This window comes from Lacerta agilis, chromosome 15, assembly GCF_009819535.1.
Source record: "Lacerta agilis isolate rLacAgi1 chromosome 15, rLacAgi1.pri, whole genome shotgun sequence".
NCBI classification, from domain to species: domain Eukaryota; kingdom Metazoa; phylum Chordata; class Lepidosauria; order Squamata; family Lacertidae; genus Lacerta; species Lacerta agilis.
The window spans coordinates 42,006,970-42,119,053 of NC_046326.1; the positions used below are offsets into that span (position 1 = coordinate 42,006,970).

The window sequence follows — 112,084 nt, forward strand, 5'->3', positions numbered from 1 at the left end:
TAGTTCCTGTGATTCTGTCCTCCCTCCTCTGTCGGAGACAGTAAATGCATCTTAAACCAGTTGTGGGGAGAATGGCTGTTGTGCTCAGGTCTTGCTTGCGGGCTCTCCATTTGCCAGCGATTGTGGCATTCAGTCCAATCTGCCATCGGGTTGGCCAGTGACAAAGGGATGCCGGGCTAGATGGGCCTGATCCTTGGGCCTGATCCAGAAGCCAGGCTGTCTGCTGATGTTCTTCTGGTCAAGTCCATGAGGGCAGACTTTGGCTGCTGTTCAAAGCACACTTCCTTACTGGGGCTTTGGGTGGTTAAGTTCCTGAGATCATGCAAATGGTACTGAGATGAATATTTAGAAGGCAATGAATAAATCAGTGATGATAATGATAATATGATGAAAATAACAGAATCATAGAGTTGGAAGGAATCACAGCTAATACTGCAGCTTTAGCCTCTATTGTGGGCCTTATCCTTACTGTGGGGCATGGCAAGGTTGGTCCTTTTAATTCCATTGTTGGATGAACACTTTTAGGAAATGTTTCGTGGGCTGTTCTTTTTAATCTCCCATTCAAGTTCACCTGTTTGGTATTTCACCTCCTTGTTTACATTTGGCTGGGCCCAATGTCATCCCTACTCAGAGCAGACCCACTAAAGTGAATAGGCACAACTCAATCAGTTCCGTTGCTTTCCATGGGTCTGCGGAGAGCATAACTTAATTTGATACAACCCCCCCCCCTTTTCTTTGTAGAAAGAGACAAATATTGTTGATGTTGTTATCCCACATTTCCCCCAGACCGGGACTGAAGGCAGCTTACACAAACCCAAACAGCTAAAACAGAAGAGAATCGTTAGAAAGCAAATAAACTCGAGCAGAATTGAAACAGTACACAATAATAATGATACATTTATTTAAATAATAATAACAAAACGAATAAAATACAGAGCAGCAACCCCGACTAAAATGGAACCCTCCTCTCAGAGCGCTCCTGAGCATGTGCAAAGAGCCCGATCCGAGGCTCCTGACCTGCCCTGTCAATGCGTTTCTGCTGCCCGCATCCACTCTCCCCGAGGAGGAAAGGACCCAGGTGTCCTGAGCTCCAGAAGCCAGGATCCCTCTCCTGGTGGCTCCCCTCCCTCTTTCCGCGAAGGAACCCCCGGCGCGGCTGCTCCCGGGGACCCAGGCGTCCTGCTTCCTCTTCCTCCTCCTCCTCCTCCTCGTTCCCGGCGAGGTGGTGCCTCGCTACGCCCTCCCGCCGCGCGTCTCGCTCCGCCTCCGGAGGGCCGGCCTTGCGCGCGCGCCCGCCCGCCTGGCTTCTTCCTGCAGGAGGAGGAGGAGGCGGCGCAGGAGGCGGCTGCTGCTGGCGCTGCTGCTGCTGCTGGCGCTGCCACCGCCGCCGCCGCCGCGCTGAGCCCCGGAGCCCGGCGGCCGAGGGAGCCCGAGCGGGGCGGCGCCGGCGGGGTGGTCGCGGCGCGCGGCGCCCGCTCAGGATGTCGCGCAAGGTGCCCCGCGCGGAGGTGTGCGCCGACTGCAGCGCCCCAGGTGAGCCCGGCGGCGCCGGGAAGGCGGGCGGGGAGGGAAGGCGGGGCCGGGCCTGCAGCACCAGCTCCGGCGGCCGATCCGACGCTGCCGGCCGCCAGGTAGGGCGAGCGAGCGAGCGAGCGAGCGCCGCGGCCGGGCCTGCTGCTCCCGCTGCGGCTGCGGGGAAGCGCGGAGCCTCGCCGGGAAGAGAAAGGCGAGCCCTCGGGCTGCTTGACTGGCGTCGCCCCCACCGCGGGGACCCAGGCGGCCCCGATCGGCCCCCGGGAAGAGGACCCAGGCGTCCTGGCGCACCGCACCCCATCCCTACAAACGCTAGGAAGAGGACCCAGGTGCCCTGGTGCCCGCACCCCAGTGGAAACACCTGGACCCAGGTGTCCTGGTGCCCCCCTCCCCCGTAAACACTAGGAATAGGACCCAGGCGTCCTGGTACCCCCTTATAAACACTGGGAATAGAGCTCTGGTGCCCCACCCCAATAACACTAGGAATAGAACCCAGGCGTCCTAGTGCCACCCACCTCTCCATCATATCGGGCCCTGGTGCACACCCTCCTTACCATAGAGGCACCAGGAATAGGGCCCAGGCGTCCTGGCGCTCCCCCCCCCCAATCATTCATTTGCATTCTGATTCTGCTCCTGCTGCTTCTCTGAGCGATTTCTAGGCCATGGTTTGGGGGCAGGAAGGACACCTGCTCCACATGCAGAAGGCACCACGTTCACTTCCCGGCGGTGGCATCTCTGGTTAGGGCCGGCTGAGAGACGCCCCACCTCTCTGGTGTCCTGGAGAACTGCTGCCAGTCAGGGTGGACAGTACAGTAATCGATGAGCCAGTGGTCTGTCTGCCTTGGAGCCTCGTGCCCCACTCAGCCCCTCTTTATTTTTTCCTCCTCCCCCAGGCATATTTGGGGGCCCTCCCAACCAGCACCGAGGAAGGAGCCCCCCCCCCATGCCTAGGCCTTCACACACCCCTTACTTATCACACTTCTAGTGACCTGGAACAGAGCCCAGCAGGGCTCCCACCCTGCAGTCAGAACCCAGGTGTCCGGGTGCTCCCCCCTCCTGCATGTGACCCCATCTTTCAGCTGCCCAGCCAAGGCCTTCCTAAAGCGGCCTGGCATTCCTTGGGGTCAGTGTGAGTTTGTGTGTGTGTAGGAGATTGTAAGATCATTGGGGCAGAGTTCTCCCTCTTCCCACCCGTTCAAAACACACACACCACTTCCCTGTGCATATGAAATGGGGCGTTTGCTCGTTATATAAAATCCGGAGGCCTGAATTGTACAACCTTCTTCTCCAGCAGGAAATCTCAGCTCTCTCTCTCTCTCTCCCCTCCCCCCCCCCCCGCTTTGGCTAATTAATAGGAGATCCAGCGTCTTGGTTGCTATTTGTAGTTTCTCAGGAGTTGAAAAGTTTTCGTGCAGGGATGAGGAGATCCCTCGCCAGTGTCTCATTGTCTTGAGATGTATCTTGACCTGGGCACAGGCATGATCTTCTCTTACTTGTGGTTGGGGGTTCCAATGTTGGCCGGTTGCTTTACGGAGCAAAACTAGACCCCTATAACTTAGGAACAGAGGAGCTTATATTGGGTCAGAATGTGACTCCCTGTAGCTCAATTGTGCCTGCACTGATTGGCAGCAGCACTCCAGGGTTTCAGGCAAAGTTCTCTCCCAGCCCCACCTGAAGATGCTGCAGGGCGGTGGTATGGCTAATATTTAGATTTGGTAACACAACTTCTCTGTATAAGTCTACTGAAAGCAGCTTACCACAGAAGGAAAATAAATGCAGATCGTTGCATCATTATGGCGACAATCAAAGATGGCTAAATTGTTTCAGAATGTAACAACCCGCCAAATAACATTGTTTGATTATGTGCTTGAACCACAGGGACACCCTGTCCTGTGGAGCTAGGATACTTCCCCCTAGACTGCAAGCTGCCTTATACTGAATCAAGCCTTTGGGCCACCTAGTGCATTATTGTCTGGGGGGGGGGGGGTCTTTCCCGGGGCTACCTGGGAATGCTGGGGGTTGAACTTGGGGCCTTCTGCATGCAAGACAGGTGCTCTAACCAGGAAGCTACAGCTCTTCCTTTAAAACTGATAACAAGATTCCGGTCCTCATGGTTCTGAATTAAAGGCTGCTTTAAACTGGAACAGAGGAATCCATCTGCAGAGTCCCTTGGCCACCCGGCTCAGGGCTGTTTACTCTGACTGGCAGCTGCCCTCCAGAGTTTCAGGCAGAAGATATTCCCAGCCATACCTGGAAACGGCAGAGATGAAACCTGTGGTGTCCTGTATTCAGGACAAATGCTCTACCATGGAGCTATAGCTTTTGGCCCCAGCTGGTTAATGACTCTGACTATTGATCTACTGGGAGATCGGGATCTAATGGGAGATCTCTGGGTGGTTTGCAACAGATCTGCAAGGATTTCTTACTCCTGCTGTTAAATGGCTTTTCTTCCCATCCCCGCCATTAGGCTCCTGAAATGAAGAAAGCTTGATGTAACTAGGAACAGATTTTTTTGGGGGGAGATATGGAAGGGTCCTCAGCTCAGTCCTAGTACAGTCGTACCTTGGAAGTGGAATGGAATCCGTTCCAGAAGTCCCTCCGACTTCCAAAACGTTCGGAAACCAAAGCGCGGATTCTGATTGGCTGCAGGCAGATCATGCAGCCAATCGGAAGCCGCGTCAGACGTTCGGCTTCCAAAAATCGTTCGAAAACCGGAACACTCGCTTCCGGGTTTGTGGCGTTCGGGAGCCAAAACGTTCGAGAACTAAGCTGTTTGATAACCCAAGGTACGGCTGTACTCGAAACAAATCTCTGGCCCATCATGCCCTTCCATTCTAACTTGGCTCACTCTCTTGAGCTGTCCATGGACCATAGCCCAGTGGTAGAGCATCTCAGGTTCAACCCCTGGCATCTCCAGGTAGGGCTGGGGATGTCCCTTGCCTAATATGCTGGAATATCTGCTGCCAGTCAGTGTGGACAATACTGAGCTAGATACACCAGTGATCTGGCTCTGTAGGAAGCAACTTCCTACGTTTTTATTTCGAGAACAAATGTGGCGCAGTGGTCAGAGTAGGACCTGCAAGAGGCGAGGGTTCAAATCCCCCTCGGCCGTGAAGCTCGCTGGGTGTGACCTTCAGCCAGTCACTGTCTCCCAGGCTGACCTGCTTTGCGGGGATTAAATGAAGAGGGGGAGAACAGTCACCTTGAGCTGCTTGGAGGAAAATGTGGGATAAAAAAGAGCTAAATAAACATTTAAGCCAGCCCTTTATTTATGATCATGAGGACTGGTATCTTAGGGGTTGTTTTAAAGCGAAGAATCATAGCTCAGAGGTAGAGCACCTGCTTGGCATGCAGAATGTCACAGGTTCAATGCCTGGCATCTCCTGGTAAGGCCTGAAACCCTGGAAAGCTGCTGTTGCCAGCCAGTGTAGGCAATACTGATTTAGATACACCAATAGTTTGACTCTGTCTGTATAAGGCTGCCTCCTATGATTACCGACAGTTGAACGTGAGAGCTCTGATTTTTCTTTCCTTTTTTTTTTAACAACCCCATCGCACTTGCAATGTGATAGGAAATGTTCTGTATTTACAGCATTTCAGGACAGATACTGATTCTGGGTCAAGGGATGGCTGTGTGAATCGTCCCTTAAAATGGGAAGGGGGAGGAAGGTCCTCGACTGCTTATGAGTCCTTCACTTGTGGGATCTATCCTGACTCGGGGAAGAAAGGGCTAGATCGGAGCAGGAGCCAAATCTGAGCTTCCCTATGCAGGAGCAGCCTACCATGGTGTGCCTTGCTTGTGATCTTCCTTCCACTTGCTTTGTGGGGAAAAGACTGTGGCTCCAGTCCTTTGTGGCACCTACCAGATTGAACTGGGTATGTCCCCCCCCCCCGAAAACCCTGGGGAGAGCTACTGCTGCCAGTCAGTGCAAACGATACTGAGCTAGGCAGGGCAATGATGCTAGCGCAGGGAGGTTTCTGTGTTGGCCTGGAGGATTCCCTGGCTTGGGTCAGAAGTCCTTATCTTGCAGAATGGCCTGTTGAGGAAGTGAACAATAGAGAAAAACCGTTGGAGGGGAGTCTGTTTCCTGCAGAGGGTAAATGCAGGATTCTGCTCCTTGCTCCCCCCCCCTGCTATCTTCCTTATGTGTGGACAAGACACACCCTCCATCCACATCTACCCGCTCTGCAAAGAATAATCTAAATAAGTTGTTTTTAATATTGCATTTTATTTTATTTATTCCGTACAATATATGCGCTGTTTGATTGCAAAAACAACAACAACCCTCAAAGCGGTTCACAATTAAGATAACACAGTAAAACGATCGAGGGAGTGAATTAACCACAATAATTTTAGACTTTGGAAAAGTTAAAAGAATGACAGATCAAAACTCACACCAGCTTTCTAAGCATTTGGCTGGGCTTGCCAAACAGAAATGTTTTTAGCAAGAGCCGAAAAGGGTTTATAGCTACGGAGGCTGCCTGGCGTCAATAGGCAGGGAGTTCCAAAGTGCAGGTGCTGCCATCCTAAAATACCGTTGCAACATGCCATGGGACTTTACATGCATGCCTAATTTTATTTGTATTGCACCGTTCCACGTTTCAAGCCATGCTCAAGACAGCTTGCAACACAAAAAATATACCTACATAACTGCAACGTAGCAAACGTAGTCATAAACAATAAACAAAACATCGAAAAATACTCAACCAAACGGAACATTTTCCACATAAATCAAAGAGATCTGAAATATAGATACACAAAAAACCAACAGTGAAAACACTCCACCCATTAAAACCCTCCCCCAAACAACACCCCAGCCTAAAAGTCTGTTCAGCAGCCTCTGCTTTTGTAGCTGGAGTCAGTCCAAGCTCCGCCCTCCTAGGCCAGGTGGGGAAAGGTGTGTGAGGCAGGGAGCAGGTCTCCCAGGAGCCGCAGCCGAGATGGTCCTTAGGGTGGAGGGTGGGCCATGAATGAAGTATCAGCTTCTATTGGGGGCAGTGGAAATGAGAAATTAAACCAGGGATCATCAGCAAACTTTATCAGCGGGGGCCCGGTCCACTGTCCCTCAGACCTTGTGGGGGGCCGGATTATATTTTGAAAAAATAATAATGAACGAACTCCTATGCCCCACAAATAACCCAGAGATGCATTTTAAATAAAAGCACACATTCTACTCATGTAAAAACACCAGGCAGGCCCCACAAATAACCCAGAGATGCATTTTAAATAAAAGGACACATTCTACTCATGTAAAAACACGCTGATTCCCGTACCATCCGTGGGCCGGATTTAAAATGTAATTGGGCCGGATCTAGCCCCCAGGCTTTAGTTTGCCTACCCTTGAATTAAACTTAAGGTTGCAAATGCTGGGATGGCCCTGGTGTCCAGAAAGCTTTAAATTTATTTATTATTTCTCAAAATCTATATACCTACTTGGTTATTAAAAAAAACCCAAAACCTCAATGTGGTCTATGAAAAGTATAAAGGTGCAGATAATTATGAGTAAGAACCATTTAAAATAAATAAACCAGCAATGAACAACCCCCCCCCCCAAAAAAAAAAACACCAGTATCTTAGATATCTGGTCTGGCTTGTCAAAACAAAAATGTCTTTAGCAGGCACTGAAAAAAGTACAGTGAAAGATGCCCATCTGATATCAAGAGGCAGGGAGTTCCAAAGGGCAGGTGCAGCCTCTGATTGCTGGGCGTGATTCTGCTGGAGATTCCTGACGCAGATAGGCTAGACCTGATCTTGGGCCTTCCGCTGCTCGTTCTTTCCCATTTCTCCCATTTGCCCTTTCCTATTGCTTAGAATGATCGCAAAGTCTTTGGGGACGCTTTAAAAAAAAATATATTCTTCTGTGGTCTTGCAAGGCCTATCCTAATGGTGGGTAAAACCTGTGACCCTCCCGGTATTGTGGGACTCCAAATCCCATCAGCCCTAGGAGCTGGCAGTTGGGGATGATGGGAGTTGTATTCCAGCAATATCTAGAGAGCCGCATCTTCCCTGCTGCAGCCTATGGGGTGTTTCTCCCTCTTGTTCCCGTGTGGCTGAGAGTCAGCGGTTCCTACTGGGCACCCCAGTTTCTTGTCTTGGATTTTGTGGGGCGATACTGCTCTGAACCCGGGGGTTGGGAGGGAAGGCTCCTTTCTGATACAGCGTTGGGGGGGGGGACACACCCAGGATTGGAGATCTAGCTCACCTTCCCACTGCCAGCCTTGGTTTCCTTGGCGGCAGGCGGAAGAGGGATGCCGCTGGCAGGGAAGGCTCTCCTGACGCATGACAAGCCGTTCCTCGGTGCCAAAGGCCCCCCGGGGGCACAGAATGCAGACATCTGCCAAGTCAACTCTCTCTTCGCTGCCATCTGTGCTGGATGAGCCCACGCACATCCTTCAAGTCTTGGGATTGGGAGGCTGGGAGGAATGGCTGGAGGGGTCCTTGCCAGTGCCTCCGGTTGGTGCTGGGGACCCCGAATTGAGAAGGAGGGGCATGGAAATCCTGGCTGAAACCCCCGGAGAGCTGCTGCCAGTCAGTGTAGACGGTACCGACCTAGCAGGACAACCATTGGTCCAAAACTTACCGAATAAGTGTGATAAGAATAAGATGCAAATGATTACAGACTTGGGCCGACGAAAAGGGATAAAACAATTTCTATGCAGTTGAATAAAAGGATCCCACTGTGTTGGCAGTGGATATCATGGAGCAGTGAGTTTGCCTATGGAACTCGCTGCCACAAGGTAGATGGTGAGAAGTCCCTAGGTTAGATGACTTTAAAAAAAGGTTGGACCCCATTACCTACTGAGGCCTGTTAGTCTCTATGGCCGTATAGCATCTTATCGCCTGATATACTTGGTGAGCCTCTGGGTACAATGGGTGATGACAGAATTGTGGAGTTGAAAGGGTACCCAAAGCTCATCTAGTCCAACCCCCTGCAATGTGGGAGTCGCAGCTGAAGAATCCCTGGCAGAGAGCCATCCAACCTGTGCTAAAAAAACCTCCAGGGAAGGAGAGTCCACCACCTCCGGAGGGACCGTCCCACTGTCAAGCAGCTCTTACTATCAGAGAGTTCTCCCTAATGTTTAGCCCCAAGACTCTGCAGGCATCTATCTTGTCCTTGGCTGTCCACTGTCTGAAACACAACACTGGGTTTGGCGGTCATCTGATTTAGCATGGCATTTTTTGGTATCCTATGAGGCTGAGGCCGGCTGGCAGGCAGCAAAGTTGACAGGTGAATTGGGATGCTGCCCTGGGCTCCTTTGGGAAGGAAGGTATTGTAAATTAAATTCATAAATAATTATTATCATTAAGAATGACGCTTCTCCTTACACAGGAACACACACATGCCCTATGTGCTGCAGACTCCAGGTTCCCAGAGCAGATGGTACCACTGCTTGGGGGGCGGTGGGATTCCCAAGGGGGGTGCTGAGAGGCAGGGGGGCACTGGTGCCAATGCCAGTCAGACTTCCAAAAGTTGGTTTCCCTGGCTCAAGCTCACCCATTTTGTTGAATTAATCAACCACAAAGTTTTAACTTTGAACGAACGTGCGATTAATGGTTTCATTGTGTTACGATCTTCCTTCGAGGGCCATGCAAACCGCTGTTCCGAATAATGCTTTTTCGTGGGGTAGGGTGTGTGGGGTAGGGTCTGCGGATGTGTTTATGGAACTGGGGGGACGGGACGGGGACCAGTCTCCTCAAATAAATTGGGAACCACTGAACCAGGGCCTGCCTTGTTTTGTTAGCCTGAGCCGCCCGTTCTTTCCATTCTCCGCAATCCAAATTCCGCAGGTCAGCCAATAAACTTCCCCCCAGGCCAGGATAGGAAGGAAATGCCAGGAGGGGCTCTCCATCTGCAAGCCCTGGGCATATCCTGCCTTGAGTAGGGCTGTGGTGTCAGGCTTGTTTTCAAGTTAGGGGCTGGTGCTGCCTCCCCCCAAGTCTTGCCTTCTCTTCGACACAACCCCTCCCCATGAAATCACAGTTGGGTGGTGGGGAAATGGACCCAGGAGTCCTGCGGCTCACCCACTTTCCCAGGGCCTAATTTCCTAGCTAGCTTTGCGGGGGGCAGGGTTGGCTCTGTTCCTCCCCTTTGTGGGTCTTAGGAGCTCCTTAGCAGTTGCCCATCTATGTACCTCAGTGTTGTCCACACTGGCCGGCAGCAGCTCTCCAGCATTTCAGGCAGGGGGCGTTCGCAGCCCTGTCTAGGGATGGCAGGGGTTGAAGCCAGGAACCTGCTACAGCTTATCCTCTAAAAAAAACAACCAGGTTCTAGTGTCCATGGTTCTGACTGAAGGCTTGGTATAAATAGGGACTTGTGCAGACCACTGGGCTATCTTGCTGGCTACTGCCTGCACTGACCGGCAGCAGTGGCTTCCGGGTTCAAGACAAGGGACCTTTCCCAGCCTCGGGAAAGGGCATTGCAGAGTTGGGAAAGGTGCAGGAGAGGGCGACCCAAAGGATCCAGGGGGTGGAGTGACTCCCCAGGGAGGAGAGTTGGGACTTTTTCATTTACAGGAAAACTTAAGAAGTGGCAAGGGAGGAGTTAATAAAATTATGCAAGGCAAGGAGAGAGGCGGGAGAGGAAAGCTTTTCATTCCCAGTCATAATGCTAGAACTGGTGGACACCCAGGGAAGCTGAAGGCTGGAAGATTCAGGGCAGACCAAAGAAAGAGTTGGAACCATGGAACTCCCTGCCACAGGAAGTAATGATGACCACCAGCCTGGATGGGTTTAAAAGAGGACTGGGCAAATTCTTGGAGGAGGAGGAGAGGGCTATCAATGGCTGCTACCATCTACATAGATCTACATTGGCTCCCAGTATGTTTCCGAGCACAATTCAAAGTGTTGGTGCTGACCTCTAAAGCCCTAAACGGCCTCGGTCCAGTATACCTGAAGGAGCGTCTCCACCCCCATCATTCACCCCGGACACTGAGATCCAGCTCCAAGGGCCTTCTGGCGGTTCCCTCGCTGCGAGAAGCAAAGCTACAGGAAACCAGGCAGAGGGCCTTCTCGGTGGTGGCGCCCGCCCTGTGGAACGCCCTCCCAGCAGAGGTCAAAGAGATAAATAACTAGAAAATACCTGAAGGCAGCCCTGTTTAGGGAAGTTTTTAACCTGTGATATTTTAAATGTATTTTAATATCTGTTGGAGGCCGCCCAGAGTGGCTGGGGGGACCCAGCCAGATGGACGGGATACAAATAATAAATTATTATTATTATTATTATTATTATTATTATTATTATTATTATTATTATTATTATTATTATTACCCAGGAGGGCTGTGCCCTGCCTCCATAGTCGGAGGCAGCAGTGCTTCTGAATGCCAATTTCTGGAAAGCTTAGGAGGGGAGAGTTGCTCTCGTGCTTGAATCCTGCTTGCTGGTTTCTCATTGTGACATTTGGTTGGCCCCAGTGAGAACAGGAGGCTGGACTAGATGGGCCCTCTTTTGCCCGATCCAGAGGGCTCTTCTTGTGAATGCCAGGGATCGGACCTGCGATCTTCTCAAGGCAGAGCAGGTGCTCTCCCACTGAACTACAGCCTGCTTGCCCAAGTCACTCATCACCAGCAACTCATCCTAGCACAGGGCTCAGCAACCTTTTTCAGCCGTGGGCCGGTCCACCATCCCTCAGACCTTGTGGTGGGCTGGACTATATTTTGAAAAAAAATAATGAACAAATTCCTATGCCCAACAAATAACCCAGAGATACATTTTAAATGAAAGGACACATTCTACTCATGTAAAAACACACTGATTCCTGGACCGTCTGCGGGCTGGATTGAGAAGGCGATTGGGCCGTATTTGGCCCACGGGCCTTAGGTTGCCTACCCCTGCCTAGCAAACGAAACCCCGTGCATTTCAAGGGATTGGCCAAGATGACCGCTTGGGTCCCTCTCAACCTGACAGTTTTTTGGGAACCAAATCCAGGTGCGGCAGGAATAGGCAGCAAGGCTGGTTACAGTTGATTTGGGGTTTTTCAGGACGGGCCTCTGCGCTCCCAGCTGTCTCCCACGCCCTGTTTCTGGCGGAGATTTGCATCCCACAGGCCTCTCCGAGACAAGATTGAACAAGGCCAGGCGGAAGCTGCGGCCTGCGGGCGATTTGGGAGCCGCCGCTTGGCTCTGAAGCCACCGTACCCACACAAAACATGCCCTCCCCCCCGTTCGCCCGAAGAGGGAACAGTTGTTGCCAGCTGTGGCCGCCCATCCAAGGAAGCTGGGGAAACTCTGAAGCAAAGGCTGGGTGTTTGTTGCGAACAATGGAAGTGACGCATCCCAGAGCTGGGTGAGGAATAGGAGGCGGGCATAGATCAGTGGCAGAGCATCCGCTTGGCAGGCAGAAGGTCCCCAGGTAGGGCATGGAAGAGCTCCCTGCTCGACACTCTGCTGCCAGTCGGTGTAGACAGTATTGAGCTGGATGGACCAAGAGTCCGACTTGGTAGAAGGCAGCTTCCCATGTTCCTGTTTCAACCCTTTATTCAAAACCATGAGGACTAGCATCTTCGAAGTCAGGCTTTTGGGAACCGCCTGGTTTTAAAGAAAGGGCTCCTAATAGTTCTGTGCTGTTTTTACTCTCCGAATTTTAATATGCTTGCTTTATTATTATTATTATTATTATTATTATTATTATTATTATTTGTTGTTGTTTATTAAAAATTTGTATACCTCCTTATACCTCCAGGTCTCAGGGGAGATACAGCATAAAATCACAAAATATACATGTTAAAAACGAAAATGAAAACAACCCTATAACTCCCCCCAACACCACATTTTAAAAGGGCATTGCATGTCAATCAGTGCAAGGCCTGGTTGAAGAGGGACATCTTTGCCTAGCAAAATCATAAAATGATTTTTATATTGTTTTGATTCTGTCAGAGCTGAATTACCTTTCGACAATTAGCTTTTTAGCTGTTTTGTGTTTTCTCTGCGTTATTTTAATTTGTTGCAAGCCTCCTTGAGTCCTGGTCTGCGAAAAAGGCAGGATATAAATATATTCAATGCTTTTTTTTTCTTACAGAATGATAATGTTTAGGGGTACTCTCATTTTACTACTCATATTGAAATACTGCCCCTCGATGAGGCCAAACTTAGATTCACAAAATGCTTAAGGGTATGCATACCCCTGAGTCCCGTCCCCCCGAAAAAAGCACTGACTATATTTATAATACTAATAATTACAATTATAAATAAAATGAATAAATAAAACAAATGCAAATCCCAGGGCTCGACGACGCCCCCCCCCCCCCGCTAAGGGGACTTGGTTGGAACCATTACGGAAGGCTGTGGTTCTTTTAGGGGATTTGGAGCGTGGCCTGTTGGCCACGGCAGGGTCAAAGCTGGGTGACGCAGCCGGCGGGGTTGTGGGCGGGTGGGCTGTCTCTCCCTGTATGCCTCCTTCTCTCGTTGACCTTTCTGTCCTGCTTGCTTCTCTGTTCTGGAAAAGGGAATCGAGAAGAAAAGGCCCTCTTGTTAGGGCGACACAGCTCCCCCCCCTCCCTTGCAGACCCACAGCGGGGAGGTGGCGGCCAAGGAAAGAACCAATTTTTCAGCTGCGTGAAGTACAGGAGGGCGCAGGTTTGATCCCTGGCAAGGACCTCCGTTCATGGGTTACGAAAGAATCAAGGACCTTAGAAATTGCAGAAATTCCAACCCCTGCAATGCTGGAATTTGCAACTGTCCCAAATCGGGATCGAACCGGCAACGTTGGTGTTATCAGCACCATGCTCTAACCAGCTGAGCTATCCAGGGAGTGTATCGTAGAATCGTAGTATTGGAAGGGATCATCTTCACCAACCCCCTGGTGAACAGACATTCCGCTGTGGCCTAGATTTAAGCTGCCATTTGGTACTTAGCTTATATATCTGAGTTTCTTAACACACTGCTCACTGTCAGAAGTGAGGTTACAGGGAACCAGGCAGAAGGCCTTCTTGGTAGTGGCTCCCACTCGGTGGAACGCCCTCCCTTCAGATGTCAAGGAGATAAACAGCTATACAGTGGAACCTCGGTTTTTGAGCGTCTCGGAAGCCGAACGTTTCGGAACCTGGACGCCAAAAACCCGGAAGTAATTGCTTCCATTTCCAAACGCGCCTCGGAAAGCGAACATTTCGGAAGTCGGAACGGTCTTGTGGAACGGATTACGTTCGACAGCTGAGGTTCCGCTGTACGACTTTTAGAAGACATCTGAAGGCAGCTGTGTTTGGTGTTTTATTGTGGTTTGATATCTGTTGGAAGCCGCCCAGAGTGGCTGGGGGAACCCAGTCGGATGGGCAGGGTACAGATAATAAAATTATTGTTGTTGTTATTTAGACTCTTGATTTAACGGCCTCACGAGGTGGGGAGGAGAGACCCCTGTATAGATGCTTCTGTCACTTGGGAGGGGAGCTTTGCTGAGTCTGGGGTGCCCCCTCATTCCTCTGAGCCAGGGTGACTGGAGGGGCTTCAGAGTGGGGCATGGACACCTGCCCGACAAGGCCCCCTCTGTTCAGGGTGGCATCTTCTGAAGCAGCCCTGCCTGGCAGCTGGCATGAGTCTTCGCCGGGTCCAGGGCAGGGTGCCAGCCATCTCTCCGCCCCCATCCAGCGAACAGCCTTCCCTGGTTTCAAACACCCTTTTGTGCCAGACGAACAAAAGGTCCCCAGTGATTTGGTGTCGATGGGGGGAGGGGGATGCAGGGACTGGGCCTCCCAGCAAGGGGGGGGGCGAGTGATGGCAGACACCCAGGGACAGGCGTCCCCTCCCAGGGGCGTCACAGTGGCAAAGGCAGCAGAGGCAGCACTTAGAAAGAAACCTTAGCAAAGAGGATCCCAGGGTTTAAGCGCTGCATGTTGGGGGTTCAATAGTTGTGATTCCTGCACTGTAGGGGGCTGGTCTAGATGACTCTTAGGATCCCTTCCAGCTTGGCAATTCTGTGATTTATCCGCACCTTGTTAATTGTTTGTTTGTTTGTTTTTCAAACAAAACTAGTTTAGAAATAATTGTAAATAGTTGTTTTTTTTAACTGAATAAATCACAGAATTGTAGACTTGGAAGGGACTCTGAGGATCATCTAGTCCCGTGCTTCCCAATGTGACCCCACAGGGGGGCAATTTGATTTTTAAGGGGGGAGGCAATTTGAGAATGAGTTAGACCAAGATACTGTAATGACCTTTTAGGCTTCCTCCATATGAATATGAGTTCACCTTCTGAATAATAAGAATTCTATGTCACCGGGGGCGGGGGGGGGGGCGGCATCAGGATTTTAGAGATGCTTAGGTGGGGCATGGCCAAAAAAAGGTTGGGATCCACTGATCTGTTCCAAACCCCTGCTGGTGTCTTCTTGCTGTTGCTTTATTATAAATCTTGCGAAATAAATAACCCAAAAACTTGTCTTTCCCTCTCTTGTTTCTCCAATGCGCCCCCCCCAAACCCCACACCCTGATCAATGATACCCTGGGGGGTCACTGAGCGCAAACTCTTCACGTGCTCAGAAGTGCTCTCTCCGTTGTCTCTTCGGACTCTTGGCGGTGCAGAATTGGGTCTTGGGTACATTGAGACAGAGGAAACTGCTTTCTACTGAATCCGGCCATTGGCCCACCTGTCCTGATCTTGTTTACACCATGATTTAGGTTTATGGGGCAGGGAGTATCTCCCCAGTTCTTCCTAGAGACCCCGGGCGTCGAAGCAGGGACCTTCTGCATGCCAAGCAGAGCTGTGGGTGAAAAAAAATGAAAGGCACAAATACAGGATGGGTGACACCTGGCTTGAGAGCAGTAAATGTGAAAAGGATCTAAGAGTCTTGGTAGACCACAAACTTGACATGTGTCAACAGTGTGATGCTGCAGCTAAAAAAGCCAATGCAATTCTGGGCTGCATCAATAGGAGTATAGCATCTAGATCAAGGGAAGTAATAGTACCACTATATTCTGCTCTGGTCAGACCTCACCTGGAATACTGTGTCCAGTTCTGGGCACCCCAGTTCAAGAAGGATACTGACAAGCTGGAACGTGTCCAGAAGAGGGCAACCAAAATGGTCCAAGGCCTGGAAACAATGCCTTATGAGGAACGGCTTAGGGAGCTGGGTATGTTTAGCCTGGAGAAGAGAAGGTGAAGGGGTGATATGATAGCCATGTTCAAATATACAGTATAAAAGGATGTCATCTAGAGGAGGGAGAAAGGTTGTCTTCTGCTGCTCCAGAGAAGCGGACACGGGGCAATGGATTCAAACTACAAGAAAGAAGATTCCACCTAAACATCAGGAAGAACTTCCTGACAGTAAGAGCTGTTGGGCAATGGAATTTTCTGCCAAGGAGTGTGGTGGAGTCTCCTTCTTTGGAGGTCTTTAAGGGGAGGCTTGACAGCCATCTGCCAGGAATGCTTTGATGGTGTTTCCTGCTTGGCAGGGGGTTGGACTGGATGGCCCTTGGGGTCTCTTCCAACTCTATTGTTCTGTGATTCTATGATTCTAAGACTCCCGATGAGAGTCTCCTGGGTGCTTGTGAGGGGGTGGTGTGCTTCTGAAGGGGACGGCGACGTTCTCGGGTGTCAGGAGCTGAGGAACACGCAAGCGAATGCTGCAGTCCTCTTGAATGGGGGTGGGGAGTGGAGGGTTGGCGCTGCAAATTTCGGTGCATCCCCAGGGAGTACAGGGTGGGGGTGCCAAGCTTGGAATAGCTACTTGCGTGGGAGCTTCTTTTTTGGTTTTTAGTTTTATTTGCACATAGGCAAGGGGAGGTGTGAAGATTGCACAGTGTTTTAACCATGAAGTCTGGTAGCTGTGCGGTGCAGAAGGAAGTCGGCGGCGGCGGAGGGGCATAGTTAGAACAGGGTGAACATTGCAGCCTTGATTCTTCCTCTCTCCTCACCCGCTCCCTCCTAGGTTGTTCCTCTGGCGCTGTATCTCGCCGAGACGCCCATTCTGCCCCACTTTTGGGGGCCACATTGGGCGTCTCGGAAAGAGGAAGGTGCCATTTGGTACCTTGTTTATATATCTTGAGTTTCTGAAATTGCTCGCTGCTGGAAGTGAAGTTACAGGGAACCAGGCAGAGGGCCTTCTCAGTAGTGGCACCCCACCCCCTGTGGAACGCCCTCCCATCTGATGTCAAACAGATAAAAGAACCAGACAACTTTCAGAAGACATCTGAAGGCAGCCCTGTATCGGGAAATTGTTAATGTCTGAGGTTTTATTGTGTTTTTATATCTGTTGGGGACCCAGTCAGGTGGGCGGGGTCCAAATATAACAGGACAGTGGAACCTCAGTTGACGAACGCTTCGGAACCCGAACGCCGACAACCCGGAAATGAATGCTTCTGTTTTCGAACGCGCCTCAGAGGTCAAATGGCTTCCGAGGTGCGTTTCTCCATTTTTTAAAGGAATTTCCGGTCTTCCGGAACAGATTACATTTGACAACCGAGGTTCCAGTGTAGTAGTAGTAATAATAATAATAGTAATAATAATAGTAACAACAACAACAACTATTTGACAGCCTCCCTAGCTTATATATCTCTGAGTTTCTAACATTGCTCTTATGATGTTATTATGTCCTTAAATCACGCTGTGGTGAGGTGAGGTGAGTGGAGACAGTAGAAAGAATGAGATTCCCACCTGAGGATCCTTTTAAAGCAAGGTTTACCTCGCCTGGGCCGGTCCACTCCAGCGGAGATCCCTCCGTGGACCGGATTGTGCACGTGCCCGTGATTTCCGGCGTGTGATTTCCGGCGTCTGCGCAGGGGCGCAGGGGACTCGCCGAGCAGGTGGTTCAGTTCGGGGGCGGTTCATGTGGCGCTTAAACGACCCCCGTGGGCCACTTGCGACCCATGGGCCTTAGGTTGCCGACCCCTTTTTTAAAGTGTCAAGGCCTAAACCACACTCGATTTCTCTCTTTGTCACCGTGCTGGAAGGGGAAGAGCTGCCTCGATGGATGTTTCTAGGGCGGCCTTTCGGGTTTCCTTAGCAACCAGGCAGGAGAGACAAGGTGTGTCTCTTCTGCATCAGTAGATTTTTGATGGGTGCTCTCCCCCCTCCTAGCTTTCCTGTGAAGATGGGAGGGAATAAGGTTTGCTGTGGAGGGGGCAGAATCTGCATTTCCAGATCTTTGGGGCCTGGGGGGGGGGAGGCCAAATGGAGGAGTGCGGATGCCATCAGGGGCTTTGGCCTCGAGCCCAGACTTAGCCCCAAAATGTGTGGGATGAGGAGACTGTCCTCTGAGCATGTAGAAAGAGTTTTTTTTTGGGGGGGGAAGGAGCATGCTGCATGAAAACGTTCATGTTTTGTATGATAATTCTTCAATATGGCATAGTGCATATTTTTTTGTAAATTTGAAAGTATGGCAAATGAACGAAACATCAAGCTAAAGTATGCCATAGGAAAGGGGAATAAAAAATACAAGATTTTTTTTTAAATGAAGTTTTTTTAAAAAACGAATAGTGTAAAATATATTCCACGGTGGGATGAACAGTTCATATTTATACAAAATGTATCAGGTATTCAAAAGCATTGCCTGATAAAACAAGTTACAGGTAGGTAGCCGTGTTGGTCTGCCATAGTCAAAACAAAATAAAATAAAAAATTCCTTCCAGTAGCACCTTAGAGACCAACTAAGTTTGTTCTTGGAAGCTCATACCAAGAACAAACTTACCGTAGTTGGTCTCTAAGGTGCTACTGGAAGGAATTTTTTATTTTATTTTGCTCAGATAAAACAAGTTACCTTTTCAGTAACTAAGTGACTGCTGATAATAAATGTATTTTAATGTTTTGTGGAAGCCGCCCAGAGTGGCTGGGGAGACCCGGCCAGATGGGTGGGGTATGTATGTATGTATAAATAAATAAATAAATAAATAAATAAATAAATAAATAAATAAATATAATACAGAAAAGCTTCTCCTCTCCCCACCCCCAAACTGAGAATTAGAGGCAAGTCAGAAGTCCAGAGCCCCCAAACCTATTTAAAAAAGAAAATTTAAATGTGCTGCTTTTGCACATGATGCCATCTTGCCTTTACTGGGTGATTTAGTTATTTTTAATGATCTGACAATATGACTTTGCTCTGAGGATGCCTTTGTAGGTGTGAAGAGGCAGCTGTAGCTGTTTTTTAATTATAAATAATTCCAAAGCGTTGGCTGCTGCGCTGCCGTGATAACTCAGAAGCATCATCACCCCCGTTTCTGCTTACCGATATTGTTCGTATTATTAATTCACAGCTTGCCTTCTTCGGAAAAGCGCATGAGCCGCCCTCACATGAAATCAGGGTAACACAAAAGCACACACGTCCCCTCCTGTAGCTCAGGGGCGTAGAGCACTTGCTTGGCATGTAGAAGGTCCCTGGTTCAATCCTGGACATTTCCAGGTAGGGCTGGGAGAGACTCCCTGCCTGAAACCCTGGAGAGCTGCTGCTGCCAGTCAGTGTAGGCAGTGCTAAGCTAGATGGGCTCAGTGGTTTGGCTTAGTAGAAGGCAGCTTCCTGCGTTCTTTCTCCAAAAATATATTTCCATTTTCTTTTCGTAAATATACTTTAAAATTCCGTTTTATAATGTATATAAAACAGAGATAGCAGAAGTGAAGAGCTGGAAGTTAAAAGATGAAAAACAAAGCTATAAAATGGGCACGGAGAATTGAGTCCGATGGCGCCTGGGTTCAAATAACAAAGTCCAAGTAAAGAATATTAGTGTCATCTGATTATCGGCTCTGGTTCCAGACTTGCCAAGGTTGGGACGAGGGTTGTCTTGACAATGTTGGCTGTGTTGTACATGTAATAAAGGAATAGCAAATCATGTCAAAACCCCTTGGTCCTTGTCAAAACCCCAAGTTATGCATAATTTTCCCCATTCTAGCTCTGTTCCAGAGTGATTGGTACCAAGCGTCCAGAGTGAGATTTTGGGCCATTTCCCACTGAGTTACAAATAACTATTAGATCATTAAGGTAAAGGTAAAGGGACCCCTGACCATTAGGTCCAGTCATGGACGACTCTGGGGTTGCGGCACTCATCTCGGAGCCGGCATACAGCTTCCGGGTCATGTGGCCAGCATGACTAAGCTGCTTCTGGCGAACCAGAGCAACGCAGGGAAATGCCATTTACCTTCCCTCCGGAGTGGTACCTATTTATCTACTTGCACTTTGACGTGCTTTCAAACTGCTAGGTTGGCAGGAGCAGGGACCGAGCAATGGGAGCTCACCCCATCGCGGGGATTTGAACCGCCGACCTTCTGATCGGCAAGCCCAAGAGGCTATGTGGTTTAACACACAGCGCCATCCGCAGGAGACCAATTCTTTTGGCAATATATCTACATTTGGCACCACCAGAAACATTAATTTTGGACAAGAAACCATGGTTTCTTTAGTAACCTGTATCGTTTCCGTCAAAATTAAGTTCCGGGAATCTTCCCTTGACTTACATTCCCATCCTAAATGGAGCAAGTTCACTGCAGCAACAATTTCCAACAGTTAGGTGATGTGGAAGGAAGCTCATACCAATAACAAACTTAGTTGGTCTCTAAGGTGCTACTGGACGGAATTTTTTAATGGAAGGAAGCATTTCTGACATTTGCAAAGGAGTGCGATACCATCTGTGTAGCAAATTCAATGAGTTTTCCCTAAGGAAACTGGAAACAGACGTTAAGGGTTGCGATTTCCAAACTTTGAAGCTTGTGTTTTCTCTCCCTCCAGACCCTGGCTGGGCGTCAATCAATCGCGGAGTGTTGGTCTGCGACGAATGTTGCAGCGTCCATCGCAGTCTGGGGCGCCACATCTCCATCGTCAAGCACCTTCGGCATAGCCCTTGGTCTGCCACCTTGTTGCAGGTGGGTGGGGGGCACCTTTCGGGATTGGGGCGGAGGGACAGTGGCACCCAGAAAGGTGGAACAAAGCTGATTTTGAAGCGTGGTCTGCTATTACCGTATTGGCCCGAATATAAGCCGCACCCAAATATAAGCAGCACCTTTAAAATTTGGCGGCTTGGGGGAGGCTTGGGAGTGGCGGGCGGGCTGGGCACCGTTGCCCCACGGTCCCGGGCTGCTCCCGGGTGGGGGGGGGAGCCGCGCCATTTTGCCAGAGGCGTAAGGTTGTGAATATAAGCCACACTTTAACTTTTCATGATCATAATTTGGAAAAAAAGTGCAGCTTATATTCTTGCCAATACAGTATTATTATTATTATTATTATTATTATTATTATTATTATTAACAACATTTATATACCACCCTATGCCTGTAGATCTCAGGGCGATTTAAAACCTAAAATTACAACATAAAAAAGACAAAATATTCCATAATCCATATGCAGAAATGGCGAAACTTACCGGAAGAATAAGAAATCAAGATAGCAAACTTTCTATAACAGAATGGAAATGGTTTATTGAACATTTACAGATCAATTGTAAACAGATTACAAACATTGGCAGGATTATTGAAATAACCGGCCGTTTCATAAGAGTATATATTTAAAGAAGATGAATAAATGAAGAAATTTAGCTAATTTGGATAGGCAGAAGCTATTAAAAATAAATTTAAGGGACTGCAGACAGCGGGCGAAGGAAGTCGAGTTTTGAAATGTCAAAATGATTGTAAAATCAGTGAAATGTATAAATCTGAAAAGTATTTAATTTTTTTTTAAAAAAAGGACAAAATATATAATAAAAGTCAGAACCGAAACAAAGCTATATAGCTCTCCCCCAACACATTTAAAAGGGCATCGGATGTCCGTCAGCCAAAGGCCTGGTTAAAGAGCAATTGTAATCTCCTTGGGGGCAGGGGCCTTTCTCTTCCATCTCTCTTTCCAACACACCAAAATGCAATAAAAAATTATTAAGAGGATCCCCAGCGAAGGAAGGTTGCAGTGTTCAAAATAGAAAGAAGGCAAATGAGAGGCAATGTGAAAGAAGTTTATAAACGCAGGTATGGCCTAATGTGCTGGAACTCACAGACATCCAGTGCAGCTGAGTCAGGGCCGGATTTAGGTTTGATGAGGCCCTCAGCTCCTGAAGGGAATGGGGCCCTTTATATGTCCAGCTGTCCTTGGTCAACAGCAAATTGTCTCTGTTTTTTGTGTGGAATATATGCTATGTGGTAATTTAATAAACACAAAACACTGTTGCTGTATGTAGGTTTTATTTTATTTGTTTTTTATCTTATATTTTGGAAATTTACATCTAGTTTCCCACCCCCTTTAACATTTTTTTTTGGGGGGGGGCGAGAAAAGCAATGACAAACCTAGACAGCATCTTAAAAAGCAAAGACATCACCTTGCCGACAAAGGTCCGTATAGTTAAAGCTATGGTTTTCCCAGTAGTAATGTATGGAAGTGAGAGCTGGACCATAAAGAAGACTGATCGCCGAAGAATTGATGCTTTTGAATTATGGTGCTGGAGGAGACTCTTGAGAGTCCCATGGGCTGCAAGAAGATCAAACATATCCATTCTCAAAGAAATCAGCCCTGAGTGTTCACTGGAAAGACAGATCCTGAAGTTGAGGCTCCAGTACTTTGGCCACCTCATGAGAAGAGAAGACTCCCTGGAAAAGGCCCTGATGTTGGGAAAGATGGAGGGCACAGGGAGAAGGGGACGACAGAGGATGAGATGGTTGGACAGTGTTCTCGAAGCGACTGGCATGTGTTTGGCCAAACTGCGGGAGGCAGTGGAGGATAGGTGTGCCTGGCGTGCTCTGGTCCATGGGGCCATGAAGAGTCGGACACGACTGAACGACTGAACAACAACAACAAAGAGAGTGGGGCCCTAAGCTATAGCTTGTTTAGCTTATACGTAAATCCGCCGCTGAGCTGAGTGTTGGGTGATTCGGGACAGACAAAAGGCAGGACTTCTTCACACTGTTAAACTGTGGAACTGCCTCCTGCAAGAGGCAGGAACCACCGACTGGGATGCCTTTAAAAGAGAAATGGAATAATTCATGGAGAAAGAGTTTCCCATTGGGGCATCCGGTTGGCCGCCGTGAGAACAGGATGCTGGCAAAGGGGCCCTCTTTGGCCTGATCCAGCCAGCTCTCCTTATGTTCCTAAACAAGTTTTACTCAGCTTTGGGGATGGGGGGGGGGGTGCGTCATGCCACAGTCTCTGCAAGAGTTACGGGGGCATTGGGGGAAGCAGACCATGTAATCATTCAGAGAGGACGTTCAAGGCCCGTATTGTTAAAAAGCAATCAATAGCAGGTATTAAAAGCAATCAAAAGGTAATTGCAACCAGCAACATACGGAAAAGGACACGTGTTTTAATCTCGACATTCTACATGCCTGGATGGCCTTGCCTGTAGCAGGCGCCGAAAAGAGCACACTGACATCAACAGGCAGGGAGTTCCAAAGAGGTTGGTTTCTTACAAGCGTGTTAAAACGAGAAGTTACAGTTAGGTAGCCGTGTTGGTCTGCCATAGTCAAAACAAAATTTAAAAATTCCTTCCAGTAGCACCTTAGAGACCAACTAAGTTTGTTCTTGGTACATGAGCTTTCGTGTGTATCTGAAGAAGTGTGCATGCACATGAAAGCTCATACCAAGAACAAACTTAGTTGGTCTCTAAGGTGCTACTGGAAGGAATTTTTAAATTTTTAATTTTGTTTCAAAACGAGAATTTATTCTGGCACCTGTAACAAATACCAGTTCCACAGGCCAAAGCGGTCAGATGAGCATCGATACAACAAGGTGATCCTACAGGTAAACTGGCAGTTCTCCTGTTGACTTTCTCTCCTTCTTTTTTCCTTCCCTCTCTCCCAATCCCCGCCCCCTGGTCCTCAGATGGTGCACACCCTCGCGAGTAACGGGGCCAATTCTATATGGGAACACTCGCTGCTTGATCCGGCGCAGGTCCAGAGCGGGAAGCGTAAGGCTAACCCGCAGGATAAAGTCCAGTGAGTCCTGGTGGATTGCGGGGGGGGGGTAAAATGGGGAGAGGATTGGGGGGTTACGGGGTGCATAGAGAAGGGAGGGGCCGCTGGATGATGCCAGCTGTAATTATCATTTTCTGGCACATCCCTGTCTTACTCACAATGTCAGTGTTGGACCAGTTAGCCTCCACTGACAACTCATCTTAACGGGGGCCATTAAAAAAATAACAGTTGTTTGTCAGTTATTAACATCTCCATTGCCCCAGATAAAATTGCTGCAAATCGTAACAATCTGCAAGAAAATACGACTTCGCGTAAAATTGCAGTATTTCTTCTAAAAACCTCTCAAAATCTACTTGAATTTATTGACAATATTACATAGTGGCCGCCAGTTTTCCCATAATTTTTTTCCGTACTCACTTGCAATTCTGGCTCTTCAGGCATCGGTTTTTTTTGCCACTGTAGCCAAATCCCAAATTTTATCAAGCATTCGTTCCAAGAATATAATTTTTGAGTCATTAGCAGATAGGATGTAAGCTCCTTAAATGTTCTTTGCCTGTGATAGGCAGTGTACGGTTGAGCAGTATCGACACTGGATCTAAGGGAACTTCGCGTTTCAATATTTTTATCATCATTTTATCACGCATCTGGAATTGGAAGGTAGATCGTGGAACCCAAAGGATGGGGGCGATTTTAAAGCTCTTCCTTTAATTCTGTAGAGAGTTAAAAATCTGTTTTTTCCAACCTGATGGCCTCTCAGAGGTTTTGAACTACATCTCCCATCAGCCCTAGGCTTTGTCTTGGACTGCACCTGTGCTGATTGGGAGTTGTAGTCCAAACCCCCTGAAGAGCGCTAGGTTAGGGACAGCTGTTCTGCACACTCTCCAAAGGCCTCTCTGATCATCGAATCATAGACACGTAGAGTTTTAAGGGACACCGTCGGTCATTGGAGTCATTTCCGCACTTCACCCAATAACTTAGAGGGTTCAAACTCTTTGATCTAGTCCAACCCTCTGCAACACAGGAACCTTTTGCTCAACATGGGACTCGAACCCACAACCCTTTGATTAAGAGTCTCATGCTCTACCGACTGAGCTATCCTTTATGCCTCTATTCTTTATCTTCGTCTGTATTCCTGGCCTACTCAGACATCTCGGCCTCCTGCAAGGGCCCTTTTAATAGTTCTGCAAACGAGGCGGGGAACTAATTTTGAACTTGCTGACTGCGGCAGAGAGAGAGAGGAGAGACCTAAGAGCTCTGTCTATTTTGGAGCGGGCGTCTGAAAGGGTTGGAAAAGGAGCAGGAGAAGCTCCGGTTGCAGAAGACACCTGGAGAAGTCACAACTCCGCCTTTGCCAGATGTTTCGGACTACAACTCCCATCATCCCCAGCAGGCATGGCTCTCTGACGCCGGGGCTGATGGGAATTGTAGAGCAAAGCATCCAGAGGGCACCAGATCAGGCACAAGCAGAGTTAAGATTTCCATGGACACCGTCGGTCATTGGAGTCGCTTCCACACTTCACCCAATAACTTAGAGGGCTCAAACTCTTTCAGACATAATGTGTGGGTTGTCTGGGGTGGTAAGGGGTCCCACAGATCATTTCTGACAGTGTTGGAGCTGCTGTAAAATCAAAGGGAATTTATTTTGCCCTTGCATTTCCAAGTTTCATTCTGTTCTTACTCTGCACATCGCTCTGATGGCTTTAAATTCTGATGCCACCTGTCAGCTTAGCCGCGCTTCCTGCATTGCAGGGGGTTGGACTAAATGACCCTTGGGGTTATCCCTTCCAACTCTAGATTTCTACGAGATGATGATGACAATGATGGAAGAAGGCAAAAACAATGAATAGCTGTCAAAGGGGTTTGTAGGTCTCTATGTTCAATTGCAGAGGGACGCAGGTGGTGCTGTGGTCTAAAGAGCCAGTGTGGTGTAGTGGTTAAGAGCGGTAGACTCGTAATCTGGGGAACCGGGTTCGCTTCCCCGCTCCTCCACATGCAGCTGCTGGGTGACCTTGGGGTAGTCACACTTCTCTGAAGTCTCTCAGCCCCACTCCCCTCACAGAGTGTTTGTTGTGGGGGAGGAAGAAGGGAAAGGAGAATGTGAGCCGCTTTGAGACTCCTTTGAGTAGTGATAAAGCGGGATATCCAATCCAAACTCTTCTTCTAAACCACAAAGCCTAGGGCTTGCCGAATCAGAAGGTGGGCTGTTCGAATCCCCGCGACGGGGTGAGCTCCCATTGCTCGGTCCCTGCTCCTGCCAACCTAGCAGTTCGAAAGCACGTCAAAGTGCAAGTAGATAAATAGGTACCACTGTGGCAGGATGGTAAACGGCGTTTCCGTGCGCTGCTCTGGTTCGCCAGAAGCGGCTTTGTCATGCTGGGCATATGACCTGGAAACTATGCCGGTTCCCTCGGCCAGTGAAGTGAGATGAGCGCCTCAACCCCAGAGTCAGACACGACTGGACCTAACAGTCAGGGGTCCCTTTACCTTTACCTACGTTCAATTGCATTTCTAGGTATTATTATTATTATTTGGGGGGGTTTCTGCCTTGCAGGCAGTGTTCCACTTTATATTCCAATCCATATGTGGTGTTGTTTTTAATAGAATATTCAAACCAAGAATTAGAGTCTTCTCAAGGCAGGGCCCGAATCTTGTTCTTGAGGAGGTGGAGCAGAGAGGAAAAGAGTTCCTCTGGTCATGTGCAGAGGTGCTCTTAGCTCTCATTATCCAGAAGCTTGACGAGCTTCCAGGCTATCTGAGTGAAGGCCACTGCTATGAATAAATCCCTGTTGGGGAGAAAGGCCTCACCTAGGCAATTTAAAGCAGCATCATACAGTGGCTCCCCCCAGAGAATCCTGGGAACTGTAGTTTGTTGTTGGGAGATCCCCCCCCCGTGCCCTTCACAGAGCCACAATTCCCAGAGTTCCCTGAAAAAGAGGAATTAATGGTCACACCACTTTAGGAATTGTACTTCCGTGAGGGTGAGAATGGGGGGTGTCACCCAACACTCACGACAAACTATAGATCCCAGGATTCCTTCTGGGGGGGAAGCCATGATTGTTTAAAGTGGTATAATTGTGCTTTAAATCTGTAGTGCGGATGGTGCCTTAGTGTGGTTCCTCACTGATCTGCTCCTGTTCTCTATCGCAGCCCCACCAAGTCCGAATTCATCCGTGCCAAATACCAGATGCTGGCCTTTGTCCACAAACTCCCGTGCCGGGACGACGACGGCGTCACCGCCAAGGATCTCAGCAAGGTAAGACACCTCTGTGGGAGCACCTGAAAGGGGTTTACAAAAAACAACAACTCCATCAAGAGTTAAAAGCAGTGTTTATTTCTTTAAAAAAATGTTTAGGGGTACTCTCATTTTCCTACTCATATTGAAACACTGCCCCTCCGTGAGGCCAAACTTAGATTCACAAAATGTTTAGGGGTATGCCTACCCCTGTCCCCCGTCCCCAGAAAAAAGCACTGGTTAAAAGCAACAATTTAAAATAATTCAAAAAAGAATAATTGGAATAAGCTAAAAACTAGATGAAAACACATGTCAGGCTTTGCCTAAACAAACAAGTTTTTAGCGGCTGCTGAACAGGGTACACAGCGAAGGCGCCTGACTGATGTCACTAGGCAGGGAGTTCCAAAGGACAGGAGCTGCCAGGCTAAAATGTGGATTTCTTACAAATGAAGAATGAGTATTGTGTGGCATCTGAGAGGGATTAAATGGGGTACATGAGCTCTTGTTTTCTGGGGGGGGGGGACTGGCCTGTTTGTGTGTGCCCATGTTTCTAGATGGCTTTGGTTTCCTTCCACCTGACCTCTCTCCTCCTCCTCGTCCTCCTTCCTCTGCAGCAACTGCATTCAAGTGTCCGGACGGGGAACCTGGAGACCTGCTTGCGTCTTCTTTCCCTGGGCGCCCAGGCCAACTTCTTCCACCCGGTGAGCCCCCACCCCTCGCCACTGCCCTATCTCCCAATGTTGGGTTTCTTACCCTGCTAGGTCTTGGAATATCTGCCCTTTTTTGCTTAATTGGCGGAGTCCGGCAGTAGAACAGCCAGGAGAGAGAAAGAGTGCCTCTGGGCATGCGCTGTGTGCAGTGGTAGAGCAAAATCATCTGCTTTTTGTAGGAGAAAGGGACGACACCCCTTCACGTTGCTGCTAAGGCGGGGCAGATCCTCCAGGCAGAGCTGCTCGTCGTCTATGGGGCGGACCCCGGGGCGCCTGACGTGAACGGACGCAGCCCCATCGATTACGCCAGGTGAGGGTGTCGTGCATGGCCCCGCCCACTTCTGACCCTAGCCCCTCCCCCTGCTGGCCCAATATTGCCTATCAACAGGGTGGCGCTGTGGTCTAAACCACTGGGCCTCTTGGGCTTGCCAATCAGAAGGTTGGCGGTTCGAATCTCTGCGACGGGGTGAGCTCCCGTTGCTCCGTCCCAGCTCCTGCCAACCTAGCAGTTTGAAAGAACACCAGTGCAAGTAGATAAATAGGTACCACTGTGGCGGGAAGGTAAACGGCGTTTCCGTGCGCTCTGATTTCCGTCAGGTGTCCCGTTGCACCAGAAGTAGTTTAGTCCTACTGGCCACATGGCCCAGAAAGCTGTCTGTGGACAAACGAGATGAGCACCACATGAAAGCGAGATGAGCACCACAACCCCATAGTCGCCTTTGACTGGACTTAACTGTCCAGGGGTCCTTTACCTATCAACAGCCGGTTATCCGTTTTTGGTTCATGGTTGCAGCAGATCTGCTCTGTTAAGTTTTGGTCCCGTTTACTGGGGTGGGCTCTCTCTCTCTCTCTCTCTCTCTCTGGCCTACCTCGTCTGACCGTTGTCCCTCCCTCCCTCCCCACAGGCAGGCGTCTCAGCACGAACTGGCCGAGCGCCTGGTGGAATGCCAGTACGAGCTGACGGACAGGCTGGCTTTCTACCTTTGTGGGCGAAAGCCGGGTAAGAGAACGGCACACTGTTCCAAGCGGGAGGGAGCCGATCCTCTGGGGTAACAACCTACTACCGCAGCAGCTTCCCACTGAGTGGCCTGTCCAGCCTCCCTTCTGAACACAGATGAGCTGGGGGCTCAGGAGGGGTCCCTGTTCAAGACAAAACAGATGCAGAGGAGAAACAGGGTTGGCAGCCCATTTACACGGCGGGGCCTGCGTACCCCTAGGAATCTGCCATGCACTGAGCCAGAGCTGTCCAGGATTTCAGAGAAAGCATCTCTCCCAACCCAATCTGGAGATGTCAGGGGATTGAACCTGAGACCTTCTGCATGCAAAGCAGATGTTCTCTGCCGCCGAATTGCAACCCTCTGAGCCAGCATACAGCGTTCCCTGTGCTCCTATTTAACTCAGCTCCTAACCCAGAACCCCGAGGACCGAAATCTGATTTCTAAGACAAGGCTTGCAGCTCGTTGGGAGAGCATCTGCTTTGCACGCTAGAGGTCCCAAATTCAATTCCCAGCATCTCCAGGTAGGGCCGGGAGAGACAGCTGCCCTCCAAGAAATAACCCTGGAAAGCCACAGCTGCCAGTCAGTGTAGACAACACTGAGCTAGATGAGCCATTGAATCTGACTTGGGATAAGGTGTTTTGCTCGTGTGATTTGCTCATCCTTTCCCAAGTTCCCCTTGTGCGCAATATTGCTATTTTTCTTGGTTTATTAAAAAACGTAGCAATCGGAATTGTGTTTACCGTGAATGCAAGAGTGGCGTGACTTGATTCTGTTTAGGAACTTCGCCACAGGGCCATTGCTCTTTCGCTCTCCCGTAATGATGGCATGGCTGTGGTTGTTTAAAATCCTTACCTTTCCAAATAATTCCTGGCAATCACTGTTTCTGCTGCAGCAGAGCAAGTGGGAATATATATTTCGGCAGTGCTGGGGAATGAGCTATCCTGCTAATCTTTGTGGAACCAGGGAGTCGGCCCAGGGACCCCCAGGGGTCATCTAGTCCAACCCCCTGTAATGCAGTGAGCCAGCGAACCTGCCTCTGGTTCTGCGGCTGGATTCGGAAAAGCCGCTCTCGATCTCAACCCATTTCCTTTCTTTATTTTGTCTCTCTACGCAGACCACAAGAATGGGCACTACATCATCCCGCAAATGGCAGACAGGTGGGGAACGGTGACAATTAATGGCACGTTTGTTCAAAATGCAATTGAAACCATTTAATGCGGCAGATCTGGCGGACTTGATGCAGGGAGGCCAGCTATTTCAAAGTCTAATAGTCGTTTGTGCCCCCAACTGCCCCCTTGCCTCTTGGCCGCCCACTTTGAGAACCACTGCTCTGGCCTCCTAAACCGCATCCTAGTACAGTCGTACCTTGGAAGTCAGGCGGAATCTGTTCCGGAAGTCCGTTCGACTTCCAAAACGTTCGGAAACCAAAGCACAGCTTCCGATTGGCTGCAGCAAGCTCCTGTAGCCAATCGGAAGCAGCGGAAGCCCGTCGGACGTTCGGGTTCCAAAGAACATTCGCAAACTGGAACACTCACTTCCGGGTTTGCGGCGTTTGGGAGGAAAAATGTCTTGAGTACCAAGGTGTTCGGGATCCAAGGTACGACTGTAATATAGAATTGTTGAGTTGGAAGGGACCACAAGTGTCACCTAGTCCAACCCCCCTCCCCCATGCAGGAATCTCGCCCAACGTGGGACTCGAACTCACAACCCTGAGATTAAGAGTCTCATGCTTGACCAACTGAGCTGCCTACAGCTGAATCGAGAGCCTGTCCCATTGTTGCTCCTCAGATCTGACCTTTGGGTGTTTCTGCCTCAAGGGCTGGATGGTGGTGGCCCCTCTGACGTCTCCGAGGAGGGTTCTTAAGCAGGTCACTGTCACCAACCCCAAAGGGGGGGGGATCTTAGAATCATAGAATTGTAGAGCTGGAAGGGTCCCTGAGGGTCATCTAGTCCAACCCCATGCAGTACATCTCTCAGCTCAGTTTTGGGCACAGCCTGGGTCGGTGTTAGGCAGGGAGAGACTGGCTTGATACCTTGACCCAGCGAGCGCCTGCAAGACCTTCAGGAGGCGAGTGCGAATCCCCGCCCTTTGGCTACATAACGCTCTGCTTTTGTTCTTTCTTAACACCCTCACTTCTCCTCTCTTTTTCCAACCCCTCGCTGCCTTTCCGGAGTTCAGAGTGCGCCCAAAATGCATGTCTCAAAGGTACCAAGGCTTCATCTACCGTCTGCATGACGCCACCATCGCCCTGTGTGCCACACACACACCCTCCAAATTTCTGTGGGCTCTAGGGAGCTATAATGTGGCTTCTCAGTGTCTGTTTTATGGGGTGGGCTTGCAGGAGTTTGGATGCAAAGGGGCAGGGAGGGCGGGAATCAAGAGAATATTTTTGTGACCATGTTTGGCCTATCAGTCTGTTCCCACACCCCCAGTCTTCTGCAGGGCTGGAAAACCCCCAGGAGTATGAGAGAATCTGCCCAAGGGTTTAGGGATCCAAAGAGAGCCTAGCCCAGCACCCGCTTCTCGCTGTGGCTAGCCAGATTTGCCTAAATGCTGCCACCACTGGCGGCAAGCAAAGTTGTATGGAAACCGGACGGAAATGTGATATAAATGGGCATAAGAAGGGCCTATAATCTGCAGCGCTCTCTCACCTGCGTCCATCGGTCTGAAGACGAACCTCCCCCCCCCCACAATTATGATAATGATAACAACAACAACAACAATAATGGAACTGTAGAGTTGGCAGGGACCCCCAAGGATCATCTAGCCCAACCCCAGGAATCCCAACTAAGGAATCCCTGACCAATGGCCATCCATTCTCAGCTTAAAAACCTCCAAGCCTTACAAAATCTGTTAGTCGCAACCTCTTTGTTGGGGGTATTCTGCAGATTAGAACGGTCTGGTGCCAGGCAGCGTTTGGAGAACGTAACGGGGGTTGTGTGTGTTGGTGGGGTGCATGGAAACGGGCACCGATCCTCTCTTCCCCGATTCATTTCCGCTGAAAGAAGGCTAACAGCTTCTTTGCCCTTCTGCCCACAGCCTGGACCTCTCTGAGCTTGCCAAGGCAGCCAAGAAGAAACTGCAGGCGGTAAGTCTTCTTCCAGGGATTATTGAGGGCGGTTCTGGGTTTTGTAGTGGGGGGGGGCGAGGTTCCTGGGTGGGGTGTCGTAAGCCTGTCCCTGAGAGCCAGAAGGCCCCCATACCCAGTTCAAAAATGAATCTCCCTGCCCCAGGCTTTCTCCCCCTTGGAAACGTGCTGTTTTATTGCCCCTGAACTGGGGAGCCATCCTGACCCCCCTCCAGATGTTGCTCGAGTCCAGCTGGGGATGGTGGGAGTTGGGAGACACACTCCGCCAACATCTGGAGGACCTGCAGATCCCCTCCCATCCCTGAAATAAGGGCATTCCCCTGTCTCTGGAGGGGAATAGAGGCATTGCTTCTCGGGTGGGGGTGTGTGCCTCTTTTGAATAAAGACAAAATAATAAAATAAAATAAATCCCTTCCAGTAGCACCTTAGAGACCAACTAAGCTTGTTCTTGGTATGAGCTTTCCTGTGCTTGCACACTTCTTCAGATACACACGAAAGCTCATACCAAGAACAAACTTAGTTGGTCTCTAAGGTGCTACTGGAAGGGATTTTATTTATTTTTTATTTCGTTTCGATTATGGCAGACCAACACGGCTACCTACCCGTAACTATTGTAAACAATGACATATGTTCCTTATCTCTCTTGGGGGGGCAATCTCTTCCAGATAGAGGCATCCTTCATCTACTTGCTTTTTAAAAGTTACCGTACTTTTCCGTGTACAGTGGCACCTCGACTTACGAAGATAATCCGTTCCGAAGGCACCCTCGTAAGTCGAAATCTTCGTAAGTCGAAGGCGCCATCTCGGAACGGGAAAAAACTTCGCAAGTCGAAAAAGCCGCATTGAAAACCTCGTAAGTCGAGGTATCGTGCCGCCGCTTCCCCTTCGTAACTCGGAAATTTCGGAAGCGGCGGCCATTTTTTCGCTTCCGGAACTGATTCGGAAGTCAAAAACGTCGGAAGTCGAGTCACTCATAAGTCGATGTGCCACTGTATATGACTAGGGTTTTTTTTACTCAAAAATAAGCTTTAAAAGCTGGGGCCATCTTACACGTGTGTAGTGGGTCGGGGTGAGGGGTGATTGGTTGCGGCCGCGAGCTGCAGATTGTCATTGGCGACTTGCGGTGTGATTTGTGGCTGCGGCAAGGGTTGCAGGTGATTGGCTGCCGCTGCGGCAATCGTGCTTGCTATTTACTTCCGCTGTTGGCCACTGGGCAGACGCTTGTAGCTGATGCAAGCGATTGTTTGCCCAACAACTCTGGGCAATCCTCCCCAAAACTTGGGGCTGTTTCCTGAAATTGGAGTCCCCAAAATTAGGGGGGGCTGTTATACAAGGGGCCGTGTTATACACAGGAAAGTACGGTACTTCAGATTTTCTTTGGGAAACAGCGTTAAGTGGTTTATAAAGCAAGTTTCTCTCCTGCATCTTACATCCCCAAGGAACGTAACAACACAATGAAATTCAAAGCCATTGATTGCACATTGGCTCAGAAATCCAGTTAAGACTATGGAGGTTAATTAGTTCAACAAAACTGATGAACTTGATCCAGTGACCTCAGCTTTGGGGGAAGTCTGAGAGTCATTTACACCTCTAGCACACACACAAACACACACACCCTGCCCCCTTGCACTCTTGCCCTGCCCCAGGGAATCCCACCCCCACAACCCACTTGGGGAACCTCTGGATCACGGGATTACTTCCTACTCACGAGTCTGGCTCCTGGCTGTCTGTAACCATTAAGCAACGCTCCCCCCTCTGGACTGCCCAGTTCCAACCATTCCCTTCTCTGCTCTGACACTTTGCTTCCCCAATTACCACCTGGAACCCTGTTAATGAGCCGACATCTTATCTCATTTCTCTCCCCTCCCACCCCAAATATATATATACATCTATAGCTAAGCAACCGTCTCTTTGAGGAACTCGCAATGGACGTCTACGATGAAGTGGATCGCCGGGAGAATGATGCAGGTGAAGAGTTTTGTGGGTGGGGGGCTCAGGGGGGTTGAAGTTTTTTTGGGGGTCATCTAGTCCAACCCCCTGTTGAGTGAGGGCGGGGCTTTCCCCTTTCTCAGTCATATCCTGCTAGTCTTTTGGGGGGTGGCAAGGAGATTCCAATGCTTGTAGGCTTTGCCCAGCTTGAAGACTTAGGAATAAGGGGCAGATAACACCCCCCCCTTTTTACCAGTTCATTCATTGTAGTTCCTCATCTGGCCTTTAGGTGGCAATATGCACTCAGTTGCTTGTGGTAATATCAATGGAATAATCTATTATTATTTGGGGTGTGTGTGGATGGATTCGAACCCTGGCTTCATCCAGACGCCCTCCAACACCCTCTATTTCAGGCATAGGCAAACTCCGGCCCGCCAGATGTTTTGGGACTACAACTCCCATCATCCTCGACCACTGGTCCTGTTAGCTAGGGATGATGGGGATTGTAGTTCCAAAACATCTGGAGGACCGGAGTTTGCCTATCCCTGCTCTGGTTCCACTGACCAAACTTATTTCTCTGTTTCCTCCCCCCAACCTGCATTTCCTCCCCTTATCTGCGATGGCTGGACCCTTTCGCTCCCTTCCAACTCTGAAATTCTACAATTAAGCCCCTGCCCCAACTTTGGTTATGGCAGTTTCTGTTCTGAAATTTGAAAGAACGTGGTTTCTTTCCCACCCCACCCCTTTTCTAAAGTATTTTAGTGGTTTACTCCAAGAAGAGACTAAAAGATTATTAGGGGGGGGGGGGCGTCAATGCAACTTGGCTCAATTGCGAGAGCCACCTGGAATCATTTTGCTGTGCCAGGGTTCTTGTGTGTTCTGCTCATTGGCATCCACTGTGGGTGGTGGTGGAGGAAAGAGAGCTGTCTCCCCCCCCACACACTGACAACCCATAATTCCCTGGGGCGTGAGGGGACTTGTGGAGAACCCGAAGGCCAGAAATGCGAGGTTCCTCCGCTCCTTCCTTAAGCTTGCTCTGCCACCATCTTTTGAGACAGAGGACTCTTAAAGGAAATACAGGTGAAACTCGAAAAATTAGAATATCGTGGAAAAGTCCATTTATTTAAGCAATTGTTTTCATTAGCTACTGGAGTTTAATAGATGAGATAATTCAACTTAAAAGGTTGAACTTAAGGTTGAACTTAAAAAGTAATTCAACTTAAAAGGTGAAACTAATATATGAGATAGGCTCATGATATGCAAAGTGAGATATGTCAAGCCTTTGCTTGTTATAATTGTGATGATTATGGCGCACAGCTGATGAAAACCCCAAAGTTGAAATTGTTAATTTGGGGTTCTCATCAGCTGTACGCCATAATCATCACAATTGTAACAAATAGAGGCTTGACATATCTCACTTTGCATGTCATGAGTCTATCTCATATATTAGTTTCACCTTTTAAGTTGAATTACTGAAAGAAATGAACCTTTCCATGATATTCTGATTTTTTGAGTTTCACCTGTATTTCCTGCTGGTCTGAATGTCTTTTGTATGTGAGCGGAGGCTGCTGCCATCTTGTTCCGCGCCACAGGCTGCAAAATGTCTTGTGCCGGCCCTGGGGAAAAGAGGCATGGGTGTTTGTGGGGCAAAAAGATGCCATCACCTCCCAAGGGGGGGGAGTAGGGTTCATCTGCCCCCTCTCTACGCCTTTGCCTGCTTTTAAAACTAGCTTGGTGTTTTATTCTGGTGGGTGGTGTTTGTTTTTTTTTTTTAAATATTTTATTTCATTGAAGTTACATGACACTCGATATGGGAATGGAAACAAGCAAAACTCCAAGCAGTTTGCAAAAAAGGGGAAAACAAGGACATTATTAGTTCAACACAAGTGTTAAAAACCTACAAAAGAAAATTAAGACCAACGACAAGCTAAAAACCAGATTAAAAACAAATGTTGGCATTCTGCAAGCCAGGATAGGCTTTGCCTTAACAAAAAATGTTTTTAGCAGGCGCTGGAAAAGGACAGCAAATGCACCTTCCTGGTGTCAAGAGGCAGGGAGTTCCAGAGACTGCGTGCTCTCGTACTAAATGATGGATTTTTTTTACAAACGCAAAACGAGTATTATGTGGCCAGAGCCTCTAATTATTTAGTTCTGCTGTTGCTGCTATGTCTTGTTTTGGTGCTGAAGTTCCTGCCGTTTTAATTTGTGGGTTGTTGTAGTAAAGATTGGTGTGAGTTCTTAATGGTTGCAATTTTCAGATTTAGCCTCTGTGCGTAAAATGTCTGGCGTTTGGTTTTCATCTCGAGAGAGTGGGACCCGGATGTGAGAATAAATTTGGGGCAGGATGGAGAGAGGCTCCAGGAAGCTGGCTCCTTGCTGGAATTCCTGCATGCTCCACTCTTGCCTCCCCTTTCCTAAGATTCGAATTCGGTACACACGTTTTCCGTGTGTCAGCCTGTGTATGCACCGTACATGCAAGAAATATTTAAAGTGTTGTTGTTGTTGTTCAGTCGTTCAGTCGTGTCCGCCTCTTCGTGACCCCATGGACCAGAGCACGCCAGGCACGCCTATCCTTCACTGCCTCTCGCAGTTTGGCCAAACTCATGTTAGTAGCTTCGAGAACACTGTCCAACCATCTCATCCTCTGTCGTCCCCTTCTCCTTGTGCCCTCCATCTTTCCCAACATCAGGGTCTTTTCCAGGGAGTCTTCTCTTCTCATGAGGTGGCCAAAGTACTGGAGCCTCAGCTTCAGGATCTGTCCTTCTAGTGAGCACTCAGGCCTGATTTCTTTAAGGATGGATAAGTTTGATCTTTTTGCAGTCCATGGGACTCTCAAGAGTCTCCTCCAGCACCATAATTCAAAAGCATCCATTCTTCAGCGATCAGCCTTCTTGATGGTCCAGCTCTCACTTCCGTACATTACTACTGGGAAAACCATAGTTTTAACTATACGGACCTTTGTTGGCAAGGTGATGTCTCTCCTTCCTCTGCCCCCCAGTCTAGCTTGTGGGAGGAAAGTGGTCAGTGGTTTGTTTGCAGATTGTCTGGGGGCTCAGGCCGTGTAGGGCAGCACTTCCCCAGCCTGGGGCGCTCCAGATGTTTCAGACAACATCAGCCTCAGGCCAGCACAGCCATGCTCCCCACACCAGCCCCGACTGGCAGCCTGCCTCTTTAAAACCAAAAGCCAACTTCTCTGAAAGCTGAATTCTGTCGCAGGCGTCGGAGATCAGAGCCTAAGGAGATGCTGGCTGCAGGATCAGACCAAAGGCTTTTTAGCTTTTTAAGCTGAGGTTGGGTGGCCGTCTGCCATGGATTTTTCATTTTTTTTTTATAAGATTTTATTATTTTCCAATAAAAGAAAAAGAGAACAAAATACAACATCAACACATAACATAAACATCAATAAAAACACAATAAACATTAAACATAATCAACTATAAACATAATCAACATTCAAAACAATAACAACAATAAAAACATAAAAATAACATATACAAACCTTAACCAGTATCTTTCTTTGAATATTTCTTGTTTCTAACTTCTCTGTTTGGGGACTTCCCCCGTTCCCTCCACTGTCTTCAAAAAACATATACTTCTTCAAGGTAGCTTTATATACTGTTCAATTCACTTTTACCCAAATTTTAATATACTTAGCTTTTACTTAGTCAAATATCTCAATAACTATGTATCTTATCTTAACAACCTATCTTAACATATTTTGACACATACATCTTTCACCTAACAACAATTCCTCTTACCATTCATATCTAACACATATCTATCAAAGCCAATGTTCTGTTTATTTCTGCTCAAATATTCAATTTTACTGATTTAACTAAATAGTCTTTAAATTTTTTCCACTCTCGTGACACCGTCTCCTCCCTCTGGTCTCGGATTCTGCCGGTCAGTTCTGCGAGTTCCATGTATTCCATCATCTTCATCTGCCATTCTTCCACCGTTGGTATCTCTTCCCCTTTCCATGTTCTTGCCAATAATATTCTAGCTGCTGTTGTGGCATACATAAAAAACACTCTGTCCTGACTGGGTATCTCTTCGTTGGTCATGCTCAGAAGAAATGCCTCTGGTTTCTTACAAAAGGTAACTTTCATTACCTTCTTAAGCTCATTGTAAATCTTATCCCAGAAAGCGCTTACCGCTGGGCACAACCACCACATATGAAAAAAGGTACCTTTCGCATGTTTACATTTCCAACATACGTCTGACATTTTGGTGTTCATCTTAGCAATCTTAACTGGTGTCAAGTACCATCTATAAACCATTTTCATTATGTTTTCTCTTAAACCATGACAAGCAGTAAATTTGATACCTTTTTGCCACAATCTCTCCCAGTCATCCATCATAATATTATGTCCTACATCTTTTGCCCAATCTATCATTGAGGATTTAACCAGTTCATCTTTTGTATGCCACTCTAGCAGAAGATTATACATTTTGGAAAGGTTTTTGAAGTTCGATTCTATCAGTTCTGTTTCCAGTTTTGATTTTTCTACTTGAAAACCAACTTTTTTGTCCATTTTAAATGTTTCATAAACCTGATAATAGTGCAGCCAGTCGGGGACCTGACTTTTTACTTGATCATAACTTTTTAGCTTAAAGGAGTCCCCTTCCTGCTGCAATATGTCCATATATCTTAACCAGTTTGCAGACATATTCGGTCTCTTATATGCCTTGGCCTCCACTGGAGAGATCCATCTAGGAGTCTTTCTCTCTAACAAGTCTTTGTATCTAGTCCAAACCTGATATAGGGATTTTCTCACAATATGAGACTTAAAAGTTCTGTGGATTTTAACCTTGTCATACCAAAGGTATGCATGCCAACCAAACATATTATCATGTCCCTCCAAGTCCAACACATCAACGTTCTCTAGTTTAAACCAATCCTTTAACCAGCAAAAGGCCGCAGCTTCAAAATAAAGCCTTAAGTCCGGCAGGGCAAAGCCTCCTCTGTCTTTAGAGTCTGTTAAAATCTTGAATTTTATTCTTGGCTTTTTGCCCTGCCATATAAATTTCGATAGGTCCTTTTGCCATTTTTTAAAACAGTCTAGTTTGTCCAAAATTGGTATGGCTTGGAATAAGAACAGCATCCTTGGTAGGACATTCATTTTAACCACTGCTATTCTTCCCATTAACGACAGTTTAAGTCTTGTCCAGATCTCCATATCTTTTTTTATCTCCATCCACAATTTTTCATAATTATCCTTATACAGGTTCAAGTTCTTGTTTGTGAGATTGATACCTAGGTATTTTACAGATTTAACAAAATTGAGGCCTGTGGCTTCTTGAATTCTTTGGATCTGTTCTGCACTCAGATTTTTACCTAAAACTTTGGTTTTCTGCTTATTTAATTTAAAGCCAGCTACAAGTCCGAATTGTTCAATTAATTCCAAGGCTCTGGGGACACTGCCTTCTGGTTCTTGCAGGGATAGCATCAAATCGTCCGCGAAGGCACGTAATTTGTATTCCTTCTCTCCCACTTTAATTCCTTTTGTCTGTTTATCTTTCCGAATCATATTCAGAAGGACTTCCAGGACCGTAATAAAAAGTAAAGGGGAGATAGGGCACCCTTGTCTTGTTCCTTTCTCTACTTCAATCTCCTCCGATATCACACTGTTTACAATAACTTTTGCTCTTTGTTCTGTGTAAATGGCCTTAATGCCATTTAAGAATTTTTCTCCAACTCCCATCTTTTCCAAATTCTTTTTCATAAATGTCCAGGATACTTTGTCAAAGGCTTTCTCTGCGTCCACAAACAATAGTGCTGCATCTGTGTTTATGTCTCTCTCCAGTTTTTCTAAAATGTCCACAATAATTCTCGTATTATTGCTTATTTGTCTTCCTGGTAGGAAACCTGCTTGGTCTCTATGTATATGATCTTTCAACACTCTTTTCAACCTTGTAGCCAAAACATTTGCAAAGATTTTATAATCCACATTCAAAAGGGATATTGGACGATAGTTTTTCATCAGAGTCTTATCAGTATCTGGTTTTAAGATCAGTGTGATAAAGGCTTCTTTCCACGTCTCTGGTGCCCTATCTCCTTCTAGTATTCTATTGCAAATTTCTCTTAACGGCTGTGATAGCCAGTCTTTCAATATCTTGTAATATTTTGCTGTTAATCCATCCGGTCCTGGAGCCTTCCCCAGTTGCATGTTGTTTATTGCATCTTCTATTTCTTGTGTCGTTATTGGGTGGTTGAGAATTGTTAGTTTTTCCTCTGGGACCTTTTGCAATCCATTCTTCTCCAGAAATCGGTCTATCTCTACTTCATCTATCTTCTCCTCCTTGTACAGTTGTTTATAGAATCTCTGAAAGCACCATCTGATTTCCTCCGGTTTCTCTACATTTTTTCCATTTACTACCAATTTACTGATGACATTTGCCTTTTGTCTTTTCTTTAATTGCCAAGCTAGTAGTTTTCCACATTTATTTGCAGATTCAAATGTTCTTTGTTTCATCATTTTCACTTTCCATTCGATGTCTTGGTTCATGATATTCGCGTATTGGGATTGCAAGTATTTGATTTCTTTTTGGATTTTAACACATCTGGGATGTCCTCTTAGTTCTTTTTCCTTTTCTTTGATTAATTTCAACAGTCTCTCCATCTCTGCACTTTGTTGTTTCTTCTTTTTTGCCTTTTCACTAATGAGGAATCCTCTCATTACCGCCTTACTTGCATCCCAGGCAGTCCTTTTCTCCACATCTGAATTCCAATTAATTTGAAAATATTCTTTCATCTTTTTCACCGCTCTTTCTACTAGCTTGGTATCTCTCATCAATGCATCATCCATTCTCCACCTGAAAGAATCCTTGGAAATCATTTTTAGGTTTACCTGTACAGGATTATGGTCTGAAAGCGTTTTAGGACCGATTTCTGCTTTTTGTAATTTTGGAGCCAATTCGTTCGAGATCCAGATATAATCTATCCTCGACCATGACTGCTGAGATTCGCTGAAGTACGTTGCCTCTGTTTCTGTGGGATTTTTTAATCTCCAAGAATCTACCAAATTCAAATTGTCCACCATTTCAAAAAAAGTCTTTGGGAGTTTCCCATCATTTGTTAATTTTGTTCTTTGAGATCTGTCCATTAATGTGGAAACTGCCCCATTAAAGTCTCCGAGGCAAACTACCTTATAGTCCAAATAATCCAACAGCAAATCATGGATTTTTTTGTAAAAAATCGACTTTCCATCATTTGGTGCATAAAGTCCCAGGATCAAAATTTTTTCGCCTTGTACGTTAATTTCAATTGCGATGTATCTCCCTTCTTCATCTTTGAATAGCTGTCTTGGGCTATATTTCTCCTTTGCATAAATCACTACTCCTCTCTTCTTGACCTTATCCGATGATATGAACTCTTGGCCTAATTTTTTGTTCTGTAGCAATCTTCTGTGACGCCGAACTATGTGGGTTTCCTGTAGACATATTATATCCAAATTCTTCTTTTCTATGCTGTAAAACACTCTGCGTCTCTTTGGTCTCTGATTTAATCCCCGAACGTTCCAAGTCATTAACTTGAGCGCCATTTCTTTGTTTATTCCTCTCCTCCAGTTGCCTGTCCTTTCTTATCTTGTTCTGGATCTTGGCTTGGTCCTGGTGGTCCCGGCGGTGGTGGAAATACTTCTGGAAACTTGTAAAGCTGTGCTGGATCCAATGGAGTTCCTTTGAAATGTTCCAGATGCTTGTCCAAAAACTTTTGCTTATCCGCCAAGGACCTTATTCTTATCTTTTTCCCTTCAAACGTGAATGCCAGGCCTTCTGGAAATTCCCAACTGAAGGAGATTTTTCTTCTTCTTAGCTCCGTCACCAGGTCGTTATAGGGAGCTCTTTTATCTAAAAAGAATCTGGGGATATCCTTGTAAAAAATTACTTTATTCTGCTGTACCACCAGGTTGTTTCTGTAGTGTAAATCCAGAAAATAGTCTCTGTCGTGTCTATCGTGTAGTCACTGACTGTTTTAGTGCTTTTCTTTCCTCTGGAACCTCTTGGTCCAAATCTGAAGGCCTTCACTATGCGTGCTGAGACGTTTACCTCTTCTAACTCCCAAAAAGTCGAGAATAGTTCCACAATATAGGCTTTCAGGTCTTCCCCCTCCAATTCTGGAAGACCCCTTATTCTTAGGTTTCCTTCTCTCTGATGTAGTTGCAGAAAAGCAAGAGACTCTTCCACAGTCCTCTGTCGTGTTCCAATATTTTCAATCTGCTCCAAATCCAAATTGTCCAATTTTTCCTCCACCTTTTTTATTTTTTCTCTGACCACTTTAATTTCCTCCGAGTCCTTTTTTAACGTGGTCACCTCCTGCCCAATTTTATTAATTTCGTCTCTGTTCTTTCTGACGTTTTCCTCAATTTGGCCAATCGATTTTTCTAACGTTTGGGTGGAGGCTTTAATATCGGCCTTAATATCCACTTGGAGCTTTTCTATTGCAGAGTTAACTGTTGTATTCACTGATGCACCAATAGCATTCACCGATTCTTGTGTTTGCTTCAACCCTTCGGTGACACTTTTCAAGCCTTCTGCAATTTCTGCCACACTTGCAGCCAATTTCTCCATTTGTTCCTGAAGAGTTAAGGAAACAGAGCCTTTCCTTTTTTCAGAGCCAGTTCCTTTAGATCTAAGTTCCATTCCTTGTGGGCTCTGTAACTGTAATCTCAAGGGTCTGCCATGGATTTTTCAGCTGGGATTCCTGCATTGAAGGGGGGTCTGCTCCAGCATCCTGTCTTCCACAGCTGCCACCTGGAATCCCATTGTAGGAAAAGCCTCAAGCCGGGATTCGAACGCAGGATTTTGACCACACGTCTCCCTCTCTTCCCCACTGCCCCCCTCCCCGCCCAAGTGCTGCTCCTGGCATCTTTGCAAATCCGTTTTCGTCCGCTCCTCCGGCAAGAAAGAAAAACCCACCCCGCTAGCGATTCCTTGCCCAGGCGCGGCTCGTTCATCTCCTTGGCCCGAAGCCCGAAATCTTGGCCGTGTGGCTGAGTCATCCCCAAACCCAGCCCCTTGGGAGAGCAGGGAAAGGGGGAGAGCGGCGTGGGAAGGGGGGGTGCTTGGGAGGGGGGAGCAGGCCTGACATCTTCCAGCAGGCTAAGTCCTGCATTGTAGCGAATCTCCCCCCTCTTCCCCCCCCCACTCACCCACCCAAAAGATCGAGGCGGCAGGACGAAGCGCTTTGGCTGTGGTTCTGTGGGAACGTGGCCCCTTTCTCTCTCTCTCTCTTTCCCGGCCACCCTGGAGCGGGCCTCACCTCCCCCCCCCTCCGCCTTTCATTCCTGGCTGGCCGCATCCTTTGCAGGGATAAATCTTCCCTTTTGCTCCCTCTGCAAACTCCAGGCCTCTTTCTAAAAGTTGCCCCAGAGTCCGGACGAGGCTGGTAAGAGGATGTTTGTGCGTGCATTCGGGGACGGGGATGGGGGGGGCAGCGGTTGGTGTGTCCCTGGACGAGGTGGGTGGGTTGTCGTGGAGCCTGCTGAGTTTTGGGTGGGGCTTGCAAGCCCTTTTAGGGACCAGAGAACTCCCAGGCTGGATTCCTTTCTTGGAGTGGGGTGGGTCACCCCCCTCACCCTCTCCCTGTCTGGACATCAGCCAAGGCTGCTCCCTTCCCTGCGACTCAGGAGTAGCCGGTTTCCTCCCTGGCAGTTTTTAGAAGATTTATGCTTCTTCCCAGGAGTTGCCTGCAGAAAGGGGATGGTTTTCAAAAAGGCCACAGGGAGGTTGTTATCTGTACAAGCGCTGTTGTCATTTTAGCTGTGCCCCGAGGGATCTGGGTGGTGCCAGTTGAGCTGGGGACTTGCCTGGTTTTTTGTAGGGGGGGGCACGGTTGGGGTGTTTGTGTTTCTGGAGAAGTGGGAACATTGGGCGCGTTCTCAGCTTTTGATGCAGCTGTTATCGATGATGATGATAAAAGGGGAAATACCAGTTCAAGAGTCCAACGGCGGGACAGGTTTACGTGGAAGTAATTTGCCGCTGCCACCAGCGCTTGGCGTGAGATTGCCTTCCTAGTGAACATGCTTGTCTGACTTGCAGCCTCGCATTTCTGGGGAAAGGCTGTGCCTCATTTGCTGAGCATCTCCGTTGCATGCAGGGGGTCCCGGGTTCAATCTCCAGCAGAACCATGAGGACCGGAACCTTACTTTAGAAGCAGGAGCACAGCTCCGGAGTAAAGCACCTGCTTTGTATACAGAAGGTCCCAAGTTCAGCAAAGGAGAGACCCCTTGCCTGAAATCCTGGAGCACTGCTGCCAGTCAGTGTAGACAGTGCTGAGCTAGATGGACCAAATGGTCTGAGTCAGTATAAGGTGGTTTCTTACGTTCCTGCTTAAACCAGCCCTTTATTTGGAATCAAGAGGACTAGAATGTTACTCTGTTTTTAGGGCAAGAGCTAAGTGGCAGAGCACTTGCTTTGCATACAGAAGGTCTTGGGTTCGATCCCCATGGCATTTCCAGGAAGTGCTGGGTCTGTCCCCTGCCTGAAACTCAGGAGAGCCTCTGCCAGTCAGTGTTGGCAATACTGAGCTAGGTGATACATATACAGTAGCTCCTTGATTATTAAGCAGCTTCTTAGGTTCCTGTGTCTTAAGGGACAGGCTGTAGCTCACTGGTAGAGCACCCCTTTTACATGCAGAAGGTTGAATCCCCAATGGCATCTCCTGGCAGGGCCAGGAATATCCCCTGCCTGCCTGAAACCCCTGGAGGGCTGCTGCCAGCCAGTGTAAGCGAGCTAGATGGACAAATAGCTCCCTGTGTGTGTGTGTGTGTGTGTGTGTGTGCATCCTCCTGCAACAACGACCCTTTGAGGCAGCTCGTAGGACAAGGAACTGCTGTTGACAGCGTGGGTGAGACGCTCATGGGTACTTAAAGATACGAGTGGCAGATTCAGAGATTTGTCATCTGGGCGTCTCTTGAGAATTGCTAATAATACACACCCAAAAGGCAGCGATGTTTACGGTGCAGCGGCTTGGAGATTTCAGCAAGAACTTCAGGAGAGAGCCCTGAAGCTGGGTCGGACCAAAGGGGAACCCGTCCCATTGTGCGTCCTGTTGTCACAGTGGCCAGGCAGGGGCCAGATCTGCCATCACTGAGGGCCTCGTATCACTTCCAGGAAAGGACTGCTGTGTCTCTTTCAGGCCAACTGTCCCTTCCTAAGAAGGAGAGACAACAGTGCAGGAAGTGAGAGGCTGAAATAGGGCGTGAAAGCTTCAATTAGTGCTGCCCAACCTGTCTTGAATGCCCTTCTTTGGGGGGCATCTAGCCCTTTTCTGTATATGGTGCTGGAGGAGACTCTTGAGAGTCCCATGGACTGCAAGAAGATCAAACCTATCCATTCTTAAAGAAATCAGCCCTGAGTGCTCACTGGAAGGGCAGATCCTGAAGCTGAGGCTCCAAGACTTTGGCCACCTCATGAGAAGAGAAGACTCCCTAGAAAAGACCCTGATGTTGGGAAAGATGGAGGGCACAAGGAGAAGGGGACGACAGAGATGGTTGGACAGTGTTCTCGAAGCTACTAGCATGAGTTTGGCCAAACTGCGAGAGGCAGTGGAGGATAGGGGTACCTGGCGTGCTCTGGTCCATGGGGTCACGAAGAGTCGGACACGACTGAACAACAACAAGCCCTTTTCTTTCCAAAACAGGGCAAACAACGGCACAGGAAGTGAGAGCCTGTAAAAGGGCGTGGAAGCGTCCATTAGCGCTGTTTTCAAATTTCCTCAGGGGCACTGATAAAATATGTTGGCATCCGTCTGTCCCGAGAGACAATGGAGTGCACCTCTGCGGGTGGAGTCAAACAGCTGTGTTTGCAGTGCCTCCCCGGGGTGCAAGCCTGGGCAGGGTAGAGGGAGGTCCTGGGCCGCCCAGATGACAAGATGTGGTCCAAAGGAAAGCAGAGCAAAACGTTTGGCACCAGCTTGGCTGCAGGAGTTGCCGGAGGGAGGCGTACAAGCCGCCATCCAACCGTCTCGGGGACTCCGCTCCGGATTTGTGAAGAGTTTACTCCTGAGCCTTTTCCCGGAGTTTCCCTTCTCCTAGATGGGTTCCCTTCCCAGGTGGATGAGCCCCTCACTTCCCTCCACAGCACATGCAGAGACTGCCTTCTTGGCCATTGGATCCACTCCATCAGATGGATAAAATAAAGCAGCTTCTATTTCCCATGGACCCGCTTTGTAACAGGGAACATAGGAAATTCCCTTGCGTTCTTTCCCCAGTGTCCCCGATGCAGACATTTTGAAACACATTGGACTGAGCATAATTTCTGCATCTAGCCTTCCCTTCCAGCAAAAGCATTCCGACTGTTCTCCCTGATCTTGGGCGAGTCTTGGGATGGTGCCACCTGGCCCTCCGAAACCTTTCCGGGTGTGTCTGTGCAGGGCCGGACGGTTAGGCCGCTGGCTAACAATACCCTTTTGCCTGTCCTCCTTTCTCCCTACAAAGTCTGGCTCACGACGCAGAACCACAGCACCTTGGTGACGGAGCGCAGCGCAGTCCCCTTCCTTCCCGTGAACCCTGAATATTCTGCAACGCGCAATCAGGTAAAATGGGCGGGACCCTACTTGTTTCTGTGCGGCTGAGGCCGGCCCTCTCTGCCTATTGTGGCTCCAGGCAGTGGTTAATTCTTGGAGGGCAGAGGTGGAGAGAGGTGGCTGGGGCTTCTGTCTGGCCCTTGAACCCAGGGCTGGAATTCCTGGGGCTTGCCCAGATTCCGGAGAGCCAGTGGGGTGCAGTGGTTAGAGTGTTGGAATAGGACCTGGGAGAGGCCAGGGTTCGAATCCCTCTCTCGGCCAAGAAGCCCAATGTGTGTGGCCTTGGGCCTGTCACCTCCTCTCAGCCTATCCTACCTTGCAGGGTTGTTGTGAGATGAAACGGAGAGGAGGGGAACTGTCTTGTCTTTTAATGCAGAAAGTCCTAATCCTGACCCTCCGTTCTGGGCTTGTACACCTCCCCCCATGTGGATGATTCTCTCTCTCTCTCTCTCAGGGACGGCAGAAACTTGCCCGCTTCAATGCCCGGGAATTTGCCACCCTCATCATCGATATCTTAAGCGAGGCGAAACGTCGGCAGCAGGGCAAAAGCCTCTCCAGCCCCACAGGTTAGGGGGCAAGAGACTGATGGGGTACGGTGGGAACAGGGGGGGCTGGAGGTCCACCCTGTCCCTTTACGGGGTTGTCACCTTCTCCCTGCAGAGATCCTCGACTCCTCCCTCCACGGGCACAGCGACCTCGACGACCAACACGACTACGACAGCGTTGCCTCAGACGAGGACACGGACCAGGAGCCCCTCCGCAGCGCCAACGCAGGGCGCAATAACCGCGCTCGGGTAAGCGCCTCCCCCCTGGAGAAAAGCGGGGCAGGGGAAGGGAACCGTGACGTGTGACCATCAGCAATGAGGACTAGTTTCCTGAGTAACAGCTTTCATTTCCAACAAAATCGAATTCCAGGAATCTTGCCCCGTCTTACGTTCCCACCATAAATGTTAATGCGCGCCAGGTTTATTGCGACCCTTCCAACACTGGAGAATGCCATTTTTGACATTTGCAAAGGAGCGCGATACCATCTGTGTAGTCATTTCGAAGAAGGAAACTGGAAACAGATTTTTAGGGTCACGATTCTCGCATTTTGTTCCAAACCTTGGCGGGGGGGGGGGGGGAATGTGTTCCAATATCTGGTTCCTATACCTTTGTAAGGGGGATTAACAGATAGGGCAGAAATTCTTCCAGCTTTGTCTGGGATGTTGGGAGGAAAAAAGAACCAATTTCGTGGCAAAATCTGTTGGCATTCTGCACTGATTTACACGCATTCCGCAAAGCATGTCGTTTTATCCCTGGAACATTTTTGTGTCAACCCCAGTAATGACCCCATCTCACTGAGCTCTCTCTCTCTCTCTCTCTCTCTCTCTCTCTCTCTCTCTCTCTCTCTCTCTCCCTAAAAACAAAGAGCATGGATTCCTCGGACCTCTCCGACGGTCCCATCACGCTGCAGGAGTACCTGGAGGTCAAGAAGGCGCTGGCCGCCTCCGAAGCAAAAGTGCAGCAGCTGATGAAAGTCAACAACAGCCTGAGCGACGAACTGAGGCGGCTGCAGAGAGAGGCAGGTTGCTGTTGGGGGGTAGGGAAGGGAGCGTCCTGGAAGTGGTCGGAACAGGAGCATCAACCGTGCGGTGAAATCTTGCAACTTCGTAAGGTGGAAGGAAGAAAGGGTCTGGGATCGAGGGCTGAGGCAACTTCTCTTGATGCAGCCTGGAATAGCATTAGCTTTGTTTGCTGCTACATCACACTGTTGGCTCATGTGAAACTTGTGGCCCACTAAGACCCCTGGGTCTGTTTCACATGCACTACTCGTAAGCCAGGTGTTCCCCATTCTGTATTTGTGCATCTGGTTCTTCCTGCCCAAGTGCAGAACCCGACTTTTGTCCCTATTGAAATCCATCCTTTTAAATGTGTTTGTGGGAGTAGGTGGGTTGGGGGGAGTTAACTGGGTTTTTTAAAATGTATTTTGTGTTTTTATCTTGCGTGTGTATGTGGTGGACTGCCCCGAGATCTACGGATGATAAGCAGTATACAAATTTGATGATGATGATGATAATAATAATAATAGTAATTATTATTATTATTATTATTATTATTATTATTATTATTATTATTATTATTATTATTATTTGTACCCCGCCCATTTGGCTGGGTCCCCCCAGCCACTCTGGGCGGCCTCCAACAGATATTAAAATACATTAAAATATCACAGGTTAAAAACTTCCCTCAACAGGGCTGCCTTCAGGTATTTTCTGAATGTCAGGTAGTTATTTATCTCTTTGACCTCTACTGGGAGGGCGTTCCACAGGGCGGGCGCCACCACCGAGAAGGCCCTCTGCCTGGTTCCCTGTAGCTTTGCTTCTCGCAGTGAGGGAACTGCCAGAAGGCCCTCAGAGCTGGATCTCAGTGTCCGGGCTGAACAATGGGGGTGGAGGCGCTCCTTCAGGTATACGGGACCGAGGCTGTTTAGGGCTTCAAAGGTCAGCACAAACACTTTGAATTGTGCTCAGAAACGTACTGGGAGCCAATGCAGATCTCTCAGGACTGGTGTTATGTGGTCCCGGCGGCCACTCCCAGTCACCAGTCTAGCTGCCGCATTCTGGATTAGTTGTAGTTTCCGGGTCACCTTCAAAGGTAGCCCCACATAGAGCGCACTGCAGTAGTTGCTAGCTCTGACCCAGCCGGTTAAAATCCTCTCGAATTGTGATTTCCGCCTTCGGAGGTATGAGCTGCCTTCGGCCGGATCCAGCCCTGACAGTCCTATGCCCCTTCCTCTCGCGTCTCAGATCCACAAGCTGCAGGCGGAGAACATGCAGATTCGCCAGCAGGTGGGGCCCGTCCACCCGGCGGCAGCGCCACCCCCCCAGCGAGCGCCCCGACCACAGCCACGTGGCCTCCGCGGCCACGGGAGCCCACCGCCGGGACCGCCACGCCTTCTCCATGTACGAGCCGGGCACCGGGGCCCTCAAGCCCTTTGGCCAGCAGCCGATGGACGACCTCGTCACCCGCCTTTCCACCCCATTCCACCCCGGGGTGAGTGCCAAGGAGGGGAGGGTGCAATGGTGGGTGTGCGCCGGGGGACCCAAGGGTGGGTGTTAAGTGATTGGGTGCATTTTCCCACCTCACCTCTTGTTCCGCCCCAGCATGCTTTGCTTTAAACGAGAAAAAGTGGTTGGTGGGTTCCAGGGCCATCTTAAAGGGATCGTCCGCCCTGGCGCGACGATCCCTCGGCGCCCCCGGTGGGCCGCCTCTCCGCCCACCTCCCTCCCGCGCTGGCCGCCCCTTGGGAGGGGGGTGGGCGAGCGGGGGATGAGGGGCGTGGCGCTGGAGCGGCGCAGGGCTTTGCGCGCCCTTCCCAGCGCTACAGCTAGGGCTCCGGAGGGCAGGTGGCTTGCAGCTCGCCCACCGGTGCGCGAGCGCCCGCCCGCCCGTGGGGGCAGGGGTGGGTTGGGGAGGGGGCACCCGGTATGCCGGCAGGCTCGCGGGGCGCCCCTGGGGGGCCTGGCGCCCTGGTGCACCACGCCACCCAGCCCCTATGACAAGACGGCCCTGGTGGGTTCCTTGCTGTGCGTAGCTGTGAGTCGAGGAGCGTAACGTCCGCAGGGTTGGGATTCTGCAATGCAACAGGTGCTGCTTCTTTGTTGGGGGTCGCGGGATTGCCCCCCTGCTCACCCCCTTGTTCTTCTGCCATCACAGGAGGTGGATGAGGAAGCCTTGTATTCCATCCACAACCAGGCCAGCATCTACCGGGTGAGTGGCGCTTCCTTCATTTCTAGATCCTTCAAAGCCTGTGTGATGACAACACTCTGCTAGTTTATATGTACAGATATCAATTTTCGCTAATTTTCGCTCACCTGCCAAGGCAGGTAGGGAGGCACGACAGACTTTGCCGACCTCAGACCCTGAAAAAAAAAAGTTTGGACTGCAACCCTCATCATAAACTCCTCGCTCACCCAGGGGCTGATGGGAGTTGTAGTCCAAAGCAGCAGGAGGGCACCAGGTTGGCGAATGCTGCAGTATTTATTTATTTCATAAAAATTATACACTGCTTGAATGGGGGGCGGGGAGGAACCTTGAAGCTGTTTACAAAAAAAAAAGATAAAATGAAAAGATTACCAGTAAGAAGAATTAATAAATAAAATTAAGGCTTTCAAAATAAAAATAGTCTCAAAACAGGTTAGAACTTGCACCAGTTTCTAAATATCTGAGTAGGCTTGTCTAAGTGGAAATGTTTTCATCAGGTGCCCAAAAGAGCATATACCTGCCTGATATCAATCGGCAGGGAGTTCCAAAGTGTAGCTGCTGCCACACTCAAAAATGGGTTTCTTACTCTTGTGAAGGGAGGGTTATGTGGCACCCAGAAGGCTTGAAAATAAAATCTCCTGGGCTTCTGCCAAGTGTCCCCCCCCCCAGTCTTTTTGTGGAGACCCCAGCCCCCCCTCCGCCCATAGGAATCCGGTCTCTCTGCGTGTGTCTAACTGCTGCCTCCTGCCCTCTTCCTTTCAGATGCGGAAGGGGGGCTCCATCTCCTCGATGCCATTCCCTCCGTCTTCTCCCCTCTTGTCCTGCGCTCCGGAGAGCGGACGTCACATGGTGACTTGCGACATTTCTGTTTGCAGGACGGGCTTGGGGTGGGGAGTGTCTGCAGCTTCCCTTTTACTCCAGATCAGACTCTTTGCCCATCTAGTTCAATGCTCTCTGCTCTGGCCGGCAGCAGCTCTGCAGGGTCTTAGCGGGCGCTTCCTTTCCTAGCCCTGCCAGCTTTTCTTCAGCGATGGCAGGGATTCAACGCGGGACCTTCTGCATGCAAAATAGGGGGCTCCACCCACTCCCTGCCTGGCTAGACTCTTTGCCCACCTAGCTCAGTATTGCCTGCTCTGGCCGGCAGCAGCGTTTGGAGTTCCTTTAAACTAGAGACGCCTGGGAACCCTCTGCATGCAAAGCAAGCCTCTGCTCCGGTAACACAACAGGGGTGCCTGCCACCAGCTCCCCCTTTTAACTCTGCCCAATTTCTCTTCCCCCCCTCCTTCCTAGACTGGAAAACTGGACCGACACGGCAGCGGCACAGACAGCGATTATGACAACACGCAGGGCGGGGATCTGCCCCTCAGGTGAGGCCGAATGCTGTGCGGGACATCCCTTGCTGGGACTTGCACAGGACTAGCTGCTTGAGAAGACCTCGTGGCTCAAAAGTGACTAAGAATGCCAGGCTGCATCCAGTGTGTTAAGTTATCCTGGGAGCAGACCCAGTGAAATGAATACAGATGGTTAATTGATGATGGCAATATCTGAGTTGGCATCAGGGGGGTAGCATCTTTCCCTGCCCCCAAACCCACCCTGCCTCTCTCCCCACCCCCTCCTTTCTCAGCATGGACGGGAAGCGCTTGCTGGACCTCAGCAAGGATGATGACTTGCACCCAGAACCTGAACCACTGGAAGGTGACCTGGACCCGGGCCTGCCCAGCACGGAAGACGTCATTCTCAAGACGGAACAGGTCACAAAGAATATCCAGGAGCTCCTCCGAGCTGCCCAGGAGTTCAAGCACGACAGGTCAGGATGAATCCCTCCAGGAATCCTCTGGGGAGGAGAGGCATGGGGTAGGAACAGATTGGTGACAGGCACTGGTGCCTATGGTCTGCAAGAAATGAAACTGAGTGTGCCTGCTGCAGCTCTGTGTGATTCTCCGTTCTGGTCTTCCGCTCAGCCAGCCTCTGCAGGAGGGGAGGTTGTCATTCTGGTATACCTTTTGCTGTTGTTAGCATGCAATTGTTCGCGCTGGGGAGACGGCTGCAGGATTTGGTTCCTTTTGGAGGATACCTGCCTGTTGTGTGCCTCTGCACGAGTACCTGCTCTGAGCTTGCCGCTTCCTTAGCAAGGAGGGGCGCCCAGATCTGGGACTTGTGCAGGCGACGGGGAGGCGGCAGATTCCCTCAAATGCTCTTAAGGAATCGGAATTGCTCTGCTGAATAAAGTTTGCTTCCTTCTTTAACCCCTAAAGGGATCTGTGGGTAATGCTGTGACTGGGGTGGGGAACTCGCAAGACCTGTAACACAGGTGTGTGACTCCGTGTCTGGGCCTCATTCTGTCCCTTCTTAACCCCAGCAGCTTCGTCCCCTGTTCAGAGAAGATTCACGCTGCCGTCACGGAAATGGCGTCACTTTTCCCCAAGGTAGGAGAGACCGGGAGAGTCGCTTCTGCTGAGAGAGGGGTCTGGGTGAGGAAATCTCCCTCCCAGCCCAGGAAACGTCCTCAAAGGGAGCGAACAGCCACTCCCAGGGGCTTTTCCTGGACATAACACCTCCCAAAGGATGTTGCAGAGTTTCCCCTATGAGGAAAGGTTGCAGCGCCATTTGCAGTTTAGAGAAAAGACAAGCAAGAGGTGGCGTGGTGGAACTTTATAAAATGATGCCTGGCATTGAGGTGGTGGATCGAGAAGAACTTTCCTCTCTCGCACCACTAGAACTTGTGGGAGATTCAGGGCAGACAAAATAAAATCCTTCTTCAGGCAGTGCAGTTAAACTCTGGAACTCCCTGCCACAGGAGGCAGGAATGATCACCAACCTGGATGGCTTTAAAAAAGACAGGGCTGCTAACCAGGATGACTTCGCTCTGCCTCCATGGTCGGAGGTGGCAATGATTCTCAATATCAGTTGCTGGAAAGTGCAGGGAGGGGGAGTTTTCTCTCATGGCCGGATCCTGCTTATAGGTTTTTCACTGGGGCATCTGTTCGGCCGCTGTGAGAACAGGATGCTGGTCTAGGTGGGCCATGGGTCTGATCCAGCAGGCTCTCTTATTCTTAAGGGGCTCCTTAGAAGCAAGGAGTGGGAAGTGATGGTTTAAAATATTAGCAACATGGGACCCTCTCTCACCCCCCAGCAGCCAAGCTCCAGCTTCCACCTCCCCTCAACCCGCCCCCCCCATTATTTTGAATTTTTACATGCGCACAGAGATGAACAAGTCTCACCACTGCGATGTTATTTTCCTATGACCAAGCAGGATATAACTTTTATGAAATACGTTTTTAAAAATTCACCGCCTAATGATGACAACTTTTGGAAATGTAAAGCGGAACAGGCGACCTTTTGAGGCTCTCTGCACATGTTTTTGGGTTGGTGAAGGGTAGGGTTAATTCAGGCCCTTACTCCGAACTGGCTGAATGTGCAGGGCTAATTCAAGCCCTTATTCCAAACTGGCTGGATGTACAGGGCTAATCAGGCCCTTACTCTTAACTGGCTGCATGTGCAGGGCTAATTCAGGCCCTTACTCTGAACTGGCTGGATGTGCAGGGCTAATTCAAGCCCTTATTCCAAACTGGCTGGATGTACAGGGCTAATTCAGGCCCTTACTCTGAACTGGCTGCATGTGCAGGGCTAATTCAAGCCCTTATTCCAAACTGGCTGGATGTACAGGGCTAATTCAGGCCCTTACTCTGAACTGGCTGGATGTGCAGGGCTAATTCAAGCCCTTATTCCAAACTGGCTGGATGTACAGGGCTAATTCAGGCCCTTACTCTGAACTGGCTGGATGTGCAGGGCTAATTCAGGCCCTTACTCTGAACTGGCTGAATGTGCAGGGCTAATTCAAGCCCTTACTCCGAACTGGCTGGATGTACAGGACTAATTCAGGCCCTTATTCCAAACTGGCTGTATGTGCAGGACTAATTCAGGCCCTTACTCCAAACTGGCTGTGTAGGCCAGAGTGCCTTTAGTCAGCAGTGAGGCTGCCTTGCGAGTTCTCAATAAGGTGGTTAGACTTGAACTCTGGACCTCTGGACGTGAGTTGGGAGCCTTATGCCACTCTCCCTTTCCGCTCCTTCCGCAGAAGCCGGCTCTGGAGACGGTGCGCAGCTCCTTGCGCCTGCTGAACGCCAGCGCCTACCGCCTGCAGAGCGAGTGCCGCAAGACGGTCCCCCCGGAGCCGGGGGCCCCCGTGGACTACCAGCTCCTGACCCAGCAGGTCATTCAGTGTGCCTACGACATCGCCAAGGCCGCCAAGCAGCTGGTCACCATCACCACCCGCGAGAAGAAGCAGTGAAGGGCGGGCAGGCGGAGGGCGGGCGGGCGAGGCTGGCGCAGCCCCAGTTCCTCCCTTCCCCGCTGGAGGATTTTTGGGGATGGGCCGTGCAGCCACCTGGAAGTGTCCTTTCCCCCACCCGCCTCCTCCCTGGCAATCGGCCCACCTGCCCAGGCTGGGTTGGATCAATGCTCCCCACTGCAGCTTGCAGGGGGGGGCAGGATCAGGGCCCTATATGGCACACGCCCCATGGCACTGGGGTGCCTGCGCAGTGAAGAAAACTCCCCCTGTAAATATTCCCATCTCCCCATCCTTTGGCACAAGGGGGGGGGATACCTGTGGCGTTCAAGATGTGGCTTCATTTCAGCTCTCAGCTTCCGGGAGGAAGCAGGCCATAGAGCCCCCGCCTTGCATGCAGAAGGTCCTGGGTTCAAGCCCCAACGGCACCTCCAGGCAGGGCTGGGAGAGCCCCCTTGCCTGAAACCCTGTTGGTCAGTGGAGACAGTCCTGGGTGAACAAATGGCTTGGACTTGGTCTAAGGCAACTTCCTTCGTTCTCCTCCAGCGACATCTGGAGGGCCACAGATTCCCCCCCCTGCGGCAATTCCAGATGTTGCCGGACTATTGCGTTCATCATCATCATCACAATCAACTCCGCCTGCGCTGTCTGCTCGGGGCGGTTGCGAGTTCAAGTCTAGAACCCCCTAGCCGGAGAGGGGCCGCACATGCTCCCCAGCCTCGCCTTCCGACAGGGACGGCTAACCTGTGGGCAGCTCTGGGGCACTGCAGGGCTTTTTAAAGAATCACTACGGAGTTGGGAGGGGGTTCCCAAAGTTCATGTAGCCCAACCCCCGGAAGGCAGGAATCGCAGCCCATTGACCCAAGTCTGCTCCAGAGGCAGATGGAAGTGACACATCCAGACACACCTGGAGGGCTGCAGGTTAGCTTTTCCTGTCCTTTTTTAGCGGGGCGGGGGTCCTCCTGAAGGGAGTCAAATCTATCCCCCCCCCTGCAAACACCACTCCTCCTTCTTCTTCTTCCTCCTCCTCCTCCTCCTCCCCACCTTCCCATATAGTGCGTGGAACTGTATGTGTCCCATTCCAGACCCGCCTGACCACGCACCTATATATATATATGTATAGAGAGATATATAAACACCAAATGTATTTATCTCACATGTTTCCCTCCCCTAATAGTGTTAACACTGGAATTACAACGTCTAGGTGCTGTGGGTCGGGCATCATTCCCCCCCCCCTCCCCGGAAACCTCCGGCTGGATCACTTCTCCCACCCCACCCCCCAAAATCCCTCCATCATTCCTTTTTTGGGGGGAGAGTATGGGGGCTGCCTTTGTCTCCGTAGCAAAGGATCAGTTCCCCCCACTTCCCTCTCACTGGCCAGTCGTGTTCCCCCCACCCCCCTTGAAATCTGTGAAGTTTTTCAGGCCATTGAGGGAATGTGGGATGGGCTGCGGAGCGTGTTGGGGGGGGGGACACATGGCTATTGAGGGCTGCATCTGGGCACTGCGCTGGAAATCTTGTTTGTCCTGTACATTTGTAACAAATAAAAAGACGTGAGCATCTCCCTGGGCTGCCCCGTTGGAATAACTTATTTCCTCCCCTCTAGAGGTAATTTGAACCCGTTACCCTACTCTCCCCCCCAGAACCGGCTGAGTTGGCTGAATGTCTTGTCCGCCCTGGAAGATTCCTGTGTTTATGTTCCTTGGATCTCCTTGTTGCCCAGCGGTAGAGCAGAAGGCCCCAGGCTCAACCAGTAGAAGGCAGTGTGGCACAATGGTTAGAGCCTTGGATTAGGACCTGCGAGAAACCAGGGCTCAAATTTATCCCCATGCAGCTCACTGGGTATGACCCTGCCTACCTCGCAGGGTTGTTGTGGCAATTAAATGAGGGGGAGAACCACGTACGGCACCTTGAGTTCCTTGGAAGAAAAGGTGTTTGCGTCAATGTAATAAATGAACCCCTTAAAAATACCCCCAATGAGCGACTGCCAGTCAGTGCCAGGGGGCAGGCCCTTTGTACCTCTCTCTGCAGCCTAATCCCAAGGTGGCACACGCCCTCCTTGAGTGCTTTGGCCGGGCTGGAAAGTGTCCTTGAACTTTTGATAGAATCAATGAATTGTAGAGCTGGGAGGGACCCCAGGTGGTCATCCAATCCAACCCCCTTCAATTTATTTTTTTTTACGAAAACAAAAACTTCAAGGGGGGGAGGCTCCTTTTTTCTCCCACTTGCACTTCCCTGGCTGCCGACATGCAGCTCACAGGAAAGTTTTCGCTGCTCCAAGCGCCTAGTCCTCATGGCTAGAGAAGACCGTATCTGTGCTGCCCTCAGAAAACCCTGGCTGACCCGTGCAAAACAGACTTGGCTTTCTGCCTGCATCGCAAAGCGTGCCTTTCCCCCCCGATCTGCAAATCTCCCGGTTGCTTTAGGGATGGCCTCATCCTGCTTTCGTAGCAAAAATAAAAGATTTTATTGCGTAAGAAAAACAAACGAAGGCAAGGAGCCAGCTCTCCTCGGGAGAGTAAACAGACCACGGCCAGGCTGCTGTTTCACCGCAACACCCAAGTTTCACCCGCAGACGACTTTGCTCCGTTGGCAAAGCCCAGACTTGTGGCTGGACGTCTCCACCGAAGAGGGTCGTCCCTAATCTGAGCTGTCGCTGGACGTCGGCAGAAGAGGCGCCTTGGGCGGGGGCTGCGGCTGCCGACTCCGCTTCTTGCGCCTGCTCTGGGCGGAGAGGAGACGCCGCTTGATCACAGCTGCAAAAGGAGGAAGGGGCGGAAAGACTTTACAGGAAGCTCTCGGCGCAGGAGAGGGGGAGCCAGCCCCATTGCTGACCCCTTGGAGTCAAGTCTCCTGCCGACTCTGGGTTCGTGGAGATGTGGGAACTTAGTGGGGGGGACCCTCCACACCTCACCACAGGGCCGAGCAAAGCGGTCATTTCCCCCCCCCCCCACAACCCCCACTGCAGCCAGCCCCACTTATTTTAGGCAGGGGACCACATCGCTGGGATGCAGAGCACAGTCTGCAACAGGAAGGTCTAAATCACAGCATCTCAAGGTAGGACTAGAGAGATCTCATTAGGTATAAAACCTCATCAGGTATTAAAATGATCAAACAACGGGGTGGCAAACACAGAAGACTCTTCCTGAATGAAAATTTGCATCTGGGTCCTCAAAAGCTGATGGCCGTTTCTAGATTATTATTACAGGTGGCTAGTTGTGTTGGGTCTTCCATAGTCAAAACAAAATAAAAAATTCTTTCCAGTAGCACCTTAGAGACCAACTAAGTTTGTTCTTGGTACCTGTGCATGCACACGAAAGCTCATACCAAGAACAAACTTAGTTGGTCTCTAAGGTGCTACTGGAAAGAATTTTTTTATTTTGTTTAGATTATTATTGTTATTAATTATTATTATTATTAGTAGTAGTAGTAGTAGTAATTTATTATTTATACTCTGCCCATCTGGCTGGGTTTCCCCAGGCACTCTGGGCGGCTCCCAACAGAATATTAAAATCATGATAAAACATCAAACATTAAAAACTTCCCTATACAGGGCTACCTTCAGGTGTCTTCTAAAAGTCAGGTAGTTGTTTATTTCCTTGACCTCTGATGGGAGAGCGTTCCACAGGGCGGGTGCCACCACCGAGAAGGCCCTCTGCCGGGTTCCCTGTAACCTCACTTCTCGCAGTGAGGGAACCGCCAGAAGGCCCTCGGAGCTGGACCTCAGAGTCCGGGCAGAACGATGGGGGTGGAGACGCTCCTTCAGGTATACTGGGCCTTTGAGGCCATTTAGGGCTTTCAAGGTCAGCACCAACCCTTTGAATTGTGCTCGGAAACGTCCTGGGAGCCAATGTAGGCCTTTCAGGACTGGTGTTCTATGGTTCCAACCTCTGCCGTGAGCTTCTCCAGTGAGGGATGGCTCTCCACACCTCTAGGTAATTGGGAGGTGGACTGCCTGAATGCAGAGACCCCCTTCAGCTATGCTAGAAGGTAACTGTTAATATTTACCCCCAGAATGACTTTGCCTGATCCAGAAGTGCTGTAAAATCTCAGGAAAAGCTGCGGATCTCCCGGCACTGCTGGACTCCCATCATCCCTGACCCACTGGGCATCCCGGCTGGAGTGGTTGCAAGTTGGGAGTCCGGCAACACCCGGAAAGCCAGAGTTCCCCCACCTGCTCTGCTCTAAGCCTTCACACACACCCCTCGTCAAGCACAGGGCAGGGGTAGGCCGTATCTTGTGGTAGAGCGTTCCACAGTTTATCAACAGCCAGCGACCAACATTTCCCACCCCCCTCGTCAAGCACGGAGCTCGAGTTGGCCGCATCTTGTGGCCAGGAGTTCCGCAGGTTATCCAATCTTAGGTTGCTACGGTAAACAACCAGCAGTTCCCCAGAGGTTAAAATTGGGCACTGAGCTTGCTCTGGATACGTGCATGTGCTGTACATGGGGGGAGGGCTGAGACCCCACCGCCTCCCCCGTGGGCCACTCACCAGCCACTGTGTCGCTCCCCTCCTCGGTACTCGTGGTCCAGTAGAGGCTTCTCCCGCGGCGGCATTTCCGGTGGAGCCGGGTGTAGAGGACTGCGAGGGTGAGCACCACCAGCAGGAAAGTGAGGGCACTGGCCGCCCAGGCCGCCTCTTCGGTGCGTGGGGTGGGGACACGGACCCCCGGTTGGGACCCTCTGGCTTCCTTTCTGCCTTCGTGGCCTTGCGCTTTGCCGAGTCCTCCATCCGGACACCGGCATCCCGTGCCGCCGGCCGCTCTCGCCTCGGTGCGCAGGACGGGCAGCGAGGGGGGGATGTCCTGCGTGACGAGGGGCTGCTGCCCCAAAAGGCCGCCTGGCAGGGGCGTCGCACTCAGCCAGGCATGCCCACCGAGGTCTATTGACTCTGGAATACCCCTTTGCTCAGCCTGCAAGCTCAGGGTGACGGGAGGCGGGCCGCCGTTTGCGCCTTTCGCAGGGTTGGCGATTGCAGAATGCCTTCCGCCCCCCACACCTGCTTGCAGAAGGCCATGTGCCCAGCGGCGAAGAGCCCGGCGGTTCCTGCCCGGCCTCCACGGTTTCCGGGGACCTCGGGGGGCTTCCCAGCACTGGAGCAGCTTCTGCAAAGCCTGGGAATGGAGAAGAGGAGCCGGATTTTATCGGCGGCGATTCCTGCGGCTCTCTTCCCCTTCTGCCACCAACCAACCGTCGCCTCACCTGTGCCAGGTGCGTCGGGCACAAACCTCTGCCCGCCGCAGATGCTCGCTTCAGGAAATGGCAGCGTTCCCCACCTGTCAGGGGCTTCTCAGAGCTCTGTTGGGCCAGGTGGCTCTCGAGCCAAGCGACGGCCTGGGCCACTTCCGCCTTTGCCAGCGGCAGGGGCTACGAAGCAAAAGAGCTGGTTAGCCAAAGCAAACACAGCCCCTTTAGCCGTGATTTCTGCGGCGGGTCAGACTAGATGACCCTTGGATCCCAACTACGGGTCTCTGTTTCCCTCCTCCCACTCCCCAAATCCTGGAGGGCCAATGGCAGGGACTCTTCTCCCTGGCATGGCAGCCTCTGCCCAGCACACTCACCCAATGTCCAGTGGGGCCGTCATGCGGGGCTCGCACCTGGTGGGGCAGGCAGGCTCGGGCCAGGAGGGTCAGCTGCCTGCGGAGGAACAGGGGAGAGCACGGGTGTTCGAGAAAAGCGATGCCCCCATCCTATGGAGAGAAGACTTTTTAAAGAAATGAAGACACACACAAACATCATTTACTGATTTTGAGTGATATCCCCTAATGCCCAGTCCCCCAAGCGCATCTGTCTAGGGGTTGGCAACCCTTTTGGCCCCAGCAGGCCAGGTCTGGAACTGGCAGGTGGTTGGGGCAACGCATGTACCACAAGCAGACATGAGACAAGGAAGGCAGGGGACTTGAGCTCGGCAGGTTACGAGATTCCATATAAAGAGGACCGTCAGGCTAGCATACCAAAAGCTGTCTTCCCCTTGGGCCATCTTGTTGGCCACGGTGAGAAGAGGACACTGGACTCTCTTACAGAGTAAGGATATCAGACAGACAGCATGGTGTAGTGGTTAGAGCATTGGACCAGAACCTGGGAGACCGGGGTTCAAATCCTCCCACTCAGCCATGGGTGACTCTGGGCCAGTTGCTGCCTCTCAGTCTAACCTACCTCACAGGGTTGTCGTGGGGCTTAAATGAGTGGGAAAGCATCGAGCAACTTGGAGAAAAAAGGTGGGCAATAAACAACTCCAAGGGGGTTGGGCTAGATGGCCCTTGGTTTACCTTCCAACTCTGCCTCTGAATCCCAGTTGGAGGGAGAGTTCCTGCTGTTGTGCTCAGGTCTTGCTTGTGGGCTTCCCCAAAGAGGCATCTGGTTGGCCACCGGGAGAACAGGAGGCTGGACTAGATGGGCCCCCTTTGGCCTGATCCAGCAGGCTCTCCTTATGTTCTTATGGAACCTCCAGGTTCAGAGGCAGTCTATCTTGGCTGCTAGGTTTTTAAGGGATGTTTGGCCAATGTGAGGACAGGAGGCTGGACTAGGTGGACCCCCATTGGCCTGATCCAGCTTCTGCTGCGGTGCTCTTTCTGAAGTTCTTACCGGGCCAATATTACGCAATTTTACCCCTGCAGAAATGGGGCCTGAACGATCCCTCCTACGCCCTCAAAGCGGGTGGCAAGAATCCTGGCACAAGGAAGCCTCTCTTCCTTCCCATGCTTCTCTGTGGGGAATGGGGGGGGGGGGAGAGGGACTGCCTTCGAAATGCCACCTGGGCAATTTCTCATTGGCCCAGAGAAAGGAGGGAGGAGCCCCTGGCTTTGAGTGGGGACCAATGGGAGAGAAGCAGGGGACACCCTCCCCACCCCCTGCATGCTTTGGGAATTAGAGAAGGGAAGAAATAGGATCCTCCCGGAACCAGATCCCCATCAAGTGTGAAGTCAGATTGGAGGCCCCGATCCCACACTCTAAATGCAAGCAGAATGGGTCAAGATACAGCAGAATTATGGAAAGAAGCCTCTAGACGCTGTTTCAGTACTTAGAGCAGGGGGAGACTAATTTGTTCACTTGAATATTTGCTGATCACTAAAACCAAGCTCTCGCCATTAACTCTGAACTGATTGCACTTTTAATTGCCCCAGTTTTATCAAGAACTTTAACCTAATTGTCGTTGCAAATGCAGCTGGATTTTTTTTGGCGAAGGGCAGTTCAGAAGGGTTTAAAAATAAATAATACGCATTAATAGGCTGAAGAGAACGGGTGAATATATAAGGTGAACATGTTGAGAATCTGTGCTGTGGACACCAACTAGGATGGCCTTAAAAGGTGGGGCAGATTCACGGAGCAGAGGGCTCTCAATGGCTACTATCCACAAGGTAAAGGAAAAAGTGGATGGCCACATGGGTGGCGCTGTGGTCTAAACCACTGAGCCTCTCGGGCTTGCCGATCGGAAAGTCGGCAGTTCGAATCCCTGCGATGGAGCGAGCTCCCGTTGCTCCGTCCCAGCTCCTGCCAACCTAGCAGTTCGAAAGCACACCAGCGCGAGTAGATAAATAGGTACCGCTCCGGCAGGAAGGTAAACGGCATTTCTGTGCACTCACGGTGTCCCATTGTGCCAGAAGCGGTTTAGTCTGGCTGGCCACATGGCCCAGAAAGCTTCTGTGGACAAACGCCGGCTCCCTTGGCCTGAAAGCGAGATGAGCGCCACAACCCCATAGTCGCCTTTGATTGGCCTTAACCATCCAGGGGTCCTTTACCTTTGCCTTTTTTTTACTATCCACAATGGCTGTGTTCTCCCTCCTCTGTCGGAGGCAGTCAATGCCTCCGAATCCCAGCTGCTGGGAATCCGAAGTGGGGAGTGTGGCTGCTGTGCCCAGGTCCTGCTTGTGGGTTTGGCTTTGGGGTATCTGGTTGGCCACTGTGAGAACAGGATGCTGGCCTAGAGGGGGCCCTCTTGGGCCTGATCCTGCTGGGCTCATTTCTCAGGTTCTTAAACTCTGGAGTGGGGAACACAATCCAGCCTCCTGCAAAGTCCAGCTTATTTATGTTCCTAGTTACCTAAAACATCGTCACACCATAAAACGCCCAAGGCACCGAGCAACATTTAGAAGCCAATATACGGGTTAGCAACCACTACGCCCGCTAGCAAAACTAGTAGATAAAAGAAATTTCTAGAAAAAGCACTGGGAATAAGATGAGAGGAAAATAATACACACACACACACACACACACACACACACACAGAGAGAGAGAGAGAGAGAGAGAGAGAGAGAGACATACCAGAGTCAAAGCATACCAAGCAGAACAGCTTCAGAATCTCACCCACCAAGTACCAAGCGGGTCAAACAAACATTCCAGGAACAGTTAAGAACCGTTTCCAACCAAAATGCCTCTTTTTAAATTAAAATATGTTTACAAGGCAAAGGAATGGCTATCAGAGAGGGAGCGAAGTGGGGCCCTTCCAAATACATGCTTTTTTAAAAAAGCATGTGATTCACATTCAAAAGCCAAAGGAGGGTAGTATGAATGAGATTTTGATTCCTTGCCATGAGTTGCAAAACCAGAATAATTTATGCAAAATCATGCAAACTGGCTGGAATTTTTGATGGTGTGGTCTGAGAATTTGGACACCTTGCGTGCTAATGTTTTATTTTGGGGTACCAATGCCCCTGAAAATATTTTCGGGTGATTATGGCTTCAGAGCTAGCTTTCTACCTGCTGAGGGACTGGCCAGGATATCCCACGACAGTGATATTGCTCTTCGGAGGGGAGATCTTGTTGAAAACTGGGCTGCAAGGAAGAAAACAAACAACAAATTAGAATTTCCCTCCCACAAAAGTTCTCTCTCTCCCCACACCATGCTTTTTATTCACCAAACCCTCCTTTTCAAGACAAGCTATGTTTTGTCCTCACCTCTTCAATCCTGCCCTTAATCTTGAACCATGAGGACTAGAACCTATGTTTCATTTTTAGGGGAAGAGCCATAGCTCAGTGATCGGACACCTGCTTTGCATGCAGAAGCTCCCAGGTTCAATCCCTGACACCATCTCTAGGTTGGGCTGAGAAAGGGGTCCCTTTTTGAGACCCTGGAGATCCACAGGTGGCAGTTGTGGTCCAAAACCTTCAGAGGCCTCGGGGGAGGGCAAAAGGCGTGGCTGGAATTTAGAAGCAGCCTCTGAGCACGTGCAGAGCGTGCCCCACAGGATTCACGGGACCTTCTCTTCGGGGCCAAAACACACAAGCTCCCCCCACTCCCACCCCAAGCCCGACTCTGGTTCTGTAACCGCTAGTCTCCACTCTCCTAGTCAAACGAGGGACTGAAAAAAGAAGCAGCAGCCGAGAGTTTTGCAGCCCCTGAAATCAACAGATCGGGGCCAGTTGCCGCTAACTTTTAAGGCCATCTCGGTGCAATGGGTCTACTCCAGAGGCGGACTTAGGAGTCCCACGCCCCAGAGCGCCTTCCTCCTTGGTTGGCGGGGAGGGGGTCGCGGAGGGGCAGAAAGAGAGCGAGAAGAGGAGCGCGCCGCCTCTGCCTCACCTTCCCCGCCTCGACGCCGGGGGCAAGGCTGAGCAAGAAGAGCAGGATCGGGGGCCCCGGAGGCGGCAGCAGCAGCGGCTCCCCCATCCGGTCCGGCGGCGGCGGCGGCTGGGCTGGGCCGGGGAAGGCTGGGCTGGTCCCTCGGGCGCCGCCTCCTCGCGCTCCTCCCGTGCGCCCTGCGCGTAAAAGCGCACCGCCTGGCGGCCGTCGGAGTTCCGGGCGCGCCGGGCCCCAAGCTCGGCGGGAAGGCGGAGCCTGGGAAGGAGCGAGCCGGCTGGCTGGCTACGGGCCAGGGAGGGTATGCTGTTTCGCAAGCGCTGCTCGCTCACTCGCCTGATGAAATCCCTCTTTACCAACTCGAACAGCTGGAAAGGGGGATCGGACAAATGCACGCAGGAGAAGGGCCCGAGGAGAGATCAGTGGCTGCCAGCCATGAGGGCGAGCAAGCATCTCTCCCCGCTGCAGAGGGTTACTGCCCTCGGGTCTCACTTGCTGGCCTCTCACTTGCGGGTTGGCCGCTTGAACAGGAATCCCGGGCTAGACGGGCCTTTGCCCTGATACGCGGCAGCCAGGAAGCTCTTCTGAGGTTGTTTTTATTCATTTTATTACGATTATATCCCACCTTTGCCCCCAGGAGCTCCACGTGGTTTACAGATTCCTCGCTCCCACAGATTTTATCCTCAAAACAATCCTGGGAGGTTGCCTTTTTTGGGCTCTTCTTATGTAACCTCCAGGTCCAGAGGCAGTCTATCTAGATTCCTTAGTTCTTTAGGGTATTTGGCCACTGGGAGAACAGGATGCTGAACCAGATGGGCCCTCTTTGGCCTGATCCAGCAGGTTCTTCTTACCTACTTACTTGGAAACAGTGGCATGCTCATCCTTGAACTTCTCTGCGCATTAAAATTAGATCCATCCAAGCAGTCGTTTTGATTATTAATTTTCACATCCACTGTTTAAGAAGAGAGAAGGAAGGCTCCGGAATACCAGATGGAAGGAAGTCAGTCTTTGTTCAGCCTTGAGTCATAACAGCCAGATGGACGCATCGAGAGGAGCGTGGGGAACGTCAGTCTTCAGCCTCTTGATTTGAAAACAGAATAATTAGCAAGGAACAATTAAAGGCTAACTAATTCACCCAGGACGCGGGTGGCACTGCGGGTTAAACCACAGAGCCTAGGGCTTGCTGATCAGAAGGTTTGCAGTTCGAATCCCCGCAACGGGGTGAGCTCCTGTGGCTCGGTGACAGCTCCTGCCCACCTAGCAGTTCGAAAATACGTCAAAGTGCAAGTAGATATATAGGTACCGCTCCGGCGGGAAGGTAAACGGCGTTTCCGTGCGCTGCTCTGGTTCGCCAGAAGCGGCTTTGTCATGCTGGCCACATGACCCGGAAGCTGTACGCCGGCTCCCTCGGCCAGTAACGCGAGGTGAGCGCCGCAACCCCAGAGTCGGACACGACTGGACCTAATGGTCAGGGGTCCCTCTACCTTAATTCCCCCAGTGATGGCTGGTTGCCATTGGGACTGATAGGGCAGAAGGCAGGGAGTTCAACAGTAGGGGGTGCCAGAGCCAATGACAGGCAGTAACAACAGATTCCAGTTTTGTCCCCAAGCCCCCCACCTCACCCCTGCTGAAGTCTACAAGGGACAGCACTGAGACTAAAGAGGAGGGGGGGGAGCTGATGGGTAGGGCCACTGTCTGGACTGGATGAGGGCAAGCGGAGGTTGGTGCAACAGTGCCCCATTTCCCCTCCAGGACTAATCACTGCTGAAAACAACTAGGAGCAATGATCTATTGGGGCAGAACAGCTCTCGCAAGTGGTGGTCACAGCTGATGACACAGTCTCTCTCTGCTTTTAGGCGGCACAAGATCTTGCTCTGTGTGTGGTGTGTGTGTGTGTGTGTGTGTGTGTTTTTGCTGTAAACCTTCAATGACCCTTTGAGGAGGCAGCCTTCAGGTCCCCTGAAGTTTAAGGGAAATGCCTCTTCACCCAAACTTCAGATGGCTTGTGTCCACATTTTGGGAGAAAAAGCACACTTCTAAAATGTATTTTGGTACTTTTTTGGAGCTGTGAATTGTATGCAAAAAACTGGATGTACCGGTATGTGAAATCTGATGAACAATTGTGCCCCGACTGCAATGGCACCAAACAGGAATAAAGCCCGAACCAAGCAAAAAATAAGGATTGCAATAGCTTTGCCCAGATTTTGTACAAAGAAAGAAAGAAAGGGCAGCCAGCCAGGCATCTGCAGCCAGGCTATCTCAAGCAGTCACCTGTTCCCTTAAGTCAGGTGTGGAGAACCTTTGGCCCGCCACAGAAGTCTAGTGTCCAGATCAAAGGAAGTGGTTTGTTGTTGTTGTTTAGTCGTTCAGTCGTGTCCGACTCTTCATGACCCCATGGACCAGAGCACGCCAGGCACTCCTGTCTTCCACTGCCTCCCGCAGTTTGGTCAGACTCATGTTAGTAGCTTCGAGAACACCGTCCAACCATCTCACCCTCTGTCGTCCCCTTCTCCTTGTGCCCTCCATCTTTCCCAACATCAGGGTATTTTCCAGGGAGTCTTCTCTTCTCATGAGGTGGCCAAATTCTTGGAGCCTCAACTTCAGGATCTGTCCTTCCAGTGAGCACTCAGGGCTGATTTCCTTCAGAATGGATAGGTTTGATCTTCTTGCAGTCCATGGGACTCTCAAGAGTCTCCTCCAGCACCATAATTCATAGGGAAGTGATAGAGCCACTCTATTCTGCCTTGATCTGACCGCACTTGGAGTACCTGTGTCCAGTTCTGGGCACCACAGTTTAAGATGGATGTTGACAAGCTGGAAGGAGGAGGACCAAGACGATCAAGGGTCTGGAGACCGAGTCTTGCGAGAAGCAGTTGAGGAAGCTGTGGATGCTCAGCCTGGAGGAGACAAGACTGTGAGGGGATGTGAAAGCCATCTTCAGATATGAAGGGCTGTCACAAGACAGGAGATTCCAAGTAAACATTAGGAAGAACTTTATGAGGGCAAGAGCTGATTGACAATGGAACAGACTCCCTCGAAAGTGGGCTGCCTCTCCTTCATTGGACGTTTTTAAACAGACACCAGAGACTCATCCGTGAGAAGTTCTTTTGCTCTGATTCCTGCATTGCAGGGGGTTGGACTAGATGACTCTTGGAGTTCCTTCCAATCTTACATTTCTATGATTCTATAAGTGCTGATGGACTACAACTCCCATCATTCCTGGCCATTGGGACTGATGAGAGTTGTAATTCAGCAGCATCCAGAGGAGCAAAGGTTAAAGAGGGAAAAGTGCCACCCAGACCTTGTGGCTGAATAAAGTAGAGTACAAAAACAGGAGACATTGGGAGAGAGAGGGAATATCTAATATACAGGATAACCAGGGCTTTTCTTCTGGAAAAAAATTGTGCTGGTGGTACTCAACATGAAGTTGTTACAGTAAGTGCCAGATTTTTAACCAGTACTTTTCTTATAGGGAAAAAGGTGTCTGTGCTGCGTACCTTTGTATACCCCCAGGAAATAAAGCACGGAGGATAATCATCCCCCTTTGGGCCTCTGGAAGCAGAAGGGTTAACCCACTTGCAGGAACAACACACCCGTCACCCCTGCTTTCCTGCCTCCCCCTCCAGCAACCCTCAGACAAATAAATTATTTGCTTAAGTAACCAAGCACCAGTTAGCTCCAGAAAAAGCTGGCCAGACTCTCAGCAAGTTCTAGGGAGGTGTTTGCCTGAGGCCCCAACAGCCCAGAGGCGATGGTTTTTTGGGCTGCGGGGTGCATCCTTCTGGCCCTCCTCACCTGGTGGTTCTGGCAGCCCCAGGCTCCTCTCGTCAGATCCACCGATAGCAAGAGGCAGCCGCGAAGATGGGGACCCGCAGAGGAGGAGCGCAAGGCTGCTGGGTTCCCTTTGGGAGAAGAGCGGGGGTCTCCTGTAGGGGGCTGCCGCCTCATCTGCAAGCCCTCTGCCCTCGCTCAGGCCCTGGTCAAGAGCTTCTGCCGCTCTGCCCACCTGGAGACCAAGCGGTGGTCCTGGAAGCGGTGGCCAAACCTGCAGACTGCTGTGCAGCTCCTGTGGCCCCCGGATCGCCCACTGGAGTTTTCCAGGGACCACCTCCAACTGGCGGACGAGGGCATCGTTGCGTTGGATTGGGTGGTTGGGCCCGTGGACGGAGGCAGGAAAGCCACTGACGCAGCGGTTCTCCTGGTGGTTCCCAATGCCACTGGCGCGATCAGCAGGAACGTCCACCAGCTGTGCCGACTGGCCCTCCGGCAAGGCTACTGTCCGGTCATCTTCAACCGGCGTGGCCACAACGGCTGCCCACTGACCACCCCCAGGCTGCAGCCCTTTGGTGACCCGGACGACCTGAAAGAGGCAGTGGCATACATCCGGTTCCGGCACCCTAGCAGGACCCTGTTTGCCGCGAGTGAAGGGTCAGGGTCAGGCCTGCTGCTCTCTTACCTGGGCGAATGCGGCTCGTCCAGCTACCTGTGTGGCGCTGCCTGCATCTCGCCCATTCTAAAGGCCCAGGACTGGTTTGAGGCTGGCCTCCCTCGGCTGTATGAATGGAGTCTCCTCCTGTCCCAGAAGAGGCGCATCAGCAGGTGGGTGTTTCCAAAGCTTCTGGCACAGCACCCCCTCCCACATTTCTCCAAAGAAAACAGGAAAAGCGGGACATGAAGGGATCAAATCAGAAACCAGGACGGCTTCTGTAAATCCGGGACTGTCCCTGGAAAATAGGGGCACTTGGAGGGTCTGGAATAGGGCCTGAACCAGTGGTATGCGGTGATTTTTTTTGTAGGGGAACAGTTAAGACCAGAGGGGCCAGTAAGGGAGATATGGGGGGGGGCATGTCACAAGTATGATGCCTTGATGGCCTGGTGTCGCTCACGTGAGCATCATGCCTTCCTGCTCCCTCCCTAAGCTGGACAGAAGCTTCCCAGGCTTTGGGCACGAGGGGAACATCTAGAACAGGCATGTCCAACAGGTAGATCTTGATCTACCGGTAGATCACTGGACATCTGCATTAGATCACTGGTAGATCATTGGCTCCCCCCAAAGAAGCTGAACAACTGTTGCTCCCCTAAAAATGCTCATCATTTTACCTCCTCCCTGAAAAAAACTCAACAACTTTGACCCAACCCCCTCCCAAAAATGGGCCTTCCTCCTTCCTAAAAACAGCTCAGCAACTTTGACCTGAACCCCCCCCCCCAAAGGGGGTAGATCATTGCCAGTTTTTAACTCTGTGAGTAGATCGCAGTCTCTTGGGAGTTGGCCACTCCTGCCTTAGAAGACTGGCCTAGTCTCCCTAGTCCACTGACCACATGCCAATAGCCTGAACCACCATCCAAAGCTGGGTTGTGCAAATGGGGGCACCCATAAAACTCCTAAAGGCCCCCTAACACACATACTGCCCCGCCCCATGGTCATTACGTGGTGAAGGTGGTTGCTACGCCCCCTTTCAGTTCCTAGAGGTGATGGAGGAAGTGGAAAGACGTGGCACTCTTTCCCAGTTCCTGTTGTGGCTTTGTGGTCTTCAAAGCCCAGATTTAAATCTACAGGATCTGACTTTTACACAGATCCCTTTGAAAAAGCGAAGTGTGGGTGCCCCCCCTTCTCTTCCGGGTGGGAGAAACCGATCTGGGGCAGGAAGTGATGAGAAGGGTTGGCACCCCCGGCACTCGCTCAAAAGGAACTCCTTCTTCAGTTAAGCTGTGGAACTCCCTGCCACAGGACACCAACTTGGCTGGCTTTAAGTGAGGATTAGACAAATTCATGGAGGAGGAGAGGGCCGTCAATGGCTACTAGCCATGCTGGCTCCGCCCTGCCTCTAAAGCAGGAGACGGCAATGCTTCTTCTGAATGCCGGTTGCTGGAAACCACACGAGAAGTTGCTCTTGAGGTCGAATCCTGCATAGGCATCCGGGTGGTAGCTTTGAGCGTAGTACGTTGGGCCAGATGGGCCACTGTCCCGACCCAGCAAGCTTGCCTTCTGTGCTTAAAAATCTCAATGAGCCCCTTGAACTCTGATGGTGCCTCTTGGATAGAGAAGCAAGGTGTGCGCAGAAACCAGCCTCTTCTGCAAAGGTACAATTCGCATTCGTTGCCCTGCCTGCTTTCCCTTCCAGCCCCACCCACCCCTGGCATGTGGCCCCCTGGAAAATGTGGACCCCAGCCTGAAAAAAACTTCCCCGCCCACTTCTGTGTGTTCCAGGTATGCCGAAGCCCTGGAGGAGGAGGTGGAGATGGACAGCGTACTTGGGAGCAGCTCCTTGCGAGCTTTTGAAGCTGCCCTCTTCTGCCCACAGCGGAGGCAGAAGATGAGCTGGGAGACCTACTGGGCCAGCAATGATCCCCTGCGGGACGTGGACGAGGTGGCCGTGCCAGTCCTGTGCCTCTGCAGCGCTGATGACCCCATCCGGGGGGCTCCCGAGGACACCATCCCGTGGGAGCTTTTCCAAAGCAACCCTTTCTTCTTCCTGCTGCTGAGTCCACATGGAGGACACTGCGGATTCCTCGAGAAAGACCCCAAAGGCTCCTGGGGTAACGCAGTGGTGCTGGAGTACCTGCAGACCTTGGCGGAGTTTCTTCGAGGGGAAGAGAGGAAGGACAAGCCCCGCCGAAGGACAGCCACCGCCCAGCATCGCTGCTGCCGGCGCCGCACCCCTCTGCAGAACAGGGGGTCCGGCCTGCCTGGCCTAGACCTCTTCAGCTGGCAAAGGTCGTACACACGGTGACAGAGCAACAGGCTGCACACGACTCCTGGAGCAACCGGAACCAGGAATTCTCGAGGGCAAATGGGCCAGGTATTTTAAGGGATGTAAGGGTCTCTGTCCTTGCGGAAAGGGAGCAACAGAATATTTGGCCCACATCGTTCTTGCCTGTAGTGCCAAGGTGGGACTAGACGACCCTCTTGACTCCCTTTCCAACGCTACCATTCTTTGAATTAAATGGACAGCTCCTGTCATCTCAAAACCTCCAGCCAGGGCTTCTGAACGGGATCCAACCTACCTTGTTGCAGATTCAAACAAATTATTAGCAGAGGCTGCGATTAGCTTTCCCCTTTTGGCTGCTAAACACGGAAGGAAACTTCCCCCCGAGTAAAGCTGTCCTGTCTGGCTACGGTTCTTGTGCATTACTTTTTAAAACCTGGTTACTGATTTTTAAACTCTTCACTCCCACATTTTAAGGTATCATGCTGTATATCCTAGCTAAGATATTCCTTCTACAGTATTTTACATCATTTCTGTCTTACAACCCACTTGGACGTTACGATACTTGGCTGCCAGTGTGCTTGGTTTTGTTTTGCTTGGGTCCATGACGGCATCTTAATAAAGAATCTGTTACCTGTAGTTGGGAAATCGTGGATTACTTTGACCTCCTCTTGCAATTCTGGAACAGCCTTCCCTGAGCTGGCGCCCTCGAGCTGTCTGTGGACAGGGCCACGGTGGGCAGGTGGGGGTTGCCATTTCAACTTGCCACAATGCCCCCAGCCTAGGATTGCAAGAAAACAGTGGTCGTCCTTTGTCTTGCCACCTAGGGTTCAAATTCTTATTGATGTCCTTAGCTGCTTTTAATGTAAAGCGCTTTGAGTCCCTCTTGTGAGAATAAGTAAGAGCAGGGGTAGGGAGCTTATCAGGCCCTTGGGATTCTCCCTATTGTCTGGCTGGAAATGTTGCCTTCAACGTGTCCAGAGGGGGGCAACCAAAATGGTCAAAGCCCTGGAAACGATGCCTTATGAGGAACGGCTTAGGGAGCTGGGTATGTTTAGCCTGGAGAAGAGAAGGTTAAGGGGTGATCTGATAGCCATGTTCAAATATATAAAAGGATGTCCTATAGAGGAGGGAGAAAGGTTGTTTTCTGCTGCTCCAGAGAAGCAGACACAGAGCAATGGATTCAAACTAGAAGAAAGAAGATTCCACCTAAACATTAGGAAGAACTTCCTGACAGTAAGAGCTGTTGGACAGTGGAATTTGCTGCCAAGGAGTGTGGTGGAGTCTCCTTCTTTGGAGGTCTTTAAGCGGAGGCTTGACAGCCATCTGTCAGGAATGCTTTGATGGCGTTTCCTGCTTGGCAGGGGGTTGGACTGGATGGCCCTTGTGGTCTCTTCCAACTCTATGATTCTTGCTTACCTGTAGGATGAAGATGGCTGTGTATGTGCAGAAACACTAGCCTGCTGTGCAAAGGTAAAAATTTGCATGCATTGCCCCACCCACTTTTGCCTCTGGCTCCGCCCACCACTCATGTGCCACCGCCCCCCAAATGGAGATTTGGCCTGTATGGGCTGTAAAAGATTCCCCACCCCTGTTTTAAGAGGGAGGGTAGGCAGAGATGGGCATTGTAGCCGCTGACCAGAGGACTGTGATTCCTGCATTGCAGGGGGTTGGGAGAGATGACCCCTGGGGTGCTCTTCCAATTCCACGATTCCATTATTCCAGCCCCATACTGACCTCTGTTAACAAACCGAAGCAGAGACGCCATCTACTAAAATTACTTTATTACAGCTCTCTTTTTTTTAAACATTTCCTTTGCTATGATACAAAGGATACTTACAAACAAAATATTACATATCACCTCTTTTTGTTCTCTTGATTTCCCTCCCCCTCCCCCAACTGCCCCCCGAAACAACTTGGTTGGTAACAGCTGTAAATGCACAATCTATACAATTAATACAGGTTATATGAGCTATCGTGTACGCCTGAACCAGAAGAAAAGACCGGAATACTGACGAGAAGTATTGTACAAGAGAGAGCGAGGAGAGAGGCTCACTTTGCCCGCGGACGAAAACGCACACCTCTAGCTGGGTCTCAAAGGCCGGTGCCCAGCAAAGCCTCCACCTTAAGCGGCTGGGGGACAACCTGGTCCTTGTTTAGACTCGCGTGCAACTGACTTGCTACGGATAAAGCTTTTAAAAAAACAAAATCCCCCAAACCAAAATAATGAAGCTGTGAAGCTCCCAACACAACTGTCCAGCCAAACAAATGCACCTCGATCTTTTGCGAAAACAAGACAAACTGGAGGAGGTTTGGTCAAAGGATGAGCTCAGGCTGACACCATTTAAAAATGGTTCCTCTGGATCTTCTCTACACCCAAAAAGACAGGCTGCTCAGTTGGCTCTGGAGAGGGGTTGCCCCAATGCTTTTAAGGAATCTGGGTGGAAGGTGTGGACTCACACGTTAAAAAATAAAAATCTACTGTGGGCTTGGGCGCTAACTTTTGCCAACCAGGTTCTTTCCCAGATCTTTTTTGCGCTACAGTTCCCATCAGCCCCTGGCAGGTTGATAGTTCCCATCAGCCCCACTACACATTGCAGGGGGTTGGACTAGATGACTCTTGGGGTCCCTTCCAACTCTGCAATTCTAAGACTACTTTCAATACTCAAAAGCCAGAACGAACCCTGCAGATCTCCTCCCCCCCCCCTGCACCCATCAGTTCTCTCTCCCAAAACCGAGGGAACCTTTTAACATTTTGCTGCCTAACCCATTCTAGCAACCCAGTTATCCACAACTACAAGTGGGCAGATCTTCTTTTCAATTTGCAAATCTGCTACCCAGGTTTGCTCGGTTCCTTCTTCCTTTCAATTGATGGTCTATTTAGGGGGGTAGGAGAGCCAATGGTCAGAGATACTGACCAGATGACTTGCAGAGTAAGCTTCAAACTGGGAATGAGGAAATAAAAACAAGACAGGAGGACTGCATTGAAAAATACTGAAAATGTCATAATTGTAATGCAAAAAATTGGATTTTATTTAAATGGTGGAGGGGGGGGGATAGGCAGGGACAGGGAGACCCTAACTTCAGACCCAGACTAAAAAGCCATGAATGCAAGAGGAGGAAATTAATTATACAAATTAATAAATATGACATCCCACTGGCATAATAAGCCATGATGCTTACGGCTTACAAGTCAGGAGGAGGAGGAAGATTATACATTCAAGATGCTTTTTTTTAACCCCAAGTGGGATAAAACTTACATCAAAGTTGTGTTAATAGTTCAATAGAAATCAAGTCCCGCTTTTGGCTTTGAAATAATCTCCACGATACAAGCAAGCTTTCAGGTTGGTGTTGTTTTTCCTTCTAAATGTCAAATGTACACTATTCACAACTCACTCTTTCGCCTCAGAGGCCTTAAGATGACGACAGGCAGAGTTGCCCACCTGTCCGATTAATGCGAAGAGGAGCCAGGCGGTTGAAAAAACCACACTTGACGCAAAGTCATTTCCTCCTTGGCACTAATCTCCCATCAGAAGTGATGGCTGGTGCCCATTGAGACTGGTAGGGCGGAAGGCAGGGAGCCCAACAGCAGGGGGCGCTAGAGACAAAGACAGGGCCAACTAGTTCTGTCCCCCTCCTCCCTGCAGCTGAATTTGACACGGGGGAAACTGAGCCTGAGGAAGAGGAGGAGGCCGATGGACAGGGCCACCCCCTGGGCCAGTTTTATGTAAGAAGGCAGGCAGGAGCAATAGATGTGTTCATTATTTTAAGAACAGAAACCTTTTGGCGTTTTTACACCCATTTCAAGCCAACGTAGCTTCTTCGTGTGTGGGGTTGCGTACTGGAGGGTAAAAACAAACTCCACGCCATCTGCATCAAACCTACTCTCTAAGCTGAAAAAACAAAGGGGCACACATTTTGGTAGCGATCACATTTGCTAGATACCAAAGTCACTGCTTTCTCAAGGCCTGTGGGTCAGCTCAGCCCCACGCACCAACACAGAGCCAGTTGTATCCAGGGAAGAATTCTCTCCCCTGCCCAACACACAGAGCCTAAAAGAATTTGGGAAACTTTAGTTCACCCTGCCCAGAGCTAGTTCCCGGTACCCTTCCAAAACTACAGTTCCCAAGACTCTTTGGGGGGAGCGACGTGCTTTCAACGGACAGCTCCTGTGGCAATACATAGGTCACATCTTTACCAGGTGAAATGCTCAATTCCTCATCGCTCCTGCTAGATCCCACATTCTCTATCAGAGGGTCCAGCTGGCCACATTCTTTTCTTTCTCCGAGTCAGTGTCGGACCCTAGGTGCCAAGAGAACTCACGTTTTTACTCTCAAGCAAACCTGACAGGCAGAGGCCAACGGGCCTCTGCACCGCATTCATTCACAGGAAAGTTGAGGGCGCACAGGTAAGAGCTCCTCGCATCTCCTCACACAAACAGAAAATGGTTGGAAGGAGGAGGTCAATTTGCAGACAGGTCAAGAGTCTACCTATCGCTGCCTTCGAGCCAGGATTCTCCCCCGTTTTATTTAAAAAGCAAAAGCAAAAAAAAAAAAAAAAAAAAAAGCTCCCTTCTGCTGCAAATCAGAGTTTGGAAGTTTCAGTTCATTAGCTTTAGTCTTTTCAGCCTTTCTGCTGAGCCAGCAGTTGCCATAGAAATCTGCCATTCTGGGCTTAAACAGCAAGCAAATGGGGCTTCATCCAATCCACTGCTTTCCCTAAAGCGCTGGGTTTTAGGACTTTGTCCTCTCTCAAATCCAAGGGCAAGTGTCTCCCCTACCTTGAATTTTTTTTTAAAAAATGGCACAGCTAAGAGGATATTTGTTTTTAAAAAGAGACAATAAAGAACCAGCCACCCCAAACTTTGGGAATCAGACACAAAGGGTTGTATTCCAATATTAGCCCTACTCAAGAGTCACCCCACTGAAATCAATGAACAGGACCAAGTTTGGTCCATTAATTTCAACTGAGTAGTCTTGAGTAAACTCAGCTGGATACAACCCTAAACTTCCTCAAGCCCACGTAATGTTAAGTTTGGATCCAGAGTCACCTTTTGAAATCTATTGAAACCAGTGTTTCCCAAACTTGGGTTTCCAGATGCTTTTTGGACTACAACTCCCACCATCCCTAGCTAGTAGGACCAGTGGTCAGGGATGATGGGAATTGTAGTCCCAAAACAGCTGAAGGTCCAAGTTTGGGAAACAGCGATTTAAACATTTTGTACCGAAAAAGGCAGCAGGGGGAGGGGAGAATTTCCAGAATTCAAAGGTAAGCTCATATACGCTCCCTTCACTCAGGTCAATTCGCTGTGATTGTTCTTTACAGGTAAGCGAACACATTTCCTTTCCCACTAAATGAGTTGCCAGGGATACTAAGCATCAGAGGGCAGGAGGAGGGATGAGGGGCTAGGGGTGAAGAAAAATAATCTTTTAATGTTTGCATTGCTTCCTGATGGCAGGAGACCGGTCCTTATTAAGACTAGGCTGCGTTTGGCTGGGGGGGGGGGGAAGAGGCCAACATGGAAGTTTGGGTTAAACAAGGCTTAAATGTTTAAAAATTGCTTAAAGGAACTTAAAAATGTGTCAAAATTAGTAGGTTTTGGCTACAGAAGGATGGTCCACGTATTCTACCCCAACCTCCAATAGGAACCTAGCCTGGAGCGGCAGCGAGGGTTAGGGAAGGGACCGATTGCTAAGAGGCACTCAAGTTTGCAGATCAAACACCTCGCCTCATTTGCTGACACGGCCCTTTCACCCCTCTGAGAACAGGTGTTTACCTAGCATTTTGGGAGAGGGCTCCCAACAATAGCTGATGGGTTTTTCCTGAAAGGGCCAGATGTTCCATTTGTTACACAACCGGAATCGGAAACCAGAAAATGATCCTTGCTTGGCGAGAGTAAGCCAGACTCAAAACACTGTGAGGCAGTCAAGCTTAGAAGGAATATTGAGAGACCGGGAAGAATCAACAGCAATCCTGGCTCGGAGATTCCTGCCGCCCGTTCAGATATGTCCTCCCCTGAGCTATGATGAAGTCTCCTCCAAGGACCCAAAGGATGTTTTAAAAAGACCAGGGCCAGGTCTTTTTGAAAGGAAGCCCTTGGGTTGTGGGGTTTGAGGGGCAGGAGGCCGCAGCTCAGCTTCCAACCCAGATCAGGTCACTTTCCAATTTATCTGCTGCATGACTACCAGAAAGGTAGAGAACTCAAAACAGCTCCCCTTGTTTTTGTATGTGGGACAATCTACCTCCAGGGACTTTTTAAGGCAGTGTTTCATTTGTGCCCCATTGCAGGGATGGGAAACCTGCCCCTCAATGTCGTTGGGACTCCCACCTTCCTTGCCCAAAGACCCTTCTGGCTGTTGGGAGTCCAACACCACCAGAACCACCACTGTTCTATCACCCATGCCCTCTCAATTCAGAAGTTAGCATCATCTGGGTACTTGCTAGCTCTTACACACACACAAACATTGCACTGGCTGCAAAAGTCTAGAAATCAGACCGATGGTTTCTATCCAAACATGATCTAGACCAGGTACGTTCAAACTTTTCAGACCTAAGACCCACTTTTAACTGAAACATGCATTTGGCGAACCATTTCTTTCTCTCTCTTTTTTAGCATATCTTTGGGTGGTGGTAGTACTCCTGTTGTGACCCACCTTGGATCAGGCCACAACCCAGTAGTGGCTCCTAACCCAACAGTCGGGACAGCAGCGATCTAGACCTCTTCATTCTCTCCTTCAGACACATTGGCTTACAAGATTCTAAACCAGCCAGTTTCCAGAAAAGCTAAGTGGACACTCTCTTGGTGATCCATCAGGTGAGACCAGGGGGTCTCCCCCCCCCCAAATCAACCTCATGCAGACTGAAGGATGGCCCTCAAACCCTGTTCTCACCTTATGGAGCAGCAGCACCTTGAAAGCAACACCTTTTAATGACTCAGTGCCAAAGAGGAGAGTTCATCGCTCTATACAGAACATGGAACTACAGAACTGAGAGCCTGTGTTTATAAAATGGGATGTGCTTATAAGCATTTTTCTATCAAATGGAGCCCCAAGAGACGTCTGTGCATTTTAGAAGGTGAGGGGCTGTGATGCACAGAGGCGGCATTGCCCTTCCTAGCACAGAACGAAGGCTGTTAGGATCAGAGGGCCTGCGGTTGCGCAGCTAATGTGAAAAGAGGAAAGAAAATAGAAATAAACCAGCCACATGAAACACCCACCTAGAGGTGTCATCCTGAGTCTGCTTTCAACCTCCTGGGAAGGAACCATCTCTTGTAAGTCCCTTGACCACAGGAGCCTCCAGTGTGTTAAAAAAGAAATTTACAAAACCTGCAGGTTTTGGGGGGTTGTGGCTTTTTTTTAACAGATGTCACAAGATGCCAGACTGCTCTGGCTCTACCACCCTCAGTAGGTCCCCTTCCAACTCTGCTATGGTTTGGATTTTATTTTCTCAAAAAACGTATAGAGGGGAGGGAAGCTGCTTCAAAGCCCCAAAGTGAAGGTAGGATCCCACCTGAAATTGCTCCGACAGCTCCTGTTGCTCAAGGCAGTTGCAGTTTGGACTTGTTCCTTTGCAAGTGTCTTTTTGCCCACCTGGCACCCTCCAGATGTCCCAAACTACAACTCCCACCAGCCCCAGGCAAAGCTCTTGAAGGGTGCCAGGTGGCCGAAAGGCTGCTTTGCAGATTCCACTGCTGATGTCAGGACAGGCCACCAGGAAAAAGACGAAGAGATGCTCCTCCTCCACAAGTCAGGGGTGGGGAGCCTGTTGTCCCTTTCAGATGCTACTCATCAGCCAGCAGGGCTAATGGATGGGGACCGTGGCGAGAGAGAGCTGTAGTGCATAAAAACTTAGAGGGCCACCGATTCTTCAGCTGAAAATAAATAAATGGGAGGGAGGGGAACGCCAGAAGGCAGCTTCTAGGGATAAATATGAAATGAATGAACGGTGCTAACAAGCTTTTTTGGGGGGGGGAGAGGGGAGGGATGCAAGACCACACAGCACTCTTCAAAGTTGGGTCCCCTGAAGTTGTTGGACTACAACTCCCATCATCCCTGATCATCTGGGGACCCAAGGCTGAAGAACATGGCTGGAAGGTTGAGGGATTCTCAAAACGTCTATCCGGTTTGCGAATCATTTCAGAGAGCAGGTGCACCTCAGGAAAAAAAAGCACAAATTTAAAATCTGGCTTTCTTATTGACCCATCACAGAAAACAGGAAATAGAACCTGCATCCGGATGGAATTAAAATGCAATTGGCTTCCTTCAGTGGGGATTTCTGGCTTGCTCAGGCCCTCTCAGCACACACACACACCTGCCAATATGCACACACACAAAACATTTAGACCAATGGATCTGATGCAGTTTTTGCAAACTATTTTAATTAAAATATTAATTCCTTGAATAAGTCCAGGGTCTGGCACATGATGAGATATACATTGGGGGGTGGGGAGGGGCAGGAAGAGAAAAACGACCTGGTTACAAGACCACAATTCTCTCTCTCTCTCTCTCTCTCTCTCTTTTTAAGCGCTAATATTGAAAAAGGGGCAGCATGGAAGGGGAGGGGGTGAAGGAGGCAGCAGTCAGGTCTTGTTTAGCATCACACAAACAAGATGATTTTAGTAAAGAACACTCCCACCCCCTCCCAATGTTGAGCCTGCCCAAAATTTCATCATCAATGCAAGCAAAAAATGCATGAATGAAGCGACAGGGAGGGGTTCTCAAGTACTGCTCATAATTCAGCCCCCACCAAATTGGGGCTCTCCAGCGGCTTCGGACTACAACTCCCATCAGCTGACGGGAGTCGTAGTCCGAAGCAGGCAGAGGGTCCCAGCTTGGCCAAGGCTGGCTCATATCATTGCTCCTTGATCTGTGCGATTGTGGACATGCTTGGGAACAAGAGGCGTTCCCCTCTTTGCCCCCACCCAGAGAAAAACATTCAATATTAGCACCATGTTACTGATGTGGTACTGCCTGGAAATGGAGACCCATTCCAGGAAGTCCAGGGTGGAAGGGCCTTTTGGAGTTAAATGACAATGTTCTTCTCTCTCTCCCCTCCCCCTTTAAAAAATAAGTTAACTAGTTCAAATGTCATGTCAGCTGGAAAGAGAAGAGGCATGAGAGTTGTCCTCTCTGTGAAGTTAAGTTTCGCTAGGAAGGATCCGAGCACTACTGAGATCTTTTTCACGCGAGATACACAGAACACACAGGCAAAAAGGGGTTGGCCCATTGTGACCCTTTCAAGAGTTACTAATATGCTGGGTGGAGGACAATGATGCCCAAGTCAAGATTCTCCCCACCCATTCACCCCCCCCCCGGAAGGGGATGACTTGGCTTAGTGGCCTCCTGCTTGTTCCCAGTGCTAGGATCAACCAAAGATCTGGGGGGGGGGGGGAGAGAGAGAGAGAGAGAGAGAGAGAGAGAGAGTGTGAGAGAGAGAGAGAGAGGTCAAGGATCTGGAGTGGTTGTTTTTTAATTTAGCTAAGATTTTTTTTAAAAAAAGAAGTCACACTGATAAAAAAAAGAACTGAGCTGCAGTGTGAAAAACATTAGAGTATTTTTCTATACAAAGATGTCACGTTGGACACCAAACACATTCGGAAGAAACCTTGCAATTCTGAGCCCTATAAGATGTGTTAAAAGGCAAAATAAAAAATTCTAGAGTTAGTTAGCTAGTGTTTCATTTGCTTAAATGTGCAAGGGAATAATTTTTTTTTTTTTTTACAAAGAACAGCCGAGGGAAGCAGCTCCTGTAGTGAGGAGAATCTCTTTCTTTTCCTTTTCTCGTAACCTCAGGCCAAGCCCCTGGGTTGACGCGAGTCACAGTACCTCTTTTGCTGCCTTGGCAACTGAGGTCCCAAAGATCCTGAGCGCAAAAGGAGAGCAGTGTGTCTAGCTCTCCCAAAAACCTTGTTCTCCAGCCGCCAGCCCCAGAAATCTATGTGTGTGTGTGTGTGAGCATGTACAATGGCTCCTTGGAAGCAGAGCCTCTGGGCAAAAGGTGACCAAAAGCAGTCGCAAATGGCTTTAAAAAACGGTGCAAGGGGGGGGGGGTCCCTCACCTCCCAAGAACTCATGCGAAGGACGGGTCGCATGTAGCGTAAAACATCAATGGAGGCAGCTTAACAGGCTGGTCAGCAGCAGGGAAAGAGAGGCGGGAACCCCCCCCCCCCCAATGGCAACTAAAACACACTCGGAAACACGTTGGCTACAGCTTTACATGTAAACGAGGAAAAAACTGTGGCAAGCCCAAGGTTAGCCCCCCCCCCCAAAAAAAAACCTGGCAAAAAATAAAATAAAATGTGTAGTGTCAGAAAGGAGAGAGATCTCCTTGCCTGCCCTAAATGGCATGTCTAAAACTTATGGCATCAATCACAATACCTCTGGAATTTTGGACTGGCTGGCTGAAAGTCTTTTTTTATATATAGAAGTTTCTGAAGAGCAGAGCAGGCAGGCAGGCAGGGGAGGGGGGTGCGATCCCGGGCGCCTCGCGAATTGTTCTGATGCTTGACTAACGTGAGATGTCACAGTATTAAGCTAGAAAAGAGCAGACCCTCCCTGGCCTTGCCTCTTCCCCCTCCAGCAACCACAACCACACACACACACACACACACACACACACACACGACACAGCCTGTTGGGCTGAACTGCAAACAGGTTTCTAGCAGGTGCATTTGACTAGTGCAGTTCTGTCCAAGCGATCAGGTGTGCTCCAAACGAGCGGCTTCACCTTAGTGCAACGGGGAGACAGCATGCGCCAGCGGGGGGGTGGGGTGGGGTGTCCAGAGCTGTCTGTTTGCCCCCTTTCTCCCCTCCCCCCCCCAGCTTCTATCAGCAGGCGCGGTTCCCCTCGCCCTCCTGGACCTCCTCTCTTTAGTGGCACACCTTCCCCCCCCGAGTCTCTTCGTAGCAAGAGACCAGCCCCCAATGAAGCAGGGAGAGGGGAGGGGCACTTAAATACAGAGAGAGTGAGCCAAGAACCCACGGGGTTTGCCCTCCCAAGGTGCCTAATTCACCAGGAGCTTGGGCTAGGGGAGACCCTTCCTTCCTTTGCTCTGTTAGGAGAGAATGGCCCCCCCCCGACCCCTTGCCGCCACTGAAAAAGCTGCACCTCTCTCCCGAACTCCAAACCGCTTTCTTTAAAATAATCTTTCCTTTTTCTTAAAGAAGCTAAGAGAGACTCTGCAGCCAAATACTATGACATCCCAATTAGTAAACCCAAAACATTAAATGCTGCCTGAAATGAACACGCTCGCCAGTCGGCACCCGGAGTCCGTGCTGCCCCGGTCTGGGCTCCCGGCGAGGGGGGTGGGGTTGCCCCTTGGCAGCTTCTGTTGGCAGACAGCTCCAGTGGACTTGCCACCCTCAGGGACAGACCTCTCGAAGCTATTATGTATAAGACATGTGTGACCCATTGGATATTTGTGACGTGACGCTCGTGCTCCTGCTCATGCCTGGCTCCGTCCGTCCCCCGGAGGACGTCCGCCTCAGAGCCTGGGGGCTGTTGCGGACCCCCAGTGAGCTCCCCCGGGGGACCCCCTGCATGGGCCCAGAGGGGTGACCCCATGGCTGGGGGCCGCCCTGCATTGGGTGGCCCCACGCCTGCGGCGGACCACCCATGGGGTGACCCCAGTGGGGCCCTGCGCCCCCGGAAGGGTTGTGGGACCAGCTGGAAGCTCCCGGGTAGCTGTGGCTGAACGCCTCTGGGGAGAGGTTCGAGAGGACCATGTTGCTGAAGCCCAGCCGCATGCTCTCCGAGTCGAACGCCTCAATCTCCCGGGCCTGGCGCTCCAGCAGGCTTCGGATCCGCTCCGTGCGCTCGTTCTGCAAGGCCAGCATCTCCTCCTCGATCTGGGCAGGACAGAATTGGGTGGGGGTGGGGGAAGATGGGGGGGGCAGGGTTAGATCAGAACAGCAAATACTGAGCAGGTGCCCCGCAGCGATCTTTAGAAGGCGGCGAAGAAAGCGGTGCTGATGCAAAACAGGTGCTCCCGTTCCCCAGCACCACAAACCGCAATCCTAACAAACACTGCGACCTGTTGGCCTCGGCCTGCAAGAACTGGCACTTCACCTGCCCTCATCAATCATGGCACACGTTAGTTATTAACAGACTCCGGCAATGGATTAGGATGTGGCTGCTTCCACCCCACAATAGGCAAAGAGGTTGGGCAATCAGAACTTGCCGCCTGGCGAACAGGGTTTAGGTTAAGCCACAAAACAAGCCATGAGGAGATAGCTCACCAGCTGCCAGCCTAGGTTTTCTGCCCAACATCCACACAATCCAGACAAAATAGGGTGTCCTGCGTGAAGACCTCTGCTCACTCCCCAGGGCTGTCTTGGGGGTGACTGACTGTGGAGGAACAACTAAGAGCCCTCACATTTCTGGGGGTGCAGAGTCTTGTTGGCGGGGGGTGGGGGGCAAGCGGCATTCCTCTGCATTGCAGGGGGTTGGACTGGATCATCCTTGTGGTCCCTTCCAACTCTTCTGTGATTCTATACAGACATGACCAAAAGGCCTTGACTGCATCGGAAAATGATGCACATCTCTCTGCCCAGTCATTTAGCTCACTAGGTGATCTTGGGCCAGTGATTACTTCTCAGCCTAACCTACCTTGCAGGGTTGTGGTGGGGATTAAAGGAAGAAGAGGAGGAGGAGGAGGAGAATCATGTAGGCCACACCTTGAGCTCCTTGGGGGAAAAGGTGGGATATAAATGAAATAATATAAAATAAAAGGTAAGCACCAGCATGCACCTCAGTGAACAAATAAATCACCACTTCACCCTGAAGCTGCTTGAGTTAGAAGTGTCAAAAGTTGTGAAGTCAAGAGTCAAGTCACAGGACAGCCACACTCATAATCCAAACAGGACTCTTTCCAAAAAGTGGAGTTGTCTCTGGACCCTGAGAGGGACAGTTTCTCCAGAGACATGCCTAATTTCAGTCTCTGTAATGAAAGGGAACCACAGAGCTCCTTTTATATGCAGAAAGGCAGCTGGTTTTCATTATAATGCATTCTGTCTCTGACTGTATCACGATTTTCAGGAATTTCATTCACACCCACAAGAACTGGACTGAGTTTACAGAGACACACACCTATAGCTACACTGGAGGGGGCCAGCAGGTGGCAGGAGAGGCTGCCTGGTTCCATAAAACAGGGGGTGGGGGAACCTCTGGCCCTGCAGATGTTGTTGGACTGCAGCTGCCATCAGCCCTGTCTGGCCCTTTGGCCGTGCTTCCTGGGGCTGGTGAGAGCTGTGGTTCAACAACATCTGCAGAGCCAAAAGCTTCCCTGTACTTGCACTAAAAGAAAACGACTTCTGCACAAAAACTGAAGAGAGGTGGAGGGCTGCTTCCAAGAGTGGGCAAGTGGGGTACCCGGAGAGGATCCGTAATCTTTCTTTCCACCACTTGCCTCCTGCAATGCATCCACCACTCACTCACAAACACACAAAACAGGCTAGTAACTCTGCACAGGGAGAACGATTGGAACAGCGTAAAGCTGAAACCTAACCTCAAGTTGCACTGCCACCAAATTCTCTATGCTGACCTTAAACTCCAAGATACGGCAGCGGAGTAACGTTTGCAGCACCGTAACTTCAGCCACTTTAGCTACGACACCGTTGTTAATGACAGGTGGGTGAAGGGAGAAAAGGGGTGGAGACGGAGGCATGGAGATTAAATCCCACCTCCCGTCCAGACATTAACAGCACGCGTCATGTACGGGTGTTGTCAGTGACAGCGACTGCCGTGGGGCCACTGGGTCACCAACGACACTGTGGGCGTAGGGACATTGCCATTTCTACAACGGCTCTTTTTCTAACAGTATTATCATGCCTTTGGTGCGGCAGGTGAAGTGCAGGATGCCGTGGAGGGGTAGAGGTTTGAGTCCTGCACTAGGACATGGGAGAGACCAGGGTTCAAATGCGGACAGACCTGGGGGGCTGGTCACTATCTCTCGGCCTAACCTACCTCAATGGTTGTGAGCTCCTTTGAGAAAAGGTGGGAAATAAATATTATTTTTACTATTATCACCATCACCAACTTAGCTGGGCCACAAGACTGGGGTGACCTTGGCCACTTCCTTGTACCCCACAGATCTGCTGTCTATTGCCTGGTTCAAACACAGCACAACGCCATGGCCTGCTTAACAAACCATGAGTTAACCACAAGCTGTCCCACAGTTTAGTGTTACATGTGAACTAGACCCCAAGATGGCTTCTTCCGCATGTCAAGCAAAATGACAGAATTCTGAAGAATTCAGTGTGTATGTGCCCTTGTCCTAATTTAAGGTGCCAACGTCCAGGCTGCCTGCCCTCATACCTTCTGCTCAAGGAGGGCCCTGCGCAGGGACACCCGCTGCTCCAGCTCGTGCAGCTCCCGGTCGTGCTGAGCCTCTGCCTGCATCTTGATCTTGCTCTGATAGGCGTTGAGCAGCTCCAGTTCCTGCTGCAGCTGCATCTTCAAGACCTGGCACTCTGCTTCCTGCGCCTCGTCCAATCGCAGCTGCAAGACAAAAACAAACTGAGCTGTGGATGAGGGCTCACGGAGGGAGAGGGAAGCTGGTTGTGAGGCTTGCTAAGAAGGGAAGAGGGAGGTGGAAAGGGCTCCTCATTCTGGTGTTCAAAAGCCTGCAATGACTGCCCGTGTGTTCCCAGGCCAGCTTCAAGATTCCCGCATTAATGTACAAGGCCATGAACAACTTAGGTCCAGGATACATTAGTATAAGGATAGAATTCCTTCTCTCACTGCCTGGTCACAGAGATCTTCAGGGGAGTCTGTTAGCAGTTCTTCATGACTCAGATGTAAGGCTTCTATCCACCAGAAGGTGTGCATTCATTATTATGGGCTGGATTCTATGGAACTCCCTCCCAGCTGAGGTTAGACAGTTGTCCCCTCCCCTCCCCTCCCCAGTGAAACTTCAGGTACCTGACAAAAACTTTTCTGTTTCAGCAGATACTGTAAGGAAGTACTCCATATTTAGGACGAATGTTAATTGACCTTGATGACCTTCTGCTTCTTAATTTTTATGCAATCCACTTAAATGAATGAATGTTACTATTTCATAAAATCTATACACTGCTTCATTGTAAAAAGGAAGAGAAAAACCCTCAAAATGGCTTACAAAGAAGAATGGCTTAATTCTGCAATTAAGCGGTCTATAAATAGCTTAAATAAATAAAATATTTCCCAGGGAACCCACAGAGGCAGCCCCTGGCTGTAGCCAAGGCTCAGCAATGCTCCTCCAACACCAACACCATGTCTGGTCAGCCTGGATACCTCAGTTGGATACATGAGGTGCTGATCACGCCAAGGTTGCAGGTTCGATCCCCACAAGGGACAACTGCATATTCCTGCATGCAGGGAGTTGGACTAGATGCTCCTCAGGGTCCCTTCCTACTCTACTATTTCATGATTCTATGTCAGTTACGGGACTGAACAGGCCCCCCCCCGCTGGCAGGAAGGAAAGGACGCCATGGGGGAACTCACAGCCTGTGTGGAGAGCATCTCGTTGATGCTGTGGTCGTACTGCTCTGCGAGGATGGCCAGCTTTCGAGTCTGCTCCTCCTTGAGCCTCTTCAAGACAGCCTTGTGCTCACTCTTGGGGGTGGTCTCCAGCAGGTGGTTCCGCAGGGCCTTGTACTGCCGGGTCTGGATTTTGCACGTATCCTGGAACTGCTTCTTGATCTGGAGCTCTTTAGACTGGAGAGGAGGAGAACAAAGGTTCTGCGGCAACCTACTTAAGAGGACAGGCCTGCCACATTTAAGGGTTTCTAATGGGCTTCGATCTGCACAGCCATCTCCAGCCTGGAAGCCACAAAAGCACCACCAATGGCACAATCCCCTCCAGGAAAGGCCTGCTGGTGGCTTTTCCACACCCTGGGACAAGAACGCTGAGCATGCGCTGAGAAGTGCCCCACCTGAAACAGGCTCTGAGGACAAACCCAAACTCAGACACTGCTTTACTGGGAAAGCAATGCCAGACTTCCCTGGAGAAGCAGGGAACTGCTGCCTTATGCACTCACACAGTATATTGAGCCAGTTAAGGGTAGTTTAGACCTTACTGCAGCCCCACCGTAGATGAGAGGGGGAGATATGGAACAGAACATAAAAGTGATGCACACAGAAACATGATGAGCAGTTTAATTCCGAGTCAGGCCACTGGGTCCATCTGACTCAGTACTGTCGACACTGACTGGCAGAAGCCCTCGAGGATCCCCGGCAGGGGGTGCTTTCTCCCAACCACACCTGCAGACACGGTCAGCGACTGAACCTGAAACCTTCTGCATACAAAGTAGGCGCTCTGCCGCTGAGCTATGGCCCACTTAAAACATTTGACAGTGGTCACACAGGACACCATGAAAGGGAGGCCCAGCCTGCCAGCCCTCAGCTGCCACACAGTAGTTTCTGGCCTGAAGAGCCTGTCACCCTGTTGGTAGCAGCACATATATTTTTCAGGGCTTGGGAGACAAGAGAGGAAGCTGGGTCAGTTTTCCAAAGGCCAAAGGGGAAGGCAGGCAACAGAGCCCTGCAGAGAGCTGCCTGCCCTCCTCCCTGCCCGACACCATCTAGATAAGACAGGATTATGTAAATAGGAGGAAATTTGAAAATGCGCTCAACTTGCATAATTTATACAGGTCACCAAGCTGGGCTTTCCTTGGCACAGGATCTGGGTCGCCAAGGTGCAGAGAGCCGCCTCTGGTCAGTTGCCCAAGCCAGAGGGAGAGATGCAGGGCCCATGTGCCTCACCCAGTTTCCTGTTCATGGTCAGCAAAGTCAGCAAGACGGCCGGAGCCATGGACCTCCTACAGGTGGGCAATGCAACTCTTCCTTCCCTTGGCACTCCTGGCTGAACCATTGGCTTGAGGCTTCCTCACTCATCTATCTTCTGGGGTGGGCAAAGCGCCATGGGCAAGTTTCGGGTTCTGCCTCAGCCGGCAAAGGGGGAGCTGGGGGAAGGGCTAAAGCCCAGTGGTAGAGCATCAGCTTCACTCCTTGACAGCATCTTCAGGCTAGGCTAGGGAAGATTCCTTGCCTGAAACCTTGGAAAGCCACTGTACACAATGTACTGAGATAGATGGACCAATGAGCTGGGCTCACTGTAAGGCAGCTTCCTGTGCAAAGGACATGAGCCCCAGAAGGCAGCCTGGGATCACACAGCCCCAGAGGTTTCCAAGCCCAAGAGGCAGGGAGAGATGACACCAAAAGGCAGCAAATAAGGGGCTGCTGGAACAGCTCTTCAGCCTGCAGACTAAATGCTTGAGGAAACAAACATGTCTTCCCAGGGGCTCAATATGGGCCAAATGCCACAAGTCCTGGGCAGTGCCTCGCTGCAACACACAATGGGGCCCATGGAAAGAGGGCTGCCCGCCTCCACCCCCTAAACCAGCTCACCTTGAGGCTCTTGGGCTGCTGCCGCACCTCCATGACATGCTTGCGTCGCAGCTCCCTCTCCCGCCGCTTGTTATACTCCAGCTGGTTGGTGAGCTCTGTCTGGTGCTGGAGCCGGATGAGCTCGCAGCGCATCTTCTGGATGGTGTTGAGGTGCCGGAACTCCAGCTCCTGCATGGACTCGTGCTGGCGCAGCAGCATGGCATGCTCCAGGTCCTTCTGTGTCTGGCGCTTGTTCAGCTCCTGAGATGCAAGGAGAAGGGGAGTCATTTGGGGGAAGCGAGGAGAGGGGACATCAGGACCAGGCAAGCATTTTCCTGGCTGGGTCAGAGAGCCCAAGGCAAAGGGTGCTGCTAGGGGAGAGCAGGAAGGGGACAGCTGTCCCCTCGCAGCCAGAGATAGATGGCCTCTGCACATGGTTATTCCATTATACTGCCACAGCTAAGAGCTGCCAACAGACTCAACTCCCATGAATGCCCAATCACCCTTTTTTTTGGGGGGGGGAGGTATGTGAGCTACAAACCACCACTCCTATCTATTGTTCTTCATCTTGTTTTTAAAGTACCTCATGCCATTTTTTCTCATTTCACACTGCATCAATGGCTGTTGGCTATGAACAATCTGAACAATTATGACTTGTGAACTGAGGGAGCACTTCTGAAATGTGGCCTGCTTCTGCCCATCCTAAAACATGGCTGCTTTACTCAACCATCAATCTCGCTGCTCAATCTGTAATGGCCATTGCTTGCATTCTTAAGTCTACCTATCCTTTTGCAGTTTTCCTCCAACCCTGATCTGCCGTTGGGCTGGTTGTTTTGATTATTGCTGTACAGATCCCTGAACGCTTTGGAGAGAGGTCAAGTCAAACCTTCGGGATCACCTTACCCCATATGTGCTCTCTTGACTCCTTCAATCAGCAGATCCAGCACTGTTACAGGTGCAACACCCTATCTGCATATGTAAGAACTTGATATTTTAGTGTGGCAGTACCCACACTTTGGAACTCCCTGACTGCTGATATCAGGCAGGTGCCTTCACTGCATTCTTTTTGGCGACTTCTAAAAACATTCTTATTTAGACAAGCCTATCCAGATATCTAGAACGCTGCTGCATGGTTTAATCTGTTTTTAGTATAACAAATTTTCCAAAAAAAAATATTTTTGCTGATTATGATAATGCTATTGTTATCTGTTTAGTAAACCACTTTTGTATTTTAGTAAACCAGTTTTGTATTTTTACAAACAAGCAGTGTATAAAGATGGAGGACTCAGGAAATTTAAAGTCCTTCTTCACACAGTGCACAGCTAAACTGTGGAACTCAGTCCTGCAGGAGGCAGTGATGGCCACCAACTTGGGTGGCTTTAAAAGAGAATTAGACAAATTCATGGAGGAGGAGGAGAGGGCTACGGATGGCTACTAGCCATGGTGGTTACGCAGAGGCAGCAATGCTTCTGAACCACAGGATGGGAGAGCACTCTTGTGCTTGCGTCTTCTTTGCTGGTTACCCTTTGGGTACCTGTTTGGCCACTGTGAGAAAAGGATGCTGGACTAGACGGGTCATGAGCCCCCCTTCCCTTCCCGGCACCCTCCTACGCACCTCCCGGACAAGGTCCTGCTCCAGGTTGTGGCGCCCCAGCAGCATCCGCCGTTTGAAGCGGCGGCACTCCAGCTCCAAGTACTGCCGCTGCCGCCGGAGCAGGTTGGCCTCCTCCTCCGCCTGGAAGTGCTGGATGTTCTCCTTCTGCTTGGACAGCCACTCCTGCTTCTCCTTCTTGGGAGTGCTCTGGTTCTCATTCAGCTCCTGGAAGAAACAAGAGCAGGAGGTCTCCCGTCACAGGGGGCAGGGCTCAATGCAACATCATGGGAGGGGAGATGCCTGCTGCCCCACCGGCTGCCCTTGGAAGCCCCATATGAATCATCTGCTGCAGGAGGACTGTGAGCAACATCATGGGAGGGGCTGTTTCTAGGACCAAGGTGAAACTGTAAAGCTTCCTTGTTTTTGCTATTGGTTGGTGGGTGTTGCTTAAGGAATCTTGTTATATTTGTAGTACTGAATGTTTGTTTTTTGTATGCTATTATATTTGCTATTGTGTTGTTTTGCTATATTATTATGACATTGTTTTTGTTTCGAAATGCATTCCTGTTTTGTCATAAACTGCTCTGTTTGTGGAAAAGCGGCATACAAATGAAATGAGTTAGCTTGGCTTGTAGGAAGATGGGAGGAGGGGAGAAGGAGAGAAGGCTCCTCTCTATCTGCATCCTTTGGTATTGCAAAGAGTGCAGAGATGAGGGCACACGCGGTTCAACAGAACAGCGAAGCAGCAAGAAGGGGACATTCTGCCAACGGAGGGTTCCCTGCCATCGTGGACAGGTATTGTACACCCAGGATAAAAACATCTATGGGAACAGAAGAATCATTGCTGGAGGACAGCCTTCCATTCCACAGGCACAGCCTGTAATAGGCCAATTTCTGCATGAGTGGCTGAGCTAGACCAGGTACAATATTATAGGAATGCCAGTGGTGACATTGTCCCAGAAAAGAGGGATTTTAAAAAATTGGATTTTAGGACAATGCAAGAGTCAAACCTCTATAAAACAGGACAAGCACCCTTTTCCACCCTGGCTTTTGACAGTTGAGGTGCATGTTTTTAGGACCCACCTTATTTTTATGGTTGTTAAGTTGTTTTTAATGGTGTAACCTGCCCTGGGACCTTAAGGTGAAGGGCAGCTAATAAATAAATCAACAACTGCCACCACTATTTCAAAAGGCCCTGCTAAGTAAAAGTGCTAGTGATCACAAGCGTCTTGAATAATGGTCTTAATTGTACAAAAAGGCAAACTTTTTCTAACTGCCAATCAGACCAGTGATTAGATGCTTTTTTGCTGCCATCAGTCCCCCCCCCCACCCGCCACCGCTTTCTAAGAGATGAGCTTTACCTCTTTGAGCTGCTCCTTGCGCAGTTTATACTCTCTTTTCTGGGATTCCAGGAAGCTGTTCAGCTCTTTCTTCTGCTGGGCTTGAATGTGCTGCTGAAACTTCTTCTCTTCATTGGCCATGATTTTCGCCTACCCAGGAGAAAAGGCCCAGGAGAGAGTGGTGAGCGGCTTAGGGGGCAACCAAGGGCAACAGTGTCTGCGTCGTCAGATAGGCTTGAAATGCAGAAACAGTAACACAGTCCTGCCTATTCACACACAGACACTCTGGACACGAGCAGAGAATGCATTAAGCCGACCTCTGCCAGCCAGGGGCCCTCCAGCTGTTTTGGAAAACTCCCACCAGCCCTTTGGCTCCTGGGCCAAGTTCAAGGTGCTGCTATTAGTATAGAAAGCCCTTAACAACTTGGGACCAGTTCACCTACGAGATTGCCTTACCCCATATAATGGTACCCACTCACTTGTGGGGTGCCTCAGGGTTCTGTCCTCTCCCCCATGCTTTTTAATATCTATATGAAGCCGCTGGGAGAGATCATCAGGGGGTTTGGGTTGGGTGTTCATCAATATGCAGATGACACCCAGCTCTACCTCTCTTTTAAATCAGAACCAGTGGAGGCGGTGAAGGTCCTGTGTGAGTGCCTGGAGGCTGTTGGAGGATGGATGGCGGCTAACAGATTGAGGTTGAATCCTGACAAGACAGAAGTACTGTTTTTGGGGGACAGGAGGCGGGCGGGTGGGGGGGACTCCCTGGTCCTGAATGGGGTAACTGTGCCCCTGAAGGACCAGGTGCGCAGCCTGGGAGTCATTTTGGACTCACAGCTGTCCATGGAAGCGCAGGTTAATTCTGTGTCCAGGGCGGCTGTCTACCAGCTCCATCTGGTACGCAGGCTGAGACCCTACCTGCCCGCAGACTGTCTTGTCAGAGTGGTGCATGCTCTGGTTATCTCCCACTTGGACTACTGCAATGCGCTCTACGTGGGGCTACCTTTGAAGGTGACCCGGAAACTGCAATTAATCCAGAATGCGGCAGCTAGACTGGTGACTGGGAGTGGCTGCCGGGACCACATAACACCGGTCCTGAGAGATCTGCATTGGCTCCCAGTACGTTTCCGAGCACAATTCAAAGTGTTGGTGTTGACCTTTAAAGCCCTAAACGGCCTCGGTCCTGTATACCTGAAGGAGCGTCTCCACCCCCATCATTCAGCCCGGACACTGAGATCCAGCGCCGAGGGCCTTCTGGCGGTTCCCTCACTGCGAGAAGCAAAACTACAGGGAACCAGGCAGAGGGCCTTCTCGGTAGTGGCGCCCGCCCTGTGGAACGCCCTCCCATCAGAAGTCAAGGGAATAAACAACTACCTGACATTCAGAAAACACCTAAAGGCAGCCCTGTTTAGGGAAGTTTTTAATTTGTGACTCTGTATTGTATTTTGGTATTTGTTGGAGGCCGCCCAGAGTGGCTGGGGAGACCCGGCCAGATGGGCGGGGTATAAATAATAAATTATTATTATTATTATAGTACAGGTGCCATGTAATACCCGTTCTGCATTTGTAGGAACTCGAATCTTTTAGTGTGGCCTCACCCACACTTTAGAACTCCTTGCCTACTGATATCAGGCAGGCACCTTCACTGTCCCCTTATCAGCGCCTACGAAAAACATTCCTACCCAGATGTTTAGAAAGTTGATGTGAGTTTTCACCTGCTTTTAGTCTATTGTTATTTAAACTTTTTGAAAGTCTTACAGTAGTAAAATGATCAGCAATCTGTATTTTCTTGGGTGTATAAACTTTATGACATAAAACAAACAAACAAAAACATTTGGAGGGCGCCAGGATGAGCAAAGGCCACGTTAGGCTTTGTCTTATGGCTGGTCTGTGTCGCCCAAGCCTTACCGGAGAAGCTGTGCGGAAGCAGCTGCCCCCTACCTCCTTCTCCATTGCCGCCTGGTGCTTCTTGATGAGCTTCTCCATCTCCGCCGCAAAGTTGTTGCGCTGGGTCTCCAGGTCCTTGTCCAGCCGCAGGCGGTGCTCATCCATCTCGGCCTTCAGCTTGTTCTCCAGGGCCATCAGCTGCTTCTGGTGCTGCCGCCGCATCCGCTTGTAGCCGGACATCTGCTCCCGGAGCTCCGAGTCTTGCTCGTGCTCCTGCATCTGCCTCGTCACCTGCAGGGAGGGCGGGGAAACAGACCACAGCGACTCTGAGGAGGAGGCGTTCCCAAAGGCACGTGAGCGCAGGCCTATGGGCTGCACAGCTCAGTACTGAAACACACACTTGGCATGCAAAGAAGTCTCAGGTCTGATGCCTGGCAGCATCTCCTGGTAGGGCTCGGAAAGGCCTGGTATGAAATCCTGCAGAGATGTTGCCACTCCGTGCAGATGGTACTGAGCTGGATAGACCAACAGTGTGATTCAGTGTTAGGCATATTCCTATGTCCCTATTAAGTCAGCCCTTAACTCATAACCATGAGGACTAGAATCTTGTTTTATTTTTAGGGGAAGATACATAGCTCAGCAGTGGAGCCCCTATTTAGTCTGCAGAAGGCACCAAGCTCCACCACTGGCATCTCCAGGTAGGGCTGGGAAATACCTTTTATTTGAAACCCTGGAGAACTGCTGCCAGTCAGTGTGAACAGTACTGAGCTAGGTGGACCAATGGTTTGACTCTGTATAATGCAGCTTTCTACTTCGCTCTTTCCTTCCTATGTCAGCTAAAGGAATTGTTATGGGGAATATTGGGAGCACCCCTGAGCTAGCAAGCATCTAGAAAAGCAACGTCTTGGAGAAGCAGATCTCATCCTCCTTTTGCAAAAACAAAACAAGACAAAACATTTTACAGGTGAAACTCAAAATAATTAGAATATCGTGGAAAGGTTCATTTCTTTCAGCAATTCAACTTAAAAGGTGAAACTAATATATGAGATAGACTCATGAAATGCAAAGCGAGATATGTCAAACCTTTATTTTTATAATTGTGATGATTATGGCGTACAGCTGATGAGAACCCCTAATTAACAATCTCAATTTTGGGGTTTTCATCAGCTGTGCGCCGTAATGATCACAATTATAACAAACAAAGGCTTGACATATCTCGCTTTGCACGTCATGAGTCTATCTCATATATTAAACTGCAGTAGCTAATGAAAACAATTGCTTACATAAATGGACTTTTCCACGATATTCTAATTTTTTGAGTTTCACCTGTATATTAAAAAACCAAGCAAAACAGCATTTCTCTCAAGTTTAAAAATTGTCATTGTGTTCATGTTACAGGACTGTCTTACAGGATAAGGAGTCCGATACAGCTGTCCATTAAACATAAAAAACTGCTAAAAGAAGAATGGTAATGAAACTCAGAAAGAGGAGGTTGGGGGAAGTCGCCCTAAGATGTTAAAGGAAAAAAGTGAAGTTGATATACGAGTTGTTTGTGTTGAGTTTGTGTTTGTATTTGTTTTATATCTTATAAAATGAATAAAAACTATTTTTTAAAAAAATTAAACGTAATGGAAAGGTTGCTCCTAAAAACAACAACCCAGAAATTGGCTTTGCCCCTTGTTTTTGCTAAGCTGGCCATCGAAGTATGGCTGTTATGAGTTGAATCTAATTACTCAGAGCAGGCATTACAAATTTTTTAAAAAACCTGAAAAGCCCAAAGATGACACTTAGTCAAGGGCCTAAACCGCTCCATAAAGAGAGAGTTGAACCTACCAGCGACGCTGTGCGTATAGTAGCAAAATGCTCTCGGTTGCGGTAGTGGGATCTGTGGCGAGACACTTGGGGTGGAGACACTTGGGGTTCCGACGCTCTTGATCGGGGGTCCGGATCCTCCCTGTAGTTTTCTTCCTCCTTGGGAGAAGGAGGAGAAGAAGAAGAAGAAATATCAGTGAGGCTGATTGATTTAAAAAGAAACCTCTTGACCCTTTTGGCTCCAGCTGGGCCATGGGAAGAGACACAGATCATGCCCTCTCTGGGCTGCCGTGTGAATTACCGGCTTCAAGTGGATGACGGAGCTGTTGGACATCACCGTGTGGTCACCCTCCATCATGTCCAGCTCGCTCCTGTCGTCCGAGGCATCTGGAAGACTATTAACACTACTGCTTTGGCTACTGGCACTAATGGACATGCTGGGGATGGACTGGTTGCTCCCGACACTGTTCACTGTTCCCGTCCGGCCCATGCCGTGGTCTTGCTCCTGAAAGGGAGAGGGGAGAACATCACAGAGGGTTGTTAGCAGGGCAACCCACTGCAGCTGTAACATGAGAATCGTTTCCAGTGAGGCGGCAGCACTTAGATCTCTTCCCAGCTGAATGTTCAGCTTTACAGGTAGCCAAGGAAAGGCCCTTAGTCTTTTGGGGAAAGAAAATGTCACTTGTGTCTGCCAGACATTTGCCAGTTTCACAAACTAGGCAGGTGTTTGTGGATAAGAGCATCAGGGTTACAACATGGGTTCAAATTTCCTTGCTTGGCTGGCCTCATACAGAATGCTCAGTTCTTGATCTCGATCTTACAGGGAAAGAATTCTAAAGGATAATTCAGACCTTGTTAAATACCAAAGAAAGAAATCATGTGGATAAGTTGTACAATACTGAGAATTGTCCCAAGAGCAGCACTTACAGTTGCAAACACACACACACTGCCCTTTGCCACAGGTGAGAATCCAACAAGCTTGGATTCACCAATGCTCTCTTTCCAAAAGTTACCAGAAAGGAATGTTCTGCAACAATTTTAAAACGCGACTCTTGCAAACGAGCCACATCTAACTGCGGCCATTTCAGGCACTGGTACAATCTTCACCCAGCCTGGTGCCCTCCAAGTGTCTGGGATTACAAGTCTCTTGGGCTCCAGCACTGTGCTGCCTGGGGCTGATGGAAGCTGTGGTTGAAAACATCCAGAGAACTCTAGGCTGGGTGAAGGCTGTGCTGGCCAAACTGCGGCAGGAGGAAAGCCTTGTTACATGATAGAAGGGAAGGCCATGGTTTGACAGCAGTTGAAATTCACAATCCTGTTTTCAGGGGGGCAGGGCAAGCCACTCGCCCAAACTGCAGAGGGCAGTTTATGGTGGACATATCCCAAGATGCAGGTTAAGCTCAGATGGAGATATGAATAGGCTGCTGGGAAAGAGGACCGTGGTGGCGATGCCAGAAGCAAGCACCACACAGAGATGAGTAAAAGGCTGATGAAGAATTCCTCCCCACCCCCCAAGCCCAGCCTCTGCTTCTACCTCCTCTTCCTCCTGGGTTTCCACCGCGGGCCCGTTGTGCGCCTCCTGGAAGAGGAGTTTCTTCATCTTGCGATACTGAAGATTGTCCAGTTCTCTGACTGCATCCTTTGTTCTCTGGATCAGGTCTATTAACACTGTCTCAGGGCGCTCCCGGAGGACAAACACGTGCTGTGACAGAAGACACAAGCGGGATGGGGTGTGTCAGTGCCCTGTGACCTCAGGCTCTGCCCACAAACCACAGCATGCCATGGCTACAGGCAAAGCGTTCTCCTGGACTGGGAAAAGATGTAGGTGCCGACTGCAGAGATGGTCTGGCAAGGCTTCCCTCAGTCCGAAGCCCAGGGAATCCCTTGGCCTGGCAAAGGCCTGTGGGAAGCTACATGCAGAACTGCTCAACTGGAGGGTCCCTGGCACTCGAGCTCCAGTATGTTTACTCCCCGTTTAGATAAAAGCTCACCACCACCAGAAACTCTAGCTATGATTCTATGATGTCTGGAAGTGCAATATTGTGCTGGGTCAGTCCATAAAGGAAAAAGAGCCTCAGGGAGCAGCTGATGGCAGAGACCACGATCCAGGTAAGCCACTGCCAGTTGGAGCAGCTTCAGGATAAGGCAGCTCCATGGGCTTTGCTTAAAAATAAATGTAAATAGAGAAAGCATCTTTGCAATGAAGAAGAACTACCATCAATAGTGAACAACCCCCCCCCCATCCACTCCGGTTTGCTGGTACTTGCTGCTGTCTGCCAGCAGAGCAAATGAAATTAGATCTACAGGGAAGATGGGAAGGAGAAATAGAAAGGCCTCTTCAAAGCAGCAGGCAACTTGTACACAATCTGTGTCAGGAGAAGGAAAAACATGGGAGCAGTAAGATGGGAAGCCTGCTTGCACGCGTGTGTGGTGGTGGGCAGACTATATATAAAAGAAACACACACGTGATGTAAATAGATGAAGAGGGAAAAGGGAGGTTGTTTGCTAACTAACACATAACAGGTTTTCACGCAACTCAAAGGTGTAAGGAGGCCGTGTACTGGTATCCAGATGGGAAGCCCCAAGAATGAGAGGCCTGACAAGTTTGCTAAGAGGAGGGATGGAGGAATGTTGAACGGTTAGCTTACAAGGCTCAGAGTGTTGACCATCAGGTCACAAAATAGCCAGGTTCTGCTAGGCTTTGGGAGAAAATGGTACGTGGAAAACATGGAAAGACAAGACTGAAAGGGTAACTGACATGTGCGATTCTAATATTGGGGGAGATTGCTGACAGATGAAGAATAAAGAAAGTCAAGCTAACCTTCAGGAGCTCCTCCGATGTAGGCCTGTCTTGGGGGATTTTCTGGAGGCAAGAATCTACAAAGTTTCGAAAATAATCAGACCTATAAAGGGTAAGGGAAAACAGAAGTTTTAAACTATTGTTTAGTCAAGGATCAGGGTGTGTGTCCCCCCCCCAGGCCTTTCCAGACTTAACAGTTCAGCTTAAACACAGTGGGGCGCAGCAGCCTTTTTCGCCCATGTCAACATATCACTTGCGTAGGATCATCAGAGGAAACACAGCAGCCAGGACCGAGGGACCAGAAGCCAATGCGGAAATTGGACGCACAGGAGAGGCGACCGCCCACCATTACAAAACCCAGACAACTGACCCCAAAATGTGTTGCTACCTCTCCTCCTTCGGCCATTCACTCACCATTCATTGGACTGGAGTGTAGGGGATTCATTCTGCGCTATGTGATATAAGGCACTCATTGCGTTCATATTAAACAAGGGAGGCTTCCTTTCCGCTGCACAGAAAGAAAAAAAGTGTTTGCTTAATGGAGGGGGAAGCAACTGGTGGCACCCCAGCCGGCCTGTGCCTGATCCTTGACAGAACCAGATGGAACAAGGTCACTTGCACCTGCCAAACCCTCCCGCCCCTCACTGCAGCAGAGGTGGAAATACCATGACTGTTGCACTTTCGATGGCCAAACAAGCCACCCAAATGCCAAAGGGGTCGGTGTGTGTGTGTGTGTGTGTCGGGCTTCTCCAAACTGATGAATGTTTTGCATAGCCCTACCACTGACATACCTGCTTTCTACCAAATCCTTTTTTTAAAGCCACCTAAGAAATCGCTGTCTCTTATGTCAGAAAGTAACTAGAAGCTGTGTGGAACTCCAACCCCAAATTCTAATACAGGGGACCCTCTAGTTACGTACCGCTCGGGTTACGAATGCGGCAAACCCGGAAGCATATACTTCCGGCTTTTGCCGCGTGTGCGTGCACAGAAGCAGTGCCCCTGCCTACGGACTTTTCGGGTTGTGGACGGACCTCCGGAATGAATTTAATTCGTATCTGGAGGGTCCACTGTAATATGAATGAGGAAAGTCTCTTTCTGGTCTCCTCCTCCACAGTTCATGAACCTCTCCCCTGGATCCAAATTATCTTTTCTTTTTAAAAGACCCAAGTGCTCCATTATTTTTCTCCAAAGGGGGAAAATGCTCCAGCCCTTGATCAACTTTGGTTGCTTCTTTTTCTATCTTTCTCCGTTCCAAAATAATCTTTTTAGATGTGGCAACACATAACTTAGCACCAGTGTTGCTGAAATACAAGAGGCCTCATCACTATTGGCATTCTGCTGGCTCTCAAAGACATACCTGTTTGGACTGCAATCCCCTTGATTTCCTGACCTGAATCTCCTCATCTAATCATTTTAACTGCTGTTTTAAACTGCTTTAATTATTATGCTGCTTTAGTGGGTTTGTTTGTTTTATTGGAAAGTTTAATTATGGGTGCTTTTTAATGTTTTGATGACATTGTTTTGTTGTGTATTTTAGTTCTGTGGGGGTATATTTTTGTAAATGGTTTTACACTTGTAAAACCACTTAGAAGCGATTTTGGCAAGCAAGCAGTATATTATTATTAGTAGCAGCAGTAGTACTGTATTTTCCGGCATATAAGACGACTGGGCGTATAATACGACCCCCCAACTTTTCCAGTTAAAATATAGAGTTTGAGATATACGTGACCGCAGTTTCTCCACCCCCGACTTTTGAGAATATTTTCCTGGATTAAAAAGTAGTCTTATACGCCAGAATATACAGTAGTAGTAGTAGTAGTAAAAAATGTACAACTTTTGACTGGGATAAGTCAGAGCTTGAACAGGCGGACATGGCCTACCTAATTCGATACACGTTATCCCAAGTGACCACACGTCGACTTTACCATCATATTGCCCTTCATCCATGGCTAAAATCACTTCTGGGGCCATCCTGAAGAGAGAGAAGTTAAGGTGCTTAGCAGATCCACTCACCAAAACCCTTGACCATTTCTGTCTTGCTCTTTAGGATGAAGACTAACACTGACTACTAGCCAACACTAACTAGCCTGAGGTGTAGAGAAAACAATACGGGATATGAGTATATCTGGAGGCCTGAGGTCCCAAGGAAGCTATGTAGTTGCTTGAGGAAACCCAGTATGTGGTGGGAACACAAGCAGGGCTGAGGCTCCTGAAATGGCAGAGCAGGGAGAAAAAGAACATATGTCTTGCATGTTGATGTTCTCTTATCGTCCTCTCCTGCCACATCATTTTCTTGAGTCACTTAATCTTCACCAGGAGAAGGGAAAGGAGAAACCAGGATGGGCCAGAGAAAGATACAATGGCAATTGGATGTCCCTTGGAACTGGTAGGGTAGAAGGTAGGATGACTGACAGCAGGTGGAGCCAGAGCCAATGGCAGGTGGAGCTGACTGGCTGTAAGTAAGAAGGCAGGCAGGTGGGGCAGAGGCCCTCTTCCCATGTGCTCACACCTACCTCTACTTTAAGGGGAAGGGCTGTGGCTCAGTGGAAGAGCATCTGCTCTGCATGCAGAAAGTCCCAAGTTCAATTCCCAGCATCTCCAGGTAAGAGAGAGACCCCTTGCCTGAAACTCTGGAGAGCTGCTGCCAATCAGTGGGGGACAATGCTGAGTTATGTCTCACTAAGTATATATTAGGTCTTACTCAGTATAAGGCTACTATGTTCCTGTCCAGTCTTCATAAGCTATTTCAGGAAGTACTAAAGGGGGACGATGTGCCGGCAAGTGGAAAACGACTCCTTGCCAGACCCCAATATTTACACCCTGGAATGACAGACCTGGCACTGAAGTGATCTCCTTTCCAGCCCATTTTAAGGGTCATCCAGAAATCTGCCTGCTGTGCATATAAGACCATTAACTGCAAAACATTAACTCCCACAGCAATACCAATGCTGAAGCCTTCCTTACCAATATGGTGTCCCCACAAACGAATTGGCAGGAGATGCTATGGAAGCAGATCCGAAGTCAGCGAGTTTCACCTGGCCTGGTTCCGTCAGTAGGATGTTTCCTGCCTTGATATCTCTGGGGAACAAATAGAAGTCAACATGCCACGCTTGTTTGCTGGCCCCAACACAGGGACAGCCAAACTGCTGCTCCGCCACCCTTCACAGATCTTGTAGGACTACGACGCCCAACATCCCACACCTGCTGGGACTCGCGAGTTATAGTGCAAAGCATTTGGAGGGCACCATGTTGGCTACTCCTGCCATGAAGAGATTACATACAAACACAGCTGTAGTAAAGGAAGGAAGGAAGCAAGCACTAGCATCACCCCAAAACATCTAGGGAAGATGAACCAACACAGTGGCAAGGGGGCGTGAGCGCCTGCAAGCTCCACTAACAGCAATCCTGCCCCCAACAACAGGACCAATGAACCCATCCTGTGTCCACCCTGCTGTGGAGCCTCAAAGAAAACCATGGGGCGGCAGGCTTCCTGTTGGAGCATCTGGCTGGCCACTGTGAGGGTGTTGAAGTAGACAGGCTGCCATTTGCCTGGCCCAGGACATGGGCTCATGTCCTTCAAAGTCACCGCAGGTTCAGGTTGCTAGTAAAGCTTAGAGGGTCACACCTAAGTAAATTATACTCAAAGCAGACCGACCTGAAATTAAAGCCCTGGGCGAATCACACATAGTCATTTCAATGGTCTATTCTAATGAGTACGACTAACACTGGATACAACTTAGTGTGTGTCGTATTTATTTTCTAATAAACCAACCCCTTGTTTACATCCAACACAGATCCAGCTCCAAGAGCCTTCTGGCAGTTCCCACACTGCGAGAAGTGAAGCTACAGGGAACCAGGCAGAGGGCCTTCTTAGTAGTGGCACCCACCCTGTGGAATGCCCTCCCATCAGGTGTCAAGGAGATGAGTAATTATATAACATTTAGGAAACATCTGAAGGCAGCCCAGGAGAGGGAAGCTTTTTAAGGTTTAATTTTTTACTATGTTTTTATATATGCTGGAAGAGTGGCTGGGGTAACCCAGTCAGATGGGCGGGGTACAAATAAATAAATTATTATTATTATTATTATTATTATTATTATTATTATCAAAACTGCAGCTCCTCATATCTGCCTGATGTACTGAAGCAAGTTGAGTTGCGTTTTTATCACCTTATTTGCTTAATTGTTTGATAAAGGCAGTGGTAGTTGGGGTCTTTATATCACCCCATGAAGACTCTAGATCTGCATTGGGGAATTTTAACGCATAACACACAGTGACCTGTACATAAATGTACCCCTAGCCTGTGTATGTGTCTGCCTTATTAAGTCAAGTTATCACTGCAGGTCCTCTGTACACTTGATGAAAAAAGAGGGAAAGCCACCCCATTTAGAAAACCACAAGCTTTTTGCCCAGAGAAAACATAAACGCAGGTCAAGTTCAAGCAGGCACCACTTGCGATGTCGTGAGGAAGGACTTACCTATGGATCATGTTGTGAGAATGCAAGTATGCTAAACCTTGGAGAGCACCGTGGGTAATTGCAGCAATTTCCAGCTCTTGCAATGGCTTTTTATGGACTTGAGGAAAGAGAAACTCAGTTAGCAAAACAGGAAGGGCACGGGCTGACAACACAGAGAGGGCCAGGTGGATTTGGGAACCAGACAGTCTGCAGTGTGCCCTGAGATGAACTCAAGAGCCGGCACAAGTTACTTTATTGCCTGCGTTTCCCCAAATATCAGTTTGACAATCAGCATCCAATCTGTCAAACACATCACAAGCCTCCACAAACGAACAAATGAGCAAAAAGGTTGTAAAAGGTTAACCTCTCCCCAGCCACTATCAGGGGTTCTCACATAACAGCAGCAGCACAATGAAAGCTCACCTTGCTTCATCAGGCTACTACAAGGAAGCACCCAGCATTTTAAGAAGGTAGACAATTAGGTTAGCGTGGTGGGCCTTGCACCCTTACAAAATCGTTTTGTGGGCTTACATCCCTTTGCTGAGCAGCACCAGGCAGGGGCCACCCAATCAGGGCCAAAGACTCTACGTAATTAAATAGGGGGAAGTTGGCTGATTGGGGAAGGGACTGGTGAGAGGGAAACAGCAGAAAAAGACCCCTTTCCTCCCTTCCGCACAGCAATCAAAGGGACTGAGAGGAACATACCTTCTAATAAATCTGATGCTGATCCTAAACAGTATTCCATAACAAGCTGTATAGGGCAGAAGGGGGGGGGGAAGTATTAGTAAGTGCTTCAAGTGGCAAGGGTGGCACCCAACGCCCTAAAACAGGGTCTCATGACAACCTGCTCCTCAGACAGAACCCCACCGCCACCACATTCCTCAACAGGCAGTCCATTAGCTTTATCTGGACCAACCCTCTCCAGTCTTTCCCCACGGCTTCTGTACTGGGCAGCCATACAGAGGTAGCCTGTCTCCACCACCAAGTTTCCCTCAAGGTGTCCCAAATAAATGTGTCATCAGGGCCCTGACTGTCGACCTCTGATGATTGGGAGGAGCCCTTGCCCCACCTGTCCATTTGACTGAGGAACAACATTGCCAAAGTTTTAAAGTATCTCACGAAAGGCACGTTTATCTTGATCTTCAGGGACATGACCCCTCTTCTCTCCTCATGTTGATTGCTATTTATTTCATTTGTGCTTCAGAATTGCCTCCTATGAGGCATCCTAAACTCATTTCCAGGATTTATATGCACAGTTACATGCACAGAAAACCAACTGAATATAGATATATATATATTTTAAACACCCAGTTATAAACATAAGAACAGTTTAAAATAACAACAGCACATAGATAAAACCCACTCCATCCCCAAGACAGACACCAACTGGGATAAAGATTTCAGAAAGCTTGTCAAAAGGGGAGGTGTCTTTTGCAGAGGTGCCTGTGGGATCTGCATCAGAAGAGCATTCCAAAGGGCAGGTGCCACCACAATGAAGGCCCAGTTTCAAGACTCTGCAGAATGGAGCTCCTGATGGGATGCCCACTCCTGCCGAGCGCAGTGAATTGTTGGGTGTGTAAGGGAGGTATCCTGGCCCCAAGCTGATATTTTTATTTATTAAATTTATATCTCACTCACAGGAGGAAACTACAGGAGGAGGATAGTGCTCTTATGCTTGGGGTCCTGCTTGCATCTGGTTGGCCCTTGTGAGAACAGGGTGCTGGATCTGATGGGCCATTGGCCTGCTCCAGCCAGGCTCTTCTTCGGTTCTTACCTTTTGTGCCAAAGGAGCCCAGGGCTCCACTAACCCTAGGAAACAGGCATATGCCACACCAAAGCTCCTTCCCAGCCCTTCTGCAGCACAGCGCCTTCGTCCAGTGGAGATTCTGGGGACTGAAACTGGGGTTTTCAACATGCACAGCTTCTCCCCTGCTGCCTGAGCTGTGCCTACCCACCCTAATCCAAGTGTTCTATAGTGGGACTTCCTCTCCGAGGGCCATTACAGACACAGGGATGACAGCAACTGACTTTTGTTCTCAAAAGAAGAGGCTTATAATTTGGGTATGGCACAAGTTACCCCCTTTCCGTCAAAGCTGAGAGAACACATTTCTGTATTTCTTTTAGGATTTAAAATTCCAGAGGAATCAATAAATCTCCTATCACGCAGGCAGGGCATTATAACTAGAAATTCAGGCCAAATGGGAGAGAGAAAAATTCAAAGGCTTTTGGCTTAAGAGGGCAAGAAACCAGCTGAAAGTTTGGTCTCTTACTTGTGTCACGTGGGATTTAGTCAATCATCCAGAAAGCTCACTCACTGGCAGCCAGCTCCAGCAGATGTTTATGTAGAATCAAGACCCACTGATTTTCGGGGGGGGGGGGGTGTTGTTACTTCCAAATAAGTAAGCAACTGGACTGCAACTGTGTGAGAGCCTTGTTGGAGGAAGACTTAAAAGCTGCTTCCACATTTGCTTAAATTTGAACAAGGGCTAAAGGGGCACTTTGGACTGGAGGTTTCTAGACACACCTGGAGACACACATCCCAGAGCCTAAAAGTGAAGCTAGATGATGGTTTTATGGGGCATTGTATAGAGCACAGGTGGGGAAATATCTGCAGCCTTCCAGAGATTGCTGGAATCCCATCAACCCTGACCACTGCCCATGCTGGCTTCTGGGAGTTGGGAGTCCAGAGACAACTGGAGGGCCACAAGCTTTGGGAAGCCTATAAAAAGACCACAAAGGCCTTCCATATTGCAATTCTCAATAAAGAGTGGCCAAGAACTGGCTGAAAGCTAACGAAATACTACATGAACAATCTATACCAGTGTTTTTCAACCTTTTTTGGGCAAAGGCACACTTGTTTCATGAAAAAAATCACGAGGCACACCACCATTAGAAAATGTTATTTTTTTTTTAACTCTGTGCCTATATTGACTATATATAAAGTAATTTTTCAATTTTTCCCACGGCACACCAGGCAACATCTTGCGGCACACTAGTGTGCCGCGGAACAGTGGTTGAAAAACACTGATCTATACAATAGAGCAAATTTCTTATGCCGCTTCAGTTAAAGCAAACCCTTCTCATGGATGCCATAAATCTCATCAAAGCTTTGATGCTGCATTTTGTTTTCAAGAAAGATGCCTGGTATGATAGGAATCTTGTTGGAGCTTTGAGTCTCAAGCAAGAGCAGAAGCAGGGAATGAGTCTGATGATAAAGCCATGCAAGAGGGTAAAATAAAAGGTACACAGCTATCTCCCACACAAGGGGTTAAAATTTTCACAAGTCAAGGGCACTGGATGACAAGAGTTTTGCCTCAATAATCCAGTCAATGCCTGCTGGACAAAGAAGTTTGCAGAAGCTCAAAAGATCACAAGAGACAGCCTTATGCCACATATACCCAGCAGGTCACTTCGTTCTGCAAGAGTTCCGCCTTAAGTCCCTAAAATATCAGAAGTTGGCTCTATAGTAATTCAGAGCAGGGCTTTTAGTGCGGTAGCCCCAAGTTCTGTAGAATGGAATGCCTGTAGAGAAATGACAGGCACCCACTATCTGAACAATTGAAAATGTTTTTCTTTCAACAAGCTGTCCCAGCTGAGTAAGTCAGTCCCTTCCTCAGATGCTCATTGTATTGTTGTTAAAATGTACCTTTAGTTGTCTTTTTGTACTCTTTTTAAAACTCGCAGCTGTTTTTATGGTGTGTCTGTAAATCACCTTCAGATACATGTAAATGGCAATTCCTACATTCATTCAATAGCAATAGTAACAAACTTTCAGGAGGTAACAACTGGGAAAAGGCAAGTGCTGGTGAAGTATGTTGATTCAATACCCTCAGCCAGCAGAGACACATTTCCTTTTTACACTGCTCAACACACAAAAACACACACACAACTCCACAAAGGAAGAGGAAAGATGTGCTTACCCATGCTGTATGCTCCCGCAAATAGCAGCCTTTGTATTCTATACTGTTTGGATGTTTAATTCTTTGTAGGAACTTGACTTCTTTAATGATATCCTGCCATTTCTACAAAAGGGAGAAAAAAGGAGAAGGTCAAGCTTTACAGATGAGAGAAAATGCTTTCTGGGAATTGGAGACAGAGGGCAGGTATGTTCTGACCAGGACAAATACATAAGCAGAGGACTAAAAGGATCAGAAGCAACAAGGCTGCCCTTCTCCATTCAAGAACAAGATCCACTTAAGGCTTTATGTTCCCCCTATCAGCTGACCTTTAGAAACTTAAGTTAAAACATATTTATCCATATTTCAACCCATATTTCAAACTGCCTTTCCTACTGACCCCCATTGCTGAACCACAGGGTAGGGAACTTCTTTTTTTAGCCCAAGGGCTACATTCCTTTATGGGTAACCTTATTGGGGGGGGGGGGGAGAGACCGTTTGCCAGTGGTGGGCAGGGCCAGAGGCAAACCAGGACGGAGCAACGGATGCAACCCTCTCCTTTGTAGAGCAGCCTACAATTCAGTCAGGCAAATGTCAGAGGTCGCTTCGCCCACACGTCTTTCCATCCTCCATCCAGGCATGCAAGAGGCATCGGCTCAATTCAAAGACTCGCCCCAGCCAGGCGAACACTGCTGAGGGCACAGAGCAATGCCAGTGAGGGGGGTACCCTAGGGAGACTCCCAATAGAGACCCCACCCCCAGGCCTGAGGTCCCCAACCCCTGTGTTCCATCTTTCTTTGCACCAGTAGCCCCTAATGCAGCTGCTGACGGAGGACAGAAACAGTGATTTGCCACATGGAGACATAAGCGTTACTCTGCTGCACCAAGCGCTCTTGCCTAAACAGGAATGTTGTGGCACAGATGGAATTTGGTGGAATTCAGTCCTCTGATCAGCCACATTGGCCCATGGGGAAAAATTGACACAGAGGGAGCTCTCCTTCATCAGAAGAATTTAAGCACAGGTTGGACAGCCACATGCAAGTGACACTTCAGCTCAGTGGTCCCTGGGGGGTAATGGGACTGCCTGGGGGGTGTGCACTAAGAGGCAAGGGGGTGGCAGGGGGGAGCTGGAGGTTTATATGACTCTCAGATTTTGAAAAGCTGGTATCACTAAACCAAGTGCATCAATTTTGTTGAATTAATTAAACTTAATCAATTTAAGTAGATTTTCACGAAATGTGCAACCAACTGCTTCTCTTTTGAGTGTTATTATCTTCCTTAATGGGTTGTGCAACCTGCTATCCTGAATAATTCCTTTTATAGGGTAGGGGGCACTGGGGATAAGTTTATGGAGCCAAGGGGGTGGTGGTCCAAAAAAGTTTAGGAACCACTGCTTTAGCTGATCCTGAACTGAGCTGGTGTGTGTGTAATAGATGACCTCCAACTCTTATGATCACAGGAACGGAGGAGAAGGTAGCTGCATTTCACACATCAGTGTTGCTGGCGTGATTAAATGTAACTGCAACTTAAGCTGCCTTCTCTTTCGGCAAGAGAGGAGCAATCTATAAAGAGTTTTTAAACTGTTTTTTTTCAAAACAGACACACACACCCGCCCACTGGAGACAATCCAGCCTTATTTCTGAAGCGGGCGCCATATGCTTCATTCATGTGAACAGAGTATTTATAGCCCAATAGTAATTAAATCAGCAGGATGAGGAACAGGTATAAATTAGACTTTCACCATTGCACGGTTAAATGAGATGCACAAGGCTTCAGGAACAGAATAAAAATGGAATGCGGGAGGCTGGTGTGGGGAAAACAGAGAAAGGACTCCTGGTTCTGCCGTATCTCAAGGCACAGGTAGGAGAATGGCCGCTAAAAGGCATCTTCACATGGCACCCAGGCATCCTACTCTACAGTCACCCTGAAGCATTCAGCACCAGGGCAAGTTCAGAGCGGGATGTGGTTGTTTTGTTTTTTGCTTAAAAAATACAAGTCCTCACAGCTCAGATAGGATGCTGTTGTGCAAACCCCCTGCTGGTTGCTGACACTCCATGTCACACACCTCTGCTTTTCTCCTTTCTCCTTCTGCAGCGATCACTAAGCCCCAGAAGCTGTACTTAACAGCCGAATGGGCTTTTGATGTGCCGGGCTTCAGGCACAAGGCCAGCAAGAAGCAGCAACTAGGCTGTTCTGCCCTGGCCTTCTGCCCTCACCAAGCCTCGGAGCCTGCTGGCACCTGGGCTCTTCATCTGCTGTTCTGAAAACATGTTCAGTTAATTCCATAGTGAAAATAAAATGTTTTAACAATAACTGATCTTTGGTGCACAGGATGTGCCCCCATTCTACTGACAGTCCTGAATAAGTAGCTCTGTTCTGTTAAGGCAGAGGTGGTGAACCTCATGCCCTCACCAGCCCTGTTTTGCACCCTCCTTGTGTGCTTGAACACTGATAATGCATCTTGCCTGTCTGGACAGAGGACGGAGGGTGTATAGGAGCATGTGTAGAAAGCAGCCTACGGTCCAAAAGTAGAAGTTCACATTTGCAGCTCCACCCACTTTTGCTTCTGCCCCCCCCCCCCGGAAGATATCCAAAAAGGAATGCAGCCGTTAGGCTGAAAAGCAGGCAAGGGAAGCTTTGGTTTATACAAAATCCAGACAGGGCTGCAGTTCTTGAAACACAGCATAATATTAAAATCTCCACACGTCCTTTCAAATATGAAACTAAAGGGTCTTCAGCCAAGGATCTAGAACTCAAGCGGATCTAGGGTTGCCAGGAGAGTGGGTGACATTCCTAACCTCCAAGGCTTGCTCTTGCTGGTAGCACTCAAAGCCGACCTTAATCTGCCTGGCCTGCAATTTTCCCACGCTCACACCGTTTCCCCACTGTATCTTTCTGAAGTTCCTTGGGATGGATTTGTTCAAAGCAAAGAGCCAGGAAGGGAGAGAGGAGCTTCTGCTTGATCTGCCTTTGATTAAATTCTGCAGGCAAGCAAGCTCTGCTGTCTGAGCTGGTGCCTCTGCTGCATTCATGTCTACCATTCCTAGCAAGTTTTCTTTAGTCAGCTAGCCAGGCGATGGGGCTTTGGGTGTTGTTTTGTTTTGTTTTTAAGCAGAATTTTAGAATGGAATGTCGAAGGCCAAAGAGGAAAGCCAACGTGCACTTAAGTAAGAATACCACAGCACTAGGTTCATTTCAGCTTTTGCTATTGATGTTATAATAACAAGCATTTTGCACAAAGAGGCCCTTTTTAGGTTGTAGGACAGCTGACCAGTCCCCGGCTAATTCAACACGGAGTAGCAATAGGACTCAAGAAATCCCTGGAGCATCTCTTGTGGCACTTCTTTCCAACTTCATCATTAAGGGTGCAATCTGGAAGGATGTAGTCATGCCTACAAATAAAGCTTCCCTGAATGGCATTCAACTGATCTCCAAGAATCTCAGCTCCGGCATGGGTTTTTGAAAGCATACTTCTACTCCTCATGATTGCAGTTATAAAGTTTAAAGACAGGCTCTTAAAGGCTCAGGGAGGAGGGCAGGAAAATGTTTCTTGTGTTCAGGGAAAGAGCCATCTTTTCCACACTTCATCTCTCTGGCTCCCTCCTCAGAATTCCAAACACCACAGGCCCCTCACCTGCTGCCTACTCGGATTCCTGAAGCCGGATTCCCCTCCCCTTCTAGCACAGACTGAATTTTCCCATTATGATAGAGTCCCTAGAGACACTGAATACTCATAGATACTGGTTACTACTGCTCTTTATATTTGTTTTGTATATTCATTCTGCGTGCAGTTCAACTAGTGAAGTGTTGAAGGGAACATTCTGGAGAAAGAACCCTGAGGAGTTCCTGTAGCCCCCAATGGTTGCAGAGCTTAAATCAGCCTCCCCCCACCCAATCTTGGTGCTGGGCTACAACTCCCCTCACCCTGACGATTAGCCATGTTGCTGCTGCTAATGGGAGTTGTAGTCCAAAACCTGTGAAGGGCACCAGGTTGGCAGAGACTGGCTTGAATGAACTCATGTCGGCAGATGCAGCACAACCATTCACAAACACCTCACGTACCTCGTTGGATTGCTTCCCACTGTAAGACATTTTCTTGATGGCCACCACTTCATTGGTGCGCACATCATGTGCCTGCAATGTACAAAACAAACAAACCAATAACCACAATGCTGTCAGCATTTATTCTGCTAGCAGAAGATCCCACCAAATTGAAACCCAACATATCAGGACTCAAACCTACAGTAGGTCTTGAAGCTGGAACATGGGGGTGTTGGGGAACAGAGTGTAGTCAGCACCCAGCACTGGTCAGAGGAAGGGAGCTACTGGGAGCTTCCCAGTGAAAAAGTCTCTGAGCAAGCAAGGCAAGCAAGACCTCTTGAGTCCTGCAGAGTCTGCTGGGTCAGACTCACTTCCCAGCCTAAGCAGCAATCTCTTTGCTGTTGCTGCTGCCAGTGCTGGGGATAGACTCCCTTTGCCTCTGCGAGGATCCAGGTCTGACAGCCGGCCATTTGGGAATACCCTCTTGACCACAGGTGCCAATCAAGCAGCTCCAGCATGGCCCTGGACCTCTGCAGGTGTGTCACACAATTAAAGCCTCCATGGGCAAAGCACACAGCTACCGTCTCTGGCAATGACACTCCCTGAACAAGTTGAGGAAGTGGGCTCGGCATGGCAAGTAACCAGAAAGGACCAAGATGCGAAATGTCATTTATTGCAGGGCAGACACAAGAATCTGCATTACTGGCAGACTCCACGCAGTCTGAGTACTAACATGACGCAATGGCTGGGCAATACCCTGTTTATGAGCCAGGGGGTGGGGAACCACTTCTGATTTGGTTGGAGAACAGGGCTCAGTTAGAAGGAGCAAGGGAAGGTGCTGGAAAAGACTGTTCAACCTTTTTGTCTGATTTGCTTAGCTCCTCATTCAAAATCAACATGATGAGCAGAAGCCGCATAAAGAAAAGAAAGCTTGAGGGGGTCAGAGGAGGCCAGAATGGATCCTGTATCCCTAATTTTTTATGCCTGTATCCCTTATTTTATTAGGGATTTAAGCCTCCTATGCATCCTTCTTGGGAGGAAACTGACCATTCCGAGGCTTCTCTCAAATTCCAAAAGCTGGATGACAAAAGGGACAAGGGGCTAAGAATTTAGGAGAAGGACTCAGAAGTCCAGCCTTTTGTGTGTGCATGTTTGCCTTCTCAACCTGCAAAGCCTCAAGAACAGCCAGAGTTAAAATTCCAGGTTGCTTGGTTCAGAGCTTGCACAGCCTCCCTCAAGACCACACGCCGCAGTGCTCTAACAAGTGCGAGGAGCTTGCGGGGTGGGGGGTGGGGATGTGACAATTCCCAGCTGTGTTCCACAATGCCACACTGACAATGGATGCCAGTACGCAGCCTTGCAAAGCATCTCCACTTCCACACAACACACTTTTGTTAGGTCCGCTATTGTTCCAGGGAGGCCCTCCTCGTCCCCGACAAGGACACTGGAGTTGAGTACTAATAGCCTCAATGACAAACCTCTAATTCAAGACGAACCGGAAACAAAGCAAAGTACTCACTATCCCTGCTCCTGTGACATGGGTCACACAGAAGACACACACACCTCCCGATTGCACTTGTCAAGGCCTCCATGGCTTGAGCCAGCTGTGTGCATGCACCCACTCTTTCCAACATGCAAAGCTATAGTGCCCCCCCACCCCCAGAGCACCTTAGTACAGATGGGATCAGTATACATGGCCTTTTTTTTGTTTTTGCTATTCCAGCCCTTAAATAACATGCAGACCCTCTGAGGGGAGCTCTACCCAACAACTAAAGAGGGAGAGAAAAAGAGGGGGGCAAATGAATCAAGATCTGTGCAAAAGAAGCAGGTGCAGGAGCAGAACAACTCAGCATCTGAATAACTCAGCATTAATGAAGATCCAGGCAATGGCAGAGTAAGAAGTCAATGGGCCCTTAGTGTGCATAAAAACTTAAGGAGAGCCCTGCTGGATCAGGCCATGGGCCCATCTAGTCCAGCATCCTGTTCTCATAGTGGCCAATCAAGTGCCAGTGGGAAGTCCACAAACAGGACCTGAGCACACAAGAGAGAGTGCTCTCCGCTCTTGCAGTTTCCAGCAACAGGCATTCAGAAGAATTATTGCTTCTGACTGCAGAGGCAAAGCACAACCATCATTAATGTTCATTAGTGGTGCCATATGAGGCAAGTGACACCTTGCGGTTGCCAATAGCTAGCTGTGAGCTTATTCTTCTCCATGTGCCTCACAGCACCTCCATGCCCAACCCCAGCCCTCTTACAAAATAAACAGCTCCAAAGCTTCCATGGCCGATCTCTCGGAGATCCGTGAAGAGCTTCTCTGGATCTTCTTTGAAGAAGAGCTCTGCAATCTCGGGGTCCTTCAGGCTGCCCGCTCGGCTGGTGGATGGCATTCTGCTGGGCAGTTAGCCAACCGACTATCTGGGTTTAAAGTGCCACCTCGACCCGGGGCTCATCTGTATGAATGGAGGCTTTTCAGCATGGATCACTGCAAGGATACAGGGGAGAGAAAAGGCAGCATGTTACAGGAAGGGAAATCAAAATACAGGTAACACCAAATCCTCGGCCAACCACTGCAGCATTGCAAAGGTTCTCTTTGCACAAGGTGTCCACTTCAAGCTACAGTCCATGTTGCAAGGTACTCTCAGGGGAAGGAGATCCTGAATGCCACCAGATTGTGTTTATGCAGCCACTCCTATTTATTTACTAAATTCATATTCCATCCCTCCTCCAGGCCGCAACACTGCATCATGGTCCTGTAGGCTATTCAGAGACTGGGCTCAGGAGCTCCCACAATGCACAGCAAACAAACTGGGGTCTTCCT

General features: G+C 49.6%; 4 protein-coding genes across 5 annotated transcripts; 2 read left to right on the forward strand and 2 right to left on the reverse strand.

Moving 5' to 3' along the window:
* Positions 1–1,445: 1,445 nt before the first annotated feature.
* On the forward strand, positions 1,446–55,086 carry GIT1 (GIT ArfGAP 1). The gene is given in 23 exon segments (XM_033171767.1): positions 1,446–1,533; positions 20,169–20,302; positions 23,238–23,350; positions 26,477–26,582; positions 27,176–27,262; positions 27,451–27,581; positions 28,177–28,271; positions 29,385–29,427; positions 30,450–30,476; positions 31,311–31,359; positions 33,254–33,326; positions 45,728–45,825; positions 46,271–46,382; positions 46,477–46,610; positions 47,228–47,380; positions 48,606–48,679; positions 48,681–48,852; positions 49,516–49,569; positions 50,326–50,412; positions 50,854–50,930; positions 51,188–51,370; positions 51,926–51,989; positions 53,642–55,086. Coding segments are annotated over 23 exon segments (2,331 nt in total). The 5' UTR covers positions 1,446–1,481; the 3' UTR covers positions 53,855–55,086.
* A 1,208-nt stretch (positions 55,087–56,294) lies between these two features.
* Positions 56,295–63,639, reverse strand: TP53I13 (tumor protein p53 inducible protein 13). Its single transcript, XM_033172599.1, has 6 exons — positions 63,372–63,639; positions 62,549–62,623; positions 59,317–59,541; positions 59,054–59,218; positions 58,344–58,965; positions 56,295–56,607 (listed from the first exon to the last, which is right to left on the reverse strand). Exons 1-6 carry the CDS (start codon positions 63,456–63,458, stop codon positions 56,492–56,494), a joined length of 1,290 nt encoding a protein of 429 aa, XP_033028490.1. The 5' UTR covers positions 63,459–63,639; the 3' UTR covers positions 56,295–56,491.
* A 3,351-nt stretch (positions 63,640–66,990) lies between these two features.
* On the forward strand, positions 66,991–70,099 carry ABHD15 (abhydrolase domain containing 15). The gene is made up of 2 exons (XM_033172600.1): positions 66,991–67,967; positions 69,577–70,099. Exons 1-2 carry the CDS (start codon positions 67,120–67,122, stop codon positions 70,097–70,099), a joined length of 1,371 nt encoding a protein of 456 aa, XP_033028491.1. The 5' UTR covers positions 66,991–67,119.
* Positions 70,100–79,565: 9,466 nt separating this feature from the next.
* On the reverse strand, positions 79,566–111,748 carry TAOK1 (TAO kinase 1). 2 transcript variants are annotated; one of them, XM_033172673.1, is made up of 19 exons: positions 111,522–111,748; positions 109,288–109,359; positions 105,250–105,351; positions 102,035–102,080; positions 101,351–101,447; positions 99,837–99,950; positions 98,753–98,844; positions 97,287–97,380; positions 96,894–96,975; positions 95,607–95,774; positions 94,374–94,577; positions 94,094–94,231; positions 92,315–92,551; positions 90,395–90,523; positions 89,055–89,258; positions 87,461–87,700; positions 85,556–85,768; positions 84,389–84,571; positions 79,566–81,921 (listed from the first exon to the last, which is right to left on the reverse strand). In XM_033172673.1, the coding sequence occupies exons 1-19, from the start codon at positions 111,651–111,653 to the stop codon at positions 81,460–81,462; spliced, it is 3,009 nt and encodes a 1,002-aa protein (XP_033028564.1). In that variant the 5' UTR covers positions 111,654–111,748; the 3' UTR covers positions 79,566–81,459. The 2 variants fall into 2 exon arrangements, with proteins under 2 accessions (XP_033028564.1, XP_033028563.1); XM_033172672.1 differs by having other exon boundaries at positions 92,282–92,551.
* Between the last annotated feature and the right edge of the window lie 336 nt (positions 111,749–112,084).

Bases quoted from the DNA above. Each gene is read 5' to 3' on its own strand.
- TP53I13 (XM_033172599.1), bottom strand. From the start codon at position 63,458: ATGGGGGAGCCGCTGCTGCTGCCGCCTCCGGGGCCCCCGATCCTGCTC. The intron at 62,624-63,371 runs GTGAGGCAGAGG...TCTTCCTTGCAG, and splicing joins CCGGCGTCGAGGCGGGGAAG to CCCAGTTTTCAACAAGATCT. The intron at 58,966-59,053 runs GTGAGGCGACGG...CTCCATTCCCAG, and splicing joins GCCCGACGCACCTGGCACAG to GCTTTGCAGAAGCTGCTCCA.
- ABHD15 (XM_033172600.1), top strand. From the start codon at position 67,120: ATGGTTTTTTGGGCTGCGGGGTGCATCCTTCTGGCCCTCCTCACCTGG. The intron at 67,968-69,576 runs GTGGGTGTTTCC...TGTGTGTTCCAG, and splicing joins CAGAAGAGGCGCATCAGCAG to GTATGCCGAAGCCCTGGAGG.
- TAOK1 (XM_033172672.1), bottom strand. From the start codon at position 111,653: ATGCCATCCACCAGCCGAGCGGGCAGCCTGAAGGACCCCGAGATTGCA. The intron at 102,081-105,249 runs GTAAGCACATCT...TGCCCTATACAG, and splicing joins TGCGGGAGCATACAGCATGG to CTTGTTATGGAATACTGTTT. The intron at 85,769-87,460 runs GTGAGCTGGTTT...CCTCCTCTCCAG, and splicing joins AGCAGCCCAAGAGCCTCAAG to TCTAAAGAGCTCCAGATCAA.